The 128,665-nt window shown below is 40.5% G+C and overlaps 3 protein-coding genes across 4 annotated transcripts in view; 1 reads left to right on the top strand and 2 right to left on the bottom strand.

The window, feature by feature from the left end:
- LOC109470726 (palmitoyltransferase ZDHHC2-like) overlaps nt 1–6,370 on the bottom strand; it is a 15,601-nt gene extending 9,231 nt beyond the window's left edge. For both annotated transcript variants that reach the window (XM_019769790.1, XM_019769791.1), the window contains exons 1-6: nt 6,220–6,370; nt 4,979–5,005; nt 4,496–4,590; nt 3,970–4,090; nt 2,691–2,760; nt 2,398–2,430 (exon numbers count right to left, since the gene is read on the bottom strand). In XM_019769790.1, the coding sequence (XP_019625349.1) occupies nt 2,398–2,430; nt 2,691–2,760; nt 3,970–4,090; nt 4,496–4,590; nt 4,979–5,005; nt 6,220–6,334 (461 nt within the window). In that variant the 5' untranslated portion in view covers nt 6,335–6,370. The remainder of the gene's footprint in view (nt 1–2,397; nt 2,431–2,690; nt 2,761–3,969; nt 4,091–4,495; nt 4,591–4,978; nt 5,006–6,219) is intronic.
- Nucleotides 6,371–7,016: 646 nt separating this feature from the next.
- LOC109470727 (von Willebrand factor A domain-containing protein 3B-like) lies at nt 7,017–42,843 on the top strand. Its single transcript, XM_019769792.1, has 36 exons — nt 7,017–7,156; nt 7,638–7,706; nt 12,477–12,707; nt 13,977–14,068; nt 14,485–14,735; nt 15,318–15,480; nt 16,110–16,279; nt 16,666–16,838; nt 20,040–20,104; nt 21,114–21,239; nt 21,770–21,924; nt 22,508–22,646; nt 23,052–23,282; nt 23,524–23,706; nt 24,829–24,953; nt 25,425–25,723; nt 26,257–26,403; nt 26,590–26,647; nt 26,779–26,935; nt 27,486–27,601; nt 27,740–27,790; nt 28,224–28,515; nt 30,943–31,090; nt 31,888–32,012; nt 32,921–33,058; nt 33,673–33,770; nt 34,306–34,457; nt 35,887–36,065; nt 36,829–36,984; nt 37,370–37,588; nt 38,179–38,320; nt 38,858–38,979; nt 39,411–39,533; nt 39,987–40,122; nt 40,707–40,941; nt 41,290–42,843. The coding sequence occupies exons 2-36, from the start codon at nt 7,661–7,663 to the stop codon at nt 41,384–41,386; spliced, it is 5,340 nt and encodes a 1,779-aa protein (XP_019625351.1). The 5' UTR covers nt 7,017–7,156; nt 7,638–7,660; the 3' UTR covers nt 41,387–42,843.
- A 2,010-nt stretch (nt 42,844–44,853) lies between these two features.
- LOC109470671 (L-aminoadipate-semialdehyde dehydrogenase-phosphopantetheinyl transferase-like) lies at nt 44,854–70,109 on the bottom strand. The gene is made up of 6 exons (XM_019769698.1): nt 70,066–70,109; nt 69,628–69,757; nt 68,886–69,111; nt 65,086–65,207; nt 48,060–48,146; nt 44,854–45,412 (listed from the first exon to the last, which is right to left on the bottom strand). The coding sequence occupies exons 1-6, from the start codon at nt 70,101–70,103 to the stop codon at nt 45,272–45,274; spliced, it is 744 nt and encodes a 247-aa protein (XP_019625257.1). The 5' UTR covers nt 70,104–70,109; the 3' UTR covers nt 44,854–45,271.
- Nucleotides 70,110–128,665: the final 58,556 nt, after the last annotated feature.

Genomic DNA, 128,665 nt, shown 5'->3' with positions numbered 1-128,665 from the left:
GCGCTGCGCCTCTCAAAAATTTTCAAATGTAGGGTCTTCTCTTCGTACTTTTGCTTGTGTTAGCTTGGCTAATTCGTGAAATTTTGCTGATTTGGGGGCCAAGCGGCGTCACTATGCCCATCGGTATTGTCTGACAAAAGTTGTAAAAAGGCGCTATTTGAATAACAATAGTCCACTTTGCTACACAAAATCAATGTGTTTGGTAAAATGTTGACACCCTGCTGGCATTTGAAAATCCTGTTTTCATGTAAACAACGCCTATTTTCTCCATGAAATACAGCCCAAACAGTCAGAGAATAGATTTTTTGGGGCTAGTATATGGCGATCGTAACGTGGAAAATCCCCTTTCAAAATTCGGCAACATGGAAGAAAAATAACTCACGAAAATCTTCCCTTCAAATGAGGAATCAGTGCTCCAACAAATTAAACATATAGAGAAGAACATTTCTTCTTTGTTGTGACCTTGTATTCAATCCATTTTACGAGTTTTGGACACGTTTTCGTGGCCTTGAACATAGAAATGTGTAGCGCCCGGCACGAGGTCGGCCATCTTGTTTTCTTCAAATCTCCCGATATCTCGCGAGATTCAGTGAGACTTGGGCAAAAACACTGCAGTTTTGACCAAAACCGCTAGATGGCTAGGGTAGAATTACAGGTTTGTTGTTGTAGGGACGAAAAATGTAACCCTTTAGTTTGAGGAGTACTTGTTGTAGCTATAGTTAAACTTTGAACGGTTGGACTTAGAAGTGCTCGAAGGGGCTGACTTATAAGCCTTACTCAAAGTGCGTCTAGCCTAATCGGCTGAATTAACCTTCTCCAAAAAGGTGTCTCCAAAATTAAGAAGGGGAAGAGTCTGAAGTTCCCGAGCAGGTCGCTACATTTTTGAGCGAGGACTTTACTCACAAATTTGGAGTTTAACTGCTGCCAACAACTACTCTACTAAAAGGTTAGCAGCCATGAGCATCTTATCCTGGCAATCACTAAAATTCTTATCAGTGTTTACGGTATCATGCTTGATCATATTAGCCACTACTGGGTCTAGAATCGGCGCCCGAAGTGCTAATTCAACATTAGGTGGAGTGGGAAAAGTTTTCCTTCCTCTCTTCACTAAGGGTTCGGACCATCCTCTAAACCCGATGCTGTTTGCAAAGCGATAGAATCGTCTTTGGTGTTTTTTGGGATCAGCTTCCTCTACTATGACTCAGTATAGACGTGAAATGTGTGGCAAGGACATGAAACAAGATATGAAACATGTCTTCAAGACCGATTTCCCCACCGGTTCCTCCAAATACTTATTTGAAGTTATTATCGTAGGGATTATCAAACGACAAGGAGTTACCTTCGTCAGAGTCAGAAAAAGGTGATTTTTTTCCCTCCTCCGAACACTCTTCCACTTCAGAACCTGGATGCTCTCGCCGGAACCGACTACACCGGCTCGGCTGGTCGACGCTACCGCCCCGTCAACGTCCCGAGGTTGACGGGATGAACTGGACGCCTGAGGAAGTCCCAAGCTGGAACTGATCCACTGAAGAAAAGAGGCAGCGTCGAATCCAGGCGGGAAGGGTGTTTCTGATGGAGGTGGGGGTGGAGGAGACTATTCCCCACCAAGCTTCGGCACGGTCGGGGAGCCCAACTCCTCCGAGTCCGGAGGAAATTTAGGCCGGGGCGGCGGCAGCTCCGCGCCGTCTCCTTCCTTGACCGATGTTCCCGGTGCCAACGCCGAAGGGGCATTTCGCTCCCAAGTGGCGGATGTTCCCGGTGCCAACGCCGAAGGGGCATTTCGCTCCCAAACGGCGGAATGAGGTTGGAGTTCTTCTCTTTTTCCTCCGAACCTCCAGCTGTAGGAGCGGGGACTTTTCGTTCACCCGACTCCTCTTCCTCCTGTCCGGAGGCATGTTGAGACACGCCTGTGGTACTTTCCACGGCCAGGAATTTTTCCTGACTAGCGTTGGGAAACAGGCCGCTTCCCTTGCCGTTACGACCCGTCTGGTCCTCCGAAAGGCTACCTGAATCGCCCTCGTGGGCAGAAGACTTCGTTTTATCCTTCTTTTTGGGCCTAACGCCGAAAGAAAATCCGAAAAAATAAGGAGTAGGGAAACGAACGTGCACCCCTCTGCGAAGGCACAAGGAAAATGGCGGCGAACAATGTCATTACGTCATGATATCCCGTGATGCTTTGCGATTAGAGCTTTGTACACGTGCGCCACCTAGCGATAAGCATAGGAAATACTGCATAAGGTAAATGATATACCCAAATAGGGAGTGTGCAGGTATAATTACAGATACAGAATCAGGTTTTAAAAATGTGACTGGGCACAAAACATTGTATCTTTATTGTGTAGTCCAGTCTTTAGTGATCCTATAGAATTGATTAATTAGGTGTTAACATTTACTTACCAGGGACAGTGATGATCCATCTTTAATACGCACCTGTACAATAAAAAAAAGTGTCAGAATGACAGTACCGAAAGTGTTGGTTATATGATACTTTTAAGTACATTTGCTATGAATGAAATGTTGATACATGACCATAGTGGATTTACCATGTAGTGTATAACTTATAAGATACCGCTATGTATATACTAGTATCAGGATAGAGATTGCGATCTAGCTTCCAACATGTGCTTGCCAAATAAACACTATGACTACTAATAATAGTATTATCCTCATTATCAAAAATCAATACTTACGTTCCACACATGGAGCAGTGATGACATCTGTCAGGTTTGATGAGTTGGCAGGGTTCACAGTAGCGGATCGCTGACGGAGAAAGAATGTTGCATTTATAGAAACTTTATTTGCAAAATCATGCCCGAAGGCTAATTGCTTTTACAATCAAGTATCAACAGGAGACAGGTAACAACTGTCTGAGAAACTTCTACTTCTACTACTAAGCTATTATGGGGTTCGACTTCTTCTTTGAAGGCAGTGGATAATGAATAGTCCCACGTTCTTCATAATTAGTGGGTTTTGTGATCTTAGTAGAAATGCAGTTTTTTGGTGATCTTCTAAATGACGAAAGGATGGAGAAATTGTTGTAACTGTCTGAAATAATCTGTTTCTTTCGGTCTCATAGTGAGGACACTGGCTAACAAAATGTATTTCATTTTCCACTGCATTCTTTATAAACACAACAAAGTCAATGCTTTTTTCACACACATATAATACGTACTTATGAAAAATTTAAACTGTTCTCTAACTCATAAATTTCACTCACCGGAATTTTTGACTGAATTTTTCATAATGTAATTTACCAACTCAGATGAACTTTCATGCTGATAACACATACTTGTTTGTTCTAAAGAGGAAACATCAAAAGGCTATGTATTCCTTTCACTTTTCTACTTTCAGTTTTTAAAATCTTTCTACATACAATGTTCCATTTGACTCCTAACCCTTCAATTATAAATAAACCCAATCTGCACCCACTCATGTCCAGTCCTCACTGCTCAGGAAATGGCACATACAAACTCCCCCAAAGCAATGCAACCCAAAACAATACTTCCATCTCAGAAGACAAGTATTTATATTTGTATTGTAAGGCCACACCGATTTAATTTTAGGGATGACATCCTCTGAAGACCCCAAACTAGTGCGCGCGGGCGAAAAAAAAAAAATTCCGGCCAAAAATAAAAACGCTACTAAACCACAGAAAAGACTTATGTGTGCCCACAGGAATACAAAGCTCAAGTACTGTGACCTTGCGGCAGTACATAGCGACGTATACAACAAGCCGGCACATTCTGGCTTTTTTGGAATTCATGAGTTGTGGAGCTTCAAATTCGATAGCCTGGGTGCTTGGCTCCGTTTTGTCGCTGACTACCATGGACTACCCAGGCCTAGAGCAAGGTCAGAGCCTCGGTGGAGGTGATCTTTTTTTTTTTGGAGGGCGACAGGCGAAAATCAATGCCCGCGCGTATGTCATCCATAAAATTAAGACGGTGTGGCCTAATAATAAAACCTGCTTACATCCTCCGATGGTTCTAGTGACGAGAGGCAGGTCCTTGGCCATCTGTGCCAGGTGCTGCTGTTGTCGGTCTTCTCTGTCTTCATGTTCCAGTCTGTCCACGTCTGCTTTACTCAGGTAAAACTGCAGGACATGGAAATTGCAATAGTTAGCACTTAACCATTTTTTTACTTTATCTAGTTTACCCTTAACCCATCTTTTACTATATCTAATTTTATTTCCTGCTTTGGTCTGTGACAAAATTTTTCATCCATAGATGCATATAAAATTCATTTTTAAGCGACATACTTGACCAGAGTGAACATTTCAAAACTACGAAAATCAACAAGTCAACAACTGCTAAACAAAATGCACTGTCAAATCTGTCATTACTGCAAGGTTGCAATTTTAACCATCTCCCTCCTGCCTAACCCCGTAACTAACAGTGAATTGGTAGCCAAACAGCTACCGATAAAGGTTATTGATTGATTGATAGACTGATTGACTTCACTGTGTTAAAGATAAGAGGAGAGAGATATCTTTCATTACCTCCTGTGAAGGTCTTCCCACGGGAGCAAAGATGGTCTGGTAGTACGACCACACAAATATCAGGAAGAAGATGTGGTACAGGACAAGATAAATCACTGCCAAGAAGGAAACAACTTTGTCAGTCAGTTACCCACCAAAACATGTTGTAAGCAGTTACTCTCCAAGCAGAGGTTTGGGTTTTGGGGGTATTTTTAGCGTGTTTTAGGCTTTTTTATTGGGGTTTCTCTTTTGCACTGAATTTTTTCCCTACCATTGCATTTGGGTTTGGTGGGAAAAAAATCAGTGCAAAAGAGAAACCCCGATTAAAAAGCCTAAAAACACGCTAAAAATACCCCCAAAACCCAAACCTCTGCTTGGAGAGTAGTAAGCAGTGACAAAATTGTGGAATACTATAACTGGATTTTATGTTTCTTTCCTCATGTTAAAATACAGAAAAATTTATACAAGATTTGAAGGCATATGACAAGAAAATAGACTACATACCTTTCTGTGGGAGGCTTGTGATGGCAACTGCAAAGTAGAAGAAACAAATTTATTTCTTTTCCTTCAAATTACCTTTCCCTAAACATGCTACCATCTGTCACATCTGTCAGTAACGCGTAACAAGAGTGTTCAGAAAGCTGGGGAATTTGGGTCATGTTTTTCTACATATCAGACTTCTGGTATCCTTCTAATGTTTCTTAGTACATGTATACATTTCTAGATAAATAATCTTAACTTGAAGTTGATGCTCTTTATAACATGTGTCATTTTCAAAATATCATATTAAGTAGGTCATAAAGAAGACAAAGACTTGGTGAAACATGTTCTTAAAGTGAATGTTCAGTCAAACTTATTTCTAGACTAAATCAAAGCACACTTTGACTTTTTTTTTGTTCAAAACAGGATGCTCCAAGTCTCCAGACATACTCACATGACACATTATCAAACCAAAGACCGATGGATCACAAATTAACAGCAATTGTCTGATCATACATCCCCACCGTGTGCGGATATCAAATTTACCTGACTGACAGTCTGACATGAATGACAATCAGAACGTCATATTAGTGGCATATTTCAGACAGGGCAGACCAACACTGTGACGTCAAAGAGAAATATGTTAGTAGTTGGGACAATTTGTAGTCTGAAATGTCACTAGGTCAAAACATAATGCACTTTGGCTTCATAACTTCCTGGTCTTGCATGGAAGCCAAAGCTATATTTTCTAGTATTTAAGTTTCACCGCTAATCTTAAACATGGCTAAGCTCTTTAAATACCTAAAAGATAACGTAACATTAACAAAATGCCAAAAGGATGTTTCTTTATCAAGTGTTTTATCAATTTTAACGACAGAAATTATTTCCACCCATCATTCATATTTTCAAGTCTCCTCCCTAAAATTTAAATGGACTAACCCACACTCCTTAGGGTGGTACCTAGAAACCTATAGACTAAACATATTTCCTCGAGTAAGCCACTTAATTGTTGCCTTGGCAATGCGTTTCACAACATGTGCAGCACTAGTAGGTAACTTTAGTCAGTTGTACTATTTTCTAGGCGACCGCAAAACCCAATAGCCACAGGTGTTGGCGGGTGTGACCCGTGAGAAGACTATGCAACAACTGGTCCGACTACAGTCGACTAGGCACGAAGAATCGGCCATGAAACGCACAGGGCGACATTCCGGCTAGAATCCTGACAAAACGGAGGCGTCAGGGAGCACGAAACTCCGTGTACTTACACACACACATCTCCACCACATAAGCGTAGTACGACCAGAGGACGATGAGGGTTATGAAGACGACTGGGAGCCATTTCATCAGGCGGATACAGAAGTTCAGCACCGGGTTCGACATCTTGGCGGACTATACTATCTTAGTCAGGGGGTGTTCATACCGTCACCAAATTTACAAATCTCTCAATTTGCACCACAACCCTACAGCTCAACTTTAAGAGAAATATGTAAAAGAAGAATAATAATACAAACGACTGTCTGGTTTGAAATATTTGTTGGGTTGATGGCAAATCGGTATTTTCAAAACAATTTTCAGCATTGTAGTGCAGATGGTATGTTCTGCACAGAAACTCATGACGTCCAAGAAAACTGGGTGCAGCTCTACGCAAGTGTGTTCCTCGTCGTGACTGCCACTTGTAGAAGCTCTAAAACTGTGAATCTTCATGTCCAAACGACAAATATATGAAATTCGAGCTTTTTATGTCGAATTTGAACTCACAGAGCGAATTTCCGGAGGCAGCGCTCTAATAGTACACAGTTTTGGTGACGTATGCTAATTAGAGCGCTGATTGGATTCTTTTCGAAACATAGAGCGCATCAAAACACAAAAGCGTCGTATTTTGAGTAGAACTTTCCTGAATAACACGGGCGTTTTTCCATAATATTGATACAGAAATAAATCTAAATCTAATAGATTAATTGAATTCTTTGACATCATTTGTGTTTTATGTCGAAATTTAGATGATTGTTCTGGTAGTACATATTGTTTGGTTGGGTGCGTTTGGATGCGGTTGTACCCGGGCAACGACAAGCAGCTCAACACAAAATCCGAACATGGCTGCCTGACACCGTACGGGTAACCACTGGCTCCGGGGCATAACACAGCTCCGAGTGGCGTTTTCTCAGTAAGCAGACGATTCTCAGTGCCAAATCTTTGTCTCTGGTAAGTACATAATGTATATTTTAAAGCCATCTTGTTTTTGAGTCGCGTTTCTGGCGTAGAGTAGGAATAACCGCGGTTGTTTTAGAACGGTTTTAACGCGATCGTTGATGATTGTTTCTATGTCGGTGGGCGTATAATAATTTAACACATTGATCAGCTGTGTTTTGAGTTATTTATGTATCTGTAGAATAATAATTCAGTGTTATTGCACACGTCTGTGAACACTTTCAATGCTGCCATTACCATTATACAATTCCTATCAGTTTCTTTGTCTGAAACGGTTTTTAGATCTGGACATTTGTTTTCAATTTTCTGTTGGAAATATGAGACGGTGTTGGAAATGGATTAGAGACAGATGCTTTGATTTTTGTTATGTATCGGAACTTGTAACTGCTACGGTGAAATATTAGAAAACCATGCCTATGATTTTATCTAATAGCCTCATCCTTACCTATGCCATTTTTTTTCGTTGTTAATTTAGGAAAGTTTAAAAAGAATTTCAAGATGGCCACGACTGTGGACCCGGTGAAGATTCAAGCTTGGCGAGAAGGTAAGTTGAAAGTTAGAAATGGAAAGTTACGCGTATATTAAAATTTTTAATGGTTTTAACTATTAGAAGTCATACTTGTAATGTTTAAGATTTCATAACATCGAGAAGAAGAAATTTAAAGAACACGAAATGTGTCAGGGAAGAGAAAGAAAAAAAAATCAAGTTTGGCAACTTTTAAAAGGCTATCTCTAATTTTAAGATTACGAACGGTAAAATCCATAACTTAAGAACTTTTACATTACCTTTCTAAGGTCAGAATTTCCCTTTTTTAAATGGAACATTCTGTAAATGGTTCCCTCAAAACCCTTACATTTACCTCATTGTCAGCCACTTTCTATAGTACAGATGCACCTGTAATCCTAAAGTTGTGCATCCATTTTACAACCTTAATTGATTTGCCCCTCCACTCATTCTCCCGCGATTGAGGCCATGATGAGCACAATTATGCCCATAAATGTCCCGACTCTCTCAGCTATTGTCAGGGGTAATCACGTCCTATTTGCCAGTGTCCTAGTACTACTGTGACACACCTGGTGCGGACAGGTAGTTGTGACAGGTGAACAAAACGCAGGTGTAACGTACCAGATGTTATTCCTACCCACTTGGGAATTGCAACATTTCCTGAACAGAATATACTAGTAGGTGAAGTTTTTTTGGCTTACAAAGATTGTTTGTAGTATTACTGAATTTTTCATTTATTGTAGAAATTACTACTAGAATACAATACTTTAAAATATATTGCAAGAAGGGCTCTATTTGTAAAGTAGCTATTATTGATTTAGAGGGTACATAACAAGCTCTGATAACGGGTTAAAAACACAAAATATGTGCAGAAAATATTTTAAAAGCAGTCTTGGGCAGAATGGGAAAAGCTGTTATAATTATGTTTATTGAAGCCAGAGTAGTATTATAGCTTCTTCAGATATGATGGAAATATGAATTATGTATGAATTTTTCATGTAAAGCAAGTACGGGTATGTGGGTGTTTTGTGGGTGGTCATAGCTGAGGATTTTAACAACAGCAGAAAAGACGAAGGATTTTGATAAGAGCACAAACGACTAGAACCCTTTTGATCTTGAAGTTCAAATAAGTGGGTGGGGCCATTACGGTTACCTATTGATATCCAAACACTGTATCACTATTTTTCCAGTGACTCTATGGTTCCCTGGGAATTTTGCCAGGCACACCCATACATGTTGAATATTGTTTTGATTACATACAAAAGTCATGTATTTCCTTTGAATGAATCATAGCGATACCCAATTTTTTGCTGCTCCAAAATCGATGGTATTAATTAAGTTTAACTTAAATCATAATTGATTTCGACCTTTTAGTCCTGAAACATTGAGTACTAGAATTGAAAATTGAAAAAAAATTACATAGCGGCAAAAAAGTAGTTTCTGGCTATTATCAAGAAAGAGTTGTTAAAACTTATCTTTTTTTTTTAATTCCTAAGAGATTTAATCTTAAGGAGTCATTCTTTGTTGTTTCTTAAGTTGGCTGTTTGCTTTTTTGTGCAGGGCTTAACTGTAGAATCTTTCTGCTAAGTGACTTTGGGGTCAACTTGCTAGTTTGTTGATACGTGAAACAGGTATTCCTCTTCAAGCTTGTTGCACTAGTGCGTACCTGGTAGATACCTGGGGTATAGATTACTAGGTGATATGGGACATGTCCACAGTACGTAATGTTTTATTCTAAGTGCTGCTAAAACACATTATCTTACAGTTCTGTGCTAATTTGTAAGATAGCGATACACCTGTTTCAATGCATAACTGTCCTAGATTACAGTTGCTATTCAAAAAACTTACCCTGAAAAAGGAAATTATGATGTAATATCACAGCAAAATCATTCTACAGATATACAGATATAGATTGGATAAAATCTCTGAAGAGAAAAGTCTTGGTTCTTGCGACGTACGTAAAACATATGAACAAAACACTTTCTGTACTTTGGCCTTGGTAAGGTGTTATCACCCTCATGTATATATACCTAATCAATCAATTAAGTCCACAATAGATCTACAAACAACACAGATTGAAGTCTCAGAGGCAGAATCTGTGATAGTAGTTGTCGGGATGGTCTAAAAAAGGTGTTTTACTCCAAACTTGTAGACTGAAAACTTGTTGGTATGTCACCATGTTACACAGGTTCAAATCAGATATGCCACCTGTTGGTAATGCAAATACACATCCACGCCAACTAAAGGATTTTAGACATGTGATTTTAGAATGATTGGCAGCTATGAGGCCTTTCCTTTCATTTCATTGGTAAATCGGTTTTTCATGCTAGTGGCTTCTTAGGTGTCCTGGTACAAAACATATGTTCCAGGCAGTCCAGTCTTGCCAAATAACCAAGACATATTCCATTGTCCCAGTAGCCATGTTATATCGATTTTTAGAGCTGTTGACAGGATATATATATATACTATAAGGACTGTAAGTACTTTAAGTACTACTACAGTTATTTTTACTTTCCCCTTACTTTTATTACTGTTAGAGGTAAAGAAAGATGAGACTGTTAACAGGTGGTTGTTTTGAGTTTCTTTTTTTCTCAGTGGCAGTTTGAAGTTGTAAATCTTTTTCTTATGTGCTGAATTTTATAAGGATGTCTAGCCTGTCTTACAAGGATTATTTTCTCAGTAGCAGCAGCAACAACAATTGCAACGTTATCATTCTAGACATGTAGTCACTCATGAAGAACTGTAGTAATCGCCTTGTGTACCATGGTGATGGCAGTGACTGTGTACTGACCCACAAAAGCTCCCATTGTGTTCAGCTGATACGTTCTGCAAGAAAATGCTGGTACAAAGGATTAACCTCTACCAGACTGCCTTTTGTGTGTTAAAGATTGAAATCCTCAATTATTAAACTAAGCTGAAAACGTGTCTGTGTAATGTTGCTTGAGGTTGACATGATTTTGATAATGCGTGTTATTGTAAACATGCATATTATGTCTGACAGGGTGAATAAACCCTAGGTTGTTGAAATAGAATTTGTTGATCATGTTCGTAAAAGTCAAAATAATTGTTTCTGTTGTTTGAAAACGTTGTTTCAAAATATTTTGGGCCATAGTCCTCAATTTTGAAAGGTAATAATATTTCATTATCATTGAACCTGTAGTAATAATGATCATCTCTACTTAAGGACCACTTAAAAATTGCGGCCACTTTTCTGGTGGTCCTTTACTTCCATTTTTCCAATTGATTGACACAAGCTTTTAGAATCCTGTCTATAGCCGCCACCTCAGTCCACTGTAGTGTGACCATTTTTGTTGAGAGTCCTTTGAGTAAGTCACCATGGACATATTTTCAACTGTTTTGTCAATATAGGTCAGCCATTATGTTGAACAAAGATGTTTTGCTTGTGCACAATCAGAGCTGATCATTTGTGACAACAAGAAACAGGTTACACAGGTCTGCATTGTGACTAAGTGCTTTCCTATGCTAAACAATTGTCTTAGCACCCTGAAGCCATCTTTAAATCTCATTGGCTATTGAAGTAAACACCACAACCCTGCTTCTAGTATGGATTATGATACCGTTAAGGCATTTTAAGGACCAGCCAGCAACAAAGTGTTTTTTGGCATTAGTATCACACTGATAACTGTTTAGTTGTTTATTACAGTAAGAGTTTCAATTTCGAATGTATTAGCAATACAAAACCTTTTTGTTTGTATGACCATTTTAAGATGCCAGATGACATACATTTTATATAAATCAACAAAATCCTACCTAAATCCTTAATGCCATACATTAAGCTGGGGCGAAATTTTTTAGTTTTTTTTTCTAATCAGTGCAAAGTGATAAACCTGATTTTAACATCATATATCGATGATTTTCGGTTCAATATGATGTCACATTTCCCTCGCTTAAGTACACAGCACATTCCATCCCAAATCGTCAAATACATTATACATAATTGCATGGTACATAATTAATTGTCATAAATTAGAAAGTCTCTAAGAGTTCAACAAGAATCTGTTTATGATTTGTTTATGATTTGATAAGAGAAAACACTGGCATACCCTCTGATATCAAATCGTCAAATTTTCCCTTAGCTCATCACCTAGATTTATCATGCCCAGTATTTACATGTATATGTCACAGAAACAATTCATTGTTTGGTCATTAGAAATTCTTGACATATATGAATCTCACCATAGGGAAATCAACTCAGATTTCTGGCAAATCATATTGTGGTCACTGACAATAGTTCAGAATTGATTATGACAGATTAAATCTGACCTTTTGAGTACCTTGCTGATAGAAATTTGCAATAATTTTTCTTGTTATATGATAGGTATATCAATATCCCTGCCAAGTCATACCAAATACTTTAAGAATGGTTAATGTTCATACTGCTCTATAAAAAAAGGATTCATACTGCTTTCTCTATTCTCTGCTTAGCACTCAGCATTTGGGAAAGAGTATTAAAGTTGAATACACACCATCACCAGTGGACTAGGCCTCTAATGTAGTGATTGCATAACTGTGTGGCCCAAGGGCCAAAAATGGAGATGGGCACTGCCCTGTGTACCATATACATGTATAGGTGTAGCGTATTAGAAACAGGAGGAGTGAGTAGAAACAGATAAAAAACCCTGGTCTCGGGCTGGGATCGAACCCACGGCCCCCGGGCCACATGCCGACGCTCTAACCACTCGGCCGAAAAGGTCTAGACCCGACGGACGGGTTAGTTGGTAGCGCCTATAAACCCCCCACTGTTACACTAGGAATGAACTTAAACTTTGACTTTTTTTGACCCATCAGATCCCAAGTTTGATCTGAAACACCGAGACCAGCCTCCTCGACTTGACCTGTACGACTTCAAGACCACAGTGGACATGAAGGTGGCCATCCCGACGCCGCCCAAGGCCACCTGGGAACTGGACGTCACTCCGGCCATCTCCACACAGAAGTGGCTGACCATGTACGGCCTCAAGAAGAACAAACTGACCATGGGACAGATCCTGCCTGCCATCGGGTTCAAACACAGTGATGGTAAGTATATTAAATTTTGTACTACCAACTGGAAAACTGTCATGAAAGTTCATCTGTGTTGGTAGTCACATGTTTAAAGTTAAAACTTTTGATCCAACACAAAAGGTACTCTCATCTAGAGCTTTTGACCAGTCACTCTGGTCTTCCTCAGTAGACTGACCCAGTAAGGCTTGTCACATGGCTTCTTTGCAGTGTGACATCAACACAGGGTCAAAGGTATCTGGAAAACTGTCGTTGTGTCAAAAACTACATGCTTTATCCAGATCCATGCTTTATCTAGAACCATGCTCTGTCCAGAACCATGCTCTATCCAGAACCATGCTTTATCCAGAACCATGCTCTATCCAGAACCATGCTTTATCCTAAACCATGCTCTATACAGAACCATGCTTTATCCAGAACCATGCCCAGACACAGTTCTGGATAGTCTATCCATTTCTAAAACCATGTTCTGGACATGCATGGACTATCTAGAACTGTGTATCAGGCAGGAATCAAGACCAATATTTGCTACCTCAAAATCAAATTATAACCTGAACATGTATTTCAGCACCAGGGACAGACACATGTGACTATATCACAAATTCCTCAATAACAAAGCAGTACACTCTACAAATTTTTTTACAAAAAATGTTATTTATGATTCGTGACAGTCCCTGCTTTGAACCAATCACTGTAAATGTCAGACATCCATAATTTACCATATTTGTGCCAAAATGTCTGTTCCTGGAACATCAAAGACAACCTTTTACTGGAATGGTTAGTGCCATACGGGTGGAGTTCAATGTCTGCCTCGTCCCTTGGGCTAAAAACCCGTATAATACTGGTTCAAGGCCAACTAAAATGTCATGGTGTCAGGACACCATGTTACTCCAAACTAAAGGCTTTTTAGGTTTTTCTGAGCCACATTTGTAGTTGACAAAGATTTTAATAGTGTCTAGTATAAACAACAGATTTTGTTACAATAAAATAACAATTCTAGGTCATGTCATTACTTCTTTTTCAATTTGAATTATTTCAATATTACAGTGTACCAACAAAAAATGACGTCATTTTTTAATTTTTATAAAAGCTACATAGTATATTCTTACATCATGATGATTAAGTAGCCATAACTAAAAAAGCAGAGGGTAGCGATGAAGTAATTTTGTATCAAAAGTCTCTGCCTAACAAAGACAATATTCATGAAGTAAAAAAAAATAGTTTATTGAGATCCATATCTGTTTATGTTGCCACTTACAGAATTATTCTTCCTTATTATCATTTCAGATTATGACTATTCATTGAAGAAGCCGGTGAGCTCCAGGTATGGAGAAGGGTTATTCCAGAGGTTCCCCAGAAAAGACGGCAAAACATTCAATGTAAGTCAATGTCAAGTTCACTTTTCTTTATACTCATGCTCCTAAATACTAGAGGTTGAGTGCAATAAAATCGTGTTTTACTTTTTTTTAACTTTTAAGGCAAAATATATGAAATTCTATGTACAATATTACTAGTGAACAGAATTGTTTCAACTGTGCAAATTTTAACACCAAATTCAGAACACCATGAAAACTCCTTTTCCTTCTTACTGAAAAAAAAAAATACCGCAAAAATTTCATGACTTACAGTAGTTGTAAATATACAGCTGAACAGAATTGTTTTACCCACAAATCTAAAACACAGCAAAAAACACCATTTCCCTCCTACCGGGAGGTAAAACCACTGCATAGATGTCAAGATTTAACAGACAGTACAGTAGTCGTAACTGATGCATTTGCTTTAAATTTACACCTAGGTGACCGTCGGCAAAGACAAGTTGAAGCAGATAGAGAGCAGACTGATGCAGGCCATCACCCTGTACAAGCGCAGGCTGGAATGGCTGACGTCCGAAAGCCGGCGTACGTTTGGAGTTATCCAGGAACACTGTGTGGTTCTTGTACTGGACATCAAGACCATGGACCCCGCAGAGTTCGAAATCTGCAGGGACATCATCAGAAGAGTCATCAACGAACAGATAGCAAATGTTGCCAAGTTCAACCTCATCAGGTAAGACAGAACCTCACGTGGTGTACCTGAAATGCCACACCAATTTAATTTTTTTATTCTAAGATTTAAAAAAGAATGCTTAAGTGAAATATCAACATGAAAGCAGAGTCTGGGGAAAGAATTTGTGTTTTTTTCATACAGTATCAGGTTATATTGTCAGTGTCAATTCTCAGTCCTCTGTTTTCATCTTTACCTCTTGCTGAATTTTTTGGCTAAAGGATGTCTCAAGAGCCAGAAAAGATAAACCAATGTGACCTAATCTATAGAAACAGAGGAAAAGGGCAGTATACAGAACCAGGAAAAGTAAAATTTAATGTTCTTTATATTTTCAAAGTTCTGATTTCTGGTGTAGCAAGAGTAATTCTAGCATGAAAGTTCATCTGTGTTGGTACAAGTCATTATGAAATAAAGACTAAGCTTTAACTTCCAACACTTAGATTACAGAATTCCCTGACTTACCATTTGGGTAAATTTAAAATTGGGTAAGTCTCAATTCTGTAATCTAAGTGTTGGAAGTAAAGTCTTTATTTCATAAGAGTATAATTCTAAGTAATGAAATATTTGAATGTATAAACCTTTCAGAGCACAGGAGGACCTGAGTGTGTGGCAGCCTGGAGGAGCCATCCCGTACTCCGCTGAAAGTCGACTGTCTGCGCTGACGTGGCTGGAGCAGGTAGACAGGATGGCAGGGAGGTCCAAAACTTCGACTGTGGAGTCAGTCATCAGGGCCATGAATGATCCAAACGTGAGTAACATTACAATGAAATGATTAATATCTTTTATTGTACTGTCATGGAAGTCAACAAGGTCATCATTGACAAACAGGCCCAAGTTGTCAAGGAATAAGAAGACTGCTTTGTCGTGCACAATTTAAAACATTAGCAGAACATCTTGAATGTGTACTAAACATGCTAGAGTCATGATCTTTTTTTTGTGACAGGTACTGTAGTTCTTGGCCATGTGTAGAACTTTGGTGTAACGTTGAAGCTTAAGGGGCCAATCTTTTTGGACAACGTTTGAAGGTTATATCACACTTGTGGGTGTACCTGTTCTACGTACATGGTTTATGGGTGGCAGGTAGCTCTTCGCCACACAAAGAATTGGTGTAGGTTTTGGCCCACTAGCAGCTTCATTGAAACTACAGGTCCTGGAGCCAATTTTGAAGGTTATAAGTCATTAATTTATAATATTCTCTGTCCCTGGTACAGGCTGAAGCAGTGTACCTGTTCTATGAACATTGTTTCTGGGCATGTGTGGCAGGTAGCTCTTGGCCACGCAAAGAATTGGTGTAGGTTTTGGCTTCATTTAAACTACAGGAGCCAATTTTTAAGGTTATACGTCATTAATTTATCATATTTTCTTTCCCCGGTGCAGGCTGAAGCAGTTTACCTGTTCTACGAGGGGGACCTGTCTAATGACACACAGCACCTCCTGAGACAGAAGCTGGTGGGACATCGCTACCCTCTGCACATCGTCTCTTTCAACGCAACCAGCGAACACACCACACGATTCCTCAGGGACCTCACCAAACTCACAGGGGGAAGGTGCGTGTAATTATTATAGTTATTTTTTTGTTTGTATCACATACATTGTAGTCAGTAAACTGCCCTTAGGCATAACACATCAGTTTTGTACAGTAAGTACAAGCTACAAAAGACAGGCCTGTAAGGTTTGAACCACTCACACTAGCATGAACCCCTAATTTTTTTATTAGCGTGGTGGGATCTTATAAATGTGCTTGAGGTGTGTCTCTCGTTAAATTCTCACCTGTGAGGAAATGTAAACTGTAAGAAAATGTCAAGTGCTCTAGGTATAGCATAGGGTCTGCTAGGGATTTGAACCCAGAATGTTTGCATTCTAAGTCAACAACCCTAACCAGAATACTACCTTACCACCAGGATTATAATGACCAATATCATTCTACTCTTAGGTTTCATGCGTTCACTCTGCGGGAAGGCCGTACGCCGATCGGTGGAGTCCCCCCAGGTGCAGGCGTGAGACCGGAGGTGATCGAGCTGTTTGAAGAACTGGAGGAGGCCAGGAACACCCTGTCTGAGGTGCAGGTGCTCATTCAGGAGGCTCCTGATCCCAAGACACAGATGGGTGAGTCTGAAAGATACAATTTTTTTTAAAGCATTTCATTGCAGTTTCACAACCATATTGTAATGTACCAGATAAAGAGAGAACAAAAGAAATAACAGAACAAAAAATTTAAAAAAAAACACCCCACAGATCAAAATATTACCTATTAAAATGTACATACTACAAATTAAGTTAACTGAAACTGTTGGATAATTCAAAGATAACAGAAACCTATGATATAACAATCCATATGATAATCAATGATAATGAACAAATAATCTCATGCTTAAGCACTTAACATTTCCAAATTTTCTCAACCCTGATGAGTGATATAACATCTGTGTCCATAATATCACCGGGGTCCATAATATCGCCACCTTGAGAAACAGTGTGCTTAAAGATATTTTTACTGCCACATACTTTTGGTATGCACTCCTGCACACCTCAAATGTACGTACCTAGGGTATGTTGCAGTAAAAATATCTTTAAGCACACTATTTCTCAAGGTGGGGATATTATGGACTATGGTAATATTACATGTATGGACACAGATGTTACACTTTTTATTCAGTTTCACAATCTTACATCAGAACATATAAAGAGAAAATGAAAGAAAAAAAGATACAAATAATGCATAAATGCATGACTTTACATCATATAAAAGAAGCTGATAAATAATTTAAAGATAAACAGAGACTAATAATAATGACAATCATATGACAATCAATAATGAACAAATAATCTAAACACTAAAGCATGAATTTAGTAGAAATAAAAATGCTTGGTAATTAAATCCAATGACTCCAATTTTCCAACATGAAAAAGCAGCACATTTCCTAACAGCAATTATAACATTTTCCTACTTTTCTTAACTCAGATACACAAAATTATTATAAATTCCTTCTTGAAGGTATGAGCTCTTCTCTCTGCTAATTACACAGCCCAAATCAACATTATTTATCACTTAATAAGCAGCACCCCTTACATTATAAGACATTACATTGCACTCTCCTAAACTGATTCAAAATAGGGATATCCACAGCAGAATAGAATCAGCACACTGTAGGCTCTGTCCTTAGTGCTGAATCAGTCCTAACACAACTGTTATTCTGTCAATGCCTTTACATGGAAGCCGAAGCATATAGAAGAGGCAGAGAAAAAGGTAACATTACTTCTGTGTCATAAAGTGAACTTTAATTCTGATGTCTAAATTGTAATATAGCAACAATTTAAATATAGCAACAAGTAACAAAAATATTTCATAATGCTGTGTTTTTTCCAATGCAAAGTGGAGGCAAATGAAAGGAAGAAAAATGGTGAGAAAACATTTGAATATTTTGTACTGGTGTCGAGTGTATGTTTCTACTGATTTTGAAAAATTGTCAATCTAAACTGAAATGGATATCAAAAGGTAACAGTTAATGATGCTTGAACCCCATTTGTGTCCCATGTATGAGGATTCTATGAAGAGGCCATAAGCACTTTTTAGCATAAGATAGATTGGAAACACATGTCAGGGCTTGGGTGCAGATTGGGTGCACAAAAATTATTTTGGGTGTACCATATAACATCAAATAAGTAGAATATCAGCAAAAACTAATAATGTTTCCTTTCTAAAGAAAGGTAACTATAACAATGATTTTATTGTCTTTCTGACACTTGGATGTTAAGAATATGCTGCATACTGCTTTATATTAAATATCTTTACATACTACGAAAATATTTTGTTGCACTGATGCACTCACAGAACAAAATTGGGTGCACAGCTCCAAATTTGGGTACACTAAGGTGCACATGCACCCAGTATTTTGAGCCCTGCATGTCAAGCCAGGAATACTAATTATCACTTTGGCCCAAGGAGGCTTGAAAGCTCACGTTGCCTCAGGCACATGTTAATGACAGTTGTCAAAAACATGTGCCTGCTGTGAATAGCTCTTTGATGATCTGATAATACAGTGCTGATTATCCTATTAGCAGAAATTTTTCTGTCTGTTGCTAGTAATTAACAGCCATAGAAAATGTAGCTTGCACTTACTAGGCTATAGTAGACCTTACTGTCTGAAATAGAGCTTCAGCTATCTACAGTAGATTGATCCATTGAGAATAGCTTACATTTTTTTCTGATGCAAGTTAATGATGTCCTGAATAGCTGTCCTACATACCTTTTTTTGGGTTTTACTTACAATATGTTTGAATCCGTCTGACATCTTTCAATAGTGTGTTTGGGACAGGCCCCAATGTTACACGCAATGTTAAATCTCTCCTTGACATGCAAGGTTTTTGACCTTACTGTTTTAAATATAGCTTCAACAGTAGATTGATCCATTGAGAATAGCTTACATTTTTTTCTGATTCAAGTAACGTAGTGCTTACAATGTGTCTTCCTTGAATAGTTGTCCTAGAAACATTTTTGGGTTTTTACTTACAGTATGTTTGTATCCGTCATTCAATACTGACAGTCTTTGGGACAGACCCAAATGTTACACGCAATGTTAAATCTCTCCTTTACATGCAAGGTTTTTTGACCTTACTGTCTCAAATAGAGCTTCTACTGTAGATTGATCCATTGAGAATAGCTTACATTTTTTTCTGATTCAAGTAAGGTAGTGCTTACAATGTCTCGCTCTTGAACAGCTCTCCTAGAAAGATCTTACTTTTTTACTTACAATATGTTTGTATCCATCCTTCAATAGTGTCTTTGGGACAGCCCCAAATGTTACACGCAATGTTGAAATCTCCCCTTGACATGCAAGGTTTTTGCCACAGAGCCAGGGCGCTTCCCACATGAAAGGAAATATCCTCTAATGAGACAGTGCCTTCCCGTTGCCCCCGGCAACTGTCACTCACAATCTTTAGCCCTGATTAACTCATGGGGTAGGCTGTCAGTGTCGTATGTTATCATCAATTGAAAATGGCAGCCAAGAAAACAGTCAGATGGTTTGATCAAGGTGACACCAGGCAGTTTTTTCTTTATATACTAAGCTCATTGGCAGATAGTGATCTGGTGGTATATACTAAAGTATGTCTAGCAACATCAAGTAATAAGCCAGTTGGCCACAGAGTTTTCTGTCAAAGACTTTTCTGTCAAAGGTTTTACTGTACAAATCGCTATTCAGACCCCCAGTATACGTGGCAGTCTTTCTGTGACCTTGTCAACAAATAAAGGGCTGTGGTTATGACCTTTCAATAATAATTGTGTGTGTTTTTCTCTGTTTATTTCAGCCACAGTGAAACCAAGACCTAAAGTGAAGAGTGAACAGTACATGGGATCAAAAGAGTGGTTAGAGGTAAGATTATGAATCTTCAATCTTTTCTATTCTTTACCATGTGCCGAATAGAATTTCTGTAACTATATTCAAGTTATTGTTCCAAACTTGCATGATCTTTTTTATGTCAGGCTACTCTTACTACTAATTAGATTTGTTGGTTCCTGGATTTGAAAAAAAATGCATCTTGTTCGTAAAATGATGGTTTGAGTGGAAAAAAATCTTAATAAACTCTAAGACTTGTAAACCCTATTTCAAGCTTCTATAAAAAAGAAAGCTTGTGTGTGAGTCAGAAATGTTAACATATATCAATAATAGATACTTTATTGATTTTCTTTGCCGGCAGATTCATATGTGAAAGCAAATTATATCAAAATCCATTGCCTTGGCTTGGCCTTTGACAAAAGACCAACCAATGACCACTCCTACTACAGTCAATGGCTATAAATAATTGATGAATGCTAGATTTGATGGTCTAATCTCTGAGTAGATCTTAGAGTATAAAGGAACGCAGCTGTAAACCCTTGGCTCAGGTGGCAAATGGGTGCATGCCATCACATGTGAGTAACAGGCAATACCAATTTCATACACTGGTTGCCAGCTTAGTCTATTTTAACATATTCAAATTGAAAAGGGTACTCCAGATGGAATACTTACCAAAATGCCATGATGAAATAACAAATTACTTTGCTAGTTCTTCGATTAAAAAAATAATAATGACATGGAAAACATACAAACAGACCCTAAAATGCCAAGCTGCACACATTGAAAAAACCCTGATCTGACCATAGTTACTCCATAAAACTGTACACACACACATACAATTTTATGGAGTAAATATGGTCAGATCAGGGGGTTTTTAATGTCATTTGGGTATCAGTTGATTGACAAGGTTGTGACCCAGTGTGTCCTGGGTGGTAGGATGTGGTATGAGGTCACCAGGAATGTGTACTGACTGTAATCATGGTATGAAACAAAGACCATGGTGTAATACTGGACATTTATTTTTATCTTGTATGTTTTTTCCTAGAACTACGGTGTTGATGCGAGAAGACTGGACTTCTACGATGTGATCTCTGGCTGCTGCTTTAAACACAGCGATGGGGTCATAGAACTGAAGAAAAAACCTGGAGACCCCAACACACAAACTGACGCTGTAAGTGGGAGTTTATTTTCTAGAATTGATTCATGTTCATGTGATTAGGATACTCATGATGATAAAATAACTATGTACTGTCACAGTGGCATTTGCTTTCATGATATGATTATTTGTAACAGCTGCGTAACATTCAGACTTTTCTTTATCTCCAGTGCTTGCATGGATGCATGCGTGGATGCATAGTTTCAACATGTCGTGTAATCGCTATATTTCCCTTTTGGTGAATAGATCAGAAAAGACATTTTATTTAAACTCAATGGATGAAAATAAAAACTTTGAAATTCATAATACTGGTAAATTACTAGTTTACAAAAATCTGTACTGGTGTTAGAGTTGGAGTAAAACAATTTACTAATTAGAAACTTCTAACATTTTGTTAGTAAAATTTATTTTCTCCAGACCAATAATTTTTGCACTGATTGTAGGCAGGAAAATCAGTTGGCATTCCTTAGTCTTGTAGGACTATAAATAGCACATTTAATGTGATTTATTTGATCAATAATGAATGTGTATGATTGATGTTTTAGGACACAAAAAACAAGCTGGTCAATGCAAAGTACTGTGACCGTTTTGCCCACACGAACTGGAAGGATGGGTCAGTGGTCCATGTGCACGTCACTCCTGAGTTCCACAGGCATTACGAACAGAGGGTTGACACTGTGGTGCAGCAGGTGCAAAGAAGGTAATGTGCAATGTTATTGTTACTCCTGGGATGGAAGTATTGTTTTGGGTGGTTAAGGGCGGGTTTGTATGTTTGGGTTCCAGAGTTCCACAGACACTACGGACAGAGGGTCAACACTGTGGTGCAGCAAGTACAGAAAAGGTAATGTATGATCTTATATTGTTACTTCTAGGATGGAAGTATGGTTTTGGGTGGTTATGAGGGGTTAAAAACTTTGTTTGTCTGGGTTCCAAAATGGCAATATTTTGCTAAATGTATAATCTAGAATTTTTGTTTTCGGTGGCACTAATTATTGCTAGATTTGTATATTTGGGTTTTCAAGTGAGAGGGCAGAGATTTGATTTCACTTGATTGACAAGGTTTTGACCTGGTATGGTCAATGATTTGGTTGCTATAGGAATGTATGAAACATAAACCATGGTGTGATATTGGAGTATTGAATTTTGTGATATTTCAAATGCCATACCCAAATGCCATACCAATATGTATAATTGTAAAGTTTAACATATTTTACACAATATCTTCAATGTTGAAAAGCTTGGATGTTTCAAAGATATGTGACTAAATGAAGTGTTGTTTCCAGGATTGACTGGTTGCGTGAGGGCAGTCGTGAGCTGTTCGGTACAGTGATAGAGGAGCAGGTCTACCTTCTGATTGACACATCCGAGTCCATGAGGGATAGGCTCCCCTTCGTCAAGGAGAAGCTTTTCCAGCTCATGCAGGTAAAAATACACATCTTTACCTGTTCATGTGTATCTTCTTTAAATGACTAATCATTAGAACTTTAGAATATCAAATGTAGTAGGCATTGTTGGCAATCATTATCATGCTTTGAGTAGCCTTCCACTGGTCAGGCTCCTAAACTGATTACACTTGTAGCAGTTCTATTCCATAGAAGCTTGATAATCAACACCTCTAAGTCTGATAACACGTTCTGCACCAAGGACAGACACTGGATTTTTTAATTACTTCATCATGCTTCTACAAGCCTTCTACTAATCAAGGAACAAATAAGGCACTATCTACTTCCATAGTGTTAAAGAATCTGAGCTCATATTGGTATAAAACTGTATGTTTTGAATTTGTTTTTAACTCTAAATTAAATCTTGTTTTTCATTTCCAACTAGGAACAACTAAGACACAAGGCCAAGTTCAACATCGTGAAGTTCGACACGCGGGCGCTCCCGTGGCGAGACCGTCTGGCGGACGTGAACGAACAAAACCTGGAGAACGCCTGGCAGTGGGTCAAAGGTCTCACGGCGGGGGGAACCACGAACACGCTCGCCGCCATCCGCCTTGCCTTGGCCGACCACAACACACACGCCATATACCTGCTGACGGATGGCAGGCCGGATCAGGTAGGGACAGGCACAGTCACTGTACATGCACTTACCTTTATGGTGGCTTTATTATATGATGATGAGCAATGTAGGGGTCTCCTAATCATTTTCCAAGTTGAACATAACGTAGATAATTTTGCAACTAGGATAGTAAAACAAAGTTGTTGGAGAGTGAGATCAACTTGAGGAGGCTTTGAGAGGGTGAAACAAACGGGTAGAGTGAAGCAAAGTTGTTGTAACAGTTGTTGTTTCTTTCCAGCTACCGAAGACAATCCTTGCGCAGGTGCAGCTCCACCCACAGGTGCCCATCCACACCATCTCCTTCAACTGTGACGACATCGAGGCTAACCGCTTCCTGGCACAGATGTCACATGACACCAGCGGGAGATACCACTACTACTCCACCGACGGGAGGGACCCAGAGGGACCAGAACCTTTTGAGGTGGGATTTTATTTATTTATTTATCTATTTATTTATTTATTATGTACATGGAGGGCATGGTGGAACAGGTGCACCTAAGTGCTCTGTTTACTTTACTTATCTAGTTCTTGGTTTAGCTATTCAGGACACACAGCCAGGGCAGCCGAACTAGCCTGTCACTATTGCAAAGGGCTAGCCCTGCTGACAAAGACAAGACATTACAATGGAGTTTTATATGGACAACACAACAAGTATTAACACTATTCTAAGTACATGTACATAAAAACCATTGTATATGAATGAACTAAATTTGTTATGTATTGACTTCAATCTTCTTTCCCTCTTTCATGCTCACTGAAAAGTATCAGGCAAAGGGAAAAGTTGCCTTTGATAAGGAACCTGTGGTACAAAAACAATTTCTTGTAATCAAGTCTTATCACGTATTATCACAAGTGACATTCACTATGTATACTACACAGATAGCAGGCAGGAGTGTAATTCTCTAAAGCTTTAAACTGTCACAGATGTCTACAAGAAGAACTACCCACTTTGTAAGCCACTATCCACTGTCCACAAGCACACCCATAACAACTTACATGTACCTTGGTGCTGAAATCCCACCTGTCCCTCTCCTTGGTGCTGAACCCACCGTGTTGTTAACACTTGCCTTCCTTTGCAATTTTCACTGGAAGCAGGGCTAGAATTACCACTTGCATGCACTACCAAGTGTTCCAAAGTCCAGGAGGATGTGAAAGAACAAAAATAATGAATTTTATTGTTGGGTACATATCTTTGTCTGAAAATTACCTGCACCAGACAAATTTTACCTGCACCACAGAATTTTGGAAGTATTGATCATACTAAAAGTATTGATCATACTAAAACTGTTCAGAAACATTGCATTATTACTTTAACACTCCATAGGTGGTAACAGTCAATGAAAGAAATAAAAATCAGCATACACCTACATATAAACCTAGTGGATGGACCAGTGCAGGATAGGTGCAGGTAGACATCAGAAATACCTGCACAGCTTCAATCATTTTTATACCCGCACTAACCTACATATGCAAATGTTATTTCCGGCCCTGTATGGCCTAATGTTGAAAAGCAAATGTTGCAATATTCTGCTTCTCTTTCCAGAGTGAGGATATCCAGCTGCTGAAACAGGAGATAGAACGGGCCAAGAGTGACCTGGCCAAGGTGGCTCAGCTCAGGGACGAGTGTGCAATGTTGGACTGGAAGAACTCCGGCAGCAAGGCTATCAGGTCAGAGAAGGCTTCTTTCTTTTGGAGTGTGCTGGCATTCACTATGAAATATCTTTCTATTAGGATTTAAGATTGTAATCCACATACAGTATACATGATCTACAACAACAGTAAAACTAAGGTTGTTTTCAATTCTATGGAAGTGAGTAGGTAGAGATTGGGTTTCAGTTGATTGACACGGTTGTGACCAGGTACGATCTGTGTTGTAGGTTATGGTTACCAGGAATGTGTAATCATGGTTTGAAACAAAAACCATGGTGTAATAGAAAGTTACATCTTACAATCATATAAGTAATAATCCATTCTGTGATGTAATTCAGTGATACAAACTTTACCTACTCTACCTAGAAGTTTGAAATCTCTGATGTCTTCTTCTTTGTACAATCATCTGAAAAACAATCCATTCTAGGACATAATCCATTTGTATATAATTTACTTACTATACCTATTTCTCCAATTTCTTGTCTGTAGGAACCAGAGACCAGACTCAGCCTCCACCAGCTCCAGTAGGTCCCACCACTCCCGCTCCTCGTCCGGCCCCACCCCTCCCTCCACCCACCGCCCCTCCTCCGCACCAGGGTCCCGCAGACGGCCCATGACCGCCCTGGGGTTCTCCCCCACCCCCAGCCACTCCCCCAGGGTCACCCCCCGCCCCAGGACGGCCAATGGTTTCCGCAGTCCGGCCCACGCCGGCCACAGCCACGCCCGACACACGCCGCGACGGCCCAGGAGTAGGACCTCCGACCTGCAGAAGAAACCTCTGTTCGCTGGTAGGTTCAGTTGTAACGTGTTTGGTGATTCTAATGTCTGAACTCTAGGGTTGTGCAAACCACCAGAGCTAAAATGTGGCTGCATTATTCTAACTCTGGAACAAATATTACTCGTTCAGTAACATTTAGGTCAAGCAGATTAACTGCCAAAACTGTAATGCAACTGACAAAGTACTGATGTTTCTCTCTGCTAAAAAAACTTAGTCATGATTTTGTTGTTTTGTTAACTAAAGTGACAAAAGTATGTATTTGTCATGCAGCTACCATAGATATTTGGTGATTTTAACTTCTGAAATCTGCAAACGAAAAGGATTTAATACCTTTGTCCAAGGGAGTGGAGTATTGTTATCGGCTTGTTTGTCTGTGTGTCTCTTTGTCAGTCTCTCTGTGTCTCAATATGACAAGAGTTTATTGTTTTCTGTCTGTGGGACTGGAATGGTCACATTCTGTATCTGTATATCTGGTATAACTACATTTTTGGTAAGGGAGCTGAAGTCTAATGATTCCCTTGTTGTTTGTCATTTTCCATCCAGGCCAGACAAAGACCAGCCTGTTGCGCAGCATGAGTGCGATGTCCATGACTCCTCAGGGCTTCAGCGGCTCAGGGAACACTTGGATGCTGCCGGAGACAAAAGAACTGTTCGAGAGGCAGTGGGTCAAGTACAAGGAGTCCTTGGATGGTTAGTAGTACAACACTTCATATAATAACATTTGCAAACTCATGTTCGAAGAATGTAAAGAGGTAAAAAAAATTGTAGATCTATTTGGTATTTCTAAATACATTACTGAGGAGATTGACCTCTCTTTTTTTAAATTTCTTTCCATGTAAGACTAATTTTTGTTATTGTTGCTGTTGCTGTCAACAGAAGCAGACAGAATACTGGACAAGAGGAAAAAGAAGAGGAAAGCAATCATACCATCACAGTACGTTATCCACTTTTTGGCAGTTCTTTGTTGCTTAGTTTGTTTGTATGGTTTAGATGAAGAACTAAGATTCTGTTAGCTAAGATGTTTTTTCTTTTTTTCATCAATTTTAAATATGATTGTCTCTGCAGCCCACTAGACATGTCCTCCAAGAAGTGGCTGAAGAAGCATGGCCTGGTGGCCAAGAAACTGACCATCATGGATGCCCTTGCGCCCACGGTCATCCCCCACAAGGCCAAATATGTGCCTATCCTGGACAAGCATGTGGTGTCTAAGGTCTTTGACGAGGTAAGCAAAAATGTTCCTATGTGAGGAAAAACTGTCCATTAAATTTTCCATTAAATTTTTCTAATAGTATGCAAGCATATTATGCAAGCAAAGTCATGAATTACGTCATAGAAAGGACTATTTCTCATATGATTGTATGGCATAACTTACTCTGGTATGTTTTATGTTTCATACCATGATTACACAGTACACATTTCTGGAGACCTCATAATACATCCTAAAACCCAGGGCATACCAGGTCACAACCCTGTCAATCAACTGAAGCCCAATCTCCACCCACTCATTTCCATACACTTGTATGACTTAACTTCACTGACTATTCCACCAATACTTCCTTCCTGGTAATAAAAAGACTACCTAATGCATAGATCTACATTCTACTATGATCATAGTAGAATATAGTTCTATGCATTAGGTACACATGTACTTTTGTTTAATACAGGGCAGAAGTATTGTTTTGGTGGCACTGGTTAGGGGGTTTGTATGTTTGGGTTAATGGTATTGGATCAAGAATGTTGACATTGACTTTGAACCATGTTGTTCCCTTCAGTCTCTCCCCATAGCCCACGCATCCAGCACTGGGAAGCTGCGTCTGGTGAACCCACAAGCTGTGGACCTGGTCGGCTATGAAGAGAGACTACAGAAGGCTGTGGACTCTTATAAAAAGTAAGGAAGATATCTGTATTATGGAGAAACTTTTGCTGTGGTTTAAACTGTTTTGCTTTTACATTTTCTGACAGATGCTTTGTATTATCTTCAAAGAACCTGTTACTAAAATGTACTGCCTTGTATTTTATTTTTCAGGAGATTAGACATGATAGTGTGGAGGAATCTATCGCAAGAGGAAAGAGACCAGTAAGTATCCTTTTTACTATCCAAATTTCTGTACTCCCCAGTAGTAATTTAGTAGTAGTAGCTAATAAAGTCTCTCACCTGCTTACGTTTTGATGCCTCTCAGACACCTTCCTCAAATCTACTGACTGGAGTACTGCTTCTTGTTGTTTCTGACAGGCATTGAAACATAAGCAGGCGAGAGTCTTTACTCGTTGTGTAAAAGAAAACTCCAATATCCCATGTTCTACCAACATGCTGAAAAATTATTTTCGGAAATCACCTCCCAGGTTTGAGAGCAAGGAAGCCATTGTTGTTCCTGGAGAACCGTCTGACAAATGCAAACCTTACAATTTTCAGGTGTCTGAGGTTGACACTTTGAAGAGGTGATAGTCACCTGTTATGTCAATCCTATCACTAATGTGGTAAATCTCAATAAATACATTTTACCTTCCAGGTTTGACAGCGAAGAAGCCGTGTCGTTCCTTGAGAACCGCCACGCGATGATGCAGGCCCTGGACCGGCTGGGCTGGCCCGTCGCACAACAGGACATCCTGCTGTTGGAAGACGAGATCGCCCGGGGACAGAAGTACCTGCGCCAGTCCACGGACCTCAGGAAGGCCGCTGAGAAGCTGCATCGGTCCACAACTGAGGAGGAGGATGGCAGCAATGATGAGGATGATATGGCGTCGGAGACGTCTGGAGTGGAGGCTGGAGACGAGACGGAGCGCAGCAGGACAGAGTTTGAGGTACAGAAGGAAACATAACTTTCTTACATCATCAAGATACTTTAACGAGTAGTTAATGCATTTACAGTAGATTCCCAAACTGCTCTAAGATCTACGAGCCAAGAAAAGGCTGTTGCATGACTTATAATATGATATCAGGATAATTTTGACTACTGTTGATTCACAATATTTGCAGGAGATTAAAAAGAAACCTATATATTATAATCAGAAGTTAAACATGTTGGACATTTCAAGGAATGAATTCAGTCCAATAACATTATTCCTCACTGTGGGTATCAGGACATGACTACCACAGTGACTAAAGACATGGAAGCATGATGTTCTAGAGATTAGTTGAGCCTCATATGAGATTGAAATTAAGGGATTACACAAAATCCAAAACAATTTTTTCTGCTCTCTGCAGAAGTTGCTCCTTAATGATGACAACACAAGTTAAATTGTGACATGAGAACAGGAGCTCTATAAGACATTACTTCAAACATGCACAGTCCTCCATTTCAATACTAACCACATGTCATGACATCAGATTGAAGTGCAATAATTGGGAGAGATTATTTTTGGTCCTCTCATTTGCAAAGAGGATTTTTCCTACTTACGTACTGTTAGTGTATAATTGTGCTGTTAATCTGGACATGCAGTCTTTTTGTAGTGTATTTTGTAAGCTTGCATGATGCATGGCAGTATTTTTGAGACATGACTACTTGTACATTTTACTTTTTTATCGTAGAGACTAGGGCAAAAACTGCAGAAAGAACTGAAACCCCTTTTCATTTGCTAGAATGGCATGAAAATGTTTCATGGCTACTAGTGAGTTATTCTACATATGCTTGGTAGTAATGCAAAGGTTTATGACCCAAAACTCAGATTTAAAACTGAGATTTAATCTCATATGTAGATAATGTTCTGCTTGCGGCAAAGCATGCTAAAATATGTCATTGTACAGTAAAAGAAAGCATGTTTACCTAAGATATAATGCATGTGGAACTATTTTCTGTGCTACATGTATTAATACTAACATTCTGCTGCTAATGTGTAGATATTTACTAACAGGTAAAATAAACAGATGTACACATTGCGGGAGTCCCTCTCTTTATTGTGTTACATTAAAAATTATACCTTCATAAAGACAGAAATTAGACAGGAAGTAGCCATGTCCCTTTTTCTCTTTTGGTTTTTTAAAATTTGATTTTGTTTTTTTTCCTTCATAAATTTTTGGCTGTTAAGAAAAGCCAAAAGAGGGAGAGAAATAATTTTTGTTTATTAATTTTTTTAGTTTCTTTCATTTTTTTTTTTTGGTTTCTGCTTAAAAACAAAAGTTACAGTTGATAATGATATAGCAGGTTGACCAGACCTTGGTTGTTTTGTTTTGTCTGTTTGTTACACCTTTGTTTATCCTTTTTGCTTTCATCAATCATACTGTTACAGTAGAATTGTATAACATTAACAATAGTTCTAGCAAGGCGGTATGTCCCCATTCATTCCAATGTTGGACTTGTAAGTGTAGCCCTTTGTCCATGGTGTAGCAAACTGTCATTAGGGCCTTTTCCCGGACGTAATGCTGTGTACACTACATCTGCCTTATATAGACAGCACTCAGTGTTGATTCTTCATCACTAAGCTGGTTGCCTAGCAACTGTGGTTGCCAAGCAACCTGAAGGAAAACAAATGCCTGCAGTATCAGTCGGGAAATGAGGCATGTAATTGTTGCTTTAGTTCTATTGTGGTTCCCCATTAGTGATGTTTGATTGAACACTTGTCTAACAAAAGGACTCAAGAGAATAAAGCAAATGGGGATATTACTACAACAGATTTCTTAAGGAAAGGATTACTCATTTACTAAGTGTAAATGTGTGTTGATTCTGGTCGGGAGTTCAGATATGTTGTGTTTAGATTTTTTAAAAGTGGAAAACAAGAGCTGAGGGGGAAGGTAAGAGAGTTCTATTGGTGCACAGAAATATACATGGGGTCATTGCACCTGCACAATTCTGTTGTGCATGGTACACATTATACATACTCAACTGGCATGAAAAAAACTGACAAGTTGTGGGTATTTTGTGATGTTGTCCCAACCATGTTTCTGTGTTGAAAAGAACCCATAGAAGCACAATGCCACACATGATCATAACTAAATAATATTGTATCAAAAACAACCATGTTGCATGTTATGAGACATGTACATCAGAAATTTAATAGTTAGATAACTGGTGCAATTTTTGGTGAATTAAGCATGTCTATACCTTAAACCATATCAATAAATTTGCGATAATAAAAAAATAACACAATACACAGGCCAATACAAAATGTACGTGTATGATATTAAGAGTATTGTTATATGCATGATCACCTTCATGTACACAATATACATTTACGTCATTTTGCTGTTCCAAAATGTGTCACTCACCCCTTTCTCCGTCTTACTTATTGCAGGGTTTGGGCAGTGTTTTACAAGGGAGTGGCGGCAGTGGAGAGAAGAGCACGCCTGGCTCAGGCAAGCACAGAGTGAAGAAAGTACTGGATAAACTGAAAGGTCATAAGGTCATCGCGAGGAAAGAAGAGGACGGATTTTATTACCCTGGTAAGAGCAAGAAACTTTTTAGTCCGAGAGGGGAATATCTTCATAATGTAACCTTCTATGAAAAATTTCTTTGATTATATGATTCTTTCCCTAAAATACTATATAAGTCTTCCTAAAATGTCTATAACTGTTTACACATGCACTAAAATGCTTTCTCCTTAAACAACTATATATTGATGTTCTCTGTCATGTATCTGTTGTCCAAGTTGTTTTTCCTTGCTATGATGTATTCTTCAGTCTACTTCTGTCTTGTATGGCTTAATGTTGTGAAATTAGAGGAATTTACCATTTCCATGATCTTGCGGACTCAAAGTTGCTTTCTGTGTGCTCTCGTCTCCTGCTTGTGCCTCTCTGGACAATCTCATGCTAAACCTCCCAGCTAGAGTACGGGGTAAGTGGCAGAAAAAAAATTTCATCCCCTTGGGCATTATATAACACAATATAGTTATGTAGTTGTACAGTATTTTGATTTTACCTAGAACTGTGGTAGAGTAGCATCCACCAAGTACAGAATAGGCATGTCGCTACACGTAGATTGCTTTAACAACACTAACAGTTAGATGTGCAAAGGTTAAGTGTAATCTCGTTAGATGTAACATAGCCAGCTGCCGCAACGCTGTGTGCCTGGGAAGCTGAAAGGAAATCATAAGCTCAAGAGAAATAATAGATGGCTGAAGCAATACACACATAGATTGTATTATCTGTGCCTTTTGTAGTAGCAGAAAGCTAGTTGTAAAGATGTTTAATACAATTTCTAGGACTCGCAAATCTAAATGTCACTTATTTTGACCTCGTAGGGATTGTTGTCAAGTGCCCAAACTCCAGACATGCGATTGTGGATTACCATGGCAACGGCAGGCAGCTCACCCCCACCAGATTTGTCATCCCCATGGGCGGGGCCAGGGCATGTCCTGAGCTCAGGGTAAGTTACAAGTCTTACTGATAAGCAGAGAACATTCTGAGTACAGTTACAAGTCCAAGCTGAGAACACTTTCAGCACCAAGGACAGACACAGAGTTTTTCTCCATGTCATATTGCTAGCCTGATTACTTTATCACTGCTTCTACAAGCCTTCACTGGTCAGGCCCGTAGAAGCTTGATAACCAACACCTCCAAGTCTGATATAGCACTTTCAGAGCCAAGGACAGGCATAAAATTTTTGCTCCATATCAGACTCTTAGCCTGATGAATACACAAGGCTTCTAGTAGCCCTTCCAGTAACCAGACCCCTGAGCTGAGGGAAAGGGCCTTCTGAGTACAGTTACAAGTCTTACTGACAAGCTGAGAACACTTTCAGCACCAAGGACAGATACAATTGCTCTCCTGCTGTTAATCTGATTGGTACACAAGGCTTTTAGAAGCCTTCCAGTGGTCAGGCCCCTGAGCTAAGGGTACATGTAAGGCTAAGGGCTTTCTTAGTACAGTTTCATGTCTTACTGGCAAGCTGATAATGCTTTCAGCACCAAGGACAGGCACAGAATATCCCTCCATATCAGACTGTTATCCTCGTGCTTACATCACACTGGTAAAGGCTTTCTCAGTACAGGCACAAGTCTTATTGACAGGCTGATAACACTTTCAGCACCAAGGACAGGTACATATTGTCTCACCATAATTCAGACTGTTAGTCTGTTCAGGCTGTGTTCCGGGGGGCAAATTTGAGTCCAATTTAACTCAACTTCATCTTAATTCCTATATAAAATCTGGTCAGTGTACTCCTGAACTTCAGCCGAACTTGGTCGGTTGGTGTTCAGGAACGAATTCGGGGGAAGGTCGTGAATGCTAAACACAGGCTGTTGATTCTAACAGAAGTCTTCTTCCATTTGTTAGGTTGGAGATTTTGTGCTGGTTAAGACCACCACAGAAGAGGACCTGGAGTGCTGGGTGCCGGGGATCGTACAGATGACACCTCGGAGAAGGGAGGTACAGGCCAAGTTCTACACCATCCTGCAGTTTGACAAGAAAAGGGTAGGTGGTGCTTCTTCGCAAAGTAAAAAGTCAAGTAAAGTCAATTTTATTGTAACAGGTACAATGTATGGCAAGCTCTTTACCCTTGTCTTGCGGGACCCATATATATATATGGGTTGCCTGTGTATGTACGATTTGGGAGTGTTTCTCGTGCAACGCATCACATCGCAGCGAAATGCAACAAATGCACAAGTAACTTCGCCACCGCGGGGCAAAAAAGTCAAGGGTCTGTAACCAGATTAATACTTCAAATTACTTGAAAATATTGTGTAAAAAAGTCCAGCAGGACAAGGGTGAAAAGGTACACTACATAAATTATCTAGCTGATATCAACTCTAATGTCTACAGTAATGCTTATAAGTTGTATGTATCGAGATACTGTTTCATAAAGATGATACAATATCAAATACATGGAACGTACATGGAACATCGTTTACATGATAATATACAGAAGTTCTACATAGCTACAGACTAAATACTACGCTATTTTGAGTAACTGATCTTTGACAATAACCCAATATGCAAATACTGATAACAATTGTTAACTTCCTTATTTTCAATTAACATTTTGATATTTATTTTCTTATTTAAATGTTTGTCACTCCCTCCCGTAGGTGACTTCTCTGAGAAAGGGCATCATGAAGATCCCCAAGTCCAGATACGTGTTTGCCTGTCGTTACATCAAGGATGCACAGCAGATCAACTATGAAATGTGAGGGTCAACTTATTTGTTAGCTTCACCAGGGTTTTGTTTTCAACACTGTCATTACGTAATTACATGGATTGTCGTCAAGTTGATATTTAGTAGGTGGGTAGGTGTTCATGAGACCTTGAAATGATCAGATTTTGGGACACATGGTGGCTTGTTATGGTACTGCAGCAGATATCTTTTGTTCTGGCTATGCTACCGTCACAAATTTTATGTGGTAGATGTGAAGAAAGGAGTAACTTGAGGTTGGTCCCCCTAGCAGCTTGCACTGGAACTGCAGGGACAAATCAGGATTGGCTATGGAGTCTGCCATCTCTGATTGCCTTGTTTTCCTGTTGTTTTCCGCACAGTCCCAGTATAGACACATTTACCCAAAGATGAGAAGGGTTTCAAAGCAGTCTGGGTAAGGGGGTGAAGTCTACCACCCTTATCTGGTGTGTAATGCCGACGAGCGGTTATACAGTCTAGTATACAGATACAGAATGATACAGATACAGAATACTGATACAAATTTTCCTGTTCTTTTCCACACACACAGTCCCAGTGTAGACATAGTGCAGAGACAGCCAACCCCAGTGAAGGAGGAGGAGGAGGAGAAACACATCAGTAACGAGGACTCAGGACACGTGGAGACTAGCAGCTCTGAGGAGGAGAAAGTAGACAGCGAGAAGACTGAATCAAGTTACTCAGGTTTGGAGTTACTTTTTACCTACATGTATTAAGTGTATCATGAGTGTTCGGACCAACCCCCCCACAAGGCTCAAAGGTCCACTTTTTGGTCCACTTTTTATCTTAAGGTCAAAGATTTTTAGGGGCTGGAATCGTATAAAAACTGCCTACCTTGTCATTGAATAAAAAGTTATCTCTGATTTTTTTCTTTGAAATCCTCTCAAAAATGCAGGAGATGCCATTTCAGAAGGTTCATTTTTCAAAATCTTCTGAAGGAGCATGCCCCCGGACCCCCCCTAGGAACCTTGTGCCATAGGCTGGTCCCTCAAGCTGTGGGAAGAACCCCCCCCCACCACACACACACTCAAAAACGTGGCTACGGGAGGTTTTGTTTTTATTGTGTATGTTTGTATGTTTGTTTTTGCTTATGTTTCCATAATTATTTCCACATGCTACTCACAACAGGGATACCAGTACTGATAGGAAATGATGTCAAAGGTCCCAGAAAAGGTTATCTCATTTCCTGTCTTCAATTTCCTGTCATAGCCATGTCAGTTGCCTTCTGGGCACATAGACTGCATATTGTAACATCTGTGTCCATAATATCACCAGGGTCCATAATATCGCCACCTTGAGAAACAGTGTGGTTAAAGATGTTTTTACTGCAAAATAGCCTAGGTATGTACATTTGAGGTGTGAAGGAGTGCATACCAAAAGTATGTTGCAGTAAAAATATCTTTAAGCACACTATTTCTCAAGGTGGCGATATTATGGACCCTGGTGATATTATGGACACAGATGTTATACTGTTATACACATATAAGTATGTATATATTATGAAGTAATAAATCAAACATCTCTTTCCTGGATATTGTACAAAAAGGAAAACAAGTATGAAAACCCAGAAAATTGTATTGGTTATTTTGGTTACCATAGAAAACACGATGAGGGACTTAAGTTTGATTGGATACCACTTTCAGCACCAAGGACAGACAGAATTTTCTTGCCACAATTCGGACTGTTAATCTTACTACAGCATGCTTCATCATGGCATGTCCTGAGCTCTGAGGGTTCTGTCTCTGTATAGCCAGTATAACTGCCCTTCGGTGTAACACACCAGCTTCGCAGGCACGCGGTGCGGCGGCAGCTAGCTATATCACACCGAACGGCTTGTTACACTCAATCTTTGCACATTTGATTGCAGGAGTTGTTTAAAGCTTTCTAGTGATGATGCTCCATCTGTGTTTAGTGGCAACGACTTCCAGTCTTCAATAGTTCTGGGGAAATACAAGTTTTTGAATACCTCAATTCTTGGTTGATAACTCTGATATTTGAGGCATGACTGTTTCTTGTTCTTTTCTGGGCTGGTATCAGATACTTAGTGGTTGGTACGTCCACCAAGGGTAATGGCTTTATCAGTAGAGTTTCTTTTTCGATTGGATACCAACAGGTTCTGAGTCAGGGTCCACCGAGATGTCCAGCTCCAGAACACCCTCCCGAGCATGCAAACCCACCACACCAAGGGTCAGCGATGAGAAGATAGAGGAGATTCTGAGCCACCAGAAGACTCTGGAGGATCTGCAGAGGAAACTGCAGGAGCAACAGGAGCAGCAGCTGGAGCAACAGAAGGTAAGGATGTTCATTATTAGTTTTGGGATGGAAGTATTGTTTTGGGTGGTGTTAAGGGGAGTTTGTATGTATGTTGTCCTGAGCAGTGTGGATTGGAAGTGAGTTTGAGTTTGACTTGATTGACAGGATTGTGGCTCTGCAGGTGGGATGTGGTGTGAAGTTGCTAGGAATGTGTACTGTAATCATGGTCAAACATAAACTATACTGGTTATGCCATATGTTAAGCCATACAATTGTATGAATGATAATCCATTCTTACAGGTATAAAGTGGAAGGGTATTAGTTTATGTGAGTTAGGAATCTCTATATACTCATGTCAGCTTTTGTCATCCCTAATGTTCTCGCCTCTGGAAGTTCTACCAGAATTGCTATTTGGACTTCTGGGTAAGACCAGTGGTAAAGTTGCTCCCCTCCAGCCAAAGCCAAACACAGTCAACACACCCATGCACCCACGCACCACCCAAATGACGGTCAAACACCTACTAACTTGCTCACCCACCCCACCCATCTACCCATCCAACCAACCCAAAACCACCCATCCAGCTAGTTCCTCCCAGAATAGATTTACAGCATAAAGTAAAGTAGCTAGCTGCTTTCAAGGTTCATTATCAAGCCACGACAGCCACTCTACTTTTCAATAGTGTAGCTATTGTTCACATTCTTCTGCAGCTATAGTATAGTCAGAACATCATGTAAACATACAGAATGCATAACCACCAATTTGGTAACTGGAATTTATAATGATTTGATTTTCCCTTCTTAGGCTATCCAACAAGAACTACAGAAACTCTCCGAAGCAGTGAAGAACAAACCAGAGCCAGAGCCTAAACCTGAATCACAAGCCACCGAACCACAAGTGGATCACAAGCCACCAACAGAAGGTGACTTAGAGAACGTTGAAGAGGACAATGATCAGGAGGTAAGTCTATCCGTGTACTTCCTCTCATATGAACTATACTATGAGATCAACAAGGTTTGTGTGTGATTAAGGAAAAACATTAATTATTATTAATCATTGTCAACACAAAAGGCTGGGTTTAACTTTAAGTTAATATTCAAACAATAAATTTTTAACTTTTAATCAAACCACTGCATTCATTGATAGATGGAAAAACTGTAAGAACTAGGAAGAAAAGGACTTTCCTCAACTGTTGGGGGCCAAATATCAGAACCAGAATCATCTTTTTTTTTTCTGCAAATCAAGAAAAAATGGAGAGGTGAATCCGAGAACCAACAAATTAGATGAGTGTGGCCTAACAAGCAATAATAACACTTGTGCTTTTTTTTTCAATTTCTGTCATCAGAAACATGAGAAAGTTCAAGAGTGGCTGAAGAATGTAGAGAAGGAAGGAGAGGATAAAGATAAGGACAAGGACAAGGACAGTACAAAGGGCAGTCAGAAGAGTGAGGGAAAGAAAGAAGAGACGGAGGAAGAGAAAACTAAGGAGGCAAGCGAGGCAGAAGAGACGAAAGTGTCGATGCACATGGACCCACAGGGCAACGAGTCAGTCCTAGTCACTCAGGTAAGGAAAAAGAACTTCCTCTCAAGACAGAAGTATTGTTTGGGGTGGCCCTGGTTTAGGAGGAGTTTGTATGTATCTTGTACTGAGTATTGAGGATCAGAAGTGAGTGGGCAGAGATTGTGTTTCAGTTGATTGGCATGGTTGTATGCCCTGGGTGGTAAGATGCGGTATGAGGTCGCCAGGAATGTGTACTGTGTAATCATGGTATGAAACATAAACCATGATAGTAATTTAAAAGAGTTGCCAGTATACAGAAAGTGTTGAAAGAATAGTTTATATCATTGATGAGGAGAATGTCTTTATCTGTATTTTCTGTAGTAACTGTTGTACAAATGTATAAGGAGTTAGGTAGGCTCTTGTTAGTTCATGAGTACATTACACCAAGGACATTCTACAACCTTGATTACAAAGGGAAGATGCTAGCACGCTGGCATGGGATTCATGCACATGAGTGTCTTTGGCACTCAGGTGACCTGTGAATTAAATTTTCACACCCTCTACGAACATTGCAGAAAGGAAATGTTGTTGTCAGTCCTTCTGATAGAACATCCTTGATTACACATTGTCATAACCATTGCTGTCTTTTCTAGGGTGACCGAGGGCTGCTGTTCTCACGCAAGCCGCCAGAGGTCGTTGCTGAGAGGGCAGCCGTGGCGAGACACAGTCTGCCCAAGCTGGGGCCGGGGCAGGAGGTTCTGGCCAGGTGGTCCGACGAGGGATGGTACTACAGAGGTAGGGGGCATCCCTGTACTGTTTTTTCAACTTCACATTTTCGTTATTTTTTTTCCCTTTTTAGAATATCAGCATTTTCTTCCTGTAATAACAAAACAACTACCTTAAGGATGCACTTTTTAAACTTTTCAACTTTCTATATTTTTGGAATCCAAAAAGTGTTCGAGGCCATCACCAAAGACAGTGCATAGTACTTTATTAGAGACAATTGCCTGGACAAATTGGAATATGATCTTATGAGTAATAATCAATTCTATAATGTATCATTTAATCTGGTATTTCCCCACGATCATGATAATATAATTCATTCACAAGAAACATCACTTTCCTGGAAGTCTGAAATTTCCAATTTCTCAAGATATTGGGTTTTGTGTTTACATGACCAGAAAAGACTCTCACCTGCTTACATTTCAGTGTCTATCAAACACCTTCCTTGGAGCTTCTGACTTCTCGCCCGCTTCTCGCCCGCTATATTTAACCAATGTCAGTGGCACTTTTGTATAGAGAACACAATCCCAAACGTGTTTTATTCTGCAGGAACGGTGAAACAAGCCCTGGGCGATGACAGTTACTACATTGAGGACAGTGTGGGGGACATGGAGAGGATCTTCAGGGAGGACATCATCACTGATGAGGACGATGCAAACAACATCATACAGGTGAGACAGTTACTGCACAAAATGCCTGGTGTTTACTGTGAAATGAAACTTGTGCTTTCACCAGTCACTCACTCGGGACTAGCCCCCTGTATTATCTGTATTTTGCACAGATGTGTGGCCCAAGGGATGCCCAAAAATTGAGATGTTGTGTGTGCGAAGGTTTTTAACTAACGATGAAGTATGGAATAGAGTCAAGCAAAACTCCATACGATGGCCGTAGTAAAGAAATGAAAACTGAAGCAGTATGTCTGTCATCAAGACTGGCCATAAGTAATATTATGCAAGATAGAGTACATGGAGGAAAAAAGAGAGATAGGCAATGGAAAAGATGGAAGGATGATATCAGAGAATGGACAGGCCAGGTGACCACTTACTGTTAGGCAGGTTTGACTGTACATATACTGATCTGATATTCCTTCTCTGACCGACAGTCTGGAGACCCGATCATCGGCCTGCACCCGAGCTACTCCTTCAGCTACGCTCCTGGAGTGGTGCTGGAGGTCCTGCCTGACCTGTGGACTGTGGTGCGCTACTACGACGGTGCTGAGGCTAAGGTATCATCATTATGTTTCAAGTTAAAACTTTAGATCCAACACTAAGAACTTCTCTCAGCTAGAACTTTAGACCATTGAGGGCCTGCAATGCATTGCCCTTTTTAATCAGGCCTTTTCAGTCTTCAGTGTGTTGTACTGTTGCAATTTCAATAAATCAAATCAAATCAATAGCTTTAAGTAGAATATTCATCAAGCAGTGAATGTTTTTAAAGGTAGCAAACACATACCTCCAAATTTTTGACATCCACTATAATAGTGATAGGTCTTGATCATGGAGTGACCTAGTCTCGCAAGAACACAAGATTAGGTCACTCCATGAGCAAGACCTACAGTAGACGATGAAAATTTGGAGGTACGTGTTTGCTACCTTTTAAAAAAGTCACTGATTGATGAATACTACTAACAGTTAAACTGTATGTGAGTGATGAACCTCTTCAACAAAATCAATTCCAGGTGCCACGTGAGGAGGTGTACAAGATGACAGCTGAGAAGTTTGAGAAGGACGTGGCGTACATCCTGCAGTGTGAGGACAGCTGGGTGGGGCACGCCGTGGTCGCTAGGGACGACAGCGACGGAGCGTACCATTTGGGTAAGTCTGCGGTTGTTTTTGTTGTTCTCACAGCAGATCCAAATATTTGGCAAATCTGCAAATGAGTTTTGTATAATAAGATCTCTTTGTGCAGCAAGCAAACTAGGTAAAAAAAAAATACAATTATATTACTGTTTGAAACAAAATATTCTCTTCTCTGGGTTTTCAAAAGAACTTTAACATGATGATGTGTTAAATCATACTGAGTTCAAAAGAAACCATTGGGAAAAGAGAGACAGAACTAAAAAGAAATGGTTTATAGTGTCATTATGTACTTTGTAAGTATATACTACATTTGAATTTTACAGAAAGATGAATTTCGATTTGCAATGATTTGTCCTACTTGCAGTCCTGAAATAGACCACTGATACAGATTATTACCACTTAAACGTGTCTGGTACACAGACTGATTAATTCATTCATCCATCCATCCCTGTCCACAGGAACTGTAAAAGAGAGAGTAGGTAACGGCCGTCAGTACGTGGTGCAGTGGGCGGACGAGTCCCTGCAGGTCCAGAGCTCCTCCTGCATAGCCTTCATTCATTCATCTATTCATTCAATCATTCACTCCTTCATTCCCCCAGGAACTGTGAAGGAGAGAGTAGGTAACGGCCGTCAGTACGTGGTGCAGTGGGCGGACGAGTCCCTGCAGGTCCAGAGCTCCTCCTGCATTTTCGGAGCCTTCACCAAGCGGCACGCGCTGGCGCTGGGAGACCGTGTTCTCGCCGTGGCCGACCCCGTCGCCCTCGTCTACCTGCCCGGCTGGATCACCGGAACCAACGGGCAGAAACTGGTGGTGAAGTTCTGCAATGGGACAACGTAAGTAGACATGTTTTTTTGTTTGTTTCTTTTGTATAATGAGACATAACATAACAGTTTTGTACAGTAAGTACAAGCTGGATGAAACTGGACTGTAAGGTTTGTATCACTCACACCAGGATGGACCCCTGCTCTTTTTAGAAAAGTAAGGAATTTAATGTGCTCAAGTTGTGGCTGTCCTCAAACACAGAACCTCTGGCTTTACGTCAGATGATTTGACTGTGGTATGATTTGTACTGAAAGTCATGATCAGACCATTATCACTTCATACTTCTGACATCCATGAGATTCAATCCAAAAAGTGTTTAATATTTTTATTTCACTTTACGTTTTTATTGTTCTTTGCAGGTCTGCCCACATCAACCCACGGCAGTGTTTCTGGCTGTCCCAGGAGTACTTTGACATCGCTGTCAATTTCTGGAAGTCCAAGCAAACGGCTTCGTAAAGTTCAAGATTCAAGCATCTGCCTGCAGTTCTACAACTACCCTCTAGGTGGTGCTGCAGTACCATCGCTACAGATGCAGACTGCCTGCTTTGAGATTACTCAGTGTTTGATTTAGATGTTAGAAAACTTGAAAGACTTACCATGGCCAAGTAACAAACAAGAATCAGGAAATACCTCCAGACCTCTGGTCAGTGCCAAAATGTATGTTTGTATAGCTACAGTTATTAATGCAGTCGATGAAGGTTTAGATGTCCAGGTAATGAAATACACAAGAAAACAGTTACTAAAGCAATTGGATAGTCATCGATGAAAAGAGAGCAGATGCTACCTGAAAGATCTGACAGTTTTCAAAATCTGTCCAGTTGCATGAGTAACTGTTTTCGTGAGTTTAGCAGCAGTTCTGTGTTTGCTAGATAGGAGGCATTGCTGCACCATTAAGCTACTGTACATGTACTTGTGCTGAGAGGTAGCAGCATTGTACCCCAGCTGTGTCTCTTTGCAGAAGATCATAGGGAATTGTGTTGATGGAGGCAGAACTAAGGCATGACACGGCAAATCCAGATTTAAGGCTCTGACAACAACAGAAGATACAGTGCCAACTTGGACCAATTGTACCAATCCTCGCGAAAACGACTGGCCCTAAATCGAAGATAAGGCAAAAGTGGACTTTATACTCTAGACAATTCGTGCCTTTTCACCTGAACTCCAGGGACGTTGAACCATCTCTTTCTTATTTCGAGTTAACCTCTTTAGGAGGGGGCGTTTGAGTGAAAAATGTTATGGTCTGGCTCGTATTTTGGCATGTGTTTCCTAAAAAAGCGAAATTCTGTCAAAGCAAACGACGTCGTCAGTCAACTCCTCTGAAAAGTTCAGGTACTTGACATTGTAGCGTGCAGACGTCTTCATTCCGTTACAATATGTTCCATCCGTCGCTACAATTGGTCAAAACTGCTACAGTCGGTCGCAGTACGATGCCCCCGGGGATGAAGTTTACGCCCTGCGAGCGTTGATCGAAAGCGTTTTTCATCGAGGGCGCCATAAGGCACCCGGCGGCCCGTCCCTCGCAAGAGCCTCTCCCACTCCATTAGGGTGGAAACACCGTTGGATCCGGATGCCCCAGCAGACTCTGTGTCTCCACACAAGAATGTGCCGGTGAAATAGCACAGACCCGGCTGTGTTGTCTGGGGAGAGGGGCCCCCACCAAAACATCGCTGCCCGCCTCCCTCGTTTAGACACCACATAAGCACGCCGTTAAAAGGGTCTGCGTGGAAAATCGGGGGCCTCGGAAAACAGCAACGGTCGTTAGCAGGATTAGAAATAAGTCCGTTCGGGGCCTGCATCGCTGACGTAGAAATCTGAGTGGGTCTGAAAGGGGGGAAAACATCAACAGCAACATTCAGTTACATCCCTGTTGTTTATTTGAAGATAAACTGTAGCAGGTGCAAGAATAATACACACTCTGTTAGTGGTGCATACCGGTTCACTGGACTTGGATCCGGACTTAAAGAATGTTTAGGTTCAAGTCCAAAAAAAACTAAAAGTCAAGAACCGAGTCCGGACTTATTACCATAAAATACCATTTCACATACCCCTTTTTTTCCAAACCACCTAAAACCTTCCGTAGATTGCAAAATCTTTGCTGCAAAATTAAGAAAACATTGCCATCGGGCATCATCAAATACCGGCCTTCATGTTATGTGGCCAAATTTTCACCCAGACAAAATTGCCATGGGTTTAGGTCCGGACTTACAAGTCCGGAACTGAACCTAAACCTCTGGACTTGAATCCGGACCTGAACCTAAATGTGGGTTTAGGTATGCACCACTACACTCTGTACTCAGAACCAATCAGCAAATGGGAGCCCAAAGCTTACAACTGACTGAGATTTTCTTTTATGCAATTGGAGAGCTAAGACTTAGTCCAGTTGATTTGCCCAAAATGATGATGAAGATAGCTAAATTTTTGCCTTGCCAAATGCAAATTACAATGTACATGTAGCTATAGTAAGCACTTAAGATTTGCAAGCTACTACACTTGAAACAAGCCACTATAGCTTGCACAGTTCAGTAGTCAGAAGGAAATGTACTATCACAGTTTGCCTTATAGCAGTTTGTACCTGCCTTTACCAGACCACTATAGCTACTGACCAGACAAGAAATAATAGGGCCTTGGCTTTAAGGCCTTTCCTACACTGAAATATAGGGGATAAATGTTCAAAAGCTGAGAGCTTTAGAAGAAAGTGTAGAAGCGTGGGAATGGTGTATTTGGGCTTTCAACAAATCGTTCTTTGTGTGGCCACTACCTGAAAGAGGAAATACTTCAAATATGTGTGAATTACGAAGAAGAAATTTAAGATTTGGTACCGCAACATGATAGCTATAATTATGAAGATATCAAAGGAGACAACTTAAACGTTCTTATATCTGTAAAATGTACATTGTACTGATCTACAAATTTAGGTGTTTTTGTAATGCAACTATAGACTATTTTCTTGTAGAGTGACTTATTCTTAGGCATTGAGGCAATACAATTTTTACAAAATGGGATTATGAAGCTTTTTATAATTGTTGTATAGAGCATTTTAGGCTGCTTTTTAAAATGTTGGTGCATAGTTTAAGAATGTGCATCAAGCACATACAATGTGCCAAGGATATGCAGTATGTGTATAAACCATAGTATATATTAAGAAATTTGACGTCAACATCGCATGGTATTTTATAGTAGTAGGTTTCAAGCTTTTGCATGATGTATTTTGTATGAATAGTTTATGCACTTAGAGAAAGGCATTGTCATATCTACTCAAAATGAAATGTAGTTTTCCAAATGGAATGTTTGTATAAGGCTGTATTGCAGAATCATGCATTAGTCTGAGAACTCTTAGAAAGTTATTGGAAGAAACGCTTGAGTTGTTACAATGCAGATGATACTTGTTACATTGATACTTGATTTTCAAATGGTTTGTATATAATGTAAAGACTTGTGAATGGCACAATGAAATGTATATTCGATTCTTGATAAAAGGCTGTGTGAAAGGAGTTTAATAAAATAGCAGACAGTGGTAAAATATGCTTTGCTATGATTTATTTTCTTCCGTTTAAAATTTACATCATTTCCAATGATTACAGTGACTTATTTCAATACAATATAACATTCTGGTAACACTTGTTACAGACATAAACATTGTTTCTATCATTCAACAGTAGCTATAAAATACTGCTTCCTGTTTTTCATAGTCCTTCAAATATCAGCATCCTGGCCATCCCAGTAGAAACAATACGTTACAACATTATTCTTGGACAAGTGTATATCGCATCCACGTATCTTGCCTCAAATCTTGAATCTTTAGAACTTGAATCTGAAACTCTATAGCTGTTGACTTAGACAAGTAATGCAACATAGGCTTTTTTTCTGACACATGTATGCTATATACTAGTGCTATATAATAGTTTATAACGATAAAAGTAACCTACACAGATATTTAGGTGCACCCACAGTCAAAATTTACGTGCATAGCTCTAATATTGAGTGCACGTGCACCCAGTATTTCAAGAACACAGCAAGGATACCTTTCAACTGTAGAGATGACCCTTGCCTCTCAGAAGCACTAAACAACACATACAAATCTGTCCAGCCAGTTTCTTGACTATCTACGGTACATATAATATGCACCCAGTATTTTAAGCCCTGATATCTTTCAACTAAAGGTCTTTGTTACTCCAAATTACAACTTGCAAGACCTAACCTTGCGACCCTTGTCTCTAAGTGGTACTAAACAATGCATAAAAATCTCTCAGGCCAGTTTCTTCACTTATTATTTATCTACCTTATATACACAAAACAGCTCGACTGAAATAAGGTCTAATAAGATCAAGACCAATAAATACGTCATCTCTTTGCTAGCTGCGGCCTCTCCTTTTTGTTGCGGAAGCTTTCCCAGTAGGAGACATCCTCCGGAAGAAGGGGCTGCGCGGCGCCTGTCAGCTCCGCAAAGTTCAGGACTTGGAACGGCGGGGGTTCCGAGACGGCCTGCGGAAACAAGGCGCAGGTTTAACCAATAGAGTTACGGTTACATCCGTGAAGGTTAGATGTCCAGGTAATAAGATATGCCAATTTGAAAAAAACAGTTGCTCAAGCCACTGGATATGAGTTTGGAAGTGGTCAGACGTTGCAGGTTTAACCGTCTGAAACGTCTGACCGCTTCCAAAATCATATCCAGTTGCCTGTTTTCTTTTGTATCTTATTACTGGATATCTAACCTTCACCGATGTATGGCACAGGTTAATAAATAGAGAATAAAAAACGTCTGACCGTTTCCAAAATCATATCCAGTTGCCTGAGTAACTGTTTTTCCTTTGTATCTTATTTTACTGGATATCTAACCTTCACGGATGTATGGCGCAGGTTTAATAAATAGAGTTATGGCTACTTCTGGTCTGATCCGACACTCTTATACATTCCATAAATATTAAACTGCAGGTTAACTGAGGTTAGTACAGGCTAGTGGACGGGATTGTGGCTGTAAAGGTTAGACATCCAGGTAGTAAGATATGCCAAAAAACAGTTGCTCAAGCCACTGGATATGATTCTGGAAGTGGTCAGACGTTACAGGTTTAACCCTCTAAAACTTCTGTCTGACCGTTTCCAAAATCATATCCAGTTGCCTGAGTAACTGTTTTTCTTTTGTATCTTATTACTGGATATCCGATGTATGGCGCAGGTTTAATAAATAGAGTTATGGCTACTTCTGGTTTGACCCGACACTCTTATACATTCCATATTAAACTGCAGGTTAACTGAGTTTATTACAGGCAAGTGGCCAGGCTTGTGGCTGTGAAGGTTAGACATCCAGTTAATAAGATATGCCAAAAAAACAGTTACTCAAGCAAAGGGGTATGAGTTTGGAAACGGTCAGACGTTTCAGGTAGCATCCACTACCTTTCGTCAGTGACACTGGAGAGTTTAGACATCTAGGTAATAAGATATGCCTAAAAAACAAGTTACTCAAGCAACTGGATATGATTTTGGAAACGGTCAGACGTTGCAGGTAGCATCCACTACCTTTCGTCAGTGACACTGGCGAGTTTATGAAAAGCAGGTTTATGAGAATGAGAGTTATGGTTACTTCTGGTTCGACCCGGCACACTGTTATACGTTCCATATTAAACTGCACGGGTTATCTGAGGTTAGTACACTCTGGCTAGTGGCTGTGAAGGTAAGACATCCAGGTAATAAGATATGCCAAAAAAAACAGCTACTCAAGCAACTGGATGAGCTTGGAAACGGTCAGACGTTTCAGGTAGCTTCCACCCTTTCCTCAGTGCCATTGGAGAGTTTAGACATCTAGGTAATAAGATATGCCAAAAAAAAGCTACTCAAGCCACTGGATATGATTTTGGAAATGGTCAGACATTTCAGGTAGCATGCGCTACCTTTCGTCAGTGACACTGGAGAGTCTATGAAAAGCAGGTTTATGAGAACGAGAGTTATGGTTACTTCTGGTTTGACCCGACACACTGTTATACGTTCCATATTAAACTGTACGGGTTAACTAAGGCTTGTGGCTGTGAGGTCAGGGTTTGATTCCCACCCAGTGTTTCAAAACAATTGGCAGGATTATCTCGAGTTAGTCAGGAATATTAAGGGCTTGGCCTTCATTACTGTTTCATAATTACGTAGAAATGCAATGTGCAGTGCAAAATATCAAGACAATCAATCAAAGCTGTCTGGAGTTACTGTGTTGACAGTCAGACACACTACACTACCGAAAACATAAGTTACCTTCTTGGTAGCAATAAAGTTCACGAAGAACAGGCTTAGGAGGTACTCAATAAGTTCAAACAAAACATTGCATAAAACATGATCTTTTTAAGTCATATTTCATGAGTCCTGAAACAACAGATGTCAGCAGAATGTACTGCACCTGCACAAAACCCAGATTTTCAAAGTTTTGTTGGATGTTGGTCAATATTGCATCAGAATTTTCCCCCTTGCAGACAATACATTTTCTGACGCAACATTTGATATCGATAGACGGGATGTTAGCCCTAAATACGTAAACACAACCCCAAACAAAAATTTCTGCTGAAGTACTATGCAAAGATCTACATTACAGCTTTCGTGCAGGCACAGTATGCTCCACCAACATGCTGACTTTATTCTACTTCACCTGTGTGAGCCCCTGAATGGCTACAGCTGCACAGTGAGTGTCGTCGAGTGTGGACTCCTGGAATAGCCAGCCAGGTTGGTGACTCCCGTCGATGTGCACCTGTAGTTTGTATTGGCAATGAAACAGCTCATTTACAAGCCAGGTTCAGCACTGGGAGAACTAAGCTGGTAACAGCTGACCCACAAAAAGTTTGTTTTTCATTAATTAATTCATTAGTTTGTTGTATGATTTTGAAGCACTTTTACCAATATGTTCAACTTTATGAAGGTTAGACCAATATGTTGTAATTGAAGTTATTTTGTATCTTTGTTTCCTTGTTTGTTATTTATATAATAAGTATATTTTGTCAATGTGTGCCCTTGCAGTGATATGTTACACCCTGTGGGTAGATAAAATACAGATACAGAAAATAAAATGAAAGCATGCAATATGTAATACAGTGTAAGAAAATCCTTCATAAGAATGTGGTAGTACCTGTGTGTCCTGTACAGCCTCCCCCACCCCTACTGCTACAGTCTGCAGGTGGAAGTCTATTCTCTGCAACTCAAACCCAATGCCAACTCCCAGGGCCTTCACATAACTCTCCTTCAAACACTGCAGATAGAAACAAACAACAGAAGACACTTTTTTTAGGTGGAAGTCACTTCTCTTCGAATCCACAATTCTTACATGAAAGTCAACTCTGTCAATTCTTTGCAGCTCAAACCCGATGCCAACTCCCAGGGCCTTCACATAACTCTCCTTCAAACACTGCAGATAGAAACAAACAACAGAAGACAAGTTTTAATGACAATTATTATATATTATAATAAACACAATATAGCATAAAACATGATCTTTTTAAGTCATATTCTAAATGTGATAAGAGGTTTATAAGATAATTTACTATAAGATGTGTGTTAATTGTGTGCTTTATGTAGTACTACCTTTTTTATTGAGGCAATGAGGGAGATCTAGATGATTCAGGTCATTGCTAAATACTAGTACCGGTAGTATAAACAAACTAAGATCATACTGATTACATCATTTTTAAGCCCTGATAGATTAAAAACTGTATTACATGTAATAATGCTGGAGTCTTGTAACAAATCACACAACAAAACAAGTACAACAAAAGAATTCTTTGACATGGAAACTCACCAAAACATCAGATGCAAGTGAAAAGAACAGAGGGATAACTAGTAACAATATCCACATTATATTACTCACTAAAACATGTACACACAGTCAACTATATATACTGGGTGTACATACAACAATCCTAAAGCCCCATCGGAAGAAGAGTTGAGAAGTAGCCTATGGGCTGGTGTTAGCAGACAAAGGACAACTGGTGGAAAGGTGCGTTTTGCAGGTACTTAGTGTCATCCTTTGCAGGTTCTGATTTACACAAATGGGCTTGGGCGGAAACAGTGAAATTTATAGGCTCTGTAAACATGACAGTACACAGGACAGGTGTTAAAAACAATAGTGGCTACTGTTCTTTCACTCTCAGACCAAGACAGTGTATAGTCTATGGAGTAGAACACTTTTACTTTCTAAATTATGAAGTTCTTTGAGTTCAGGATGTCTCCTGAAAAGCTGTGGTCAAATTTAGGACTCCCTGGAAGTTGTATACTAGTTACACATCAAAATCTAGCACCATTCTTTTACTTTTGGATAAACACACTGTGAAGCAACCTAAATATACATACATGTATTACCTGTGAGTGTACTACTACTAGTATTTGTTTAGACCTCTTTATCTGTCATTTTTACATAATACCAGAGATTAAGTTTTCAAAGGGTATTTTTGTTGCCTTGTGTAGGTATAGGAATAGGTTGTACTATTGTTGAAGTCTTCAGATAGTTCTACTTGTGTAGTTAGGTAGACTACAGTAACTGTACACATGCATTTATGTTAATAGTAGCTGCTATGTAACATCTGTCAAGCATTGTACATTTTGACTCAACTAACAGTCACTTGATGTGGTTGTAGAGTTAGGCAGATTTGCAGCCAAACCTATGGAGTGAGAATTGAGACCTCAGGTGTGGTGCAAGGTGTTAAGTAGTCTCCACCAGACTCCTTTGTAGGCTGAATAAATAGTGAAAATCAGTATACAATCTGTCCTATAATATACCCGGCTAACTCCCCTGGCCAATTACATGTATATACACCTTTTTTAGGCCGATTTCGACTATCAATCTGATGAACAGTTTATTTAGAACTCATACATATAAACAGTATGTACAGTACACACTAACACCAGACTCACAGGCAACCTTACTGGATGCCTGGATTGCGCTGTGGTCAACACAAGATATCATCAAATAGAGCAACATGCTATCAAAAAATGGCATAATTAACACATCACTTAGTCTAGTTACTATTACAGACTATTATATCAGCCTGCAGAGGAGTCTGGTGGAGACAACATGTAGCCTCCATAGCACGCCAAAAACTGGGGGTCTTCAGGGTCTTTGGCATCTTTTATGTGCTATTTTCTGATTGCATATAGACAACATAGTCGTCCTGGTTGAATTACCCCCATTTTCAGAACTGGGCTAATCAGAAAACAGCCGAAGACCACCAAACTCCCAGTTCTATAAGCCTGCTACGGAGGCTAACAACATGTAGGTGCGAGGTGCGATTGTTTGGGTGTCTCCATGAGAGACAGTCGGTGTGTCTCGTGTGTCGCCCCAGGGCACGGCGTCAGGCGACAGTCGGGCTACTCTGGGCCGGCCTGAGGTCAGCCACAATACTCACACCTCAGGCTAGACTATAGGTGCCACCCAGTAACAGTTAGACTACATGTAACACTGTTACTGTGTGTTCATTGGGTAGTATATACATCATCATTATCATCATATGGAAGTATGTAATATTCCAAGCAACATTAGGTAAAACTATGAGAAGTATATCAATGAAACAAAAACATCAATCTTACTCTTAGCAATTACATGTACATTTTGTATATTTTTAATGTACCACCCAGTAACATTTAAACTATCACTTACTGTATGTTCATTGGGGTAGTATATAGACTAGGTACTGTATATGATATGTCAACAACTAGTGTGTAAAACTATGAAATGCATATCAATGAAAGAAGATATGAATTTTAACCTCAGTCACCCGCAATACTCACACCTCAGGCTAGACTACAGGTGCCACCCAGTAACAGTTAGACTAATGTATGTTCATAGTGTTACTGTATGTTCGTTGGGCATTATATAGACTAGGTACTGTATGTACAATAAAGGTTATTATTATCATAATATGTGTAAAACTATGAGGTCAACACAAGTCAGCCGCAATACTCATACCTCAGGCTATACTAACCTGGTACCACCCAGTAACAGTTAGACTATATGTATGTTAATAATTATTGTTACTGTATGTCATAAGGCATTATATAGACTATACTGCATATAATATGCAAAGAAACATAACTATGTAAAACTATGAGGACAGGTCAACACATTTTGCCTGCAATACTCACACCTCAGCTTATATATACATGTAGGTGCCACCTAGTAACAGTTAGACTACATGTAACACTGTTACTGTATGCTCATTGCGTAGTACACGGTATACAGGTTACTGGTATGATATTCCAATACACATTATGTGTTGGCCACAACACATTGTGTAAAACTATGAAAAGTATAATTTATGAAGCAAGAGGTTCATGGTGAGGCAGTTTAACCTCCTCAGAAGATATGGTACATCTTAAGAATAATCATAATTCTTCATCTTTGTAATTACATTAATATATCTATGTCAGCCTATATACAATGACAATGAAAACTTCATACTGTTAGCATAAAACTAGGTTCTACTTAATGGCCTAGATGATCAATACATTTTGATACTGCATTAAGGTAAAGTACAAAATGGGTCAAACAAAGGAACACAAACAAGACACAAAATGATAAAAAAACTTTGGGATGTTCAATGGTGTGTAAGACGTACTAGAACTATTACACTTACATGTTTGTATATAAGGCCACACCAATTTAATTTGTTGGTTCTCGGATTTTTTCAGAAAAAATATGAAGCGACAGGGCGAAAAAAAATAAAAATAAAAACAGGTCTAGGCATCCTATTATAGGCTTCAATGCTACAAAATGAGCCATGAAGTCAACACAAAAGGCTGGGTTAAAATTTAAACATTGAATTTTGAACTTTTAATCAAACCACTGCAATGATAGATGGGAAAACTGTAACAACTAGGAAGAAAAGGACTTTCCTCAACTGTTGGGGAGCAAAACATGAGCATTTTTCAGTTGATTCAGGACCAGAATCAATTTTTTTTTTCTGCAAATCAGAAAAAAACGAAGAGGCGAATCCGAGAACCAACAAATTAAATTGGTGTGGCCTAACAATAACATGCTTGGCCATTGTTTCCTATGCTCCCATCTCCAATAGACTCCAATATAATCATATCAATACTAATGATGATATGAATCCGTTCTGACATTACCAGGCACATGCCTTATTGATATCTGTGTCACTGTTACTTTGTGAAAATTTACAACCATAATGAATAAATGATTAACTATATAAAGGGTACAAAACGGTAGGTGGTAAAGGTTGAAAAAGAGGCCTGAACCTGTATGCCCATTTCAAGTACTAGTGAAATGTATTATTCACATCACTTGAAAACTTGGCGTATCGTTAAAATACACAAGAAGGATTTGAAAATGACGAGTGATCACAAATGACACAAAAGAGAGATAAGAGAAACTCTTGAAACATTGTACTTTGTCTTTCTAACAAATAACTTTCAGGAGCAACCATACTGGGTAATATATAAAAATCTTTCAAATTTGAATGACCCAGAGTTTGTTATATTTTGCAAGATTGTCTTTTGATTCCTGTCATTGTTTCATGCGTGAAAGTCTTTGGAGAGCAGACAAAATTGGCAAGGCAGTGATGAAGATATGAAAAGTCAATTTTGAGTTTCAGCACACAAGTTTAGGACAAAGAAAATGTTTTGACTTTTACAGTTTTAGAGTGTTCACCAAGCTTGATATTATCTAAATAAAAAAGACCCACCAAATCTGACACAGTTTAGTTGTTTTTGCTTTGTTTCATGCTTCTATGTGTCAGTGATCAAAGAAAGTACGTCCTCTTTCAGAACTTTTTAAATTATGATCCAAAACATATGGTGGGTACACTGCCTAGTAAATAATAATGACTTCAACCAGATCATATTTTGAAAAAAACAAAGCAACTGAGGTAAACAGAATGTCTGTGCCTAGCACATGTTAGACCAAGGATAAGATTTACACAAATTACAGAGCTACAACTGTTATTCTTTCACACTACTACACTGTACATAATACATAATCTTCCACTGCATTGCGTGGAAAAGTGTGCAGGCTTATATCATGTTACCCATGAAACAGCTTTTAACCAGGTGAGGCATAGATATGACATATCTTGTATCAGACCCATCCAATTCTGCAATTGTCCGGGTAATTTGGTTTGGGAGCCGAAAGCCCGGGGGTATGGAGCCAACCTCATCCCCTCAATTACACAATGTCGGTAATTAGGACTAATTAGGGCTGATTTAATTCAATTTCATCTGCTGCGGCAACGGTGGTACAACAAATATGGCACTTTCATCAGTTTTAACAAACTCTGTGTGCATGACAGCACTCTTTACTAATAAATGCTGTATGATAAAAGATGCACAAATATTATTGTGTACGAATTCTGTTAAGAATGTTATGAACGGTTGATGCTTAGAACTGTGTTCATTCACCGATTTTATCTCCTGAGAGCCCCGAGGCAAAAGGAAAAGGCAGATTGGTGGAAAATCAAGACAAAATTTACCGTCCATTCATGAAATTCCTGAGTACACACTACACAGAAGGCTGTAGCTACACTATATAAACTAGCTGGACACAGGTAGGATTTTAGGTTTTAGTTTTTTTTGTTTGACAGCATTGAGGGATCATGCTCTATCCCACATTATAACACCATCACAGGACAAGGACTTTTACAGCTAGGAGTTTTTAGGGAGAACAATGCGGGGTTTGCTATCAGTGTCTCCATCAGCGCAGCATGCGGAGGGCGGGTTGGGAGGCTCGTGGTCGCGTCTGGCCGTGGCGCCACCCGACGTTGAAACTGTTATCTTGCGACAATGTGGCCGGCGGAGCCGCGGTGCCCACAAAGCGGAAGTGACTGACATCTGCCAAGGACAGGGATTTAACCTGGCAGCTGTCTTTCAGCAAGGAGACACGCAAGAGCCATTCTTTGCTTTTTTTTTTTTTGTTTTGTTTTTTTGTAAAGGCCATTCAAATGTCCCTGTGTGGATCCCTTTGGAAACAGCAATTTTTAGGACTTTTCACAACTTTCAGCAAGTAGACACGCAAGAGCCATTCTTTGCTTTGTTTTGTTGTTTTTTTTGCAAAGGCCATTCAAATGTAATTGTGTGGATGACATTCCATGGAAACAGCAATCTCGTGCATGAGTGAAAAATGAAATTTTCACAAAAAATTTTCAGGACTTTTCACAACTTTCAGCAAGTAGACACGCAAGAGCCATTTTTTGCTTTTTTGCTTTTATTTGTTTTTTGTTTTGTAAAACCATTCAAATGTAATTGTGTGGATGAAGTCCTTGACAGAAATGGCAATTTTGTGCAGGAGTGAAAAAGAATTTTTGTGTATTTGAAAGGACTTTACAACTTTCAAGGTAACCGTTGTAGACAATTGTTATAGACGTCCTACTTTTTTTTCTGAAGTCCATTCAAACGTAATTGTGTGGATGACATCTTCTGGAAAAAGCAATCTCGTGCACGAGTGAAAAATAAAATTTTTACAAAAACTTGAAAATATGAAGAGGTCCCCGGTTTGATTCCTTAGTATCAAAGGTCTGAATATAGATAGTGTACCAAGGTACAGGTGTGACAGGCCAATACACACCCCTGGCCAAAATGTACCAGGGGGTATATTCTGGCCAGGGGTGTAGTCTGGCCTGTTACACCTGTATGTAACATACACCTACTTGCATTTGGACAACAGATGATGCTTATCATGTCATACTTATGAATAATATCACCTGCACTGCATGGTTTTAAGCTTTTTTAACAGGTTTGGAATCTCTCATTACGTATTATATCTGTATCAATATAGCCGGTATAACCACCCTTCAGCGTAACACACCAGCTTCGCAGGCACGCGGCGCGGCGGCAGCTAGCTATATCACACCGAACGACTTGTTACACTCAATCTTTGCACATTTGATTGCAGGAGTTGTTTAAAGCTTTCTAGTGATGATGCCCCAACTGTGTTTGGTAGCATACGAGTTTTTGAACACCTCAATTCTTGGTTGATAACTCTGATATTTGAAGGCATGACTGTTTCTTGTTCTTTTCTGGGCTGGGCTATCTATATACCCTTCGGCAATTCATACCTAATCCATGCAGTAGGCCTATAACTGCATGTTCCATTACAAAACTCTCTTTCTTGAAATATTGGTTCCCTTTCAATGGCACTGGACTGGAGGTAAAGGGATTTTGATCTTCGAATGTTTAATAGTATGTTCAATCAAGAGATGATGCCTGTAGCGTGTTGCATTACAAAAATCTCCATCTTGAAATATCAGTTCTCTTTCGATTGCACTGGACTGGAAGGCAAAAGGATTTCAAACGTTTAATTTTAGTTTCGATTAAGAGATGTCTGATGCAGGGCTGTAGAGTGTTCCATTACAAAACTTACGATGTTGAAATATCGGTTCTCTTTCGATTGCACTGGACTGGAAGGTAAAAGGATTTCGAACGTTTAACTGTATTTTCGATTAAGAGATGAAGTTTTATTCATGATGGCAAAGCACCCTAACATCCCTAAGCCTGTTAATTGTTCTTTTCCACGCACACACATCTTCCAGACAGTCCATTGTCCCAAATGCTGAAAAACATGGAGACATTCAAAACTACGGAAACTCGCACATCACGTAACTATTATCAACTGTCAGTATCTTTTGAGTGAACAATTGCAGATACATATTACAGTATGTACTCCCCCCCCCCAAAAAAAAAATCTGTACACCCTTTAAACCTTAGATATGATATTATGAATACATAATCTAACATCTTTCAACATGTTTATCTTAAATAACAATTTAAGTCATTTATTGCAGTCAGTCATTGCAAGTTCACATCTGAAGGCTAATTGCAAGATAACATACAGTAGGTATGTAAAGACTTAATTCAAATGTCTATCTGTTGTTTCTAGTTCTAAACATACATTTACTTTCATTAAGAAAGCAAAAACTATTCCAGTTACAGTTTAATTCTCACTATATAATTTGCCAACTCAGACGAACTTTCCTGCTGACAAAAAAAGTATTAAAGGTTATCTGTTATTAAAACCCTAGGTGTGCACTGATGCCATATCGATGAATACCAAATGTTATCTCACAGAGATATCATCACCACATCTGCCACTTTGTTGTCAGGTCGGTGTTAAGTACACGGCGTACTTTCACCTGGGATTAACTCCTGGATTACGATGGATAAAGGGAGGATCAGGTGAGGCTGACAGGACGTCTACACACCTGTCAGAACCCTTTCTACCTGTTGTTGGTCCATGATGGAGCAGATTGTTATCGGTAATCCCCCGACCCTCACATGAGCAGCCTGGGATCACGGAGAGACGATTATCGGAGAGGGGAATTGTAGGGATGGATTAGAGCTGTGGAGCCATGGCACTGCAGTCTGAGTCAAGGTTCTCACAAGCATTTAATGTCAAAATGTGCGTATCTTTGACAATATACCAGCTCTCACGCATTCTTATGTAATGTATTTTGTATCATGTATATATAAAAATATGTGAATTATTATACTTTTGATGATGTAAGCTGTATCTTTGTGACATAGTTTGTCTGAGCCTTACTCTTCCCTCATGACCTCAATGAAAAATGGCCTGCAGGCCAGTTTGAGCTTCTCAGGAATAAAGATTCTGAATTGCTCAAACAAACTGTGTGCTACATGTACATTCATTTTGTTACATGTGTTTTTTGTAATACTACTGTACAATATATGACTGTATTGATCCATTACAGATTTGTCATAACTTCAACCATACATGTATAATCTGTGCATTGTTACATTTGATTGACCCTGACCTTTTCCCTCGTGACCTTGTTGAAAATTGGTCAGCAGGCTGATTTGACTGTTTCATAAATAAAGACTCAAACAAACAAACAAGCTACAATGTAATGTCGAAAGACATACACAGAGATACACAGCAGAACAGATATTCAAGCAACTGGATAGATTCTGAATTTTGGGTCACAGATATTCATTATACTGAAAACTTAAGTCATCCACAATCATACTGGTAGTATTATATTCTTCACAGTTCATTCACTACACATCAAAACAGTCTGACTTCTGATTCATGGTACCCACCCAGTAGTGGTTCTAAGGTTGTAACTTGGCTCATCTGTCAGGACGAATAAGGCTTCAGCATGAAACAAATCAATTAAAGTCTCGTTAACCGATGACCTCATATTCACCGGATCATAATCACCCATTTGTGTCCCCCCATGTGGCAAACCTTTACGAGTTGTTAGTCTTTGTAACGAACACGCTTTTGGCATTTGTAGCGAACATGCTTTTGCCTGACCAAATTTCTAATTGACAATAATTAAGTGACTTCTGTTGGCAACGTTTCTTAATATCGACTACGATACTACGTGAAAATTTTGGACTGAAATAAACCTGTCACACCTGACTTTTGCACAAATCATCTAACTGCAATCGTTCTTTCAAGCTATCGTTCGTTCAATCACTATTATCAATGAGAGTGCCCCTAATAGTAGTACAGTACTTGGTGGCAACAAGTTCCACTCTACAATATTTTTGGTAAAAATGAGTTTAATACCTCAAATGGTTGATAACTGACTCACCGTAACTGTTACTTGAATGCACGACTATTTCTTGTTTCTTTCTGAGCCGGTATTACAGATACTTGGTAATTGGTACGTCCACTAGTTTATTAGTTATTTGTACATATGTATAAGTCTGGACATATTTCTTCTGTCTTCCAGTGACACAGACTGTAGGCATGGTAGGTTTGTTTTCATTTCAGAGACACCAGCACCCATTTTGTAGTTGTTCATACAGATTGTTATGGAAAAAACATGATGAAACAACTCTCAGCTGCCAATTTGCAACGTCAGCTGCCAAAGACGATACGAATCTTCACCTGAATCAAATTCTTAAGAATAACAAAGGCCCATCTGCCAGCAAATTTTGCCTTGATGCCCAAATGTTGACCAACTCCATAATCAGTGAAATAAACGAGGCATGTAATTATTGTTTGGTGGGAAGACAGAAGTCGTCATATCGGTGTCAACACGCAAGGCTCACACCTGGCAGGGGTATACCTGTGCTTTTTATCCCAATGAAATTTCTGGGACCGGCAATACAAAAACTTAAATATTCTGGCTGATACTGACACTTACTGACATTTCATAGCACGGTTTTGTCATCATTTCTTACTTGTTGAAGCATTTGAAATAGCCCCAAAACAAGGTTACGTGAGGAGTCCCAATAAATAAGCCAGAACCCACCTACAATACGAAACAAGTAACCATTTTCCATAAGGGACAAAAATATTTACAGCAATAGTCTAAGAAGAGTTGCATGCAGAATAAAAGCTGCATGAAATACAAATTGTTACACAGTATCTCTAGACTACTGTTTCTGCTTACTATATACATGTAGTATATAAGTATAAATATTTAACCTTTTCTTTACTTCTACATCATTGAGTACACACTGAAATGGTACTAAGTTATTACTAACTGTACATTATCCTAGAGCGAAATGTATAGAACCGGATATCCCATATCTTAACTGTGGTCTATGTCTAATCCCTTGTCGCACCAACTGCCCATTTGAACTGCCTGTGAACTCAATCAGAAAGCAATCAATATATTTAACACCACCCAATAGACTTAGCTTGATCCCAATGTACACAGAAATGCTTTTTATGTAATCCTCCATATCCCACCGTATACCGATTTATGCATAGATGAAAATTCATGCAGACAATGATGGTAGTGATATCGTGACGTCCTCTCCAGCATTTGTGAAGTCGGACAATGCATGTTTCTTACAGTAATTTTGACTGAAAAATGCAGAATATCCTTAATAATCCTCCATATCTCACCGTATACTGATTTATACGCAGATGAAAATTCATACAGACAATGATGGTAGCGATATCGTGACGCGCTCTCCAGCATTTGCGAAATCAGACAATGCATGTTTGGTACAGTAATTTTGACTGCAAAATACAAAATATCCTTAATAATCCTCCATATCCCACCGTATACCAATTTATGCATCGCTGAAAATTCATGCAGACAATGATGGTAGCGATATCGTGACGTCCTCTGAAGCATTTGCAAAATCGGACAATGCATGTTTCCTAACAGTAATTTTGACTGCAAAATACAGAATATCTTTAATAATCCTGCATATCCCACCATTATATTTGTTATACGTAGTAGATGAAAATTCATACAGACAATGATGGTAGCGATATCGTGACGTCCTCTGAAGCATTTGTGAAATCAGACAATGCATGTTTCTTAACAGTAATTTTGACTGAAAAATACAAAATATCTTTAATAATCCTCCATATCCCACCGTATACCGATTTATGCATAGATGAAAATTCATACAGACAATGATGGTAGAGATATCGTGACGTCCTCTCAAGCATTTGTGAAATCAGACCATGCATGTTTCTTACAGTAATTTTGACTGAAAAATACAGAATATCTTTAATAATCCTCCATATCCCACCATATACTTTATATACATAGATGAAAATTCATATAGACAATGGTGATACTAGTGATATTGTGATGTTGTCTCAAGCATTAAGTGAAATCAGACCATGCATGTTTCTTACAGTAATTTTATCTACAAAACGCAGAATATCCCTTTCCTCTAATATGCAGAAGATCCTTTTAAGTTAATAATCCACCATTTTCCACCATATATTTTTATATATACATACTTTATATAGATGGTGGTATACGTAGTGATTTCGTGATGTTGTCTCAAGTATTTGTGAAATCGGACCATGCACATTTGTCACAGTAATTTTGACAGCAAAACGCAGAATATCCCTCTCCTATAGTCCTTAAGGCTGAAAGGACAGGAAATCCAGTAACTGCCCTTAAGGACAGGTAAACGTACAGCACCTGCCCTTAAGGCTCCACCCCCCATATTTACTGTCAAAGGTAGACAGCCGGCTACAACAGATCAAAGAGACAGACGAGCCACAACTGGTCATTTTAGCGCCATTTACATATCGTACCCCGGTCGACTGGTTTGTCTACTACTAGTACACTAGAGAGGACCAACAAATATAATATAAAATGTAACAGACAAAGCTTAATTTATAATGTGGGCAACTTTTTCACCGAATCATTCAGTCAACACTGGGCAGCTTAAATTCAGGTACCTCTTATGAGATTTCGCATCGTTAAACAGATATGTCAAAAATTTGATAAACTCTGTCAGTGCTTTGTAAACACATGAGGAAGGATCGCGTTTCGGCAGTGTTTTCAGTAAACACAGTTTTACAAGAGTTAGGATTGGAGAGTATGGTTCAGGTTGGGTGAGCGCATCTTGTAGGAAGTGTTCCTTTGTGTAACAGTGACCCTGGCACACAAAGGTATCCACAAAACCAGGTTAAATCCCAGGCACACAAACAATAGGAAAGGGAAAGGTGTTCATACCTTGGGGCACCTGGGGGACGGTGGCGTATAACACACCTGCCTTCTCAGGTATGCTGTCAGGTAATTACCTGTTTTGTTGAGCTTAAGACATAGTCTGGTCCCTGTCACTGTTGGAACTGACACTACACAGATTGGTACCATTGTACGAGTACAAGCACACAACTACATAGCCTCAGATTTGTCACATTACATGCATAGCCAGGCAGGAAGAAAGTAAGCTCTATCCCTTCTCATTCTCTACAATATAGCTTCAAGCTTTCTAGACTCTACCTACAAGTACAGAGTATAGAATATTGGACAACAGCAACTTTCGATTGCCTCCACTCTCAGAACATAGCAACCACGGAACACGGCGACCACGGAACAATAGAAAACTATGGGAATCCGCCAAAGAACAAAGGAATTCACCGGAGGAGTTCAAGTGGAAGGGAATCCATTCTGCAAGGTGGGCCACTGCCATTGTTGTAAAGTTTGTATTTTCAGCTGTTCTTGTATTGTTCAGACAGCATATGTGTTGCTCTGATGACCTTCTAGTATGTATGTGGGTGGGATAGATGTCTGTCTGACTGTTCCAACTTGCCAGATGTTGTGCGTCTGAGAGTATGTACCACTAATTAACATCATTATTATGTTTAGCAATACATAGTTCTATTATCATATTAGGAGCTTAAGTGTAACAGACCAATAACACACATAGAAGATGTTATGACCTACCATGCTCCATGTAACTATAATGGTACAAGTTGTATCTTCAACAATTTGAGCCACTTATAATATTTTATCAAACATCATAATTGTATATGTTGTATATACATATACTTTATGATGTGCAACTGATATGAAGGTTTAAGATAATTTTGATATAGATCAATTAAACCAGACTATCTAAAATTATGTACCTTCTACAAATGTTAGTAATATGGGATCCATGCTAACATACCTCTTTTAGTGAGTGAAATAATGTTTTGAGTTTAGCTTGCATATAAAATGTGTTGAGGAACCAGTCAGATGTCTGGTCACTCAGAAGTTGCAGCCTGTATATTCAGTTTACTAATAGTTACTTTCGCAGGGGATTATTTTCGGTATTCTCGGCTTTCACTGTATTTCCAATTGTTTGAAACAGTCCACGGTACAGTAGTAATGCATACTTACGGGTCCCAAATTTGCATTGAAGAGGTCATCTAAAAAACAAAACCACCGCACAAGTTTCAAGATTCACGGTACCACAGATCTACATTTAGAACTGTAACATATGATGAGGAGTTTTTTCTACCGCAAAGTTTCCAGACTCAGGGTAGCACAGATCTGTAAGTGTGACGTGTGAGGAGTGACTGCAGCAGACAGGTTTGACAGACAGGTGTCAAGTGACCTTAACCTTGTCTCTAGAGCTCCCTCTCTATCCACACAAGCTGCTGCCTAAACAACTTAAAGTGGTTTCCTCCTAATCACAACATCCACAACACTACACGAGTCTTCACTTCATCCGTAACCATTATGAAAACATAACTTACGCTAGCACAGACAGTAGTCAAGGAAAATCTATCAACAGTTGTAAAATGTGCATCTAATGCTGTACAGTCTTGCATTACTGGGAATAATTCTAATGATAAGAAGTCTTCAGCTCACATTTTCTCTTCAGCCGTAACCATTATGAAAATATTAGTTATGCTAGCACAGACAATAGCTGAGGAAAATCTACCAATGGTCATAAATGCACATCTAATACCAGTGGTAGAAAAACTTTTTTTAGAATACTGCAATGTTGCAGAATGTCCAAATTTTGTTCTGCAATTTGGAAATACTTTATGCAACTTCAAAGTCCCATGGCATATACAAAATTGCATGTTGGCAAATATTTCACAAAATTACTTGTTGTGAATGTATACATGTATCATAGTATCATAGTAAACACGAAAGCTCTTAAACGTCATTGAACCCCTTGCCTGATTTTTTCAGTCTGCGAAATTGCAGGTTGCTTAATGTCTCTGCAGAATGCAGACTGCAGATAACAGTACTTCTAGCACTGAATACTGTTGAGTTTCGTGAGTCTGGGAAGGATTTCTGTGCAGTACTAGACAGGCACTGGCCAAAGATGCTTCAGTGGTGAGACAGACCTGGACTAACGCTCCGGAACAAACAATGGGAGAATCCCTGACCCTGTCAACCCCAGCGTACCTGACCTGGCAGGGAAACGTAGCTCGGATTTAGTTGTTAGATAGTGGCAGGCACAGCTTCTTCAGCATAAGAGTATATAGCCTCCGTAGCAGGCTTATAGAACTGGGGGGTTTGGTGGTCTTCGGCTGTTTTCTGATAAGCCCAGTTCAAAAAAACGGGGGTAATTCAACCAGGCCGGCTATGTTGTCTATATGCATTCAGAAAATAGCACATAAAAGCTCCCAAAGACCCTGAAGACCTGTCGGGAAACGTAGCTCGGATTTAGTTGTTAGATAGTGACTGGCACGGCTCTCTTCCTCAGCATAAGGGTATATGTAATGTATGTTGCTACATTCAGAAAATACTACACTGTCCAAATCAATGTATTTGATATCATTGCCTTATATACTGTATAGCTGCTAGTAATGCTTGGGGCACATTTCCAAACTGGGAACCGGTCAGGCTGCTTGCGTGAATAAAGAACAAACTATTCATATCGAATATATACACTGTATATATATATATGAGTACTATCAAATATTACACTGTATATATTTGATAGTACTCATGGTTTTTCAACATTTTGTGTTTGTTGTCTTTTTACTCACTTGTATGTCCTGGAAACTGCCTGGCTGGGCCCTGGGCTGGGAATTGTGACCTAAGCGTAAGATTCATACATGTACATGCATAGTGGGTTGATAGCATAAACCAAAACTGTGTATGGACAGAATTGGCTGTTGAAGCTGGGTCTTTCAGTCTGTGAAAAGTGAGCAATCTTTTTTTATCGAGACTCAGATAATCACAAAAAGAGCCTCTAATACGATAATAATGAGAAAGGTGAGGACCCCATGTGGTGAAAATCACAGTCGTTCCCGCCGATAGGATGAGCATTAAAACCATTTTACACACAAAGTGGCAGAGTGGCTAGGTGAGCAGACACAAGATCGAGAGGTCATGGGTTCAATTCTTGACTGGTCGTTGTGTCTTTTGGAAAATGCACTTTACATGACTTTCCTCACTCCACCTAGGTGTAAAATGGGTACCTGACTTATTGGGGACGAGGTAAAAAGTGGTGAAATAAGCACGTCGGCAGAACGTACTGCACCTGCGCGAAACCCATAATGTATTGTACATAGCACTTCGGCAGAATGTCTCATATAAGGTTGTATTCGCTCATATAAGGTCAGCATTTCGATAGCAGTTACCAAATGTTGTGTCGGAAAAGATATCTTCTGCAACAGTCAAAATTTTAATGCAACGTTGACCAAAAATCCAACGAAAAACGCAAAAATGCAGGGTTCTGCGCAGGCGCAGTACGTTCTGCCGACGTGCTGGTGAAATACTGCCCTAGACACAGTACATCAACAAACCACAGCCCCTATGTATGGCATCAAAAAGGCTATCTTAACCTTTTTACTCATTTCTGACTGGTTTTTAAAAAAGAAAACAATGATCTTATCTCAAAAGATTTAAACATGGAGGATAATAGGGATGATTGAACATTAAATGGATCATCATGACAGATTTGCAAGACAAGATTACATCATTCATACCAAATTTTACAGAGATCATTATATGAAACATTGGTTATGTTTCACTCACAGTGTTCTATAATATCCTTATCTAGTTAACAAATCAGACATAATGTTTAAAGCGTCTACCTGTTATAGTAAGGAGATTGATCTATTTTGTAAACATACAGCACCAGTAAATCAACCTCGGCTGCCACTGTTGCATGTTCCTGTGGTTAGATCACAACTGACTCCGTAGCGTGACTGTCGGATTACACACCCTGCCGGATAATCCACCGTCAACACTAAACTGTAAAACGATACTTTCCCAGCACAGATTTATAGATTAGTCCAGGATAATACACTCCTACATGACGACGGCAATATACCGTCGACGGGAAAATCTTTGTAACGGAGACAGGTGTTTGTGTGTATATATGACAGCCTGGCATACCTGCTTTACAGGAGAAAACCCCAAGGGTTCACCTGTTTTCATACTCTCATCTCTCATCTCCTCTATCCCTTAGTCTTTTAAAGCAATCGACCGTTGGGGCATCAGAGATGATGTGACAACCAGTTTTCTCCTCCCTTCTCGGTTTTCTGTTCATCTTAACCTTTCACTTAGTACTTAGTAGTGTCATGCTGGTCTATTTTCTGATATTATCATTCCTGAAAATAATTTCATCAGGTTGGCAGAACAGAGGAGTTTTCTTTCACACAAAAAGGAGTGTCTCTCACCTGTTTGTGTATATGTATAGAGCTTCAACAGTGATTTATTATTTTCTATATCCTGTATAATCATACACAGTTCTACAATGTGCAAAGGTTCTGCACTGCAAGTACTGCACACCTCAAAAAACTCAACATCCCTCTGTCTAAATATGCAGGCTATACAATATACATGCCGGTAATAGAGTGCTTGTCTTGTAGACAGTAGATTGTGGGTTTAAAGTATACAATACTTTTTTTTTGTAGATGTATGTTGCTGATTTCAGCAATGACACAGAAATACATATATCTCTCTTACCCTGCAACTGCTTACCTGTAGATTGTAGGACCTGAAAACAGGCATCAACAGAAAGTAGAAGTTACGGGAGAGCTAGAGAGACCTTACCCAGTGTCTGTAGAAGAGTTTGAGTTGTTCCCACTCTGAGCTCGGAGTCTTAATCGTGGTCCACTCGTGGTCGGTAAACTGTCGCCTCATTGTGCGAAAGAACTCGGGGACATCACCTCGATCTGGGGCAAATTAAATAACACATGAAATACAAGAGTTTGCACAAGAAAACTGTTACTCAAGCAACTGGATAGATTTTAAAAACTGTCAGATGTATCAAGTAGCATTCACTACTTTTCGTCGGTGACTGGAAACATCTTTAAACGTCTAATGACATTTGCAAGCTAGGTTATACTAAAACAAAGTAAAAGTCATGTTACTCATTTTGTCAGGCATATTGTTTCCTTTTACTTCAAACAGGAACAAATTCATAATAAATACATCATATAATTTCATATCGGATTTTTATTTTCCCATGTAATGCAAATAATCATAAGATCATAACTGGGCAACAACAGAATTCATCATTTACTAGTATTGACTCTTTACAGTGCATTTGTTAATAAATAAAAAAGGGTTTCAAAACTGTGCCCAGATTTTTATTTTTCCATATAAGGCAAACAATCATAAAGTCATAACTGGGCAACAACAAAATGTAATTTTTATTAACCTATTGACTCTTTACAGTACATTTGTTAATAATAACTGAAAAGAGGTCTGAACACTGTGCCCAAAGGCAATGAAATATGCAAACTAGCACATTGTGCCAGCCTGAGCCATTCCACAGTTCACTGCACAACAATGGATCGGGTGAGTGCATGGGGGCTAAAGGCGACATATGATGACCCTAATTGGTTGTAATGAGTTTGCGATTACACTCACTTGACTCCCTGTTTTTAAAGACAAGCATGAAATATTAATTGGCCAGACTGGAGTGGTATGTTTGTCTTGCTAAATAGTTGCAAGTAAGTGACTGTGATGTCACAATTTTTTAGTGAAGTCTGGGAGGGAATAGACTTTTTTTGTGTGTTTGAAAGTTGACAATAGGTAAAAAGAGTTTGCAAAATATATTTGTTTCTTGTGTTAAATCCGAAAATAATACATTAACTTTTGTATTACAAACATGATGGGCTAAATTGTATATCTAAGGTGATGTATACTATACGACCAAATCACATACTAGTATTATGTTCCTTTAAGTGCTAACATCAAAAGGTATCTGAATTATTCTGTAGTTTGGATGTTGACTCTAACAACATGCTAATAAAATCTTGTACATATTTCATAACTTCCAAGTGATTAATATGCAGAAGCATATTAATAATTGTCAATAATTGACTTGTAAATACAAAAGCTGAAATCAGCATTAAAGCTATAATTGTTTATGCCACATTTTCATCAGCTTTCCCTTCAAAACTACATTGTACCTAACTACACACTTCTGGTAAGGTTCAACAAAGAGTGCCAAGAAATTAATTTGGCTTATCATAATTACTGATTAGTATCTAACCTTTTCAATTATAATCATACTGTGTATTGTAGTGTGCTGGCAACAGTTTATAGTATAGCTACACTTCTTGGGTGTCTAATTTTTCACTCTCAATTATACTTGAAGGGCGGCACTGAGGTTTAGCTAGACTGGCGTCGCCAATGTTAACTGTCCTTCACTGGTCACATATAAAGGCTGCATTCCTGTATGATGCTATCTGTTACTGAGTCTAGTCTGTTAGAATGGAGATGTCACTCCCATTATCAGGTGTAGTCTTGCAGAAGGTATAACAAATCTCTTGAGAACTACATATTAGAAGTTCAGTAGAAGTTCAACAGCAGTGCAGCCATATGCATAGTCTACCAGACTAACTACACTGGCTAGATATATGTAGGAGAATATTTGCCGGGGGAGTTTGGCCACCTTGTAGGTTTGACTAGGCCGCGGAGGGAAAGAAACTACCTCCCCGTGGCCTGACTCCCTTGGCCCATTTATTCTCTTTTTTGCCGAATTCTACGATCCGTATTCCTGTAGAAAGGCCTGGTGGAGGCTACCATATGCAGGGCTTGTAGTACTTTTTTTTTCTGCATACGTCGATGAAGGTTAGACATTCCAGGTAAATAAGATATGCCAAAAAGCAGTTACTCAAGCAACTGGATATGATTTTGGAAACGGTCAGACGTTTCAGCTAGTATCCACTACCTTTTGTCAGTGACTGAGAGACCAGAGGAGAAATGCAGGTTTATAAGCTGAACCAGGTAACATTGAAAATTACCTGCACCAGACAAAATTTAGCTGCACTCTCTGCAAAATTCAGAACTGAAGAAATATTGGATCAAACTAAAAAACTGTTTACAAGGCATAAGCCATTATTCCCATGACCACCCCAGATGGTACAAGTGGATGGATAAAGTAAGTAAGCCATTACTAGTATTTCTATGTGTATGTTATTACATGAATATATAGGTAGTACTCTCAGAGATATGTTCAAATTGGTCCCAAGTTCAAATCCTACCATGCCAAAGATCTTGAGCCCTTGGGAAAGGCACTTAACACAAATTTCCTCACTTTACTCAGGTGAAAATGAGTATCTCTGTTGTCTGTGCGTTTGTCTGCGTTGGTGGCGGCATAAAAATAAGTTGAAAAAACTTGAGTGTGCCGTCGCAATATCTTGTGATAAATATTCAAATAGAAAAAAAAAACTAACCTGATATCAGTAACTTTTTCCCCAGTGAATAAGGAAACATGTACCTTAATGAAAGGATGGACACAGCATTGGGTCATACATGCCACACATACCTCATTAGTAACCCCCAGAGTTGACGCCGGGGTTACCGCTAGTTTAATGGGGAAATTCTGGTCTCTGGTGAGCGCAAAAATGTTCTTGTAAATGCGATTTTTCCATGATTCTGACTTGGACGGTACGCAGGTGTACTAAGTTAATGGCCTTGTCAATTTGCTAATGGCATCCGTAGTTGGAGTTAATGCGGTAAGAACAGAGTTGATGGCAGAGACCAACATTCAAGGGCAAATTAGGCCGATGAATCAGCGTAATATGCCGCAGAAATATCGCTACACTGACCGAACATGACGTTTATTGGACATTGTCCATGGACGCTTGGGGGAAGTGCAGCATCTCAAAATCCTATCCTGTTAATGTGGATGGATGGGCGTCGTAAGGGCTTAACATTCTCTCATCACTCAAACTTTGACAAGTGGAGATCAAGGCCACTACTTATCTAGCCCCCAAACTTTGAGTTACCCAACTTTGTTTCCATCCATGGATTCTTTTAACTGTTTACTAGTATTCATGTTTCTGTCATCATTGAAGACTACAGATTACTTTGCCAAATTGTTGAGGTACGGGTCCAGACCTATACCTAAATTCTGTACCTAAACTCTGTTGTTACAGTTAAGTACACAGCCCTAGATACATCCAAAAATAATTTCATCAGGTTGGAAATAGTAGATCATAGGATATTGGAGTTTTCTTTTACACAACCAGTAATGTCTCACCTGCTTACATTTTGATGCCTATATCATATGTCCTACCCAATGTTCTCAGAGCTTCAGACTAGAGTACTGCTTCTTGCCGCTACTGGTATATGTAACTATTACTGTATTAGGAGGGGAGAGAAGCAGTACTCCAGTCAGAAGCTCTGAGAAAGATGTCATATGCATCCAAACATAACCAGCTGAGAGACACTACTGGTTGTATCACAATTTAAAAGAAAACTCCCAATATACTAAGCCTTAATACACTGGACATTCCAGGTACAGGTCCTGTGCCTTAACTCTGTGCTTGCACTTATATCTAGCTGATGCTAAGTCTAGATACACAACTCTAGGTACAAATTACTAGTATACTCACTTGGATAGTCTATCTTCATGACATCCACACCCACAGTGTGTTCCTGCTCTGCTGCCAGCACGGCGTAGTCTCCTGAGTGGGACACGTTGAAACTGAACAGGGCATGATCAGCGCCAACTGTGTTAGTTAGGTACGGTTTGCCCTTCTCTGTTCTACCCAACTGGATATCCTTCCACGGCAGGCCCAACTGGTCACTCACTGCTTTTCTAATCAGGAAACGGCCAGCCTGTAGGTTGAATAAAAGATTTGTCAGAAGTTAGATAACTGTACTTTTAAATGCATCTCCCTTGAAACGACTGAGACAGTTTCTGCATTTATAGTAGATAAGATTTAGGAACTCGAAAGGTAACAAGGCATAATGTTTACCTCGCACATGGTCTAGCCTAACACTTCTTACTTGTACTTGTAACACACTACTGCTCTATTTATTCTTACTGAAATACATCCATATACATTAGTATCCTGCAACTTGCTACATTAGCTACATTGTGTAATTCAACACCAAAGGATGTCTGCTGAATTACTAGTTATCACAGTGACAGCTGTCTGGTCCGGAACAGTCTTTTGTTAGGAAAAAAAAGAAACTGAGCAAAACAAAAGCAAATGTTTTCCTTCTGCAATGGTAGGCATAAGTAGCCTGGTTACCAAACCTATTTGCAGAGAGGTCGAAACAGATTTGGCAGCTAAAATAGGTTTGGTAACTAGGCTAAAACATAAAAACTCCCTGTGAGTTCCATCCTACCATAGCATACTTGGCGTCCTTAGCGAAGACAAACTTGTTGATCCTGTCCTTTTCCTCCTGCTGCACGCATCGTGCTGCCAGTAGCCACTCCTCCCTGCTAGGCTGCCACAGTCCTGTCTTCACTGCCCACCTTTTGGAAATCCAAAACAATCTTTTACAACTAGCATAACCAGACTGAGAATTGGTACACATTGCTTAGAAATTGAGAAAACATACCAGCCAAAAATAGAATGTGTCCCACCTGCAAAGACAACATTGAAGATGAATATCATTTGCTCATGATATGTCCTTCTTATAGTAAAGAAAGGAAAAGACTAATGATCTCTTGTAACAACAAGATAACATTTCTTAAAACAAGTGGAGAAATAATTTCTGTTATTTGCCATATATTGTAATTACCTGTTGCTATCACTGTGCAATAAACTTTGGCTGACTGACCTGATCCCAGACATCAGGAGGCCTGCTGATACCTTCATGTGGTGTCACAGATAGTGCTCTTTGTATGTTTTTGTCCTATGAAGACACGAGTCAAACAACATGTTACTAGTAAGGCCTAAAAAATATAATGTGTTAACAATTAATAATTTCATACTTATATATTTTCTACTATATAGTACTGGCCCTCCAGACTGTTCACATTTTAAGAGCATATGCTCCCAAAACTAAGTCGTACACCTAGAAATCTTTCATAGCTCCCATCAAAACCTGCATGCACTATAACAACCCCTAGGCCGTCCTATAATAACCCCTAGGCCGTCAAAAAGTTAATCTGGGATAATTAGGTAACGTTACACTTACAGACACTTGATAAACACTGGAAGCCACGAAATGTTTAGTTTTCAAACTACTTAACTTGGTAGACTAGAGCCGATAGTCCAAACGACACGCCGCCTTCTTAGGAAATGCATAGCCTGGTTTCTGCAAAACTTGTTGAATTTTCTTAGCACGATCTTGGTATGGGACGTCCCAGGACAACAACTGGGCATCCTTGGGTAGATCAGAATCTCTTCTTTTTTTGGTCAGAACGTGCATTTTTACAACACTTATACGGTCCCTGATTAGGAACTAGATGACAATCTATGCGAATGGCCTTTCAAAGGGACCTAATATTTGATTTAGAGCAAGAAAAACGAAAGTTTTGTGCCTACCCGGAAAATATCGTCTGAAAATCCGCCATCTTGGTCACCACGACCTCTGACCCGAAATGCTGAACGTTGATTGGTTGGCTTCTGTCGTCCCGAAATGGCGGGAATACTTCAATGTTTGAGCAAGTTTCATTTTGATGTACAAATTTACTCATGAATAGAGCGTCTTATGGACAGAAAAACAAAAGAGTCTCTGCGTAACAACCAGTCAGAATTTATCAGGTAGATTGGACACAAGATTCATGATCACTTTGACTATAATTTGGAACTTTTATTCGTTTGCCAAGTTGTGAATTTCAGCATTGCCCACTTTATTCTTATGTCGTCTGTAGATATTTCAGATGACCAAAACCACGTTTTGACGGTATAGTTTAATTACAAACACAAGCCAGCAGGAACTACAATTTCTAGCCTAAAAGACTTATAATTTATATATATATATTTATGGCTTCCTATAATGATAGAGCTCGTATGATGAAAACCAAAGCATCGTTTGTTTGCTAGAGTCACTCACTGGTCGAAAGCAACAACCATAGCAGTGCATTTTTAGTGCATTTGGACTTGGGTGTTACTCGTTATCCTGTACATCCCGTCTGTCTTCTAATTGCGTGCATCTTCTGGCTTTGAAAACGGTCTTAAAAGTCTCAAGGAATACACAACAAAGTCTACTAAAAATTTATGACCCGGTCTGTCCCGACATGGATTAAGGTTATAACAGGCAGGTCCCCTGAACGTAAAGTAAGGATGCGAATCCACGCTTGTGTTTTCGTCGGTTAAACTCTGTCAACCGTATCATTGCGTGGCTTTCCTTCTGTTGCGGTAATAAAAGACACAGGTCGTTCATTTGTTGTGTGTTTTTCTCCTTGTTTTCCAGCGGAGCGTGTCGTGCAATGCCTGCAGGCTGCCTGGTGAGAGTGTGTCTGGAAGTAAACCACACGCTCCCTGGCCAATGTCACCCGAAAGTGGATCGGATCCAGTTTTATATCATTTGCCTTTGTCGCCGTGCGTGGTGGGGAAGAAGTCCACACGCCCCGCAGGCTGAACAGTGTAGAACTTTTCCCGCAACACACACGGACGGGTCCCGCCGACTTCAAGTCCCAGGAATGAACTCTCAACAGTGCGGGTCCTGCTAGTACACCTAACTCGGCCGCCCAAGCCCTGTCAGGACTACGCGCGAGAGCTCGCACCGGTAAGTCAGCTGACTTATTTATCCATCCCACCAATCAGGCAATAAGTTCTTCCCGCTCTCAGACGCTCAAGAGTTTATCGAGGGGCCATTAGGTCCAGGATGCGCAGTGGTGCCAGCCAGTCTTGGCGGCTAAATTCCCAAGGCACCGCTTGCGAAGCACTTAAACACCCGAAAGCTCCGGCTAGAAGGGGCCTTGTTCTGTGGATTGTAGCCAGGAAGGGAAACATATTGGCCAGACTTACACAGTACTAACTTGTTGATGCGTTCAAACGGTTAGAGTTGCAGCCACTTTAAAAGTGAGAAGCCAGTTCAACCTACAATGTCATTACATACACGTACTTTGCTGTGGCGTAGCTACAGCTTGCGCTGTAATAGGCACAGAAAAACGTTTTCTTCAAGCACGTCAGTCATTTAGTTTGATTGACACCCAAAAGGTATATTTTAAGCGGTCAGGAAAACGCAATTAAGCAAAAAGCTAAGTTGTGGTGCCCCCCTTTTGATCTGAATTCCAGTACTTCATTTACGCAAGTTGGTAAAGCGCTGTCTGAAGTCTGACGGCGTTTCGCGAAGAGGGCGACTTTTTTTTATGGCAAACCGAAAAAAAAGTTACAACTAAAACGGTTTTTAAGATAAGCGAGAACAAGTTAGAGTAAACATCTCGAAGTTAAAGAGAACTGATTGTTCGGCAAAAACGTCGGAGTGAAAATAGCATCCCTTTCTCCGTGGGAACGCACTCAAGAATACTGGGCAGCGACAGGTGACAGAAAGCAGAACCCCCGAATCAGTGCGGGAATGTGACACTACCTTCAGTCGCACCTCGCCTTAGTGCACCCCTGCACCGTGCACTATGCGATTTTTAATAGTTTTCTTGACCCTTTAAAGAGAGGTCTCAAGCCAAAGTTAACAGCCGCCATGTCTATACCACAGCGGTTGACGAAATTCCCAGCTTATAAAGACGTTATCTTAAAGCTTGTTTTGCCGTAAACACAACTCCGTGACGCAGTCACTTCAACAGAGGTTGAGTTGTGGATATCTTACTGCTAGGCGGGTGACAGCCGTATAAACTTGTTACTTCCAACGTTTGGAGATAATAGAATTAATAGCTTGGGTCAGGATCTGGACATTCTGAGACCCGGGTGTGTGAAACTAGACCTGACAGGTTAGTTAATGGCGGACATAGCGACGTCTCCTTCCCTCGTGGCGCGAGTGCTACGAAAAGTGGACAGTCGGCAAGGTTTAGAGAGAAAAAGACTTGTCCTTGTGAGCCAACAACGAAGGGATCCAATAAATAAATATGATTTAACATTGCAGGACAGAAATGCATCGGGACCAGGACGTGTTCTTCCGTTCGCTTGTTGTAAAAGGAGAAATATTTCACCCGGTTTACTCAATAAAAATACATAATGTTACCTACACTACATACGATACATTCACATTGGATGCACATGTGCTGTATGAAACATTATAGAAACGCAAGTAGTGTGTTGGCATCATTATGGCAAAGCTTTATTATGTAAGAATTCAGATGCATAGATATCATCCAAGCTTCATTGATATTATGAAAATTTATGCTTGACATTTTGGAGCACACAAAATGGGGCATATGGGCTACTTGTTTGTGTGATCGTTTTCTCTTGTGAAGAATTTATATCTCTTTGGTATCATTTTCGTCTAGAAATTCCATTTTATCTCTTAGATAGTCTCCTTGTCTAACATAATCATTGAGACAAAAGCCACAACGTGTATCTACGTGGAGACGAGTACGGATAACCTAGTTATCAACCCCATCAAAAGAAACGCTAGTTCGTGTTTACATCATTGAAACAAAATACCTCATGTGTCAGAGTCACCACATAATATGGGTTATCTCTATGGGTCTGATATGACTGTAGAATATGTCATTTTGCGTGTACATTTCGTTACAAGCGGCTATCTTGCAGTTACCTTTCTCGCTGTCCGAAATATCCATTTCACAACTAGTGGCCGTTGATAGAAGTACCAGTATTATTCATAATCACAATTTAAGAATGTCTTGAACCTCTGTTGTAGTAAATGTGATAAAATTGTTGCTCTCTGATAGCACATGACCTTCGGTGGTTTTGTATACATCGTAAACAAGGCGATATGGGTTATCTAAATCTTTCGTCTGTATTTTGTCATCGTCAGTCTTATAAAGGTCTAACTTCGTGCGCATACTTAAGTTTTCGTTTAGATTTATATTTAGTGGTATTGATTCATGCATACCACATACACTGCTGACTTTTTCGTTTGAATTTTAGGGTTTTCTTGTTTTCGTCGGGTTCAAAAATCCGTAGGGTTGGGGGATAGGGTGTAGTGCTGGTGTCTAACCGCTAGAGGTCGCGTTCGCGGCTGCCATGGATCGACCAGTTGCAATCCTTGAGTCTGTGACTGCTTTTAGGAAACTGGTGAAAAGAAAAAAAACACAAAGGACAGGCCATCATCATATTTCATACCTCTACCTGTCGCTCTGAAAACAATGCTCGTAAGGGGATTTATGTTCTCTGTGCATGGAAACGTCCAAACTGGTCAGTAATATACTATTTCTGCCATGCTGACACAGAAAACACGAGGTCACCAAAGTGTTGTGTATACAGCATCATTTCATGACTCACAACATCCACCTTTCACAAAACTCGAGCGTGGCACGGAATCATTCAGTTTACAATATGATTCATTGCAGCTTTGTTAGTCATACAAAATAATATAGAGTTATATTTCAAACCCTATCCAGTTGCTGAGTAACAGTTTCCTTGTGTACATGTATGACATTACCTGGATGTCTAACCTTCATCGTCAAATTGTACTCGTATTGTCGTATTTCCTAGGTGGTAAAAATGATGGTCGGTAACTTTGGTCCAATCGCTTCATCTTTTTGCTGGTCACTATTATGACAATAAGGTCTTACGACGAAGTATTTTCATGTATATGTCAGACTCCGGTCTGGTACAATCGGCGGTACAGAGCCCGATCGGAGTTTCTGTTCAAAGCTGTGTGTCGAAAGAGACTCCGATCAGGATGCTGTTCGTGCGTTAGGGTGGTTTTCCATCTTAAAGTCCTATATTGCAAGTCAATCGATTGATCTAAAATGACTGTCTTTTAGGCGAATAAAATTTACAGACTCCAATCGGGATTTCTGTCGCTAGAATCGTCGATTCTACCAGATCGGGGGCTCTTTCCTGACACGTATATGAATCTATCATTGTCCCGACTATCTATCTAGATGAATTTTAGCTTAAACTTTAAAAGCATCCTTAGTTCAGAACCTTGTCTGTGTCTATACAACTTCTGTGACACAATCTACTATTGAAGATTTATAAAAGGGTTACGCACAACGTTATACGAAATGTCATGAACAGAACTCAAATATGATACAGTCTTTCTTTGTACGTTTTGTTATGTACTGTTTTATGATACGGTTCGTTTTACATATTCGTGCAAAACAATTGTTTAATACCGTAATGCAAAATACAAAATAGAAAGCCCGACAAAATGCCTAAAAAGCTTTTTGAAGCGTAAAAACAGGCCTAATCTCTGCTATACATTAACATTAAGGACAGGATACCTCAGATATAAATGGATGTTTTTTCAACGTTTATCATATTTTCTACTCAACATGATGAAGTTAGTACTTTCGCTCAACACAATAGACTGTATGTTGCTCGAAAATTCCAGGTGCTGAACGAAAGTACCATACTAACAGTGACAATGCGCATAAACTGCTAGAATTTAGACTGCTAAATGTACATGCTGTCGAACCTAGATCTCTTCTACAGCCACAGTGCAATGTTTACCACAGAAGGACCAACCTTAGACCTTAATCATTACTTTTCTTGCACTCGGAGACCTCAGAGATCCTTTTATTCAGGTTAAAACCTACTGATTATAGTGAAATACGAGAGCTCACACAAACAAAGTCATCGGCGCCTCAGGACAACCTGCTTTCAATTTTTTTCTCCCGTCTTGTTCCAGACATGGCTGGATCAGTATAGCATGTCAAAGAACATGGGAAGGAACAATTACCGCGGTTTCCTAAGAATTCTTTGAAGACTCGATAGCATCTTAGCTTGATGTGTGGTTCTGTTTCGTGTGTCTAGTATCGGTAGGTTCTGTCGGTGATTTTTCTTCAAAATGACAGTCTTTTCTCCACTGCGAAGTTTTTACGCGAATCAGCAAAATTACATTCTTTAATTTGTCTGTAGTCTCGTTTGATCTTGATGTTGATGCTACATATGATGATAATGTAGCTATAGATTGTCTTGTTTTCGTCCCTTAGCGCCATCCTTGTACTGTTACAGTATAGGCTAAACCGTACTTAACTATCATTGTTCTTCTAGTACTGTTGTGGCTTTGTTACAGTATGTGCTAGAGGTACAACAGTGCGACTAGATCGTACTGTTTTATAACAGTTACATACATGTAGAGCATATGGCTACAATATGTTACTAAATTGAAGTGTGTGCTTGAACAGTATGACTATTGTGGCCGTTTCTCGTAAATCTTGTATCACAGATATATTTGTTTATTTATCTATTGCTTTAGCATTTGGGGTGCCCAAATAGCGATAGCTATTACTAGTATTAAGGGTTAATGGACAATCAGTAGGACACTGTGTTACAGATTTACATAGCAGTTATACATCACATAGCACTGTTTCAGTATGTGTTGTACATCTTAGCGTGGCTAAGCAGGTCTGTTTGCCGGTGCTGTCAGCGTTGCGCCCCGCCAGAGAGACGCTAACACCGGTACCCGTGTCTCCTACCCCCATTAGCCGATGACAACCTGTCGGACTATCCTGTCGTCTGCCCGCACAAGCGGTCTGGCCCGGAGTATGCTCCGCTTTCCTTTCTTAACACAAGATACAGGGCTTGAAATGATTTTTCTTTAGCGTGCTGTTTATTGTCTCTTTCTTACAATTTTGAACGTACATTGGCGTTATTTTTTTTCTTTTACATCAGTGGTGTTCACATAAAGTTACAAAACAGAACATTTAAATCGTATAGATCTATGTACAATGCATTTTTAGGGTGATATTGCTGTTGCTCATATGTCAGAGTAGTACGTTTGTTTTTATCGTTACCCAGTGCAGGTTGGTTGCATGTAGACACCAGAAATACCTGCACCAATCCAATTGTATCTGCAATATAACCTCGCGTATGTATGTACGAGCGTAGCTAGCTAGGTTATATTTTGAATTCTGTGTAGCACAGCCAAAGCGTAGGATCCAGCTACGGCTACTTAAAAAGGTCCACCTCAAAGTGCGAATAGACTTGACTTCCTTGTTTGTGCGCATCTATACGAAAACAAGTTGCTGCGTGGGATGGTACATAACATGCAACACGACACCAAGTCCACCGCATCCTTCCCTGCACCAATTAAGACAACGGAAAAGTCGCTAACTACGCGGGAACGGCCGTTTCCTCAGATCTCGGCCAAAAATTCGTCCGACCGTCCGAGAGGCATCGTTTGGATGTCTGGAGGTTCAATTAGGCCCATTAGGTGATGAAAGAAAGCGGCGTTCGTCAGAGAAAACCCGAGCTTCCATTTCCCCGTGTTTTCTACACCCACCCTTCTGGTCAAAGTACACACAGATACTACTACTACTACATTTTTAATCTGGTTATCCGCAAAACGTTATTCGAGGAAAGGAGTATGTTGTTGTTATTGTTTTGGTAGTTACTAAATGTTACGCTAGACCTTTAAACGGTTTGTATCAAGTTTCTAAGTAGTCAAAAATAATAATTAAAAACGTTTTAATGAAGAGAAAACAGGCAATGGGTGACAATATCAAAACGTTACAATATTTCTATAAAGATCACATACTGTATTTACAATCTCACCATACTTGAGACTACCAGCCTATAGAGAATACCTTTCTTTGTGTTCTGGGAAAGTCATGAAAAGAACATACATTCCAAGTACATTATAATTGGCACGGGATAGTTTTTTTTCTAATTAGAAATCACTAATACTAGTAATCGACTACTGTTTATAAGAAAATGACCATGACACATCAAATTCCATGAGTAGTCTAGTTAGAACTTCAAACGCTTTTTCGGTAATCCTTTTTTAAGCCGCGCATTTTTCTGGACAAGTCCGTATCCTGTTTTTGTTCAGTCTACTTGCGGCTGACACTGAGCTATGTCCGCTGATAGAAAAATGTTTTCGAGACTGTCTCCTGCGCTCATTCTTTTTAAAATGTTGCCATTATTTTTGCGAATACTACGATGATGCTGCTGAACTATGTTAGTACAAGATGTCGATTTTTCGTCTCATGATCAACTAGAAACGAATCCTGTGACATAGCACTATACCGGACCAAGACAATTATGTATGTGACTGTGTTAAAAGATTCTTAATGCTTCTAGCTTAACTTCATAAATAATCCTCCATTAACGTTTATACTGGTTGGTAAATTTTTAATATTCGCTTAAAAGAAAGAACTTTTTAAATTTGATTCGTGTCACTTTAGATCAACGTATTGACTTGAAATTTGGGATTTGTAAATGGGAAACCACCCTGATACAGAAACAGTATTTCTGATCTTTGTAGTACACATATATACAAACTATGTATCATCAGCTCCATATGTTCGTACATCTACAACTGCCTCAAGAAGCGAGAAGTTGAACTGTAAATAGTAGATCACATTAGTATGTATAGTTAAAGTGTTTTGCGGTATTCTTTTTTCCTGTTTATACATGACCTGTACTTAGCTTGTTAGAGCATAAACGTACAATAAATGTCTGTCATTCATTCATTTTTCACATCACTCTCACCCTGTCACTACTCGACCCTGGTGATGAAGCCACATAAGCCCCAAGGCTATCGGAAGATATTCGCTTATAGACAAACTTTTCAACTTTGATTCATGTCACTTTAGATCAATGTATTGACTTGAAATTTGGGATTTGTAAATGGGAAACCACACTGATACAATAACAACATCCTGATCTTTGTACATAACGTTATATATTTGTATTTCACATCTCTCTCACCCTGTCACTACTCGGCCCTGGTGATGAAGCCACATCCACCCCAAGGCTATCGGAAGGGCAGCGAGGTTTATTTTCGTGTTTCAGCGGAATACAAACTTCACAGTCAATTAGCCGACATCTCACTCGCCGAAGGGTTGAAGTCCTTCTGAAGGTTTTTCCCGAGCTGAGTGCAAACACGGGAAACCGCACGGTTCACCCGCTGCACGCGTGTGTCAGGTTTAGGAGCACGGGATATGATTTTGGCGGTAAAACTCTGGATATATCAACTTTAATTTAGACGCACGAATCTTTAAAAAGGCGCTTAGGGTATGATTTTGGCGGTAAAATTGTAAATATTCTGGATATGTCAAGATGCCTTGCACTCGTACCACAAACAAATAAGGGAACACCTTACTTAGCTTGTTTTGGGACAATTTTAAAAGCTTCAAGTATGAAATGATGACGAAAATGTGCTATGAAATGGCAGTAAATGCCAATACCAGACTGTTTTCCTCATCCAGAATGTTTTTGCTTTTGTTTCGCCGTCCTGAAATTGCAGAGTGCCTTTAAACCACAAATGTGAAAGTGCAAAGTGTCCTCTTGAATGTTTTGAGTGCCAACGCGGTACGTAAAACCGCATGGTTTGTTTACCCGCTGCACCTGTGTGTAAACTTTAAACCGACACAAACAACTGAGACTCCCCGAAACCAGTCCATACATGTTGTAAACCCGTCAGGTCAGTGTTGCAGCCGTGGGAATAGAAACCGTGACCTTTCCGAGTTGTTCGGTACGATAGGCTTGGGGCAGGAATGTAAGTAATTGAAAACTTGCCTGGTGGTTCTGTGTGTTGCCTTGCCTTCTTTCCACACTCAAGCACTGTCTCTGTCTGTCTATTCTACAAGCAAATTTCGGGCAGCATTTGGAGATAGATAGTGATGGAGTCTATATAGGGTAAAAAACGCAAAAGTAAAGTTAGTCTAGGTTGTTGATTAACTGTTGTCTAGGGCACGGTATATGGGAACGTGGAGCCCACCCCTCTCCTTCCACCTCCCCAACCGACGTCAGGTACCCATTTTACACCTGGGCGGAGTGAAGAAAGTCTTATTTGGCCAATTTCTGCTCTTTCCAGCCGCTTCTGAAGCCTGGTAGACGCTATAGCTGCTCAGCCATTCACACTCTGTGACAAACGCCCTGCATGTTTCTATCGCACATTTCTACTAACGCAGCGTTATACGTATCCTCACTCTCTGCTTACTCTCCAAGCTGAAGTTTAGGCTTTGCCTTATTTTTTGACGTGGTTTCTCTTTTGTACTGGTATCTTTTTTGCCAGCCAAAAGAAACTGCCCTGACAATGACATTGCCAACGTGATGTGCTCCTGTAGCCATCAAAAGACATGCTTTGTTTGTTTGTTTGTTTGTGACAAACGCCCAAAGGATAAAGGTAGATGTAGTTCTGGTTGTTGATCCATTGTGTCTTGAGCACGTCGCTCCTTCCACTAGCTCCCCAAGCGAACTCAGGTACCGATTTTACACCTGGGTAGAATGAGGAAAGTTATAGAAAGTGTATTTTCCAAGGACAACGAATAGCCAGGGATCGAACTCGCGACCACTCGATCTCGTGCCCGCTGGCCTAGCTCTAGGCTCTACCAGACTTCAAATAGCTGGATAACATGCCACGGCTAAGGGAATACAGGCAGAGAAGCCATCAAATGATCTCCTTTGAGATTAGTGTAGTACTCTGTGACAAACGTCCCGTTTCAGTCGCACCTTGGCGGGAAGTCCGGTGGAACCCCCGGCGACAGGTGGTTGTGTGTGCGGAGGTGGTGGTGACGGACGGGGGTGACCCAGGTCACACGATGACAGGTCACTTCATGTGTACACATACACACAAAATAACGCCGATGACAGCTCACTTTATGCGTACACATACATACATACACACACAGAAAACCACCGGAACTTTACACACGTTCAAGTTCTCAAACAACTCCTGCAATTAAATGTGCAAAGATTGAGTGTAACAAGTCGTTCGATGTGATATAGCTAGCTGCCGCCGCTCCGCGTGCCTGCGTAGCTGGTGTGTTACGCCGAAGGGCGGTTATACTGGCTATACAGATATATATATATACAGAAGTTGATGTGTTATGCAGAAAGGCAGTTATACCGGCTATACCGATACAGATACAGAAATTCTACGCTTTCCAAGAAATCATAGCATAACAAAGCTTGAAGCGTTTTTCTATTATCAATTCTTCTTCAATATTTTATGACCTCTAAGGACAAAGAAGGTTACGGTCGCCATGACAGTTTGGGCGCCGTGGACAAATGACTCCAAATGTTTCTATCAATACATATCTTCCGCCCAATTAACCCTCCTTATGATCCCAGAAAAACGGTTTACCGCACACTATGTGCTGGTTTTCAAATTCCCAGGACTGCATAGGCTCTATCTTTGATATACACAACATGTGTGAACTATTCTTAGGTAACATTTTACATAGAGGATCACCCGATTTACACCCAGATACAAACTGTAACATTTTGACCCAAACTTACGTTATTGATACCAAACGGTTTGTATTAGATTAACTCCTACATAGCCTACAAAACATGTTCTTCCTTACCATTTATTGATCCATTTCCACCCATTTGCTGTTCTCTGTTGTTTTTTTGTCATGTGTTTGTTGTTTGGTGGTGACTTTAAAATTAGCTATAGCTAGAGTACCTCACCACCATGTCCTGTATTATCCATTGTTGAAATGTAAATAAAACAAAAATTCCCGGGCTGATAAAATGTTTTGACAACGGAAAACTTTCTTATCTTTTCTTCCAATTAAGACGCCTTCCGAGTGACCTGATTTTTTTCTTTCTTGCCCAAGGAGCTTTGAAACGAAGACTTCCGTGTGAGTGACACTCTAAACCAGTTGATCGTTGCAGCGGAAAGATACCGCCATTTTATATGTCTGAGAGCCTGTTTGGATAAGCGTAATTGAGGACAGGGCCGATAGGGTAGGTTTGGGCCTCCAGGGAACGAGGTCTGACGGCTTCATATCCGTGGGAACGAGCTCGAGTCATCGACAGGTTTCCCCTAAGTTTTCCGGGGGTGGATATGCGGGGATAACCACTACTAAAAATTTCCTAGAATTGTCGGAAATGCGTCACAGGAATATACAACAACAACAACAACAACGCCTAACGCACTCGCGGCAATGGCAAATAAGCCTATTTAGGCTAGACGTGGCTAGCATCTACCAGGCAGCGCGGATCTCTGGAAAAATAGTAAAAATTGGCCGAAATAAAGGATATAAAGGGATAGTAGATCGCAAATTGTACCTTCACTCTGGCCGGATCTTCTCTTGTATACTATCCCTTTATTTCGGCCAATTTCTACTATTTTTACAGCGATCCGTGCTGCCTGGTAGAGGCTAAGACTTGGCGACATTTTGGTCGTAACTGATCCAAACATATGTTTTATGGTGACTGTCCTGTCTCCGTGTTTTCTGGGTCAGGAGTTTATGGTGTCTTCTCCCCATAACGTCCCGAAGTACCAATTAGTTTATGTAAGAACAGAAGGGAGCAGGCGGTTCACAAATTGTGCTGATTGTAACATCATTTACTGCTAAATCAGACATAGGTAGACCTTCATAATGCATTTGTTTGATATTACTGTGTTTGAAACAGAGGGATGTTTTCCATTTTTGTGTTATCACAAATGCCCACATTTTGATAAGGAGGTAGCAGAGTTAGGATTTTACCATCAAACTAATACTTAGGAAGGACTAGACTCATTTCATTGCATTACCTCACTGTAAGTTTACCTCAATGTCTGTGGGATTTAATATTTCATTTTCCTTTGAAATTTTTTAAGGGTCTTGTTCTGTTACTTTTTAGTAATTCAGTTAGTATTTCTATTAAAGACTCAAGACCATGTATGTCAACACCATAGTGCCATAACCGACTCGGAAGTTGTCAGGCCGGAAAATATGTTGTTTTTAGTAAGTCGCAAACACTATGACTAGTCGACTGTCTATGAAGGTTAGGATGCCGACGCTTTCCGACGCACTTCCGACAACATTTCCCGTCTTTTTACGACCATTTGACGTCTGTTGACAAATACACAGCAGTTTGGGTTGGATGCAGAAAATAGCCCCAACAACTAGCTATAGTAGACTGTCTCATCATGTAGCAGGAAGGGTACGGTGAATATGACAACACTTTCCGACGTATTAGTATTTCCTATAACACTTCCTTGTTTTTACGAACATTTGACTTCTGTTGACAAATATACAACAGTTCAAGTGAAGGGTGTGTGCGGAAAATAACCCCAACCACATTAACGTCTTCCCTTCTAAGTTTTTACCAGGCTTCGGGAAGAGGCTAGAAAATAGCAGAAATTGGCGAAATACTTATAGACTTGCCTGGTTACCAAACCTATTATAGCTCCCGAGTCCTACATCCTCTCCGCAAATATGTAGGACTCGGGAGCTATAATAGGTTTGGTAACCAGGCTACAAATAGACATGCCAGTAGAGTTGGTCCGCTAAAGGGGTACATTCTCTCTGGCAAACTGTACTGTTATCTGTCTATTGGCCATTTTTACTCTTTACAGCCTCCTCCCGAAGCCTGGTAGAGGCTACCTTCCTCCTTTAGTCTAGATAAATGAAGGCGCATTCTTGGCGGATTTCTTAGTGATGAGTCATCAGTCCCAAGGTGCTTCGCGTCGTCCATCTTGTTGGCTGAAGACACCACTTTTCAACACTCTCATCCATCTATTAACAAATCCCTCTTAATCCGTTTTCTTCGTTTCTTTCACACGATTATCGAATGATGGTGTCTGTCTGTTGTGTTGATCGCTGAGAGAAGAGAAAATACCACAACCGTATGTCATAGTAATCATCACTTGGTTATCTGTCTACCGGAAAACGCTCGGAAAACAGACACCGTCAGAGATAACAAGGAAAAACTGACGACAAATTTGCGGCGGCAGGTTGTGTTTTTCTACCCGTTTCCCATGGGGGAAAGTCGCCGGCCGTTCCTGGTTTGGATTTCGGTAGTAAATTGGTTTGGACGGGTAAAAGAGACAACCATGAGAAAGAAAAAATAGCTACGCTCGCTATTGTCTATCTAATATCTTCCTGATCCTCATCCTCAAACTGTGCTTAACGTGGGGTCGTGTGGCGTAGCGGCAGCGTGCTCGACTCGGAACCAAGAGGCCCCGGGTTCGAGTCCTGACATGTCACCGATCTTGTGCCCTTGGAAAAGGCACTTTAAACGACATTCCTCACTTAACTCAAGTGAAAATGAGCATTGTCTTGTTCTGTATTTGTCCTCTGCGTTGGTGGCGGCATAAAATAAGTTGATATAACTTGAGTGTGCTGTCACCATGTCTAGTCATGAAATGTTGGAATACAAAAAAAAAACTGTGGTTCATCTGTTTATTTCATGTACCGCTTGTGTGTTGAACCTGCCATATCACATTATTATATATTGTTGAAATCATTTCACAAAGAAACTATTCCTCAAGCAACTTGGAGTAACTGGATATGTTTTGAAAATCACTGGATAGATTTTTAAAATCTGTCCAAAGTTTCCTTGTGTATCAAATTATATAGATGTTTAACCTTCATCGACGTTTCAATTATCATTGATAAAGCACATATGCGTAATATGAAAAGTATATAAAGTGAATGTTCTCTGTAGCCATGTCTACAATATTCATACCTCAGCGATGCTTTAATTAAAGTGCATCAAAAATCACAAGTATATGTGATTTCACTAGCTTCATTGGAGATACACATATAGAGCACACTTCTAATTCGTTTTTTTCTTAATTTTAAAATTATTTCTTTATTACAATGAATATATGCATCACTTACAAAAGACACTTACATGTGATACAGTGAGAAAATATCTAAAATCATAAGCATCATTACATCAGTTGTCCAACTCCTGGTTAAAAAGTATTTTGTTTCACTCTAAATATGTGGACTTCTAATGTTCATTTCATCACTGTGTGATGTCATGCCTAGACTAAGTCAATAAATACAGCGTAAGGTAATCTCCTTTGGAACATCTTGTTTATTTTCGGTGATCAACGATCACTTACAATAGGATAACATGGAAATATACAAAACATAACCTGACAAAAACTATCCGTCTCTACTTTTTGTAAAGAGATGCACAAGAAAACTGTTACTCAAGCAACTCGGTAGATTTTGAAAAATGTCAGACCTTTCAAGTAGCATCCACTACCTTCCATCAGTGACTAGTGGAATTTGTAGTTGATAAAAATGTGTTTATAAAAATAAATGAGTTGATGTTGCTGTTGCTGTTGCTATTACGTCACCAAAACATCACAGACGAGTCATTGACCGAACGAACGTCAAGGTCAAAGTCAAGGGCAATTAAGGGTCATGACCTTTGTAATAAGGACGTGTAAACTCTTAGCTACAAGTTACACCAACAGGGAGTGTATGTGTCAAAGTGCTACTCCACAACCGTAATTAGGCTTTATAGTCATCGCAGTAAAGTGATTCTTTGGAAACCAACGCCCTTCCCCTCAAGGAAAAAAGATGACGCAAATTCATTTTATAGCTCTTTAAATTTACAGGATGCATGCATGATATCAACAATGAATTTACGTCAGAAAAGAGAGAGAGGGGAACGCCCATTGAGTCATATCAGTGACAGCTGACGATAACTCATCATTGGGTTGCACCATCCTATTACAAGGAAGTACATGTATGTATGTGTCTTCACAAAAGGCTTTTATGTTATATAGAAAACTTAATTGGGTCAGCACACTTACTCTCAACTGAAGTAGTCTGACTCATCCACTGTTCGTTCCGTAAAGCTGGCACCCTTCGTGTGTATGAGGCTTTTACGTTATAAAGACAACTTTATTGTGGCGGCCACTTACTCTCGAATGAAGGAGCTTGCTGACTCATTCGCCGTTCAATAATGCTGCCACCATTCGTGTGTGTAAGCCTAGGGTTCAAAGAGGCTATTACGTTGTAAAGGAAATTTTATTGAGTCAGTCCACTCCATCAGACTCCTTTACAGGCTGAATAAAGAGTAGAAATCGACCTTAAAATGGGATTTAATTGGTCAGAGGAGTTGGCCGACCATTGAGGGTGTAGGCAAATGGACCTTCTCTGGGCGGCCAACTCCTCTGGCGAAATAATAGGCCAATTTCTACTATTTATTCAGCCTGCACAGGAGTCTGGTAGAGACTACCACTTACTCTCGACTGAAGGAGTCTGCTGACTCATCCACCGTCCCGTAATACTGGCACCCTCACGTGCCGACCACAAAGACTTCAAAGGAATGCAGCCCCGCCACACACACCTGTTGACGACCGTCTGCCGCCATCTTGGCTACCCGTCCCTTTTTACTTCATCACGCAATTCGCTCATTTCGCGCGGGAAATAAACTCCCCCGTTTCCTGTTGTCCTTCGCGGTGGGCGATACATTACTCACACGGCCGGGAACGTTTAAGGTCAGGGGACGTCAGCAGAGATGGATTGTTTAAACCGAGGGGTGTTGCTGCAACCAAGAACATAACTAGTATATAGTCCTTGCTTCAACCGATTTTTTTTTCAACCGCACGTGTCAGCTAGCTTCTACCAGGCTTCAGAAGCCATTGCAAAGACCAAAAGAGTAGAAATTGGCCAAATACTGAATTAGAGATGAGAGGATTAGAGATGCGTTGCTTAAACCGAAGGATGTTTTTCTTCAAATAGATGGACCGTTTGAAGAACAGCGGATGTAAAAAAAAGCGTTGAAGCAACAACAAAAAAGATCTGTTGAAACAATTCATCTCTGACATCCCTAAGCGATCTTAAGGCTAATTTCTACTCTTTCCAGCCGCTTCTGAAGCCTGGTAGAGGCTACCTGACAATTCTTACAACTCGAGCTATTGCCCGGATGAGATTGCGGTTCGTACTACATTTGTACCATAAAGCAAAGATGATCCGATTCAATGCACACAAAAATCTTACCAATAACAGGTGGTCATGACGGCAAAAATATTACTAGTATATCCAAAATCTTATACTCAGTCACGCTTCAGAAATAACTACAATCAATGAGGTTTAAAAAGAAAACCTACAACCGAACCAAGTAGAGATATTTCGGTGCACCGCACACAAGACTACAATAGGACGAGCTAATTCACCAATTTTACGGCTCCATGGGCGCGGCAAATGATTGTGTACATTAGGGCAGTGTTGGGCGCAGCGGGCGGCGAACAGCGGGGGGCGGGCTGCCATTTCGTCATTGAATTTAACGCTCAATCAACCAGGAGGGTAGCTGTCATGCAGTGATACACCTGCATACGCCTAGACAACTGTAGTGATTGCAATTGGTTTATTGTTAAAACACAGTAGATCGGCCTTGCGGCTAGCCTCTACCAGGCTTCGGGAGGGGGCTAGAAAGAGTAGAAATCGGCCAAATAGAGAGATCATATGCCAGAGGAGTTGGTCCGCTAGAGAGAAGAGAGTTGGGTACTCCCTAGCGAACCAACTCCTCTGGAATGTTATCTCTCTATTTGGCCAATTTCTACTCTTTCAATCGCCTCCTGAATCCTGATATTTTCTACAGTTCGACAAGGAGTTTGGTCAGAATGATTTTTTACACTCGTTGTGTATCTTTTGGTGCCTCTGGCCTGGGAGTACTGGAGTACTCATCATGCCTACCTACCTATTACTGGCTTTACTTTCTCGGCGTCTAGCGTTAGGGTAAAAAGAAGAAACTTTTTATTCAAAAACTACCTTCCCTTGGCGCTAAGTTTGAACAATGGGAGATAATCTCCACTTCCAGCGGGGTATAAACTGAATCTTGCCGGTTTCTTTGTCCCGTACACGCGAATCTGGGTCGCAGTTCCCGCGGGAAGGCAGGTTGTTACCTCAGTCATTGTCGTTTGGCACGGAACGTCCGCAATTTCCGTACCTAGTTTGTTGTCTGTAGTAAAAACTGTTGGGGTTTTCCATTCATTTTGACAGGAAAGCAGGCCGTTACAAGTTGCTAAATATTGTCCCAAGTGTGTGAGGTGCCATACTTCGTTTCGCTTGTGAAATAACAGACAGTATCAAGGTATGAATGTATATTTTGATATTGTGCATCCAAAAGCAAAGTTTTTTTGTGTGGGACAGAAATCCTTTTTTTCTATCAATATCGATAACAAAACTAAGATAACAAAATTAGCAACGCAGTTGCTTCTTTGTAAGTTTCAAGTTCGACTTCTCTCGTTTTTATCCTTCTAATACTTCTTAATAGCTGTTTCTTTATCAAAGAGCAAAAGGAAAGTAGTTCTGTTACAATTTGTTTTTATGAATATGATGATCTAATCGGAATGCACTGGATACAATATCTGTGATCTCCTTTACGCTAACTACATATTGGCCTAGTTATTCAGTCAGGGAAACCGACGGATCTAACAGTGCCCAAAGCTTCGAGCTTCGGTGGTTGTTTATTTGTTTGGCAGACTTCCATAAGTGAGTATATACATATACAGTCAGGCCTACACAGGCCAAGCAGAGAAACTACTAAACCTAATGGATAACCACGGGTTATTTCAAACAGTCCAGGAACCAACTAGAAATGGTAATCTCTTGGACCTGGTCTTAGTTAATAACCCCAACATAATTGAGAAGACCACAGTAGTCCCGGGGATAAGTGACCACGACATGGTTCTAGTGGACGTTAACCTGGCACTGAAACAAAACAGGAAACCTAAGAGAAAAGTGTACATCCGCACAAAAGCCGACGAACCAGCCATTAAGAAAGACCTAACGGATTATGCAACTAACTTTCACAAAAGAACTCAGGATATGTCAGTTACACAGAAGTGGTCAGACTTCAAAGACAAAATGAAAGACACGATGAACAAGCACATCCCAAGTAAGATAACATCAAGCAGATACAACTTGCCTTGGTTCAACAGAAACCTAAGGAGGCACTGTCGTAAGAAGCAGCGGCTCTATAACAAAGCTAAGAAAACAGGCCAAGAGGAAGACTGGAACAAATATAAGAGAGTTAAGAAGGGAGTTCAGAAAAGCATAAGACAAGCACACTCTAAATACGTGGCAGACATACTGGGAGAAGCTATAGTTGACAAATCCAAAACATTCTGGTCGTACATAAAAGGACTGAGGAAAGACCTTGTCGGGGTAGCACCCCTAAAGGTGGGAAATACCATCATCAGTGACAGCGGGAAAAAAGCAGAAGTACTCAGTTCACAGTTCAAAAGTGTTTTCACAGAGGAAGACACCACAGATATGTCATCTCTAGGTCAGCCCTGTACTCCTCCAATGGAACATATAGTAGTTTCTACTGATGGTGTCGAAAAAATGCTTCAAGGTCTCAATCCCTCTAAAGCATCCGGACCAGACCAAATACCACCGTGGTTCCTCAAGTTGACAGCTAGTGAAATCGCGCCTGTTCTAACCAATATTTTCCAACACTCGCTAAACACTGCAGAAATCCCTAAAGATTGGAGGGATGCAAATATATGCGCCATCTTTACAAAAGGAGATAGAGCGGTCCCCAGCAACTACAGACCTGTTTCACTGACCTGCATATCCTGCAAACTACTTGAACATATCATCCATAGCCAAATCATGAAGCACCTAGAAAGTTACAGTATATTAACGGATTACCAGCATGGATTCAGAGCCAAACGATCCACAGAAACACAGCTTATACTAACAGTCCATGACATAGCTGGCGCACTAAACAGTAAACGGCAGGTAGATTTAGCAATACTTGATTTCACTAAAGCCTTTGATAAAGTCCCCCATGGCAGGCTCATCTCAAAACTGGAGTATTATGGAATCCAAGGCCCTACGCTGAATTGGTTAAAGGCTTTCCTGACCAACAGGGAGCAAACAGTAGTGGTTGAAGGGAAGGCGTCGGCTCCAGTTAAAGTAGCGTCTGGGGTCCCTCAAGGAACCGTCCTGGGGCCATTGCTCTTTCTCCTGTATATAAATGACCTACCAGATCAGCTTGACTCAAATGTGAGGTTATTTGCCGATGACTGTCTATTGTATGTAGAGCTTTCTACACAGACCGACTCACAACTTCTCCAAAAAGACCTGAACACCCTGGAAGAATGGCAAAGCAAATGGCTCATGCAGTTTAATCCCGAAAAATGCTACATTATGCACATAACAAACAAACGAACACCACATGCAACTAGCTACCAGTTTTGTGGTCAGGCTTTAGCAACCACAAAAATCCATCCGTATCTGGGCGTCACGCTGACAAGCGGACTGAAGTGGGGTGCACATGTTAATAATATCACAACTAAGGCGAAACAGACATTGGGAGTGATTAAACGTAATCTGTGGGCATGTCCAACGAGAGTAAAATCACTTGCATACACGTCACTTGTAAGACCGAACCTAGAATACGCTGCGACAGTATGGGATCCATATACAAAGAAAGACAAAGACAAATTGGAAAGGGTACAGAATCAAGCTGCAAGATTCTGTATGAACAACTATGTAAGAGGTGCTAGTGTCACGGAAATGAAAAGAAACCTACAGTGGACCTCACTTGAAGACAGAAGAAAGATGTCTAGACTATGCATGATGTACAAAATGACTAATAAACTGGTGGATGTCCCAACTACTAAGTACCTAATACCAGCCCAGAAGAGAACAAGAAATAGCCACGCATTCAAGTACCAGAGTTATCAACCAAGGATTGAGGTTTTCAAGAATTCATTCTTTCCTAGAACTATCGCAGAGTGGAACTCACTGTCACCAGGTACAGTAGGGGCACTGTCAATAGATAGCTTTAAACAATGTCTAGAGCTAGAAGTTCAAGGGTTAGGTGTAACAAGTCGATCGGTGTAATATAGCCAGCTGCCGCCGCGCCGCGTGCCTGCGAAGCTGGTGTGTTACGCCGAAAGGCGGTTATACCGGCTATACAGATACAGATACAGATACAGATATAATGAATACTACACTAGTTTCTTGGGCCATAAAAACTACAAACACATTACATTACTAAACCTGTTAACACATTAACATTGCCCACTCTTGCAATAACACTGCAAAGCATTATTCATATTCGCAGCCTATTCTTTTAGTGCCTCTTTTCTCTGTCTAAAGCCTGAGAAAAGGACACGTTGTTACTGTAGAATGTTTCCGAGTGAAACTAGCGGGCCATCAAAGCCCGGTGTCGGCGCCTGCCGTCTGCGGTGACATTAGTGCTAGGTCATCGGCAGGGCGCGTGACGTCATCATCTGCCGTGTGCGGCCTGACGTCATCGGGAAAAAGTGAGGAAATACGCACCAAGTATAGCCTCCACCAGCTAGCCTCTACCAGGCTTTAGAAGCAAGTGGAAAGAGTAGAAATCGACCAAAATAGACGGATAACATGCACTCATTTTTAGCGGACTAACTTCCCTGGTACGTCCTTTATGATCCTTTATCTATTTGGCCAATTTCTACTTTGTCCGTCGCTTCTGAAGCCTGGTAGAGGCTATCCACCACCTAGGCTTTCATAAAAAAAAGGGGGGGGTGGATGGTAAGACACATTTTAAAAATATATTTATGACTAGACATACTGACAGTACACTCAAGTTATATTAACTTATTTTATGCCGCCACCAACGAATACAGGACAAGACAATACTCAGGAAAGTAATGTTAAGTGCCTTTCCCAAGGGCACAACCCGGGACCTCTTGGTTCCGAGTTCACATTCATGACACAGTTTCGTACGACCGACGTGACTGGGAACCTAAAAAACAATAATCTCATTCCGTCACTACTAGTCTCCCCCCAGACCACCTCTGCTTGTTTATTTTGTACCGGGGAAGCCGATTTTCTGCTCCGCCCGTCCCGCGTGCCCCCAGGGGAGGTGGGAACCACCGGGCCGGTCATTCTCCTGACGCCGGGGAGATCCAATCTGCAGATACGGGCCACATGGGGAGGAGCCGCCGAGCAAGAAACCTAGCCTCCATCAGGCTTCGGGAGGCGACTGGAAAGAGCAGAAACTTGCCCAATAGAGAGACAACATGTGGAGTTGGTCCACTGGAAAGTACAGTTTGCCGCGCTCCAGCGGACTAACTCCCCTGGCATATTATCTCTCTATTTCTCTTTTCAGCCGCCTACCAAAGTCTGGTAGAGCCGCCGAGCAAGAAACCTAGCCTCTATCAGGCTTCGGAAGCGGCTGGAAAGAGCAGAAATATATTGTAATCTCCAAGCAGATGCTTCGTAGGCTGCTATAAAGTATCAAAAATAATTGGCCAGGTACATATAGTATACATTTGCCAGGCAGTATCCATTTGCCGCCCAAAGGCTAGCCCAATAAAAACGCCTATAAAAAGTAAAACACGCCAAGAATTAGCTGAAGCCTAAATTTCTGCTTGGAGAGATTGGCCAGGTTTACTCTTTCCAGTCTTTCCAACCGTCTCCAAAGCCTGGTGGAGGTCATTTCAATATTCTGGACTGAAGACCTGTATTTGTCATTCTTCCAACACCTTCCACCGGTGAATATGGGTGGCGCCTATCGCCGTTTCTTTAGCCCTTTGGCCACACATGGTCACTACAACAAAGAGCTAATCCAAAAACTACTCTTTCCAACCGCTTCCGAAGCCTGGTAGAGGCTACCAGCCCCCCGACAACCCCCGAACAGCGGGTGGTGATGAGTTAATCCAGCTGCAGAGAGCCAGGAGAAGCGGGGACACTTGTTGAACAAGCTGGGATCTCTTTGTCTACAAATCCTACTGTTGACGACGGGGATTAAGGAAGTTTGTTGGGGCGCTATAAGGAGATAATGATAGACCTACAGCTCTGTGTGTGAGGATAGACGTGTATGTACGTAGGATGGAGGATAACATACACAAGAAAACAATCCAAAATCCATCCAGTTGCTTGAGTAACAATTTCCTTGTGTGGGATGTAGTAGCATTCTACTTCTCCAAGCAGAGGTGTCGGTTTCTGCTTATTTTTTACGTGTTTTGTGCGTTTTTATTATTTTTTCTTTATGGTAGTAGTATCTTTTTACGTCAAACGGATACTGCCTTGCCAATTTGATATTGCCAATCTTATACTGTCTTGCCAATGATACTGTATTGCACTGACACCTAAAAATCAGCTTGGAGAGTGCAAGCACATGTAGTATGCACCATAATCTTTGAGTTGTTGTAAAATTCATATTGTAGATTGTAGGCCATAGGCCAAATGTAGTGTGAATCATGCATGATAGAGTTCCGTGAGTAACCCTAAGACCGATCGACTGACTACTCTGGTAAATTATTCACCTTAGTGGGCCAATTTGTACAGTTCAAGGTCCTTGGGAGTTGGAGTCTGATGGGAGAAGACACGGAACTCTGCTGACAGAAATCGATATGAAACCATCGACATTGATGGCAAATCTTTGGTAGCCTCTATCAGGCTTCAGGAGTGGCTGGAAAGAGTAGAAATAGATCTAATAGACAGATGACATGCCAGGGGAGTTGGTCCGCTTCAGAGTGGCAAACTGTACTCCTTTAGGGCTTTTAGCGGACTATCAAACTCCCCTGACATGTTGGCCATTTCATATCATTTCCAGCCTGGTAGTCTATTAGTTCTTGGATGATAACTTGTACAGTTTGACATGATGGTCCAGTTTGACGTTGAAAGAGAACACGCACACAAAAAGTGAACCAAATTGTGCATGTACGCTCGACACTGTTCGGAACTTTCAATACATTTGTTTATAAGGAATATCAATTGTTAAACAACTTTTTTTGATGTCCAGTCTTTCTCCAGAAAACCCTAGTCTGATTAACTTATTAAGGTTAAAATTACTCTATTAAACCTTTTACTCTAACGCAGGTCCCTCTAGAGTCTAGTTTCCCACTGCTAAATGAGAACACACACAAAACTTTTAATTGACGAACCACCGCCATCTCGCACAATTTAGACTATCTACGGGGCGACTCTTATCTTCCTGTTATCGGGGAAGAATGCAGAAGTCGGGAGGTTTGTGTAGAAAATTGATCGTTTTAATCCGGCGCGATTGAGCCGCGGGAACAGGACAGGCGCCCAAACAATTAGCCGGCCTGAAAAAACTCCCATCAATCATCGCGCGCGCTTCCTGTCCGCGCCTGCCCCAGGGAATTCTGGGGCGTCACAGCGTGCGAGTGCGAAATACTACTACTAGTAGATAGTCTCCACCAGACTTCTTTGACCTCTTTTGCAGCCCAAAAAAGTCTAAAAAGGGGATATAAGTGGTCAGAGAAGGTAAATGGGACCCTCTCTGGTCGGCCACCTTCTCTGACCAATTATATCCCCTTTTTTTTAAAGTTTTTAGGCCAATTTCTACCATCTATTCAACCTGCAAAAGAAGTGTGATGGACACTACATAGAATCAAGGACATTCTATCATCTGTAGAATGTCCTTGATAGAACAGTATGTGAGCAGTGTATAGTTCGTGCTTATAATTTAAACCTGCTTTTCTAACAATTACCAAGTGTCACTGACGAAAGAAAGGTAGTGGATGCTACCTGAAACGTCTGACCGTTTCCAAAACCATATCCAGTTGCTTGAGTAACTGTTTTTTGGCGTACAAATACCTGGATGTCTAACCTTCGCCGACGTATTAAACTGTATGTGCGGTTTCGAACTGGTCTCATAGTGTTTGTTTACGTTTCCGCTTGTGTAAACAAAGGGAAGGTAAACAACAACGTGCGAATTGGTTGTTGCCTAGACTGAATGGTGCCAGATTTTCACGATAAACAAATATACAACCTTAATCCCCAGCCAGCATGCATCGGCAGTTCACAGCATTCAGATCGCCCCCCCTCCTTTTCTCCAAGCAGAGGTTTTGCCTGTTTTCTGTATCACATGCACGCGGCGCGGCGGCAGCTAGCTATATCACATCAAACGACTTGTTACACTCAATCTTTGTACATTTGATTGCAGGAGTTGTTTAAAGCTTTCTAGTGATGATGCCCCAACTGTGCCGCGGTGTCAACGAGTTCCAGTCTACGATGGTTCTGGGGAAATACGAGTTTTCGAACACCTTGGTTGATAACCCTGATATTTGAAGGCATGACTGTTTCTTGTTCTTTTCTGGGCTGGTACTAGTATTCTCTCCAAGCAGATGTTTTGCCTGTTTTCTGTATCTGTACTAGTATGCTCTCCAAGCAGAGGTTTGAGACTTCGGCTTATATTTGACGTATTTTAAGTTCATTGGGCTTTGTCTTTTGTACTGGTATCATTTTTTACGTATTGGGTGACACAGTAGTGTATTGCAATCACCAATAGATTTTCTTGGAGAATGTCTGTTTTCTGTATGAGTATCTGTATAGACTGTATATATAACAATCCTTCTGTGCAACACATCAGCTTTCTTTCGGTATAGCTAGACAGCGACAAAACCGGCCAGAGCCGGACAAAACGTCTAAAACGGCTTTTGAAAGTCCGAAAAAAGCCCCAGCCTCTAATCTCCAAGCAGATCTTTTGGTGTGGGTAAGACAGTATCAGGCCAGTCTGTAACCATCAATATTTCCCCACCGGAGAAATGGTGGGGAAATGGATTAAAGCTGATACTGTTTTACCCCCACCAAAAGATCTGCTTGGAGATTACCAACCTCTGCTTGGATGATGTAGAGTACCTTCTTGTCTGGTTCGTGCGTTTCACTTTTGCTAATTGGCACTCGCGTTCTTTATCATCGTAGGACCATAAATCTTAACGCGACGGTTTCTCCATCGCGTGATCCCGGCCACATTGGACTTCGGTACAATCAAACCAGCCACTTGCCTCAAAGGCATCCAAAGCAATTCCATGGGGACAAAACAAAATGTTCTGGATGAAGAAATCTGTCTGATATGGACATTTACTGCCATTTCTTATCACATTTTCGTCATCATTTCATACTTGAATCGTTTCAAATAGCCCCAAAACAAGCTAAATGGGGAGACCCTTTAGTTTCCAACAAGCTACGGAACAAGCAATGACCAAGCAGTCGTTTCTCAAAATGATATTTGTCTCACAGATATCAGTTTGCTTTGGGCCAGGTCTGATCCGCTTACCAGAGAATCGACTTTGAAAATCCAGTTTTGCCGCCCTGAAATTGCATTGGATGCCTTCGACCTTTCCCGTGTGCGTAGCCTGGAATGGGTTGGCACTACTTTTAGCACAGTGGAGACACCGGTGAGCCTACGATGGTCTGGCATCCAGGCCAGGTTAGCTTCCCCCCAGACCTTTCCCGTGTGCGTGACTTGCAAGTGGAGAACACACCCGCAATCAACACACTTGCCACCTCAGCCCTCTTCTGTACCTGCAGACATCAAAGAAGCACCGCCTCCGTGTGGGTATCATCGTCCCTCACCTGACGTTAGGTGGGTGGACGTGGCGTCAGGACGTCCTGATCTTCGTGTTGTCCGATATTGGAGCATTATTAATTGATGAGGCAGTTTAGAAAGTAGGGCTACTCACAGCAGGAAGCGGGGTTTTGTAGTAATCCCTTTAGACAAACGCAGTGTCTACGCTCATTCCAGTAGCCTCTACCAGCTAGGCACCGCGGATCGCTGAAAAATAAGTAGAAATTGGCCGAAATAAAGGGATGGTATACTAGGGGACTTAGCCGGCCATAGAGGATCCAATACGGGACTCACGTGGCCTCTCTAGCCGGCTAACTCCCCTGGTATACTATCCCTTTACCTGGTAGAGGCTAACATTCCAGGGCAGGTTCCACTACTATTTTGACTACCAAATGTTTGAAATGCGTTTCTTTTTATTCCTTTTTGGGAAATTCAAAATGTAGCTTGTTTTCATTTGATTCTATCTCCCTTCCTAAAATAATCATTGGACATTTTTTGGACGACGAGGCCTGCTACTAAGGGTGGCGGCATTTCCATGTCTGTTGCATGTTTCTGTACAAATCCTCATTATCTGTTCTTCTTGTGTTTGGAGGGCAAACGCAATGGTGGCCAAATGTAAGGTAGCTTCTGCTCGGCTCCAGAGGCGTCTAGATAGGGAAGAAATCGCGGAAAACATGCAGGGAGTTAGTCCAGTTAAAGAATTAGTACTGTACATTTTTCTGTCTATTTGGCCAATTTCTACTCTTTCCGGTCACCTCCGAAGCCTGGAAGAAAGCACAGTGTTTCCATTTGGTGTCTTGTCGGCTATAAAGGCTTTTCAAAATAGAGCGCCCTTGTTTAGATTAAGAATGTGGGCTGGGTGGATAAAGAAGTTTCTGACTCGGTACCGAGCGAGACAGAAGTCGCCCTTGCAAACGAGATGATCCTGTTTGTACAAAAGGCTTCCGCGCTCGTGTCAGCGTGAAGTGAGGGATTAACGTGATCTCGTTATAAACATCACACGTATTAGAACGTTAACCGCCTCGTGAGCCTTGATCTGTCAGCGTGGATATGTCACACTGTATGGGACATCAGGTGTGTTGTAGAGGTCAAAGTTCAATAAAACGGGAATCAAGTGCCAAACCACAATGATGCCAAACTTTGAACTTGAAGCGCTGGTTTTGAGGCTGCGAGAGGAAGAAAAGCGACTGACAAGTTTCAACGTTTTCTACTTAAGAGCGTATTGAGAACGTATTTTAATTTTAATACTTTCGCCAAGAAGGTTATGTTTTCCGTGGCGTTTGTATGCCAGTTTGTATTAGTCTAAATTCAACTCCTCGTTTTTCAGTTATATAGTAGAGATAAAAGGACAAATGTGTTTTCCGATGGAGGGTTTGTCTAGTTTCTGCAGTGCTCAAGTGTATGAAATAGTGAAATAGACTACAAAGGATCTTGGAGACAAAGCTACTAAGGGGAAGTGTGCTCGCTAAGGTCACAGTGAGGACTCTCATCCCCCGATGTTCTCTATTATCGAATCAGTTCACGGCCTGGAGGCACAGGAATCAGCACAATAAAGACATCAGGATGGCATTAGGTCCGGTAGTGAAAATCAGACCACAAAAAAGGGGGCAACAAAGTTTCCACCGCGGCGCACCTTGTTCCCGGGTGACCCTACCCAGGGTTCATTACAGAGGTCAATCCTCGTCGCGGGAATGTCCGGTCATTTCCGGGACACATATCCGGTCCAGTCGTCTGTCGCCATTTCCTCGTCTGAACTCTTCACACACAGATAAGATTTTCGATCCTTAGTAGAAGTGACAACTGCCAGCCTTTTCACTGTTTCTCTCATGGTATCTTGAAACACACTTTAGAATACCTACTACCAACCCAGAAAAGAACAAGAAATAGCCATACTTTTGACAAAATATTTATACTAAACACGCAACGAAAGTTCAGCTATGCTGGGGAACTTTCGAGACGTACTCTGTCTCTTCATCAACCTGATTCAGATTTCGTCTTGGAGTTCTCTTGTCAGAAATAGCCATGCCTTCAAGTACCAGAGTTATCAACCAAGGATTGACGTCCTGAGGTGTTCAAGAATTCATTCTTTCCAATAACTATCGTAGACTGGAACTCGTTGCCACCAAGCACACTCCTGCAGTTAAATGAGTGTAACATGTCGATCGGTGTGATATAGCTAGCTGCCGCCGCGCAGCGTGCCTGCGAAGTCTGACAGTTTTCAAAATCTATCCAGTTGCTTGAGTAACAGTTTTCTTGTGTATCCCATTGTCTGAATGTCTATTTAAACCTTCATTGACATATACATTGTCGGATATTTCAAATTGACGTAAATCATCAATCCCAAACAATGGATGCTGTAAAACCGCTGTGAAGTAGGATTTAGTCACACTCTTGGCCCTATCTTTACGACTGTACCCAGAAACACCTGTTTCGACTATACATGGCGGATTGAGTTTCTTGGAGAGAATGACCGATTTCTCTCATGCGAAACTCTCAAAATAAGTAACAGCCATGGATCCGGTTGTTCTCTCACCCGTGGGTTAGTAAGATTATTCAAGAAAGATGCACCCTATTTCCTTCCGATGACTTCAGCTAACAATCTTAAGGTTTTAAGGCGCCTCGAAGCTTCACCGTGAGTGTTTCTAGCTGAACTTCTTGACTTGATTTGGACGTGAATGCCGAGTTTACGAAAAAAATATATATATACATTTCAATCTTTCATTTTCTGAGCTCGTTTTTCCGTCCGTCCCAATATCTACCTTCAGTATCAGTCTATACCATTATCAGATCTGTAAGGTGTGCGTACTAGAACAGCTGAAATTGAGCAACAACATGCAGTTGAAACTGTTATCTGATGCAAATGTATTTTCCGGACAACATCTCATATTTATAACGTATGACATGGAACGTTCGAGCCATTAGTACAGCATCAAGGTTATACCTTTGTTTGGTTGTTTTCTATCATTTTCGTTCTCCCATTGCGTTTATTGTGTCGACTTTGGGCAGTGATACGTGTACTGCAATGAAACACCTCTCGTTGCTCGGTGTTACGTTCTCAACGGTACAGCTGCATCAGGAATGGTGTTAGGTTTTCGACAGTAGTTACATCAGGGTTGTAAAACGTTTTAGCTACATCAGAGATCATCAGAGTGGTGAAGAGTCTGGTGTAGGGTTTTCTGCCTTAGATACATCAGGTTGGTGTAGATCGTATGTATTCTTGGTCCTCGCCATAGCGGCAACTGAGTTACGTCGACAGGACCGACACCGAATCCTCGGCAGGAAGAACTTCCTCGCAGCTCCCGTTTCAGCCAGCCAAGTTTGTTGTAGGACCACCCTGACACACGGCCTTGTCTCCCGCTGGCGAACACGCGGGTAATTGTTAATTAAGGCTCGCCTGAGACGGCGGGGATCAGTGTTCGGGCAGGGGGAAACCTGACCTTGTACCGGCCGATCCTTATCTCAGCTGGGCTGTTTGTTCTGGTACACGCTGACCCCTTTTCTCTCGAGCGAGACGATCTGGATACGAGTACAACAGATATGGTCTCCCTCTCTCATGGGTGTCCATATGGGTTACTTGCGAAAGAAACTTTTCATAACGTTGAACACAAATGACTACTCACTACCTAGAGACTGCCTTCATAAAAACTTGATTTTATACATTTGAGATCCTTGCCCCATAGTTGCCCATATGGGTTCATTGCGAAAGAAACTTCTACTAACGTTGACAGTAGAGACCCATGCCAGTAGATGGTCTCCTTCTCTCATAGGTGCCCAGATGGGTCCTAAAACTTTTTATAACGTTGAAGAGTAGTGATTACTGTGTCTAGGGCATATTTTGAAGGTGATCTCAGAGACTCCTTTCATAAGAACATACTTTTACATACGATATTGTAAGTGAGAATTGAATCTCCAAGATGACTGCATTAGAGTCGTAACTACATCAGACTACACACAGTGCAAGTGATGAACCACATGTCGGAAAATTGCGGATTCTGTAGATTGATCTTTTCTCACGGTAACGATAACTTCCCAAACATACAGAATGATTTCCGACCGTTCATCATTACCAAATGTACATAATGTAGGTAAATTCATGCGATGCCTGTAATATCTTTCTTCTGTCAAGTTCTGACACTCATAGATATTATACTCCAATCAGTCTGGTGCCGCGGGATGGGGTATAGTTAACATCTGAGAGCGCTGCTACAAGTTCAGCTCGAGTTCTTTCAAATCAGAGGGGAGGGAAAATATTCCAAACAATTAAGTTTAATTTCCTGATGAGGGCCTCAGATGTACGCGGTCTGTTAGTGTTAGACCACCCTGGCACCAGTTAGTGTGTGTGTGAGTGTACCTTAGGTATCTTAGCCTGTTTACCAGACTTTTTCAGCTCCCGATGTCTATATCTTCTTACCCTGGGAGCCAGACTAGTATCGGGCCGTTAGCCGTTTTCCTTCGGTAGCCAACTCCCTCGTAGTCGTAGCGGTAATTTCGATAGGCGGGCGAAGTGCTCTTGGCTACCGATGGAAACCGGCTAACGGCCCGATACTAGTCTGGCTCCCAGGGTACTAGTAATATCCTCTGTATTTGCGGAGAGCACTTGTAGCCTGGGTACCATCCTACTTGTATGCCGGGGCTCCCACACTCGCTTCCCTAACAAGTTGGGGAAGCGAGTGTGGGAGCCCCGGCATACAAGTACTGTAGGATGGTACCCAGGCTAGAGAGCGTGCAGAGTCGGGAGCTAAAAGACCCTAAGATAGGTCTGGTAACTAGGCTATGGATAGTTAGGATCCTGCCGCCTCCGTACCGTTATCTGGGGTCATCTGAACTCCCCGGCCCCAACCAAAACAAACCTGCCCCCGGTACATCAGAGGCGTCTTTAGAGCCATCAGTGTTCCTTATGTTGAGGAGGCATCAAAAAGGGATGGCAGTATTGAGTTATTACGTAACATGACAGTACAGTCGTGGAGTAAGATGCACTCATCATGGTTCAGTGACTTGAAGTCTAGCCATCGATGAATAAGGGAATGAATTAATAGATAGAGTAGATGAATGAATGACCTTTGCTGTACATTTACGCTCTTATAAGCTAAGTACAGGTCATGGTGATAAAGACGAGAGAAGTAAAATTACAGTGATACATACTACATCTATGACTACAGTCACGATGTACAGGTTCAATTTCTTCTTGGTTCTTAAGACAGTTAACTACTTGTAGATCATGTATGAACATGGTTTTCTAGTTCTATACGAAATACGAATCTTTCTGTGCCATGATGTAAATATCGAAAACTAGGAAAGTTATCTTAAATACAATTAAAGGTGATATAAATAGTAACGCAATATGGTGCTATCTAAGCTTCCCTGGTCCTGTTTTAAAAAGAACCTCTTTGACTCGCCAAAATGCTGAGGTTCAAGAACAAAAGTACAGGCTTTGGGAACCGATGTCAGCTGTCAGCGGCGAAGCTAGATCCGCCTACAGGAGACTCCATGTGTATATTACTGCTCACAAGGAAAGACACGCTGTTTGGAATTAGCGCAATTAAACGGTATCGGCTTTCCGCTGGTCGCGTTCGTACAAGGCTAAGGTCAACGTGAGACGTGTAGAGACAACATGGCGGTTGTGCTATCACCACCAGAGATCGGTGGTCTGGGATATCCACTGCCTTCAAAGAAGAAGTCGAACCCCATAATAGCTAGCGTAGAAGTAGAAGTAGAAGTTTTTCCAGACAGTTGTCACCTGTCTCCTGTTACTGTAATGAGTATGAGTATTATACTTGATTGTAAAAGCAATTAGCCTTCGGGCATGATTTTGCAAATAAAGTTTTTTTTATTAAAAACTGTAAAAGGCAAGGCTTTCTCTCACCACGTACTTTTGTTAATTAACGATTTTGTAACGTGAAAGATGTTGCAGAGATGATTATCATGTTAAAAAAACATGACATTGTTCGTTTTATCTATTTCTGTAGTCTTGTTTAGTCTGTTTCTGAAAAGTGCCCAAAAAATAAGCAAAAGTCCAAACCTCTGCTTAATTTGGAGAGTATGTCGAAGGCAAGGGTTTCTAATACTCTCCAAGCAGATGTTTTGGTTTGGGGTTATTTTTGGCGTGTTTTTTATCGGGGCTTCTCTTTTCCACTGGAATTTTTTTCACCCAACCAAACTTCACCCAACCCAACGGGGTTTCTCTTTTGCACTGAGTTTTTTTCACCCAACCAGTACAAAAGAGAAACCCCGATAAAAAAAGCCTAAAACACGCCAAAAATAACCCCAAACCCAAACCTCTGCTTGGAGAGTAGGTTTCTCTCACCACGTACAGCCCGCCTGCTGATGTGACGGGCTCTCTACACCACCGGACCACCTTCAGAGAGAAACTTGAACCCAGCCCGGGGTTCAAAGGCGCGTTTGTTTGTTCAAGCGGTTGATGTGGGGGAAATATTAGCGTTCTGGTTACTCGACTTCACTCTGGGTACTGACTGGTTTCAGGAAGCGCCGTGCAAAACACCTCACGAGCCTTTCAAAACACATTAGGAAGGATTAGTAGTTGGCGGAATCAAACATCGCCTGCCTCGGAAATGTACAGAATTCGCCAGAACTTTTAAGGTTTTAAGTAGAAGCTGTTATGTACAGCCGCAGTCTGTTCTGTCACTTTTGTTGTAGGTTAGCCTCGGTACCATCCGATTTGTAACGGGCTCCTTTGCACTTGCTACCCCGATTTTTTTCCTACCTAGTTGTTTTCAAGCAGCTGTGATAGGACTACATAGTAACTACCGACAAGGGTCTAACTCTAACTCTGACTTTTCTGTAACAATAAGACAACAGGATTTTTGCGCAGCAACACATGCACAACTATCTCAAGAATTCACTCGATCGGTTTGCGATCGTACAACTATCATACGACGAACACACGACTCCTTGGAAACGTTAACTTTCAACCATCCAATGAACTTGATTCCTTACCGTTTTTTTTTACTTCTTTTTCTATGACTGCCCCAGTCTCGAATCATCATACTAAGCGGCAAGGCAAGACCGCACGCAAATGTAACAGAGTTATCAACCAAGAATTGAGATGTTCAAGAATTCGTTTTTCCTAGAACTATCGCAGAGTGGAACTTGTAGTACAGTAAAGTACACTAGGGGCATTATCATTAGATAGCTTTAAACAATGTTTAGAGTTAGATGTTCAAGGAATAGGTGTAACATGTCGATCGGTGTAGTGTAGCCAGCTGCCGCCGCGCCGCGTGCCTGCGAAGCTGGTGTGTTACGCCGAAGGGCGGTTACACCGGCTATACCGATACAGATACATAAGACCGCACGCAAATGTAACAGACAGCTAGCAGTCTACACCAATCCCGATCATATCTTACCGGGAGGATTATACGATAGACGTGCTAACGGCGACCTACAAAACGGAAGGTCATCAGAAAATTGAAACATTTGACGGGCTGATTACCGCGTGTGTGCCTCTCTCGGGAGGCGGCCCGCCCGGGTGTGCTAGCCTGGGTGCCAGACCCACAGCACACTAGGCACAAAGAGTCCTCAAACTTATCCTGAGCCTAGTGTGCTATTGGTCTGGCACCCAGGCTAGAATGCGCTGCCTGCAACTAGCCTCTACCAGGCACCGCGGATCGCTGGAAAAACGTGGGTTGCAAAATATACCTTCTCCCTTTATACTAAATATTCCCTCGACAATGCTCTACGCTAACTTTTGAGAGCCGGCTACGTACGAGTATTACGCTGAACTCAAGAAGCCTCCCTATAAAATTTTACGATAAATTCCGGTTTGCTACAACCATTACGTAAAACGCTCTACGCAAAACGCGCCCATTACGCTTTATGTTGAATTAGAGCGGTCCGTCCACGCTCCACGGAAAAGGGCATGCGAGCCCCCCTTTACTTTGCCAATTTCTACTATTTTTCCCGGCGTTCCGCGGTGCCTGGTAGAGGCAAGCCTGCAACCCGATCGCCGTGTGTGAGCCGACGCGGCCCCGACAACTGGACGGCTCGTATCGGGCCCTGGCATCGGGCCGCATTCCACAATTATCACTTCTCAATTATCGCGAGTTTTCTGCTAGGGCCTCTTTCCAGCCCACGCTGTAGAGGCCTAGGAGAGGCGGGGGTTACGAAAAACTAAAAAAAAAACTCTAGAGCCTTAAAAACACTTTAAAACATGAAAAAAAACTTTAAACATTTATCACGAGTAGAGGGCTTCTTTTCAGTCCGCGGAATAACACACAGGCACACTGTAGGGGGGAATCGGGGGTACAAAAACCTTTAAAAAAAACTGAAGAGAAACACTCTTCTTTAGGCGCGGTCAAGTACTAGTATGTCGTACGGTCGTTGTACGACGATCGCAAACTGCGCGCGTTTTTGGCACAGTCGTGCAAACATGTCCTGCAAAATTCAGCTGTCTTCTTACGGAAAGAGCTGCCTTAGAAGTTAGAGCATGGTTGCTGGTTTGTTGGTTCTGTCACGGTTCTGTAATACTGCTGGAAAATTGTGAATACGATGACGAATACCAAGTATGACCGCACCGTTAATTTTTCGTCTCATTGTCACGCATTCGTAAGTTAAGACTTGTGAAATAAAAGTGATTTTTGTTATATAGAAGAACCGGTAATTTGTGGTCAGTACTCAAAACAAGCTTCCCGTCACAACAATGCCCTTTCCTTCAGTATCTAACCCTGAAAAGTCGGAAACTAGAACTTTCTGTCGGATGCACTTAGGCCAAAAATCCAAGGACTTTCAATGTGTTTATCAATGGCCCCGTCGCTTACTTATGCCAACAATGTATCAGTAAATATGGTAAGTGGGATGTCAAGTCACTGCGCAATGAAGACGGATTGAAACGTATGACAGCATAATCCGGGAGATATAAATTTATTTCTCTGTGGACACGCGCTTCCTCTAGTCTCCACCAGACTCCTTTTGCAGGCTGAATAAATAGTAGAAATCGGCCCAAAAGGGGATATAATTGGTCAGAGGAGTTGGCTGCCCAGAGAAGCTCTATTTTGCCTGCACGTGAGACGTGAGTTGCTATCCTCTGTACCTGTGCAGGCCAAATGGAGCTTCTCTGGGCAGCCAACTTCTCTGGCCAATGATATCGCAGTTCTTAGGCCAATTTCTACTATTTATTCAGCCTGCAAAAGGAGTCTGGTGGAGACTACGGTTCCTCCACCAGAGAGCTTTCTGCTGCCATCTTTAGTAGAGTACACGTGGGAGTAACTCTGGGTCGTGATTCGGCGACAGGTGGCTCGCATGGCTGCTGAATGAGTGGTCTCCGAATGTGGGGCTAAGACAATTTCAGGGCGGCAAAACAGAAAATATTCTTGATGAGGAAATCTGTCTGATATTATATTGACATTTACTGCTATTTTTCCTAGAGAGAAAGAGAGTAAGAGATCCAATGCGACAACACCTGTCAATCAACCAATCAAACCTGTCAATAAGAAAATCGAGAACCAGTTCCTGCGGTCCTGTCCTAACTCTCCTCATCTCGTCTCAGTAATCCGCTAAAGTCGGGCCAGGACACGCCAGCTTTGCGCTACAAGCTCGCGGGGAGGGGAGCTCAGCCACTTACACGGCGGAGATTCCCGTGTGTCCTCCAGTCCTTACCGTTAACAAGACTCGGGAGTTTTCGTTGCTAATATCTCCCTCTCCCCCTCTCTCTCTTTCTCTCCCTCCCCTCTCTCTCTCTCTTTCTCTCCCTCTCCATCTATCATCCCAAGTCCAAGTCCATGTAAGTCGGACTGCGGTCTCGCCCGTACAACACTAAAGCTCCACCTTTAGTCTCTCGTGACTGGTTGAAACCAGACACCCTTCGTGTCAGTCCCCCCAAACGACCAGGGACGCCCTTAATGGCATCCAATGCTATTTCAGAGCAGCAAAACTGGGAATATTCTGAATACAGAAATCTTTATGATATTGACACATACTACCTCACATTAGCACATTTGAGTCACTGTTTGATACTCTGGGCTTTTGAAACGGCAGAAACAAGCCCCAAAATAAGTACTATATTTTCTTGGTGGTACCCTAAAAATCAGCCCAGTGCCCTTCCAGTGACCATTTTCCGTCAGAATGTTGGAAATTTTTGCTCCATGAGGGCCAATATATACTGGGATAGTGTGGTTTCAACTCAGTATGTACATGTAGATAAATGGCTGATATATTGGCTTTGAAAAATCTGGTATCCAAGCCCTAAAAGCTGCACTGACCAGGGACGCCCTTAAAATACAGACCGGGCCTTTCCCGAGCTTAGCGCTAATCGCCGTCGGATTAAGGCGGATTACCGGCAGAGCCGCCCTGGCCCAGGCCGACCGTGACCTCTTAGCCTCCGGGCCGCTAGTGCGCATGCTCGTCGCGTGACTTGGGGAACTCGGGCGCCATTTTTGTCGTTTTCCCGCCAATCAGGACGTCATACATCATTACTGGGAGGCAGAGTCGATCAGATGCGACAGTACAGGCATGATACACGTGGTAGTTAAATATATGCCTGATACTCTATATCTATGGCCGCTTTTGAGTTATAATCATTTATCGTGTAAAATTCCATCTCTAGCTTGTGGAAAGGTTCAGTTCCTTCAATCGAGTGGAAAATTGAACCTTTCCGCATGCTTTAAGTTATGCTTTAAGATCGGATTTTTGTATTTTGTTGTCTTTTAAATTCCACATGCATCACATTCAAATAATAAAGTCAAGGGTCCTACACATTCAATTTTGGTCGCTCAACTGTCCTTCAGCGACCATAGGGCTTTACTCATATACTTCTACCACTATACAAAGAAAGTGATATAAAGTGATCAATGTCTTATAGCAGGTGTGGTTTTCCTAGTAGACACTACTCAAAGGTATTCTCATTCTGCGTTTGTCCCAGGATTTGTCAGAACTGTCACGAAGTCACGACGCCTGACAAGTCACGACGCTTAAGTATGAACATTTATCACGAACCGTTCATGACAGGTGGTTGTGTGGGGGAGGCTTACCAGAACAATGACTTTGCTGTTCAACAAAGTTAGATTTCTCTGAAAAAAGTGAGTCATTCCCAGCAAATGACATGGTTAAGTATCTCAGAAAAACGTGACTCAGTCGTAACAAATAACATGGTTCTCGTAAGTATAGACGTGGTAGTGTTAAAGTGGTGTTGGGAAAAGGTATAGTAGAAGAAATATTTCTCGCTTCTAAATATATTGGAAAAAATTAAGTTCTAAACAAAGAAACTCTATGAAGGAAAATTTATTGGAACGTTTGATACGAGTTATAACAGAAACAGCAAAATGATCTATCTAAAGATAACACCTGTTTTAACAGGGTACGGTCATTGTCCTATAGTCTAAAACCCCACCTAGGGCAAACAATACTACAGTACAAAGTCAAATTTCCGCGGTGGTTTTAACGCGAAATAATACATGTAACACCGCGAATGTGTTCTGTATTTTTAGTTTCACCCGTGAACCTCAAACACCGCAAAAGCCTCGAGCTCCTTCCCCCTCATACTGCGAATTAAAGCCACCGCAAGAATAAATGGATTTACAGTACTCAAGTACTACCCCTCGTCCCCCCTCACCAATAGAAATCTTTCAATGAAAAAAATTCAACTGTAATTTCCAACCGACAAATTGTACTTTTAATAGCCAAATTGTCGACTGTACAACTCCAGTCTTTAGACTATATAACTGCAGTCTTTCTTCATGATGACTTCTACTTCTACCAACACAGGTGAACTTTGAAGATAATAGAAATCTCTGTGTTCTTTAGATTTATTGATGATTATAATAAGGTTGACATCGGCGCTTGGGCTGTCTTCTCCACTCTGCGTATTTCTATAGTCTTCCGCGGATTCTTCACATGCCTTCGCGCCTGTTTCTTTGGCAGACAAGAAAGAGTTAGTGTTTCTCAGCTTGCCCGGTGGCAATAGCCTATACATTAGGCGAGCAAACTATGAGATTTGGTATGAGATAAGTAATAATGTTTTCACATTACGACAATAGAGGCCTTGAAGAAAGAACAACAGAGATATCTCCTGTTCATATTAATACAATGACACCTCTTGTGTATTGAGTGATAGTATTCTGTCATATAACGTTTTGACTGTCATATAAGATTATCATACTATTATTAATTGTCAACTTTACGATTTAACACACGCACACAAACACACACAAGTACACACAAACACACAGGCAAGTACACACGCACACAAACACACACACACACACACACACACACACACCGCACACACACACACACACACACAGAGAGAGAACGCGCACTACACTACAGTGCCGTTTCACAGTGGCAAGCCCTTATAAATTAACGTCGTCCCGCATTTTCCACCTGAAGTGCCTGTCATGTTATACACGTCATTAGTCATTTCTGACACGTCATAATTAGCGCCGCAACACGCCGACGCGGTGACCCCTGTGACCTCTGCCCGTCAGCGCCATGACAGTTCGAACGCTCCCGGCATTCCGTATTGTCTGCCGGGCCGGGTCAATGACAGATAAACAATGTGTGCATCTGTACGTGTGTAACGTGAAATACTTTCAGAAGAATACACATACACTCAGCTACTAGTTTCTGAGTGTTGAAAACATTTAACCGTACGTGAATTTGTACGTAGAGATCTATGTAACGTAAAATACTTTCAGAATAATACACATTCACCTAGTTCTAAGCCACTAGTTTATGTGTGTTAAGACATTTAACTTTTTTTCAACCTAGGTTCTAACTATTATGTATTTTATGTACGTGCATTTGTACGTATGTAGACGTAAAATATATTCAGGGTAACGTTAGTTGTCATTCCACTTTTAATTCACTAATCAATTTTCATTTTCTGTTAGGTATACACATGTTGTCAGCCTTTGGGTATGGTTTTGTAATAAAGTTTTAACTTGTTTTCAGCCTATGATCTAACTACTGTAGTTATATTGTCAGCGCTTACTTCAATGTCAAAATGGGAACACGAGAACACACAAAGTTACCTCTCCAACTGGTCACGACTCGTCCAAGCGAACTTATCAAATGTCTCATCACATGAACTATAAAACCCAGGCTATTGACATTTACAATCAATTACTGAGTTAAGGACTCGAAAAACGAGCTAAGCTGCCAGCTTGTGTGTAGAATGCTGTAGGTATAATAAGGCCAAGGCCGTAACTTCTGACGGATCGTTAACTTCTACGAGTATCAGAACTTATGCCACTTGTGATACATGTTGACATGCATATTTAAGATGTATGTGACGTAAGGTACCCACAGGACAATGCTAGTGAATTTTGGGGAGGTATCAAAATAGTACTTAGACCTAAGTATGGATCTTGATTTTTTTTTCTCCATGTACCTGATTGCAAGACGATAATCTAGGCAAATTATTATGACGTCATGATGACGTAATCAATAGTTGTAGACCACGCCCATTTCTACAAAACACAAGTTATCCTGGCTAACGGCTCAATAGCCACGGCTAATATTTTGGTCAGATGTGCATAATGATGGTCTTATCATAACACGTACGGGTGCTTTTGTACATATATATCAAAATAGTTTTTTTGTATTTTTTTACTGTAATTTTAATGTAATTTTAATTGTAATTTTGATAGTAATTTTAGTGTAGTTTTAATTGTAATTTTAGTGTAATTTTAATGTAATTTTAATTGTAATTTTAGTGCAATTTCAGTGTAATTTTAATGACACATACTGTTCTCCAAGGACACTATACATTTGAACATCTTGTGAGGCCCTCGGGCTCACCAGGAGACTTGATAGCGATCTAGATTAAACCTCTGATAATCTTTTGTCTATTTTGCTTTACCCTTGATTACCTTCGCTCTCTCTAGCTTGAATAATATTTATTCGGATATCAGTACAGCTTATACTTGTCAGTAATATTTGTGGGAGGGGAGCTTAAATTTGTGGCAGTAATATCACGGCATCTTCTGTGTACTCTTGGTACAACTGGACTGAATTTGGTACAAAAACATTACAGGATTTTACACCACTTTAGTAGGTCACGTTTTCTGTCTATATTACACAAATAAACACCCCTTTTGTACCCTTGACAGAAAACTTGACCAATCTGACCAAACCTGACCCCAAGATGAAGTTCTAAAAATAATATCAAAAAGACGAAAAAGAGTTGACGGCGTTAGAGTTCCTTCATAGCTAAAAATTCGAGAGGAAATCAGCTAAAAACACAATGTTGTACATAGCAGATAGTGGCAATGTTGTCAGACTCAGAGATAGTAACGTTACCCTTCTAGTGTCACTTCTGTCATGTCGCTCTCATTTAGGGATCAACGTATCGTCTGAAACGCCTGTCAATCATCCACAATAAGCAGAAAGGCAGTTGAGCCCCGGCGCTATTTTTACGAAGGACACGGACGAACCAGAGTAACTACCAGTTTGTTCTCACGCAAAGTTTATCTCCTTTTCTTTCTTTGATCAAAAAGTAACAAAACGCCACCTCAGGAATGTAGAGACTCAAATTATAGCCGAGAATGTCTGCGTAGATAGAAGAACACGCGTTGCTTCAGGCGACTGCCAGTGAGCCTTTCTCTCTGAAATTGCTCGGAGCGTTTTGTGGGACAATTTTCAGGCGATTTTTCTTTCTGACTGAGAATTTGTGTGGCGCTATCTGTGGCATCTTCAGGGTGACATCCCAACCTCGGCTTGTACACAACCTGGAAGATTGGCGCCAAGATATGCAAATGAGGCCGGTCGAACTGTCGGGAAGGACAGAGCCAGGGCGGACTACTCTCCACCTAGCCTCCGTAGCAGGCTTATAGAACTGGGGGTTTGGTGGTCTTCGAATTCGCCTTCTGATTAGCCCAGTTCTAAAAAAAACGGGGGTAATTCTAGCCCGTGGGTCGCAAATTCTATGGCCCGGGATCTTCTCTGGTATACTATCCCTTTATTTCGGTCAATTTCTATTATTCTTCCAGCGATCCGCTGTGCCTGGTAGAGGCTAGGTAATTCCACCAGGGTTCTAGGATGTCTAGGATCCGTACCCCCGTAGGAATGCCTGGTGCAGGCTTGCTATAGACAGGGCGAACGGGGAGGATTTTTCGTCGCCGTTCTGTTGGTGCGGAGTACTACTAATTGTGAACGAGAAGAAACGGGGGTTAGAGTTAGTCTCCACCAGACTCTTTTGCAGGCTGAATGAATAGATAGTCAAACTGGACCCTCTATGGCCGACCAACTCGCCTGGCCAGCTACATTCTTTTTATTCTACTATCTATTCAGCCTGCAAAAGAGTCTGGCAGAGAAGTTAGAGTAGCCTGGGTGCCAGACTGTTCCAAGGGACAGTACGCAGTACAGGCCCCAGTTGACAACATTGTCACAGACCAATAGCAAAGGAAATTTCAAAATACGAATGCTTACAAATCAAGGAGGTTAAAAAGACTTTTTAAGGCCTCCTTGTAACAAATGTAATACCATTATTGTTTTTTTTTACGTTTTTATGTTTGTCTTACTTTGTATTAAAGAAGTTGCCATAACTTATTTGGTGTCCTTGATTGACCACAAAAACGACAATTTTCGTTCACCCTCCTTTTGCTGTGTCTGCGTCTTTTGTACGCAATAAAGTTTTGGCGCCATGGCTTTGTCCACATGTAACCTATAATACATGTATAACCATGTTATAACCTATAATATAAATCCTATTGCCGAGGCCATGTCCATTTCAACACCTTGTTTTACGCACATCCCCGCCCACTGGCCCAGTAATTCACACCTACGGTATAACCTATCGGGCCAGACGTGTCAAAAATAACATACTTATGACAATAGTATATTCATTTCGGAAGGGCAATTTTTCATTTCTTGGCGCCAGTGATTCAGGTGCATACATGAAAATGATCGGTCACCCGCTATACTATAACCGAACTTCCGACGTTCCCGACCGTCCTGCGACCATGGTTAAGAGTTAGTCGTGAATAAAGTCATCTTTGCTTGGGATTTGGCCTCTATCAGGCTTCTATTGTCTGCTCCAGTTGACTATGAAGTTGGAAAAAAACGAAGTCAAATTCTGCTTGAAAGAAGAGTGAGCTGGAGCTAGGGTGGATTCCAGGCTTCTCCCTCTTTATATTTTGAATGACGTCTTATATCTTTGGGGGTTTTATTTTTGCCTTTCGCTGACTTTTAAGAAACGTCTACGAAAGGCAAAAAATGTAAAACAAATATTGCACTGAGTATCAGGTGCCCTTGTCTTGGGCTATATAGAGATTTAGGACACCATGTGAATAGGTAGTATAAACTATTAGCAAGTAATTGTTAAGTACATTGTTTGTTTTTTGGAGTCTATCTAGTTGTAAAACGGGTCCACTGTGTAATGGTTTGTTTGTTTTGGCCTGTTTTAGCCGGTTTTCTAACCCAGAAAAAGGCGCCGCATGTCGCCTAAGGCTGGATGGATGGACGAGTGGTCAATTCTGGACAAGTCGGCATCTCCTGTAGTCACTTCCGTGAAATAAGAATCCAAAGTTTAAAACAAAAACCAAAATTTGATGTTTGTTTTTTTCCCCATGGAGTTAGCTCCATGGTTTAACATGCTTGAGGAGAGACTCTCCTCAAACACGGGCCCTGCCTACGGCTTTAGGTCCCATACAAGAGGAAACCCCATCATGTCCCCTCGTATACTAGCGTAGATGTCAGTCTTCGTAGCTTCAGTACGCTCTCATAGATACAATAACAGTTAAGTTTATTACACAGCTATTACAATGTACGACATATGGCATCTTCTGCCATATACCATCAAACATACTATGAGACTTATCTGTTTTACAAAAGATCATTTAGCTAGTATGGGATCTACACTTACTGGTGGAACGTTTATACATATACATTTTAAAAAAGACATTGTCCTACATTTACAATGCAGGAGTTGTCACATGCCAATATTCTACCTGGATTTTCTCTTTGACAAATTATAATAATTTGAATCCATTGAGATAAATCATTTGTGAACGGACCTGTACTTTTCGAGTACTCTTCCCTTCAAAACAGAATGTCACTGTTGTTGTGAAAGTGTCAATAGATAGACAATACCTGCCGGAGGACTAGACAGAACATGGGTTGTGAATGTAGGTCACCGTAATTCCAGGAACTGTATCTTAAAAAAATGTGTCAACATTTCTGAAAAGTCTAAAAGGCTTTATTAATTTTTTTTTTGCTTCAAAAATCTACTAGTCACTGTAAATTTTCGTGTTCGTTACATCTCTAAAATGTACACATTTGAATATTAGAAATTCTACCCCCAGAAAAGACAAACAGACAAAGCAGACAAACTCAATCGGTACAAGTTTTACATGTACAAAGCGCACGTACATGACATACTTGCCATATTTGCGGCAGACATACTATACATAAAAGCTAGTCAATGAACAAGTGAGAATAATAAGACCCGATTTGTCTCCGCCACCGAAAGTTCGACTTTTATCTTTTCGATTCTCGCGCCTTATCTTTTCAAGTAATTAATGATTACAGAGCGGCGCACATAATCGCGAGGAGGCGTCGCTTTGAAGGGACCAGGGAAGGCGCCAGGGCCCGGCCCGGCAGTAACCGACCCCTTCAGCCATAAAACATCCATTTAGCCACTAAAAGCCTGTCATTATCCTAAATTTGAGGCAAATCTGACACTTCAAAAGCCGCCGAAACCCCGCCGCGGTCTTCGCCCGTATCCAGTTTGATCTCACGATTTCTCGCCGTATCTCACGTGAAGAGAGGTTTTTCTGTCAAAAGAGAAGTTAAAGCTTTAAGCCGTGATGTTAAAGATTCTTCTGTTCCCGCCAAAATCCAGCGAATTTGCCGGGATCTACTTTTCGGTCCGGTGGAATAATACATCCTGATCACATCATATTCCGCCTAATTACCCAAATAAATCCGCAGGCGGTATACAGTACCGGTGGGTAACAGGTGGAACCGGTGGGGAGGGGGGCGGCGTGCCGAACACCTGCACGATTTAAGAACTTTATTGACACAACAAAAGTACAGCGACTTTCGTAGGGTCCTAAAGTGCATGTAGGCATACTGACAAATACATGAGTACAACAAAATTAACCTACGTACAAAACAATAGATGAATAAACTTATACTACTTGTTCTAAGGTCTAAACATTCTTTGATATATTTATCTATTTGTACGCAGTAAGGGTTATTACCTTCTAGGATGAAATTGAATTTTCTATAGCAAGAAATGTAACAAATTGTGTTAAGCAAGCGGAGAGAAGGTTGAACAGCTTTGTGCGTTTATCGTTATATAGCGGACAATCCATAATAAAATGTTGTTCGTCTTCAATATCATTGGGACATATGGTATATGACCCAACCCATTTATTTTTCAAAGAGTCGGACAATTCATCTCCCACTGCCTCCTGAGAAGAAGTCAAGCCCCCTAATAGCATGGCAAGAATAGTTTAATAGAATAGCATAGAATAGAATAGATTAGAATAGCAGTTACTTTGTTCCTATTACCTGGTCACATATTGTATATCTACTTTTTATCCTGTATGCATACCAACGTTATTAGGTTTAAGTAGAGATAGTAGGTTCGATAAGTATATCGTACACGTAGAAGTTTATGTTAGCAAATAGTCTTATAAGTTATATCACCACATTTTCTTGTTAATGTCTGTATGCAATTAGCCCTCGGGCATGAATTTGCAATAAACATCTCTATATTATATACAAACAGGTCACATGGATCTGTTTTCTCTGTCATTAATCAGAAACGTTGCACATATTTAGACGTGCCTTTAAATCTATCGCGGCGCTGATTGGAAGTTAGCGTGAGTTTCGGCTGTTAATCACTTAAACCTGAGGGGTTTTCGGAAACGTTTAGAGATATTTCATAATAAAGATCTGTCACATGTGGGAATTTCTCTGCAAAACTACGATACTTATAGGTATTTTGTAATTTGTTTCATTTCAGTGCAAATATGTTTTGCTTCACTGTGTTAGTATACTGGCCTCTACCAGGCTTCTGAGGCAACTGGAAAGAGTAGAAATTGGTTCAATAGACAGATAACATGCCAGGGGAGTTAGCCCGCCTTTGATAGGAGTATACTTTTTTGCTCTATTTGGGCAATTTCTACTCTTTCCAGCCAGCTCTGAAGCCATGTGAAATTGCTCTTGTAATGTCTTGATCTGTTTTTGCTGGTCTATACATTGTTGAGATGGTGCTCTCCAAAAAGGGTTAGCCTGGAATTCAGTCCCAGTAGGTTTGATCCAACTCCAGCGATCTCCAAAGCGTTTAAAAGTTCCCCAAACTCTGTAGAACTAGACTTTAGCAATCCGATCTCGCCTCGTCTCCGGCTTGTTTACGGCAATTATCGAAGTGGATGACGGGAGCGAGGCGTGCTGGGTAATGTCGTCGGGACCAAGAGGTTCTAGCCTGGTTATGTACCATTCTCCACAAGCCAGCTTAGTTAGGGGTATTTTACCTGCCCTAGTACTACTAAAACATTTGTTGTTGTTAGTTATCCGGGGCATGCCCCTACTGTTTTTCGAAAGGCATAATGGGTTCTTTAACCCCACGTGCGTGGGGTGTGGCTCTCCCCAAACACTAGAGCATAGCTTTCTAACTTACCTTCTTAATGAATGAATGAATGAAAGAACTTTACTCTACACATACATTTCTGGTTTTACGAGATAAATGTAGGTCATGGTGAAAAAAGTTTTATGTACAACAACACTGATACACCTCTGGAGTCTTAATACATCAATAGTAGTCTAGTATGTCATATGTACAGGTTCAATTTTTCGCTTCTTAATTGAGACAATTGTAAGTGTGATGGATGGAGATTATAATACATGGTTTATCGAGTTGCAAGAGGAATATGAATTATTGAAACCCGTAAAATAAAACAGCATGGCTTGCTAGTGGACCTTGGCGGGTGGGCAGTACTCCCAGCACCGTAAAGTTACCGGGGAGCCTGCGATGGTCTGGCTGCCAGGCTAGGAGCCCTAAACGGTACTGCACAGTAGACCACAGTCTTCCCGCCCCTGCCCCGTGTCATATACAAACGTATGACAGCTTGTAGTAGCTGGGTCAGGGCGAAAAAGGGAACAGTGTTGACAGACAACAGACACAGAACAGAGCAGGGGTAAAAATAAGAAGCTTTTCTGATGGTTTGTGAAACCCTAATCTTAACCACCGCCGTACGTCAGCAATGTAAAATGTGAACGGCAGCATTCTACGATAACCCACGGTTTCGTAGTCCAGATCTTTTTGAACACCCACAACGACAAATACAAATACGATATACAGCATTAGAATAAAGTTAGAATGGGTTTCTCTTGCATGTTGCGTAGAATATATTGCTTCCAAAGCATTGGCGTCAGCAATATGTTCAAATGATTAAAATATGAACGGTGGCATTCTACGATAACCCAAGGTTTAGTCCAGATCTTTTTGAACACCCACAACGACAAATGTAAATACGATATACAGCATTAGAATAAAGTTATAATGTGTTTCTCTTGCATGTTGCGTAGAATGTATGGCTTCTAAAGCATTGGCGTCAGCAATATGTCCAAATGATAAAAATGTTAACGGCAGCATTCTATGATAATAGTGTACACCACGGTTTCATACAGGTCTTTTGAACACCCACAACGACAAATATAAACACGATACAGCATTAGAATAAAGTTATATAGCTTTCTGTATAGCTGTTTAGAAAGAATATATCTAAATCCATGCTCTAAACATTGAAGTAGACTCTGTAGTAGATTTGGAACATGTTTCGATTCTGCTTTGTTTCATTTTTCATTAGTTGCAACGAGGAATTTCCTCAGAAATCCCAGCAAACCGACCGTGTTGTTTTGTAAACAGAGAGAAGCTCGCAAATTAGGTGGAAGACTCGCGATGTGTGGTACTCCTTTACTAAGATACTTCCAGGCGCTTTGCCTTCATAGATGGCAGGGATGGAATCTAACAGTTCTGGGTTCGAATCCCTAGCATTTATTGATTTGAAAAACAAACGAACCCAAATATTCGTTGCCAATAAGTACATTTTATGTGGATTGCGAAACTTAAAAAAGAAAACGTAAATGTTACCCTGATTTGCAAACTTCATTTTCGTTAAATCCATTCGTAGTAGCTATAGAACCCTTCATGTTATTAAAATTCCATAAACAGGGATATAGTTTACCTATTTCCTCTACAAATGCAACGGTTTCCAAAATTGTAGCTTTCTTACAACAACAAATACTTAGTTTTCCTGCTACAAAAGTGTGTACATGTCTTCCAAAACTAACAAATATCAATTCACGGTTCACGGCTATACTAGGTATACATTTAAGCATGTGCATCGTTAGAATGCAATAAACAATACCTAATACTTTGTTCAACAAAAATAAACAGTCAAACGAAAATATACACAAGGATGTTAATGATTGGCGATGGCGAGGTAAAATGAAGAGAACATAAATAAGACTATGTTGTTTTTCGTCTTGTTTTTAGATACGTGTAGACTATATGGCTAGGTAATTTCGTTGAAAGATGGAAAAGGCATAAAAATTCTACTGTAAAGACTTTGACATATTGCATTGCCATATGATACTCTGGAGAGCAGCTAATAGCCATGTGTGTGTGTCGCTTGATTTATAAACGACAGTACCTACATATGGTAGGTTTTAAATAGTGTATTTTGGTTAATGATTACTACTACTGGGTGAAACAGTGAACAATTAAGGCTTTTTTGTCACATAGGAGTTTTTTGTCTCTATCCCCTGTCTTATCTAAGCTGTCTTATTTTCTCGGATCTTTATATCGTTTAAATTTATTTTTCTACACATACGGCACAGGTTTTTCCGCTTCACATTTGCTATACCAGAAATATACCTTTCCATAGCCTATGGTTTGCTTCAACTTGTACATATAATAGTCTTAGCATATGTAAGTTGTACCTTAAGAATGACATCAACATTTACATGCAACGTTGTAGAAACTTTTCATATACTTATTGTAAATTTGATGCAGTGTTGGAAGACATGTAGCAAGCCAAATGACTATTGTCTCATTCTGAAATATTCGTGACCAGAAACCTACATGTAGGTCTGTTTCTGAAACTTAATCATGATAGCAATCGTCGCATGATATAGTAAACATACAGTCGCATTATTATAGGTTATACTAGCAACCTAATACCTACCGATACAAAGGGTCCAGCTTTCCGTACGTAACTGGAACTTAACTCCTTTGTCCGTTCGCCCTCTAGGCACGGAATTTTACATGTGTATGGAGAGACTTACGGAAGTATTCAATGATGTAGTCGGCTGGTTTTGTGGGTCGAGCGATAAGAAAAAAGAAAGCGAAGACAGTAGAGAGGGTTCCTTGTCTGCTGGTTTTGTTGTGTCGTTTCAAACTTCATACAAAAACCACTGGAAAGAAAATCTCCAACCATGGCCAAACTGCAATAGGTTTTACCTTGCTGTTCTCAACTTGGGCGGCTCACAATATCTTAAGATTCTTATGCGTAAGAGTTGTCCGAAAGAATGTATGAGACATAATAGGCCACATTAGTTTTTTGGATTGTTATGATAATATGATTGTTATGGAACATCTTATTGACAACTGCGACAATCATGCTTTCTCGAAGTGCCCATTCGTAGTGTCTACACGTCGAAGTGTCTGGTGGATTCCCTCTACTGTTGTATCCCAGAACCGCGCCTATCTAGTTCTGTGCCTGAATGGGTTCTAGATAGTCTACACGTATCCAAGAACGACGATTTGCCTGAAGCACGGTTCTGGAAACGCCTACTCGAAACCGTGCCTGAGCATGGCTCTGGATAAAGCATGGTTCTGGATACGCTTAGACTATCCTAAACCGTGCCTGGGCATGGTTCTGGAAGCACGGTTCTGCTGAGCATAGTTCTGGACAAGGCGCAGTTCTGGACTCTCCGATCGAGACACCCTCCCTCCCCTCCTTCCCTTCCTGATGTCCCCAGTCGGCCCTACCCATCCATCTCTCTTCATTACCGTCTCCGTTCAAGTGACACCACCTTTACCCCGGGACAGACGGGAGACAGTCGGGGACTGTCAGCCCTCTATCCGGGGTAATACATCTTACCTACCCTCCCCCTGTCACTTATGGGGTGACAGTCGTGAAGTTCCAGCCTGTCAGAGAGACAGGACAAAGTCAAAGGCGGATGAAAACAAACAAAAACAACTCACAAAACATCACTTTAGGCGGTGGTCGTCTATTCTATATTCTGTTCTATTCTATATTCTATTCTATATTCTATTCTATATTCTATTCTATATTCTATTCTATATTCTATTCTATATTCTATTCTATATTCTATTCTATGTTCTATTCTATGTTCTATTCTATATTCTATTCTATATTCTATTCTATTTTCTATTCTATATTCTATTCTATATTCTATTCTTCGAATAAGTTGCTTCTTAGGGCCTGGTCACATTCGTCGTACAATCGCAAAACTGCATGAAGGCATTCTTGGCATAGTCGTGCATGTGTCCTGCAGCTGTCTTGTAACGAAAAGGCTGTCCTAGATCCTTGTCGTTGTTGGTTCTGTCACAGTCTCAATCTTGTATCCGAAATGCAGTACATTTTTTCTTTAAAAAAGGTACATTTTTGTACACAACTTTAAATCCTTTAGAAGAAACAATGGAAGCCGCCTCGCATGTTCCTTATTAGCGCCAGCACAGCGTATCAATTGTTCGCAGTGTTAGAAGTTTTTATCTCGAATCTTCTCGGGTCAACTCGGAGATTTTTACTGCCAATCTGAAGCCGTGCCAACGCAGCGCCGCTGGGCTGGTGTTTGATGGCGCTGGCCCGAGGTTTTGTCAGCCCCACACCGGGACTTCATTTTTCTCTTGTTCACCGTATCGTAGCACGGTCTAGTCTTGGCTCAAAATCAGGAGAACTTAGTCAAGGATTATGTACCTTAAGGACTAGAAGTGACGTTCCAACCTTTGTCATCCAAAGCGATTGCAGGGCAGTAAAACTGAATTTTCAAAGTCAATTTTCTGGTCAGTTTTTTTAACGTAGTAATCCCATAGCATACTGATATCTGTGATGACGTTGACAGAAAACGGGTGCTTGTTTTGTTTGATGCAAGAACTTGATTTATTTATAAAAGCATCTAAACGATATTTTAAGAGCTTTTTATCCAATCACCTCAAGAACAGCTCAATGAAATATGCCTGTATATAATAATGATACTGAAAATTTACTTTTTTCTTTCTATACTAACTTCTCTGCTACACAACGAAAAAGTTTGTACCTTCCGACGTTTGGGTGTCTTCCGATCTACTGCTCTTTTTCGAAATGTCGGCAAATTAATTTAGAACTGAAGAATATGTGTGTAGCAACGGGCGCAACTATTTCGCTTTACGGATTTCTTTTCTTTGTTTGTTTGTTTGCTTGCTTGCTGGCTTCTTTTTTTTTCACTACTAATCGTAGGATGATAGCTTGACTAATATCTTACTATCTTCTTCTGAGACGATCGTGTGAATGTAAACATAGGTTCTGTGTTGGGGTGGGGTGTAGGTAGGTGAAGTGTCCAGGAGTGAAATATGCGGGGTTTAAGCTGTCCGGGCCCGGACGGGCTGTGTTGTTATCAATTGGACGGTTTTGCCGGCGACACGAAGTCTGGAGGGGCCGTTAATCAGAGAGGTTAGGTCTGGTTACCGCGCCGAGTGACGGCCGCCCTGCCCTCCACGCACCCGGGCGTGACGGGCGGAGGGTGCATGTACAGAAACGGGACCAGGACAGAGGGAAAATGTACAGATTTATGCTTTTTTGTATAAAATGGCCTTAGTAACTGTATTGTATGTTATATCTGCCCAGAAAAGAACAAGTCATACCAGGTACCGTCAAGTTCACCAGGGCATCGCGTGACAGGCGTACAGTGTACCGCATACACGGAAAAATGCTCAGACTATCTTTTTCGTATAAAAAAAGGACTATAAACTGGATGATATACATATATATACATATATATATAGTATTAAGTACTGTATCTAACCCCTATAAGCTCCTTGGTCTAATATCTGCTCAGAAAATAAAAAGAAATAGACATGACTTCAAATGCACCCAGGCATGACAGGCGGACGGTGCATGTACAGAAACGGGACCGGAACTGAGAAAAAAAGTACAGATTATGCTTTTTTTGTATAAAATGGCCTTAGTAACTGTATTGTATATGTTATATCTGCCCAGAAAAGAACAAGTCATACCAGGTACTGTCAAGTGCACCCGGGCATCGCGTGACAGGCGTACAGTGTACCGCATACACGGAAAAATGCCCAGACTACTAGTATCCTTTTCTATATATTAGATAATGGCCAATAAACTGAGGATGTCCTAACTAGTGTCTAATATCTGCCCAGAAAAGAACAAGAAGTGCACCCGGGAATGACATTCAGATGGGCGCATGTACATACATGTACACGGGACAGAAAAAAAAACCCGCCTCAATCCTTGGTTGATAACTCTGGCGCTTGAAGGCATGTGATATCTTCATGTTCTTGTCTCGCCAGACATTAGATACAATACTTAGTAGTTTATCCATCCACCAGTTAGTAGTTGGTCCTTTTTACATCGTGCATTTTTAATTTAGATTACTATTACGAATTGTATCTAATATTTTCGAAATGTCCAGATTATGAACGATGTACAAAATGACCAACAAACTAAACTGGTGATTGTACTAACTACTAAGTATTGTGTCTGATATCTGTCCAGAAACTTGAGAGAAAAATAGTCATACCAGAGGTATTAACCAATTGCAACGGTTCATGAGTTTTTTTTCAGCTGTATGGTAGAACCATTGTGTACTGCACAACTTCTTGAAGGCAAACGTTCATTTCCAGGGACGTTTTAGAAATGATTGATCCAGTGTGCGTGCATCATGGGAAGGTCGGACAAAGTTCAACACTGCGATCAATCAGCCGAGAGACGGTCTAGAAAATCGGCTTTAATTTGACTGTAAAACACTCTTCAGTCTGTTACTTCTCTACTGGTAAGTAAGAGCTCTGGTATCCGAGAGTTGCAGCGTCGAGACAAAACTAGGTAAATCCAAACGCGATAAGGCTATAACAATGCAGGACAATTGTACACGATACAATGTATGGTAACAACTGTGAACATGTACAAAAAGAAGAGGTATAGGATAAAACGTAACATCCTTAAGTATTAAAACAATAAGGGCTGGCATAAGTCTTTGATATAGTGGTACAATCGGGTGGGGCTACTACTGGTAAGTCCGAGCTCTGGTATCAGAGAGTTGCAGCGTCGAGAAAAGAATTACGTAAATAAAAACGCGAGAAGGTTATAAGTATGAAGAACTTTATTATTGCAGGTCAATTGTACACGATATAATGTATGGAAACAACTTTTGAACATGAACAAAAAAGAGGTATAGAACAAAGCATCCTAAAACAATAGGGGCTAGCATGAGTCCTTTTTTATGCGACATTCGAGTGAGGCTAATTATAAGGTTTGGTATTTATATATGATCACCACTGAAATTTCTGGTAAAAAAAACGTCAAAAAAATGGAAAGAAACACATTCCGAACTCGCACGAATGCGTCAAAATTAGTACATTCTCGACGTATAAAGTACCTTCCGACAATAGTGGCAAACGAACAAGGGTCTTGAACGCTGTCGGACAATGAAAGAAAGTCCTTTTGGTTTGATAGAAATGTCTTTTTCCCTTAAACTGTCTCACAAACAATAGTGACTTCAGCCGAAATCACCTTACATGGCGGAAACTAACTCCTACATTTGGTCCCTGTCATTCGACGCAAGGCCCTTCTGAGTACCCAACATTAAAAGTTCGTACATCTTTAACTGCGTCAAGAAGCGAGAAGAAGTTGAACCTGTAAGTAGTAGATCACATTAGTATGTATAGTATGTAAGTGAAGCGTCATTGCTGTATCATTTTCCTTGTCTATTTATGACCTGTACTTAGCTTGTTAGAGCACAAACGTACAATAGAGGTCTTTCATTCAATTAAAAATTCCCTTCTTCCTGGTTCGCGACACCTTGGAGTAACAGATGTGTTGGGATACCTCTCTGGGCTTCCCGCCAAAAAACTGTCGTCCAATCTGGTAACCAGGGGCAACGGTGTCCATAGAATAAATATGGGAGGCCTAGAAGTGAGATAACATGGCCAGATGGAGAGAAATATCGCTCTGGTGGTTTATAATGTTTCTCTTGGAACTTGAGAGAGAGTTGCGTAACAACTGGGCTGAGCGATGTACTACAGAGGTCAGAGGTCACACTGATAAATTGTTCGAAAGGGAAACATGATACCGGTAGTACAGACTACGTCACAATGATGTCAGAATTCGCACCTGCGCGTGAATTTACAACAGGTAAGACGAGACAATACAGTCGGAAACAGATATACAGTTTCTGTCGGGAAAAACGGAGAGATTTAAGCGTGTGATTGTGTAATAATACCTGCATGTTCCGATATGTGAAATGTAGACGCCATCTGCACTTATACTAGACAATAGACGGCGAAAACCTTGCACGTGGCACGAAGCAATTATAATATCCGGTCGTATTTCAAGAACTAGAAATTTCTGGCAAAGCCAGACAATTTCATACAAATTCTGGAGACAGCTGGCAAAAAGAAACATATCACATTTTCGGTAAAGTGTAATCGAAGACTACAACACAATTGAATTTAATTGGTATGACGTATACATATATGCCGTCTGCGAGACGTCGGTATATATTATTAAAACTATATGTTGTGACTATTGTTGCATTGCATGTTTTTACATGTATGTATATAACGTTACATTTGGAACGCTAGTAGGGTAACATTTATTTGTTTATTAAGAGTGTCCAGTAGTGATACAAAATTGTACACTGATCTTCCTGGAGTCCTTGTTTACAATACAATACAATACAATTTAATTAAAAGTAAATTACAATATCTTACATTAACATACGTTACAATCAAAACAAGACGCGGTATATATATACATTTTAATCCTGTTTACACAACTTTTGTTCCAGTACAAAAAGAAAATGTTTGCGTTTGAAGAAATGTTTTACCTTTAAACATGTAACTGCCAACACAAATTAATTTCCTTGATAGTAAATTTAATCCTAATATACATTACCAAACGCTGTTGTCTTGAAAATACCATAAGATGTTGTCCATATGCCTTTAAGTTAAGTAATCTTCGCATCATCGGCTTACTGACCGAGGTTGACCCTTCCCTGACCCCGCTAAGAGCCACACCTGTCCAGCTCACCTGCGGTCACACAGGTGAATTCTTCTCACCTGATGTCACGCCGGTAAAGTGTCGGCACCGCTTGGATCCGGTCGGTAATTTTCCCGTTTTTAATGGGGGTATAAGAAAATTAAAAAGGAGGAAAACTATACAAGAGAGACAAGAGTTTTCTTAACTATTTTTTTTTACTTTTCGACGTTACTAAGATATAATCTCCAAGCAGATCTTTTGGTGGGGGTAAGACAGTATCAAATTGGCCAGCCTGTAACCATTTCCCCACCCAAGGACCATATATAAAAAAACAAACGATCTTCCACCATCAACCTCTGCTTGGACAGTAACTAAGACATAGACAAGGAAAGAGTGTGAAGTTGGTAGGAGTGGGTTGGTGGGAGCGCTAGAACAGTAACCTGTCGTGGGTAGCTTGATGACACATCCTTTTTTCTATCGTCGGTAATTTTCTACCCTTCACAGAAACATCATTACATCAGCCTCGTAACTCTGGTCATTACACTGTACACTGGTGATTATACTCAGGTTAAACATACTTCGTGCGAGGCGACTCTAGTGTAATTTTGCAAGCCAATAGCTTCACCAACCAAACACCTATCGCGTAAAAAAGTACAAGACTTTAAAGGCACGAAAAGCGAATTCACTACAGGGTGGCAAAACTGGATTTTCAAAGTCAACTTTCTTGTCATTTTTACGTAGTAAGTTGCTGGGGGAAAACTTACGTGTAGTTGACAGAAAACGGTTGCTTGTTTCGTATCTTAGGCTGGTTCTAGCTATTTATTGTTGACACCAAAAATAAAGGTATAATTCCTCACGTAGCTTGTTTTGGGAGCTATTTCAAATGCTTGAATATAAAATGTGCCAAAAACATTGCAGTAAATGTCAATTTCAGACAGATTTCCACATCCAGAATATTTCTTGTTTTGCTGTACTGAAATTGCATTGGGCGTCTTTCACGAAATGCACAAGCGACGCGGAGGGATATTTGTAAAAGTCATTGTAAATCACCGGGATTATACGTGAAGTGACCTTTTTATTGCGCCAATAAAAGTTAATGCGCGGAAATCCGCTGAATTAGTAATAACTTATCGTTTTAGATTTCTGCGTTATTATATTTCAATGATGACACACCGCATAATCTTCATCGATGTGAAGTCTCTAGTCGGGAAAAGGGCTAAAGCGCCCCAGTATTTCTGATGTTAACGTTTTACCATGTATTGTAAACGATAGATGTGGTGTAGCATAGTTTTAGTTGTTTTGTTCCTCTGACTGTTTAGGAAAGTAAGTAATGATTCTTTACGTAAACGTTACATGTAAAAATACGCCTGCATTAAGCCCAAATACAAGAACGTGCAAATTCATTCATTCATTCACTTTGACTGACTTTATTGCGATCCACATTTAGCATAGCATTCACTCACTCACTGATTCGTTCATTCATTCATCCCCATTCATTCATTCATTCATTCATTCACTCATTCATTCATTCATTCTTACACACTAGTACCCATGGCCTGTACACATATGCATGTTAACAGGCATCGTATGTCCTAGACACATAGTTACAAGGCGACCTGCAGCAGGCTTAACACAGGAGAAATTTGACCATGACCGAGAGGCAATGTTAAGTTCAGGTCAGCAGCGAGCACAATCCTGTCTCAATTACCGGCCAATCAGTTCCAGACAACTGGGCTTAAACAGTGTAAAAAAACTATATGTAGAAAACAAATAGCAAATATCTCTATTTTCTAACCAATAAAAGACCTTTTTTTGCAGAAATATGCTCTTAATACACTTAATGGTGTAAATACACCTAATGGTGAGAAAGTTCTATGCAAAGTAACAGTGATACAAATCTGGCATCTTATGATATTTAGCTTTCATTTGACTTTATCTATTTATACAGGATAATGCACTCAGGTCGTTTTGACCTGTTTCTCTGACAGTCCTGATATACATTAAAAACCCAATACAATAACAACAATAATAAACATATACAATTATACAAACTAGTATATTTAACATATCATGCGTCGAGTTTAAACCTTCGTTAAGCGACGTTTAAATGTCCTGAAAGATATCTATATTATACTAATATGCACAGGTAATGGTGAAAGTCTGCAAATCATTCTGTACATCATTCTTAGTCAATCGCCTTGACTAAGATGTATTCACGTCTTCCTGAGGCCACTGCCCCAAAATAATGGGATGTCAGTCATAATTATAAGCAGAGATTTATCTTCATTGTGTTCATAAACCGCCAAACCAACCAAAAATCAACAAACTACTCATGTGTGAGGGAACACTTTAAATAATACGCTTCTTGTCGAAGGCAATGATATGTTTAACGTGAAAATGTCGAAATTACGATTAATATTCACAAGTGACAAGTTCTCACAACATTTACTGACAAGACGCGATGATAACAACACATTCAAGCTCTAAACACACTCAAGCTCGTCGTCAAAACAAAGAACATTTTAAGTGTGTACAATAAAGACAACTACAGACAAGCTAGTATTGTTTCTCTTTCATGTTTTCAACTTTGGCTTTGTTCATTTGAAACAACATAGCAGAAATACACATAAACAAAATACTGCTATAAACAAAATAATGTTATAAACAACTAACCGAAAAATTCTGTGTGTCTTTATTTTAATCCTCCCTGTTCCGATGTTACTGTTTATTTGCAAGCCTCTCAGTACATATCAGATCAAGTACAAAATGCTTCATACACTATGTAGATAAAAAGTTCCCCCTTGTCCTGATGTTAATGTTTACTAGCCATCCCCACGGTACATACCAGATCAGCCCGCCCCGGCACCGTGTGAGATAAGCCCGCGGCGCGAGGCGGCTGATACCTCGGTAATTACCGACATGCTGGCCCGCCGCTCAGGAATCCCTGCCCGCTACATTATCTGGGTTGGGTTACCGCCCGACATCTATCATTCTGGCCTAGCCTAGCCTCTACAGGGCACTGCCGATCGCTAGGAAAATAATAGACATTGGCCAAAAATAAAGATACATGTAATATTATATACCCTGTATAGAATGGTATAGAATAGTATACCCTGTGGGTAGCAAAATTTACCCTCTCTGGCCGGCTAACTCCCCTGGTATACTATTCTCTTTATTTTGGTCGATTTCTAGTTCTACCACTTTTCCAGCGATCCGCGGTGTCTGCTTGTTGTCTCAACCAGACTAACACCACAGGTTCAGAATAAAAGGAATATGTAGCTACATATATAGGGACGATGCTATATTGTTGATTCAACTTACTATGTAAAGGAATAACAGGAAAATATACATTGTGCTAATAATGATACATAATCGCCTTTAAACATTGTGTGTGTTACAATAATATACAACTACTTATAATTATTGACTCATGCATACATGATATGGCAAACTATTGTTAATTGTGGGAAAGAATTTGTTGTATATTCGGTTATCAAAATACCACATGGTCTAATTACTTTTCAATGCTGTATATTTGCAGGTTTTGAAATGAGAGTATGCAGTCTTTGACAGGAAGCCAGAATCTACTACGTTTTGGGGTGAGTTCTTCTTTAAAGACAGTCAAGATCTAGTTGGTTCTTGGAAGAAATCTGGAGATAGTTATCACAATTGTTTGGTATCTGATTCAGTTTTATTCAATCGATAAAATTAAAAGTGATATACGAAAAGAAATTACACTAGTTACAAACATAACTTACCCGTCTGAAAGATTTGCTGTACGGTATTATTTCAATAGTTTGTACTAAATGATATTTTCTATAACGTTTTCTTCGCATCTTATGTTTTGTGTGTCTGGACTCTTGTAGACTGTTGAATGCTTTTGGAAAAATGTATATACTAGTCATATATATACTGTGCTAGTATGATACATCTGGTAGTCTCGTGGAATTAATTGTTAAGGATAGAAGAACCCTTTGCTTTTAGCATACATGAAAGAACACACCGAAGTAAAATTGTAATATTTCTATACTTTTTTTTTTAAATAAAAGCAATAGCAGGAAGGCTTCCATGTCTTTAATGGGTACGCGGTGTATATTGTATAGATAGTATACCTTATGATTACTAACGGTTAAAGGCTTACTACTACTACTACTACTACTACTACTACTACTACTACTACTACTACTACTACTACTA

The sequence above is a fragment of the Branchiostoma belcheri genome, unplaced genomic scaffold (assembly GCF_001625305.1).
Source record: "Branchiostoma belcheri isolate BF01 breed outbred unplaced genomic scaffold, Haploidv18h27 scaffold23, whole genome shotgun sequence".
NCBI lineage: Eukaryota > Metazoa > Chordata > Leptocardii > Amphioxiformes > Branchiostomatidae > Branchiostoma > Branchiostoma belcheri.
The sequence above is the reverse complement of the archived record's forward strand: the minus strand, read 5'-3'. Positions and strand labels throughout refer to the sequence as shown.

Excerpts from the sequence above, each read along its gene's own strand:
- LOC109470671 (XM_019769698.1), bottom strand. The coding sequence starts at position 70,103 with ATGAAGGTATCAGCAGGCCTCCTGATGTCTGGGATCAG. Across the intron at positions 69,758-70,065 it reads CTCCTGATGTCTGGGATCAG|GTGGGCAGTGAAGACAGGAC; the intron begins GTCAGTCAGCCA and ends GATTTCCAAAAG. Across the intron at positions 69,112-69,627 it reads AGGACGCCAAGTATGCTATG|GCTGGCCGTTTCCTGATTAG; the intron begins GTAGGATGGAAC and ends TTCAACCTACAG.
- LOC109470727 (XM_019769792.1), top strand. The coding sequence starts at position 7,661 with ATGGCCACGACTGTGGACCCGGTGAAGATTCAAGCTTGGCGAGAAG. Across the intron at positions 21,240-21,769 it reads CCAACACACAAACTGACGCT|GACACAAAAAACAAGCTGGT; the intron begins GTAAGTGGGAGT and ends TTGATGTTTTAG. Across the intron at positions 32,013-32,920 it reads GGGCATGTCCTGAGCTCAGG|GTTGGAGATTTTGTGCTGGT; the intron begins GTAAGTTACAAG and ends TCCATTTGTTAG.